General features: G+C 37.0%; 1 long non-coding RNA gene across 2 annotated transcripts; it reads right to left on the reverse strand.

Annotated features, from left to right (window-relative positions):
• Positions 1–8,148: 8,148 nt before the first annotated feature.
• On the reverse strand, positions 8,149–101,775 carry LOC128072828 (uncharacterized). Of its 2 annotated transcripts, XR_008202456.1 has the most exons (6): positions 101,721–101,775; positions 12,890–13,001; positions 11,114–11,196; positions 10,894–11,022; positions 8,761–8,822; positions 8,149–8,404 (listed from the first exon to the last, which is right to left on the reverse strand). It is a non-coding gene; the product is annotated as an uncharacterized LOC128072828 (long non-coding RNA). The 2 variants fall into 2 exon arrangements; XR_008202455.1 differs by having other exon boundaries at positions 10,894–11,196.
• Between the last annotated feature and the right edge of the window lie 22,773 nt (positions 101,776–124,548).

Genomic DNA, 124,548 nt, shown 5'->3' on the forward strand with positions numbered 1-124,548 from the left:
TCCAGCTAAGCAATTCCATGATCAGCCCAAACAACCCCAATTCAAATCAGGTGCACGCATTATACCTAAAAGCCCCATAGTGATAGTATTATTCTGGTGGGACTTCAAGCTATAATCAAATCCACTCTAAATTTAAAAGAAGTCTTCATGGATAAAATTTCAATTTAAATATATGTAATTCTTCATTAACTAATTCTTAAAACAGTATGTCATGACCAAGCAACTCACTTAAACTAATTTCTGTCTTAAACTTAGCATTTAGGGAAGATTAGTTGCAATTAAATGTTGAGGAATCATCTCCAAAGCACAGAACACCGAACTGAAACAAATAAATACCTACTCTTTCCACTTCTATAGTCCTTACCAGTAACATTTATATCCAGAAAATGAGCTGGAGACAAGACAGACTAAGTCTATCCAAGTTATTCTCCAGCTCTGTTACGAATTCCCACATCAGCCAGTCATTGATATTTGGTTGACTTTCTTCTCCCAGAGGCAACACTGTTTTCCACAGTGTTCTGGTGGATCCCTAACTGATCAGGAGCTCTAAGAATTGACATTCTTGATGCCCTCTGCATCTCAGTTTCTTTATTTGTAGGAAAAAAAAAAAAAAAAAAAAAAAAGACAATAATGTCCATCTATTTCATCTATTATTTAGGGGATATTATCTTCGAACTACCAGGGACTTTCAAAATGAGCCCTAAGTTGAAATTTTTTACTTTTTAGGAATGACTGATTTACTACATATGATTATCTTACACTTGTAAGAAGTGTTCCAACTTGTATCTGAAACTGAAGCTTTTTTTCTTCCGAGACCCTCGTTCATGAACTTATTAGAAGCTGAACTTGAAATCATATGCGTGAAATATCATATCAGCTGCATGGAAAATTCATATTCTGTTTTTGTTTTGGATAGAAAAAAGAAAAAAGTACCCATTTATGCTTCAAATTTTTGCAAATATAATAGCGACTTTAAAAAAAGTTGTGGGGTATTTAAAATACTGTTAATCTAGCAAAAGTCTTTGAGCGATTTATTTCATCGTAGAGAGATGATACAGTAACATTAAAAGAAAGGAAAAGAAAGCAAAGTTAGACTACCATAATCCCTCAGAACAGAAAATTGCTGTTGAAGATAAATAAATCAAGTACAAGGAGAAGTAAGGTAAAGTATTATGGTATTTGAGAAAAAAATAAGGCAATAATACTCTTTTTCAAGTAATGGCATATATTCTTGCCCATCAATAGGAACAGTTTTTCCTGCATAGTACATTTATTTATATCTCAGAATGAAAGCTATGTATGTGCAGCAGGGAATAGAAAAATTTGATGTGTTTCTATTATGAAGAGAATCTATACTTAGAATTATCAAGGATTCAGATTGAGCCCATTTTAAAATACAGCCTGTCCTTAAATAAACCAGTCCATTCAATCAATAAATGTTAAATCAGGTAGAGACAGAATTTTTGGAAATTCAAAATGTGGAGCATGGAGGTTATTTGTTTAGCACCAACAAAACTTGCTGGTGGAGGAAGTCCCATCTGTAGTCTGGCTTGTGTGAGAGAGTACATACCTATATAGGTTCACTTTGCTCTCTGTAACAGAACTGTTCATTTGACCAGCCTACAGAAAAACAAACTATGCAGAAAGACTCAGAACAAAGAATTACACATCTGATGCACACTGTATTAATTCCTTATCGTGTCTGGGTCTCAAGAAGTATCCTGTCAGAAAGACATACAAAAACAGTAGAATATTCCAGGCATAAAAGGCAAAAATTAGCTAAGACGTAGAAGTACCAAGAAACTAAAGTAAGTTTTTTGCATTTGGGAATACTGGAGAATGGAGATTTGGATTCAAAAGTAAAATATTTCTTCTTCCTGAACAGTCTATAAAAGCAGTAGTAATAGATTTGGAAGGCACCCAATTGTGTGTGGACAGTCTTCAGCAGCTAGCAGTGGAACACAATGGGAGTTTATAATTTACATCGTTAATAACAATGTTTTTCATTATTAAATCCCACATGGACTTGTTTTAATACACACTGTCATAAGGACTCCAGAAGTTTTATGTTTGCCACATAGACACAAGTGCAAGTGGAACTACGTGACCAATAGAGGGCAGGGTGAGAAAAAGCCAAATAAAGAAGAAAAAAATTGTAGTGAAAAATCACATCAGACTCAGAGGACAAGACTTCTCATGGAATTTGTTCAACTTGCAAAGGCCACAAAGACTTAGATCTTGAACACTTCAGAGTTAGGTAGAGATGGAGCCATTCCCATTTTTGGTCAAACTGAGTTGAAGGCTGTAAACATCTGGTTTCCTGAGGATTTTCTGCAGGAGGAAAGGATAAGAGAGTTAAAGTCATCCCAGCAGCATCTCTGCATGTGGCTCCATAAATATGCTTCAACCACTCAGAGAAAACTTTCTAATCTTCTGCTACACTTAAATTTACACGCCCACCTAACTTCCAGGAATGAACTAGGTTTATTTTTATGTCCAAATTAACAACATTTAGGTATATAACGTTATCTCTTCTGCGTAGAGGGAACAAACTCAAGGACAGAAGTACCTTGTACTTCAGACAAAATAAATGACTTCGTATGTTATTCATAATCAAAATGAGGGATTTTTTTTTTTTTAAATCAACTATTTTTTCATCTTACTGCTTTCTTTAGTGCACAGAATAAAAAATAAATTTAAGAAGTCAATTAAATGAGACAAAATGAAAAAGAACAACGGAAAGCAAGATATTTATCCAAAAAAATTATTTTGTGCACATCCTGATACTTACTAGTATGAAGGCAGCTCCAAATGTAATGCCTCCTATTTATTCCCGTAGAAATTGCAACAGATAAAAAGAGCAAAACAGCACTACTTGATCGAGCAAATCCTGTGTAAACTACTGTAGGGAACCTCATTTAGCAGGGTAGTTGGAACGGAGATCTCCAGAGGGACCTCCATTCAAACCCCTAGTACTCTGTGATTTTGCAAATGCCTAAGCTACATCTTCCTTGTAATTTCTTTGCTAACCTCAGGAATTGCAGAAAGATAGCATAGTGTCATACAAAAATGCCTGTGCCCTTCAGAGATAAGACATGTAATACGTGTATAAAAGAAAGAATCATCCCTGTTTGACAACAAATATTGCTCATGCTGTTAATAGAAAATAAGGCATTCTCACAAGAGCTAATAACAGAAGAATAAGACAACTTCTCTCTCTACCATAGTAATAGCATCATTGTTATCCATGCCTTATTCAAATGCTCTGGGCTTCTATAGTTGCGAGCATCCATGCAAAGAGCTTTCAGTCTTGTGTTGGTTTGTAAAGTGAAACTTAGAGAAGGTGGTAATATAACTTGCTCTAAACCCTTTCGGGTGCTTCTTATGCTATGTATCAAGGAGAGTATCTTCAGTCAGCAGATAAAGATCACACTGCTGTAATGCACTACAGTTTACAATTTGCACAGTTCAGGATTATAGGGTTGTCATTAGTTGTGGTTACAATGTGTGGACAACATAATTATTGTAGACACCTTGTAAAGATTCATTGATAGGAGACAGGTTACTCCCACCTTGCTGAGGACAACATGGTAAGGGACTCTATATGGAAAGTTCCTCTGGTGACGTGCAAATAACCGATTGGATAGAAGAGCCCATAGGAGTTTTTAATACCAAGGAAGCAAACTGTTCAAGTTTTTAATTCATTCTAAACATGCTGGTAAGTTTATTAACATGTTTGAAGCAAGCCAAAAAAACAGTCTCTTCTGTACGCTCTCATCCAGAGAAGGTGCTAACTGTCTGTGGTAACCTCAAGCAAACATGAATACTAGTAAGAATTTAACTACAGCATCACAGGCTTGCCTGAGACCATACTATTTGAACAGACGTCGTGACCTATTGAAGTATTTTCCTATTATCTTGATTTTTCTTTAACCCAATTCTTGTTTCCTTCACAAAGTTCTCTGGCTTAAGCTGGCAGAGGTACTACAGGACAATATTGGAAGCTGATATTTCTGCTCACGCATTAACAAGGGGACAATTGCTTTAAGTTCTCCCTAATGCTAATTAAATCCCTAAGCTAAAATTACCAGTTGATACCAAAATTTTCATATTTTAAGTGTAAATTCTGTCATACTAGCAACCTTGAATAAAGTAATTTCAAGTATCTGCTTTGCTAGAGATTGTCTTACATTATGACTTTCCTCCTCTTAGAGTCAAAGTACTTCTGACTTTGTCTCCACTTGTCTTTGTCTCCAGAATTGCTCCTTTACTGTTCAGCTGCCTGTTGTATTTATCCATCCCTTAGGAAAGAGTTAAAGGAGTAAAGAGAAAAACATCTACAATTAAATTGCTCTTTAACTTGTCGCTGCCTCTTAGCAACTGCAGGTTGTAATTCACTTCAGAGAGAATAAATAATGTAGGGTTTTACATTCATATTTTCAGTAGAAAAGGAATGCTGGGAGTCACACATTGCTGCTGAAAAGATAACCATATTCAAGGACTAAAAATTATAAAGACAAATCTCTTGTAAGTGTCTCTAGGACAAGAAACACTTCAAAAAATAAACAACAACAAAAAAAAAACACAACAATTTAGTCTGTAATGGCTTGCAGAAACTCGAAATTTCAGTATGGTGAGTTTAGAAGAGACTTGTGTGTCTGTCAATAGATGTAAGCAGAAAGCAAACTTATATTTCACAACTGAAAGAAGAAAATTGGAGCATACCTGTAAGGAATTCCTCCCCAATAAATATCTTGCATAATTTAACCATCAGCTTGTGCCCAGCACAAAGGAACTTTTTTATTCCGACTTTTATTAGCTCAAGGTTGTGCAGGTCTGTAACAAACATTTGCCCATCAGTGTATTTTGCATGTCTTATTCTTGACAAAAGCAAAGCAATTCAGCAAATAAACTTGAAAACACAATTGTTTGTCTACCTCTGGAGATCATCTAGTTCAGCCCCATGCTTAGAATAGAGTGGCTACTGCAGCTTACTCAGGGCTATGTCTATTCAGATTTCAAATACCTCCAAGGATGGAGTCTTCACAAGACACCTAAGACACCTCTTCATATATTTCATTGTCCTGGCAGTAAAGAAGGTTTTATTTTTTCCCCTATCTTTAAAATGAGTTCTCTGAATTTCACTCTGCACCCTTCCCCTCTTGTCCCACTGTAATTGATCATTACTGAAATGAGCCTGGCTCCATTCTCTTTACATCCTCTCTTCAGTATTTATAAACTCTAAGAGCTGATTTCCAGTTGGTTGGACCTCAAAAAGTTGCACCTCATGGGATTACTCTTCTCCAGGTGCAGAACTTAGAATTTTCATTTTTTGAACACGTCTTGAGATTTCTGTCAACACTGAATAACAGCACAACCACCTGTATCCAACACTCCTTCCAGTCCTGTCCTTAGCAAAGCCGCACAAGATGTGCTCTGCCCCATCATTCAGGTCAGTAAGGAAGATGTTAAGTAGTGTTGGATCCAGTATTCCTAAAGGTCAGTCTTACTAGTAAAGATCAAGTCCAAGAACACAGAGTAGGCTTTGTCCCAGAGTAGGCAGGGTACAGGGCATGAAGATGGTCCTTGGTAAGAGAAGAATTTGACTAGAAAAGGTAAATGCTTTTTCTTGCATGTTCAAACAGCTCTCAAGTCTGGGAATTTCTCTCTAGCATTGCTTTTAAACAGCACTGATATAAAATCCCTTCACACACCCAGAGAAAGCAAAATGCCTACTAAACAAAAGATGGTTCAGAATGATTTCTCCAGCTTTATTACAAAGACCCAGAATCAGTGTCATGCCACAGCACATTGATTGCAGATTTTTTCAATCAATTTTCAAATATGATGGTCTTTACAATGCAAAAACACAAAAAGGTAGAGAAATACTTTCAGAGCATGCTATATCAGAATTGAAATAATTAAAGATCAAATACTATTTGCACCTCTCATAAATTGATGCTTGATTAAATGTGGACAAAAATGAAGAAAAAAATCCCTCATCAGTGAGCTTGAACAGCAAAAAACTAAATAGAGTAAATAAAGACAAATACATGAAATTAAATTTTTTTGATCTCTAAATCCCATAAGATGTTATTATAAACAAAAGTGAAACAATGAAGCCTGAAATAAATGCAGCTTGATTTCCTGTGGATTTGTACCTCATTATTTAAGCCCTGAGTTGAGCTTTTCCTCTGGTATGTGAATTCATAACCTTTCACAAAACATGAGCTCTCTCTACTGTTTTTCTCTCTTTCAAAGTGCTTATCGGGTCTTATTTTTACAATACTACCAAGGACTCAATTATATTTGATACTTCTGCCCTTCTGTCAAACTTGGTTGACATCAGATATCAAGTTCAAAAGTTATTAGAAGAGACATTTAGACATACACATAGATCAAACAAATGCAAAAAATGTTATTTTTGTAAAGTAACAAGGCTAAAAATATTTAGAAAGATAAAAGATTGCTTTATATGTTCAATTTCATGGACAGGGAAATCTGTGACTCCTGCATGATTACAATGCAGAAATCTTAAGGAATAAGTCAGACTTCTGTTTTTCAGAAGAAAAGAATAACAATCCAAGACTCTCTGGCAGCTAAAATGGTTTCGGCAATAGCACTCTGACCATTGAAAATCTCTACAAAATAACACCAAATACCACTCATGCTTCTTATTAAAATGATGTGAAAGTAGCAGGCTGAGCTCACAACATCATATAAGGACTACAGGGTTCACCCCAATAGTTTCTGAAGTGATCTCCACTTTCAAGACACTAGTAATCTGATTTTTATTATTATTATTATTTTTAACCTATTTGGGTCAGATGTAGTGTGTAATTTTGGATTAAATTTAAAAGTGCAGATAAGCTGCCCCATTTTTATTTATCCTTCTACACTTTTTACATCTAAACAACATGGAAGCAGTGTATCCAGAGTTTTCATTTTGATAAATAAAGCACAAAAAGATTATTATAATGAATTTTATGGCTTTTAATGCAAGGGTTATAGTCTCTTATTAGAAAAATAGACTGCCTTGATTTTTTAAAGATTCAAAGATTACTTCTCTAACACAGGCAATGTCTTTACATGCATTCATTTATGAAAGGAATCACAAATGAAAAGATTAACCTGACCACTGAGGACACATTTAATATAAGCCTACCTGAGGCTTGTCATCACCCATATGGCATTGCTGACCTTGAAAAGCTTTCATGCTAACCAGAAAAGGTGGTACAGATCTAGGATGCAGAAGTCAAAAAAATGCATTCTCTTTGTGACATAATTATCATGTTTCTGCCTTAAAATGACACCTAGCTTTGTTCTTAATAGTTAATTTATTCAATAGTCTTAATTAGAAAAAAAAAAAAACAAACAGAATATTTATATGAATTCCAAGACTTTGTCTGTGACAAGAACAGCAGAGATAAAAATATCACACTGCCTAACCTCTCTTGACAGAGAAAGTCAAAGACAGAAGGGCACCTTCCAGCACCCATTCCTGAAGAGAAGTTAGTCTAGCAGAAATAGACTGCAAAAGGAGGCCTAGAATCATAAAGGGACAGGCTGAGTCCCATTTTAGCACCTGTGGTACCACATCTGAGCAATCGCCACCCTTAGGAGGGAAGCAACCTTTTGACAGGAGAGCTTCCCAACTTCCCTGCCTCTGAAAACTCTTATAGCTGACACTCTTCTGCAAACTTCTGTGTACAATGTACAAGGTCAATGTCTGACTTCTCATTAAGCTACTTAAGTAAGAACCACAGCATTTTTAGAAGCAAGATGAATAAGTTTTATAAAAATCTCCATAGAACAGAGGCAAAAGTCTGATATTTTTTTACCATTTTCTGGATTAAAAGTGGTTTCAGTTCCATGAGAGTAGTATTTATTGAATACCAATAAATTTCAATCAATCAGTAAATAAAATTCTTACCTCAACATCTAATTTTTTGTGTATTTAGGATCAGTCTTTGCTTGTACTGAACCACTGCAACATACAGTGCCCCTGTGCTTTGCACCTCTGAAAGCCTGCCTTCAAGAGAACAAAAACATTAGCAAGATTAAAAAAATAATAAAATAGACTGCATAGTATGACTTTTTTAGTCAGATGAATAAGCAAATTCAGTAAAATCAAACATTACCTGTCAGTAGCTAACATTTCTCTGTGATCTTCATATTTCTTGTACAACAACAATCACAAGACATCTAGTTCTTTTATTTAAAGGTCATTATTCATGTGCATTCATTTATAATATGTTGCTTGAATTTCTTCCAGTACCATTAAATTGTAAGGATATGATTTCAAACAGAAGCAAGATTTGCCCTTTTTCTTCTGAAACTCTCCTTTTAGCTGCTTCTACAACAGTTTGGGATGGCTGAGATGTAATGCTGCAGTTCTCAGATTCTGTAACTCAAACCATGAAAAGTAAAAATATTGATAATTTTTTCACCAACACCACTGTAACAAGACAAAGCATACTCTCCATGGAAGTGGGAAAGCAGAGATGATAACATGAAAGATACACACACACACACAAAATTATTATTTTTTAATCAGTCTAAGCTGTGAAATTCACACAAAAGACAGAAAGGCAAAAATGGCAGCACATGTAGCATTTGCCCAGGGTACTTTTATCAGGGAGCTGCCTGAGCTAGGCTCTTCTCAGCAGCCCATAGTTACCCTCAGTTCATGCTGGTCAGGTCTTTTACCAGGAGAGTTTTCCTTTCAGTATTTATGTAGTGCAGCAGGCAACTGTTTACCTCAGAGGCATAAAAGTAAATCCGGATGTGTTTGATCCATAGTGCCACAGTGACTCTGTTGCCTATGGAAACAAAGGCTCCTTTTCAGGGAGTTCACACAAGAGACCCTGAGATGCTAGTGAGAGTCATCTATTTCAACCATTGTAATGTTACTAGTTATTTTGCTGATATGTGTGCATATATATATATAAACACACACATATGTACACACACACACACACACATATATGTATATATGCTTATACACACACCCAAAATTTTTACCTCTGTTATATTCCACAAAGATCAGATGAAATGGTTCCCGAGTCTCACATGAATTTTAAATTACTTTATTTAATCTACATAATCCCCTTTTAAACAAATTAATATTTGAAATCTAATAAATGTTCAAGCTATAACCATCTGTTTTTTTCCTCCACCTTTCACAGAATAGGTTGTTACATGCTTTGTGGACAGCAGCTTGGCAAATCTATATCATGCTTACTCACAAATTTGGGTTTTGTAGATGACCCTCAGGAGGGAGTTTTGGGTAGTAGCAAAGAATGGATAACACGCCAAAAGCACCTTTGCTAAAGCTTTCCTTTGAAAGTAAAAAAAATATTCCTGACTAGACTGTAACTTCCTAAGCATCATTCAGATGTAGAATTCTGTGCATTTTACATATAATTTATCAAGTATGTCACATTGCCACAAATCTTAGTGCATAGCATTTGTTACAGCTCTTCTCACTGAGAGCGTGAGTAGATACAAAAGGAATATGGTCAGATACAAGACTTGAATGCAAAATGCATGACATTCTGCTCTCAGAACAATATTGGTTTAAATCTTCAGTTGCTGACATCTACAGCTCAAGCGCTGGAAAGAATACGCTTCAGTACTCCCTCCCTTTTTACAGATATAATTAAAGAATATTCAAAAAATTCATAGTCCATGTGACTCTGCTGAAGACCTCTTGTATGAAACTTCAAATTCCAATTTGAGAAGGCAAGTAGTAGCTAACAGCTCATTCTTAAATCAGCTTTTACCTACAGTTTAGCTGTTTGTATAACATGCTTACAACTTTTACACTGGAGTACATGTGTGCTTATATTACTAGATACATAAATGAATGAACAGTCCTTAACACCTTCACCTAAATTGGGCATCCTCAATTCTACATTTCTGTGGAAGCTTTAGTTTATACACAGTGTTGAGGTTTCACAATAAATTTCAAGGAAATTGTTTTAATTCATTTAAATCCGAATATTATTCTTCGTAAAGAACCTAAGGTCCAAGAAATCTTGAAAATATCATCTATATAAATATTCATATACGTGCAAGCAGAAAACTTCAGAAGCAGTTCTAACAGTGGAGATAGAGAAAAACTTCACTTTACAGTAGATGACTAAGATCACTTGAACGATGTACTGATAATGATGTACAGAAGGACAAAGAGGACAGGCTGGACTCATTACTAAAAAGAATTTATTGCAAATATGCCTCACTTATTATTTAAAAAAACCCAATATTTTGGGTAAAGTTCGTTTTGCTAAAATTAGCACCTGAAAAAGACATATAGCATGGAAAATACAGTTTGTTAGTGATCTGAAATTTCCTTTACTTTTTTTCCCACTGATTATGTTTGGGGATTTTCGTTTGCTCCTATTGTGCTTTCCTTAGAAAAAGAAGGATGTTGGAATTCAAACAAGAGATTCATGAGCAAACTTTTTTTAAAAATAAGTCATTCTGTTGATCCCGAGTTACACCACTATGTGGAAGAAAACAGCTGCTGGTAAATCCGAGACAATATCAAATATTATAACTGACTTGTATGTATATTAGATCTGATTCAGCCACCTCTCCAATATAAAGTACATAGTACTTACAGGAGAAATCCTACTGAAGATAGTGGGATGACTTGTGCACTAACAACTGCCTTAATGCAAGGTGGCAGGTTGGGGACAGGGAACGCAAGACTTATTCAACTCATTGCTTCTTAGAGAAGGACAAGAGAACTGCTGGGTAGCAGCTAACTTCATTTCCCCAGAGAAATAAGGGATAAGCACTCCAGAAACTACCTGAATGGTCAAGAGCTATAGACAACTCAAGACAGCTACTCAGGATGTAATGGGATTATTTTCAAGAAATACCTACCAAAACATATAGCCAGCTCTTCTGAGATATTTTCAGGTGTTTTTATTCCAGAGCTATGTTTGTTGCAACGTCTATTTTTGGACTTGCCCTGAAGTCCAGATGCTTGTCCATGTGCAATGCTGGAAAACACTACAGCGAAGAAGCATGAACATTGCAAGATGCCTAGCTTCTCTTAGCTTGCTATAATTTGCTAGAACTTTTTTGTTTCATGACACAAGACCTTATGTCAGCACCAGAATCTTCTTTATGTCCAAGGTTGCATCTACTTGTCAAGAATGCTTCTTGAATTCTCTCATGTCCAACCTAAATTACAAACAAAGTATTCATGCTGATTAGCAGCCATGGCAAGATTTAGGCCTCCTAGTAGATACACTTCACAAAGTAAGGTAGTAAATCTCAACCTATTTTCTCATAAAATGTATCTCCTAGATTGACAGTCTACTTAAATTAATTCAAGATTTTTCTCACTATGTAGACAATAGAGCAAAAGACAGAATGTTGTTTTCTAAAGGGGCAAATTACACGTTATACATTTTTGCAACAATAACAGCAATTTGCAATGTTTTTATTCAAATTACATTCAGGGTATCTGAGAAAGCAATAATTATACAACAAATGCATCATCCTAAAAAAAAAAAAAAAAAGAAATGGGAGACAGCAATTATAAATAAATGGCAAAGGTCAAATGAACATGTTCAAACAGATGGAATTACTAAACTTCTGAATTATAATCTGAAGATATAGAATAAAGGAAGAATTTTAAATGAAAGTCCAGTCTTAACTTCTAAAGCAATTTTTTATATGTCTTATTTATTTATTTATTTTTAAAATTCAGCCTCTAACAAGAGGAAGTAGAACAGAGAAATAAATTACATGCAAAAGCAGGCATATTTGACAAGTTGGGTAATACATGAAAAGAACTTAAAGTATTACGTTCGGCTTAAAAGATTAAAAGATAGAAAAATAAAAGTGTTCCTCTTAATTAGAGAAGCCATATGCTCTATGAAATAAATCCTGGTAGTAGGATAGCTTATAATTACAACCTTATTTTTAAGCAGATCCTGTTAATTCTGTTATATGCTTTATTTCTTATTTATTTACTGTAATATTAAGATCACAGCGTTGTTATGAAGAAGTGCACTTCACAGTTGAAATAACATCAGAGAAGTAATTTTTCTATCCCTCTTCCTACAAACAAGAGACAATAAACTTGGCTTTACACATTAAAGATTATTTTCTTGTCTACAGTGAGAACAGAAAATAAAAATGTGGAAAAAAAAGAAGAAAAGAATCCCCATAATGAGTTCTCCTTGCTCTGAGTATCCTGCGTATATCAATACAATAATTCAAGGTATTCATATGGAAATAAACCTGGAGTATTGCTTACACGTTCTACAGCCAGAGTGATAAAATGGGGTAAGTCATCCAAGCACCTAAGACCTGAACTGTGGGAAATCACTTTTCTGTTGTTGTTGTTGTTAGTAGTTTTTAACTGAGTGGTATGAAGTTTTGACATATGCTGTTAGAAAAAAAAAAAAAAAAAAAAATCGTTGCGGTAAAATTTACTCCATACTTCTCCCTTTTGAATTAGAGTATCTTTAATAAGATGCTGACCCCAAAACTCCAAGAAGTCACATACATCTAGGATTAGGAAAGCATGTACAGAGGTACTTTCACATAAGGAGCTATCATTTTCATAGAGATACAGATATGTTTCTATAACTACATAATTTGTAAGCATCAATCACAGTTTCTCCAGATCTCCCAATAGAATCATCGATCAGCCTTACAGAAAAACAAGAATCAGCCCATAAGTATGTTAGAAGCATAGCTCACTTGAAAACTAAACTTCTTGCTGCAAAATTTAATGTAAACAAATTCAAGATAACATTTAACCATATTTTCATGTGATGCTCATGTTCCCTTTCTTACCACACCCTGAGCACCTCACAGGTTACTGTGGTAACTTCCACATTTCACCAGTACTAGCTCTTACATGTATTCACTGCCACCAGTTCCACATGCACATGCATGTGCATCTCACTTCCCTTCAGGCATTAACGTCAAGCCACTGAGACAGGTTTATGCTAGTTCTGCTGTTCTGATTGCTAAGCAAAAAGGACAGGAAATCGTTATAGTCAAAACATTTCTAAAAAAGGTCACTTTAATACAAAATTACATCAATCACCTCAAAGAAAAGAAAGTACATATCAATTGATGTCATTCATTCATGAGCAAATATCAGCTTTAGTTTAAAAAAGGTAAGGCAATTCTGGAGAAAAATCATTAAAAGTTAAACAAGTCTTTCAAGACAGATTTAAACGCCATGAAAAAAGGTAGTATTCATAACTTGTTTCATATGATAAACAAAAAGTTTTCAAGAAACCATTTTACCGTAGACATTATGGTGAAAGTAGTGTTAATACAGGAGAATCAGTTAGGGAAAATGATTAGGGATGAAGTAGTGCTCATTCTTTACTCTGATCTGCTTAACCTCGCCATAGAATCCAGGATGTTAATTCACATATATGTGAGATGATACAAGTGAAACAGCTCAGAATTATTATACCTATTATGCATAATACATGCACATACTCAAGACTTACACTCACTAGAGAAGGTACCTAACTGCATACAAAATTTTGGGTGCTGATTTTGACACAGTCACATTTTAAGAATATATTTTGGAATTGCAGACAAGACTAAACTGTCTAAAACTTTTATTTTGCAATGGCTAATGTATCTGTATTATAAATGAGGTCCCAGATTTCAGCCATTAGTACTTACATGTGACAGCTAAAGTCAATAATTAAACTTCCAGTGACTTTAGTGGTACAGGACCATGCCCATATGTCTTAATTCAGCCTGTAACCTGCTTTTATGCATGTCAGAGTACATAAACTTATGTTTAGCTTTAAATATGCATTTAAACAGCACTGAAAACCTTCAACATATGTTAAGCGATTTGGTGAAGAAGAGTATTTGAATAGTTTGGAGACTGATACAAAGGAAGTGGATTTTACATGTGAAAAAAAAAATCTAGTTAAATGCTACATATTTGATAATTTATCTCTGTATAATTTATAGACATACAAAGACATGGAAAACAACATAATTGTAAAAAATTTTCAAAAACAGAGTAGATCACAAATCTCAACAACTTTTCCCTATGTGCTGTAACAAGGGCTGTATTCTGTGACATTAAAACTACATTGCACCTGCAGAGTTTTAGCTGGTGGGATTAGTCAACTGCAGGTTTAATTCTAATTGAAGGTTTTTACAGGGTTAAAGACAAGCTTTATAAATTTGCATGTATGTTAACATTTTAAATAAACAGCTTCAGTTGTTTTAATTTTGATCAGTCTGTAACATATCCATATATGGATTTGTAAATTCAAAACGTATTCAAGCTGCTTGATTTCAAATCAGCTAGAACACTGCATTTTGAAAAGGCTGGTTCAAAATGGAATGTCACTAAAGAGATTACAAATGAAGGATCAGTGAAGGAAAAGAAGGGTGCTTCAGTGAGAAGTACTGTGGAAAGAGAGCTGAGAACATGAAGGAAGAACAACTGAGTGAGGTAAAAATCTTACATAGTGATGATTAAGGGGCAAGAAGCTTACACTGGCCATCAAGCTGCACCATCATCACTTTCTGAGGTCTGGGATACTCACGCAGCATTAATCTGACAGAATAGTAGCTTTGAGAGGAGGCTCACTCAAGAAAAGTTTACTATATCAGAACTACAGCTCATCAGCTGCAAAATATCAGCTTACAAGCTTTGCAATTCGGACTCCATGCTTTTGTATCTTCTTGTCAACTGTGCACAACCCAATATGCATGAACATACCAAGGATTTCAGCCACTTGAAAACAACCTTTTCTGACTCGGTTCCTAATTCAGAAGCACACCTGAGCCACTAAACTTGCCACTACATTCACAAGCTCGCACTGTGGTCTCTACGCTGGAGCCATTCTTGAAGTGCAGCAGATGTGCTGCTACTCTGTGGCCCTGGATAAGTCATTGTCATTAAGCAGCGTTGGTGGAATCTGTACTGCTTTCTTTCCGGTTTTCCCAGACGTGCTTTTAAAGGAAATGGTAGTAATTAGCCCTAAATGCTTTATGTGCTGTAAAGAAATGTAGAACACATCCAGCAGGTAAAGGATTTTTAGAATTCTCTGCCAAACAAAGAATGAATTGTCTGGAATACTGAAAACCCTTTACTTATTAAAAATGAAACTGGGGCACTGTATCGGTGGAATATAGTTTATTGTGTTCTGTCAGTGAGGCATATGTAATTATATTATGAAGGTACAGATTCAGACTATAAAATCAACTTTCCTTTTCTCTTAATAAGAGACTGTTAAAAAAGTAAATTAAGTTTTCACCACTGTACTCTTAATAAGAATAAAACATTTTGATTCTCTTTGCTAAAGAAAAAGTTTATACAGTGTAGAATTTTGGATAATTTTGATATAGGGAAAGATAACAGGAAGGGTAAAGATATACAAAGACAACAACTAGCATTTCCATAAATTAAAAAAAGATAAGAAAAGTAAAAATAAGCCTTTGATATTTCAGTTGCGTTTTCAAGAAATAAAAGAAATAAACCTGTAACTCCTCAAAAAGGCAGTGAATATAGACACTGAAAAATCACAACAGTATTTGAAAAGAAATCAGGATCTTATTTTATGACCATAAGATTATGGCCTGCCTCTTTTATTCTTTAAGGGATCTTACTTTTCCATTCAGTCAAGAAGACTTCAAGGTCAAAATGTCTATATGTTTAATGCCACTTTAGATGCCAATGAAGGGAGTTTACAAGAAAAATGAGAAGCCTGGGGCTTGACAGGCCTCTCTGGGATAAATGCACCTGGTAAGGGCAAGATTGTATAAATGAAGAGAATCCATCATCCAACACCGTTGCATTGGATTTATTTACATTTAAGAAAAAAAATAATAATACAAACTAGTGAAATATTTGAAGATCACATATGTATGAAGGAAACAACAGTGAAGAAATGTGCAATAATAAGTCATATTCTTCCTTTGATTCAAGAAGGGGACAAGCTGTTCTTAAGGAAACAGATGACGACATACTTGGATATAGAACTGCAGATGAGACTAAACTGTTTTCAAATTGGTATAGTCCATTTCCTGGAAATATAAAGAGATTCTGAAGGTAACCCAAGACTGAAGGGAACTTGTTTGAATTCCAAGAACCCAGGAAAAAACTTATCAACATCTGAAAAACACTGTTAAATCTATTAGCATCAAAAAACATGCACTGAAGTGTACAATCCCAGGAAGTGTTATGAACATATTTCCAATGCTCACCATCAAGTCAGACACCGATGTGGAGAGAAGTTTTCCTGCCATTAAGCCACAGCATTCCGTAATAGAGTTGTGGTCAGAAATCTTTTCCAGAAACACTCAGTAAGTGCTGTTTCTCTTGCCTTGGCTGAATAGATCTTTTAGTACTCCACAAGGTCCATTTTCCTCAAGGATAGGTGATTTTCTCAAGAGGTGTTTCTTTTCCCCCTATTAATTGTTGGATTTATAATTTATCTCATATCTAATTGGTCATTACCTTATCTTCCTATAACTAGAAGCTCAACATGCTTATGAACAATTTGTTCTGTTAGGCATAAATGCTGCATTAAACTCAACAACTACAATTCAAGTAAAGAGAGTACAGATGCTAATGTCCTTTTCTCAGTACTCTGATGGAAGTAAAAGATGGTTTCCTGGGAAGTTCAAGGTCTAGAGGACATACTTCCCATTCATTTAGTATCTCCCTTATTCAGAATCAGTGACGTTCTTCTCTGGCATGCAAAGATAACTAATGCTAACACCAACTATATCAAAGAGGGGATTATTACTATCATGCCTTTGCTTAGAAAGAATGAACTTCTATAATGGGATTAAACATTTAGGAAGGCAAAAAAAAAAAAAAAAGAACTGGTGCAGGAGTTAGGAAACTACTCAATTTCAGGAAGTAAAAGGTTTCAGGAAAGGAAGAAGAGCCCTTTACATGGGTACTTGAGGAAAGATACCAAAAGACAGTGATCAAAAGACAGATATGGAGCAGACAGAGCATCTGGACAGAAGATTTAAGGTATCAGAGTTTGACCGCTAGTTCAGTATTAACAAATAGCTTTGTTAACATAAGTTTCTCTGCCAACAGGTCCCCACACACTAATGGAAAATTCTACAAGCACATATGCAATTAAATGAAACTAACATCTCTTATTATGAAGTAAATATATTTCTTATACTATACTGCAGCATTCATCTTTCACAGGAATACAGGAACTGTTTCGTCCATGAGAACTCCCTTATCTTTTCGAAAGATAAAGGAAAGATTTACATCTTATCCAAATCTTTTCATCATAGCGCATCTCTCATCTGGGACAAATTATGGGCAGAGTGCTTTCTGCCAGAATGTTGTCCTATGGTATTTGTCGTCTCAGCCATGAGACATCAGGAAACCAGAATCAGCAGGAGCAGATGTTGAAATATGTATGTTAACAGAATACTACATACAGGAGATAGACACCCATCTCCACTTCCAAAAGGCATCTCAGCATCAGGAAGGAATTTGACTATAGTACTGCAAACACTCATTTTGGTTTCATTCTTCTCCGTCACACAGCTTGTAGATTGCTGTTCTTTATTACTTTTTGGACTAAGCGCTTCACCAATTACAGAAGACAAGAGAGAGGCTATGTAGTCCTCAGAGTACCTAATTGTTTGCAGAAGTAGCATAAGACCTATGAACGACTGAAGTTGCAAGGTTCTCCACTAACATTCTTGTCAAAACTTAATACATTGTGTCATATATAAAAGCCAGAGGATCAAGCTGCTATTTTGTTTTCTAAGTGCTCCAGAAATGTGGACCTCTCAAGGTACATAAGTAGATGGAGAAGTAAGCGCCAGTGACATGCTGAGTCTGAGTCCACCAAAGTCGATGAAAAGACTGTTTTAAAAACCACAGGGTTTTGGATTGAACTTTAAATCAAGTTCACTGATTTAGCCCTGGAGAAGTCTGATGTAATTCATTATATAAAGGCAGACATGGAACAAAATTCTTCTACATGTTTCTGGGAGAAGCAGGAAGGTACTCTTTGTGAAAGCTGCAGTCTTACTGTCAGGTTTGCAGATACTAAAACAGCAGAGCCAATGGTTCCCCATTGTGTCTGTGGCTTTCTCCTGACTATATCTGCATTTATATCAACACTTTCAGCATTATTAACATCATCAAATACAGATCTCAACCGGAATAAGAATACCTTGCTCCCATCTACTTTCCTGTTCTGGTTCATTAGATAAGGCATTTGCTTCTGTTACTGCCCAGCTATAGAAATGAAACATGAGAAGAACACATTCTCATTAATTACAGAAGCAAAATAAGAATATTTCAACAGGAGAAGGCAAGGTACTCCTATTTTACTCATTTTTTAAACTTCAAACAGGGCTGATAGCAGGTTGCAATGTTTCTGTGTTAAACTAAAAAGGCAAAATAATTAGCCAAATATGATTGCAGGCTATCATTATCCCTTCTGCAAAAATCAGTAGACCCACATACGTCTTCTGATATCTTCAAGGAAGATATGGCCATACCTATAAGAGAAACTGAACACATGCAGTAACGTTTGCGGAGACCTTATTCTATTAACATTTTCCATCAAGGTGAACTTGTTCTAGTATGCTATCCAGGGCAAGGCCTACAAATCAATGGAGTTCTCAAACCCCAGCTGCACAGGAAATATTTACAGGCATAGAAACACAAACTGCCTATTGCAACATATCTTTTAGCACAAGGAACAGAAGTGCCCAGGATTATTTTCTTTTTAAATGATGAGAAGTTCAAACTCATACACATCTCCAAGTAATTGACAAGTACTTCATTTGAGGAACTTACTTACATCGACGCATAGTGATAAAGTATCCAACTTCAGAAATGAAACCACTTGCTGTTGATTACTGTGCCACCTTGAGCTCTGGTGAACTTATTTTGTGGGGTGAGATTTTACTTCCTGTTTTTTGTAGTTGCCTTCCTGTGAAAACTTTAAAGAAAGATAAATCGATTTTCACTGCAATTAGATATTGACGTATTAGTACCCAAGAATAGTTACATATCTGATAAATATAAAATGTCCTTCCACGTGACTAGATTCAAGCCGGAAGACTGACCTAGAAATAATTCAGGTCTCATGACATGGAAACCCATGCTCTAACCTTTCTGATGGTTTAGACAAGAATGAGACAAAAGTTCTGATTTTATTGTTATTATTTTGCTGTACAGAGACCTTAGACAGCAGTTCTCTACAAGACAAGAAAAAAAATATCAAGTAAATGAGTCATGAGGGCATGATTTAGTTTGGAAGGGGTCACATAAGATTAGTACTCTGGGTTGCCCAAAAATAAATTTAAGTATCATAACTGTGAGCATCAGATTTGAAAAGAACGAATGGGTGAGAGCTCAGGAGGGAGTTTCTTTCATTTCCTCTACTTATGGGAAAAAGGCTATGTGAGAAGAATACAAAACCTACTGATTCATACCTATCTATTAGTCATACCTCTGTTGTGCTGGTTGCTTATTCTGTAGACATTCTCCATTGTATAAATAAGGAGTACTGCCTCAGGGCTTAATATAATATGCCTTTGTACCTTTATTTTCTAGTTCTCTTTCTAACTCCTAATCATTTAGCACTTTCATTCATACATTTTATATTTCAGCTGATACTAAATTCTTTAGTGAGAATTTTAACACAAAAAGTTTGTGCAATTTGCTAGTAATTTCAAATTAAGTATAACTGGAACTTTTTAAACAGTGAATGGCCACGCATTTCCAAAAGAAAAAACTGTTTCTTCTACATATTTTTAGAGCAAAAAAATATATTCAACAAATGTAATCATGAAAAAAAAAACACATTATAATATATATATATATATTTTTTTTACAATATATTATAAATGTTAATTTCTGAAACTACTTCATGAAAAAGTTGTCTGAAATTTCTCAAGGCATTGCTTGCTGCTGTTTTTAAGGTGTGGGGATTTTTTTAAAACATTTTTTTCCTCTTTGAATAACAAATTCAAGGAAAATATATCAACCTGGTTATAGTTTTTGAAGAGAAATTCTATTTTGCATTAGGCTAAAAGATATGCTTATACCATGAATCATTCAATCATTCAACAAAGAAAATATCGGATATGGGTATAAAGGAAACAATTCCAAACTTCCTTGCCATGGATTTCTGATCTCTCCTCGTATATTATTTAAGGTCATGCAAAAGACTAGTCGAGAGTGCTACTTCATATTCTGCTCCCTTGTTTTCTTTTTTTTTGTTGTTTACTAATAGTTACTGTTAAGTGAAAAGGAAAGTTACACGTGTTTATTTAACCTAAAGCATGAGAGTTTTCATAACTTGATATTTTTACACCAAAACTTGTTCATACTAGCTGAAAGCAGAAGAATCTGACTACTTACATATCCAAATTTGCAGTCAAAAAATTCAATAGCGATAATATATGTGATTTGACAAGGAGAACTTTAACAGTGCTAAGTGATTCTATGTTAACCTTTACATTTCAAGTCAAGGGTACAAAAACTCCACTGACGTATTATCAAATTTAATAGTTGTGATTGGTGCAGAGACGTATTGGTGGTGTGTTTCACCTCATGCTAATAATGAGGTTTCCTAGCTCCCGTTTATTCTGCTCTTCCAGCTCTGATATGAAAATAGCAGAAGAGTTAATGCAGTAATTTCCTTTTGGAGTTTTTTCCTGATAAAAACGTGGGAGAGGTACTATTTTTTTCTCTGATTTTACTGGCTTTTGTATCAATAATGCTAAATCAATATTTCTCTAAGACAAAACAGACTAAATTCAGGAATGGTTATTCAAGGAAAATGTGCTTCATCTTCATTTGGAGATTAGTCCCAGTAGAATTCTACCACTTTCTTTATCATTTAGCTCAGTGAGCATTCACCCACACAAGAACTTCCCAATGACCACACAGACTAATGTCACGTTCCACGTTTATGGAGGGCAACATTCATAACCATGTTTATAACTTGCTTACCCTTGCTTCTACCTAGTTGAAAAATACAGTACTAATATGAAAATGAGCCCTCTGGCTAGGAGAACTATGTATAAGCCTTCCTCTCTTCTATGAGTACTGCATGGTTGTAGCAAGCAACCATCTAAATAGTTGTAGCAAGAGTAACCATCTAAATATGTGGCATTCAACACAGACTTCTACTGTGAATAATTCTGTTTCTGTTGAAGTCTGACATCAGCAGAGCTTCTAACATTCTCCCTTAGGGATAGAATGACACATTTGGCCAGACCATTACTGCAATCAGCAGCACTGAAGCCAATGAGAGCTTTTTCACCAACTTCAATAGACATCACATTAATCAAGTAGATGTAGTGAAAACTTAACTCCAACTTCAAGAATGCATCCTCTTTCTTCACATGATCACTTCTTTTACTCTTTGCCAAGTAACAAGTTACTGTTTTCAGATTCTCTTAATGTAATAGACATCTCCACTGAAGTCAATTGGCTTCTTTGATGGGTTTGATTAATTGTCATTACAGAAACTGCCTACATGTTCATCCTTCACGTCTCAGTCAGGTTAAGCCCATTAGACATAAGCCTAGTCATCCTTCACTGCAGTTCCCATTCTTGAGAAGAACTGCCACTTCCGTTTTAGTTTTCCCAGCCTTATTCATATGTATTTTTCCAGATCAGTTCCTCTCGCCCATGGCAACACTACCTGATCTTTGGGTCTAGCCTAAGGAATGTTCTTTGATATATTAATTGTCTTGGCTAGAGGTACCCAAATCCCTGACTGCTTTGCATCCCGAGTTTAAAGAGAAAAGGTTTGCCTATTCTTTAACTCTCTTAACATTAATTCAAGTCTGTGTCAAACATGAGTCATTGACAGATTAAAGTAAATCTGTCACAGTGAGATTACCATGAACACAAAACGTTGCTCAGCATGCACCATTTTCCTTCAGTGTGGGCTCAGATGAAAGTATAAAAATCATGATAGATTTGACTTGGTACATGACACAGAGCCTCTTTTATTTATTAAATGCTAATTAATGGGGGAAAAGAATAGAAATCAGATTTAATATTTTCTGTAATTCATTGTATAAATTACTGATCATTCTATGTAAAAATCCCATGTCTTTGCCAAGGTTAAAAGTTTTAGTTTGACAACACGGCAGATAGTACAGGGGAGGAAAGTATAAGGCTTCTGTAACACATTAAACTGAAGTGAAATACATCAATTCAATCCTGAGATCTCTCCCTGTACATATTTTAACCTAATGAAAATGAATGGTAATCTTTTATCAAGCAGAACACGAAAACAAAATTTGAATAAAAGAAAAATGGAACTGATAGTAAACAAGATTTAACTAGGTGTTGCATAGGAAATTTTAAGTTTTAATCTATCAGCAAAAAAATTACAAAATTACAAAATATTGCAGAAAGAAAGAACAATGATGAAATGCCTTATAATTTTTAATTAATATCTGGGTTTCCTTTCAAATCTTTGCAGATCATATATTCTTCTGTCAGTGCCTTTACTGCTATTATTAACATTTATTAGTTATTACAATCAGCAAAAACAATCCCAAAAATGACAAAGATTTTGGAATTTGTTTCATCAGATGAGATTTCAGAGTAACCAAACGAAATAATAAAGACCTGAAAATGACACTACTGTACTGGAACAGCCACATCTCTTTCTAAGATCCGTTACACATCTACATGCATTAAGCTGTTTGTCTGCTGACAAAACTCACTTCCACTGAGAGAAATTATTGAGACATTCGGAACAAGAAACCTCTTAGACAAGCAGTAATTTTCATTATCAACTGATCTTATTTCATACTACCAGCAACATATCAGGTCATTTTGACACTTACTGTAAACTACTAGTCCAGGGATAAAGGCAATTAATGCTGAGGTCATGAGTCAGGAGGAAAAAGCTTTTGGTAGCATTCATTTGCATTTCACTCTGTGGTACCTTCTTTCTACATAGGAAATATTATTGGATATATTTGACCCTTTTCCACTCCAAATGCACATAAAAGACATCAGAGGCATCGTAATCCAATCTGTCTGTAGTCTATAAACAGCGAGGAGAAAAAAAATTGTTGTAATTACAGCCTATACAAGTCACTTCTCACTGCTCTGAAATAAGAGTATAATTTTAAAAATTCCTATCATCAGAATTTGCACAGTTGAGAAATGTATTGCTAGACAAAATCATTTGTAACTCTGAATTTCATCATTTACATGATTAAATCTTCTTGCAGCTTGACATGTTAGCAAAATGTTTGAGCCTTTGAAAGGAAGCATATCAAAACACAAAAGCACACTGAATCCAAAGATGAAAGTTTGAAATTTGGCAAAATATTTCATGGAAAGTAGGTGCTCGGTTACCCCATACTGTGACTTGATATGCTGCAGGAAGGAATTAGAAAATATCCCCAGGCCATAAACAAAAAAAAAAGCAGAGAAACATGTTTGTCGGAATTCATTATAGATCTCCTCACTTTGGATTACAATATCCCTTAGCGTAACAACTTGTTTGATTCTATAATATCTACATGAGAGGCTTGAGTCTGTTTTTGGTCATCACACAATGCTGTTCCATATAGCAGAGGTAGCTAATGAAAAATGACTGGTCACGTTCCAATACTTGCACTTCCTTTTATCTGTTAAAGATTTTTTTTATTGGTTTCAGTATAAGACAAGAAGGGTCTTAGGAAGGAGAGACCTCATGTCACAAGAGACAGTGACTGCTGATTATGAAGGGTACCCTGCACTGCCAATAAGCAAATTTATGAAGATTAATCAGCTTTTTTGTCAAATTCTGGTAAAGAGAGAATTCAATTTAACAACTAATTTTTTAAAACTTTTTATCTAAAAATGTATTGCTCCTAATTTTTGTATTGAAGATGAACAGTTTCAATTTAACTTCATCAGAAGCAGTATAGAAAAGGCAGGATTTTTTTTGTTTTTATTACACTTCCCTAATATTTAGAGGGTGGTAATATATCGTGCTAGTGATATCACTTAAAACCAAGGGGATAAAAGATCTACAAAGAGCACAAAAAGGTGAACCATCATCATTGGCAGTAAGTACTGGCATTTTCCCTATTCCCCATAGAGACTACTCTCATTGTTGAATTTTTTGTTCAGTTACTATTTTTATTTGTATTATTTTTATTATCTCACATATTCACATATTTCTTACATGACTATAGAAGTTGAGTCTCAGCAGGGCACCCTATGAAATCTTGAAATATTATGGAAAATGTTGGCCAGGGAGCAAAGTCCATGTTTTTTCTGATCTAACTCAGCAGTACATCTCAACTGATTTCAAATGATCAAACTCAATTTCCTTACCTGTTAGTCAACCTGAGTGCTAGACTGATTTAGTACAGTATTGTTCCTTGAATAATACATCACTTTCACTTTCAAGTTTGGCATTTCCAGCAACATGTTCAGACTCAAGTTCTTAAGAAAAATCCAAATATTTAAGTAAATATCCACAGGATGTGCGTTCAACCCACCATTCTATCCTTATACTACCATTCGTTCTTTATGGCATAAGTTTTTGCAGGGCTTATTTCTCCAGACAAAAGTTTGAACTAATTGCAACCCAAGTTTTTAGGAACTGGAATTCTGAATTTGTGAGAATAAGATTTGATGAAAAAATACGCTAAGTTAAGCTCATAGAAAACGGAAAACATATCAAGTGATGTTCATGCTTAATAAAAAAAGGTATACACATTTGTTTCTAAATGCCAAACACCTATAACATTTATTACTGCACTATTTTACTACCAATTCCAACTCATATCAATATATAATTCAGCACTTAAAGTATTCTATAATCTCGATCCAGATTGTACATAGGAAGATGAAAGCATTACTGTATTCATTAGTTATTCCTTGAGGAAAATTTGATCAAATGTAGAATTTTGTGGTAATCTCAAAATGTTGTTTTGCTGTTGTTTGTTATGTTTTTCTTAATATACTCTGCATTATTTCCTTAGTCCAACATTGAAATATTTAAAAATTTTCACAAAGGAAAAAAAAATGTACTACATAGGACGTCAAACGGCAACGTCTACAAACACGGTATTTTTTAATATTTCTCTACCCCAAGCTTAGGCCTTAGAGGCAGTTGTCCTAAAAGAGAAAGGAAAAGAAAGGTATCCACTGGATATCATGATTTTCTACACTATTATGATAAAACTACTGTGATGATATGTGAAATTGTGCAAATTCAAAGAAATTTTCTTACAGAATTATATACAATTCAAATCACCGCTGCCTGAAAACAGAAGGCATAAGAAACTTATTATATTGCCAAATCAAACTATTTGCCAAATTTAACTATTCAAGTATCTCAGTTAAAAATCTACATTCAGTAAAAATACAGTCTTTACTTCACATGAACTCAAGAGCCCTGATTCTTTATTAATTCCCAAGAATGAGCCCTTATTCTTGGATGATTGCTCCACCTACCATAAGAAGGGGACTGGTCAGCAAACTAACTAGACCACAGTAAGCGTGCTTACGAACTCTGCTTCCTTAGCTGAAGAGTGCTGCAAGCCCATACCAACAACAATAATTTCTTTCACAATATTTAAGAAGCAAAAAAATTTTTAGGGAAAGTAGAGGATAACAAATACATAAAAATTAATAATCTAAAGCCTAGGATGCTGTGAATATGCTTCAACTGCAGAATTTTATATTTCACTGTGTACTCAGAGTACATATTACCACTAGGGTCCAGATTCTGAAGTACTTACTCAGAAATAGGTTTAGGTAAATGTCCTACTGAAGCTATTGGAAATTATATTTTGATTAAGACTGCATTAATATCTAATGTGGATTTCTGAATTTCACCCCCTAGAGTAATTAACAGTGTAAACTAGAAAGAACGCCAGTAAGCAAGCAAGCTATTTTAAGTAATTAATATTATTATTAAAACAGTTATCCTATAAAAATTATTGCTGTGAAATATATGTATATATTTTCATTTAATATTCCTGCTCTATGCTGCACTGGTGCAGCCTCATCTCAAGTACTGTGCATGTATTTGGGCACCACAGTACAAAAAGCTTCCCTATAAGGTTGAGTGGCAGCACTGATCTCTTCTCTGATGACAGCAACAGGACCTGAGGGAATTCTAAGAAGCTGCATCAGGAGAGGGTCAAGTTGGATATCATCTCTTCACTGAGAGGGTGGTCAGGAACTGGAAGAGGTTCCCAAGGCAGCAGCCACTGCACTGATCTACAGGAATTCAAGAAGCATCTAGACAATGCTCTTGGTCATATGATCTTATTTTGGGTGATCCTGTGTACCCAGGAGATGAACACTATGATCCTTATGGGTCCCTTCCCACTAGGGAAATTTTACGATTCTATGATTCCCATACTATTGTAAGTCACATATATTCATTTGACTGTAGTTCTTGAACTTTCTGATTAAAATTTCATTAATGATGAATTAATGTATGAAATCCAGCATTTCCTTGTAAATAATCTAAAGCCAAACACACACACACACACACACACACACACACACAAATGTCTGAGACAGGACCCAAAACCAAGAATTGTTTAACCCTACCACACCTTGTCCACCACAAGACACAGACACATTTATATTTGAAGATGACTTAATTTGCCTGCAGGCTGAGAAACAGTACTTATATGCGTGAATTTTCAACAGGAAACCACCACAACATATTAATCTTTAAACCCGTTAAGACAAAATTAAGTGTCAAAAAACTAAAATGCCCTGAACAGTCTCCCATCAGTCTCTGCCCAGCAAGAGGAGAACCTTCACGCATCCATGAGCAGGTGTGGACCATAGAGCATGTGTGACCTTCCCTCTCCAAGTCACCAGAAAGCAACAAGAAATTGCAATTCTCTTTCCAGTTCTGCCAGAGACTCTTGTGAGACTTTGGGCACATCTCACTGGGTTAATTTATGTTTCCTATAAGAATCTAACTTCTCTGATCTCCAGCTGTTCCCCTACCTATAAAAGGCAAACAGTAATAGTTAGGCACTACTGACTGGGGTTATGAGGCACACTTCCTTAGTCTTTCTAAAAACTCCATGTTTTCGTTTATTCTTTCAAATGGTATTTAAGAAATAGATAGAATGGAGTCACCACGGTGAATTAATTTTCACAATAATATCTTTCAAGAAGGACCTCCTGCTACTCTGACATACACCAAGTTTTCCAAGTATTAGCAAAAGGCCACATTATACAAATCTGATTCACATGGTTAGCAACTGCAGAACAATATCTGGTAGGATTATTACGATGAGTTATCAAGAATACAAAATAATATTTTGACCCTCTGCATAACCAACTATCCATTAAAGTAGGTTATAATAAATTCATATAAAGTGTAATAGATCTGGAAAGTTTAGGCAGTGAGTGGAAGAGTGATTCTTTAAGTATACAAGGATATGAAACTCAGGAAATACATTGCTGCTTCTTCTGTTAGACATGGCAAAGTCAGCACTTCATACAATGAACCCTTAACATTCAAATGGTTTACCATAAATTCTGCATTCAATTTTTTCAGTATTTTTGAGATTTTTTTTAAAGCTCTGATAGATGACTGAGATTAACATAAAAACCAAAGATTGTTTACATCTATTTCCACAGCAGAATGCAGACACTTTTTTTCAAATTATTTGAATATCCTATTTTAATATCCTATTTTTTTAGCTAGTGAAACATCATTGAAATTTGTAAACTTACTGTTTTAAACCAGATCACCAGATTAAATTTACTCATGGAGATATACGCTATGAATAACAATGAATATAAATCCCTCCTTTCAACATCAAATTTTATCTCTAAGGTTTCCAGCAACACTTTTTCCCAACAATTAATTGTAACTTCAAGGAAAATAATTTGGTGTGGATCATACAATGTCACAGATAATGAATTTCCTTAGCTTTCATAGTATTTTCTTGAATCCCTTGTTCCTCTAGAAGGATTTGACTTAAGAGATGAACGGGGAAAAAGCATGAGCAAAAAACTCAGAGTTCTGCTTGGGACATTTTAGCTACAGATGGTCATCTTCCTACCTCTTCCATTATACTGCATGCAGCCTATATGCTATCTATTCCATTTGGTATCTATCCAAGTCATGAGACAAGCACTCTTCTCGTCTCAAAATGGATTTCATTCTTGCAGAAATCTTTGACTGCTTTTGGTCTAACTGCCTCTGGTAATCATGGTAATTTCTTACCATGACCAAAAATGAAACGCTTATGTATATACTCATTTATTAAACATTAAATCACTGAAGATTTTCAAAGACATTAAAGAGTTTTGGTGGTTCTCCTCTTTCTTCACACAACACAACTTGAAATTTAATAAAAAATGCAAGTACACATCAGCATAAGGCTTGAGATGTGAATGTTCATATGGTAGTTATCATTGTTTTCTCTCAGCTGTTGCTCAGCAGTCACCAGCCAGCCTGGGTGAAAAGATGCCCTAAAGAGATTGGTGCGATTGTTTGAATAGTCATTGAACTTGTCATACAGAATTAAATTATGAGAAAAAAAAATATGAAAGCAGTCAAATACAATTTATAATGCAATCTTAAATCTTACTGGGCAAAACACAATTTCAAGATCTTCATCATGAGAGACAGTTTCTTTCACTTCTCTTTATCTTAAGAATTTTAGGATGTAGACAAGTAAAGCCTTTGAATGTTTTGACAATAATGTGGTTAAATATGGAATCAAATTTCAGTAAGATCCAGTGTTTTGCAACAAGATGTATAGAGCCTTAAACTATTTTTTCCTCACTTCCAACACATTATGAAGCATTAAATATCACTTGTAGTAATACATAACTTGGTGGCATGCTACCACATATCATATTTAAATTATTTCATAACCATAAGAAATGTAAGAAGTTTTGTTTTCTTTCTTTATGGTAAGGTTAAGTTTTAAAAACACCTTGCTATAAATACAAGGGTTGCTTTTTTTTTTTTTTTTTTAAATATAGTTTTAATTGATCTGTCAATACAAATACTAGGAAATGATCTTAAAGACAGAGTGACCAGATATGGTTTTTCAGCCCCACTTGTGGTCCATGAGGTGCTTTTATGTCATCATTCTTTATACCACCTATTTGTGGTATAGTTTGGAAAGGGCCTTCGTGTCCAAACATTATTATCCGCTTTTACCCAACTGAACTTGTTCTAGGTTACCACCGGGATTTGCTATTATCTTTGTAACGTGAAAGAAGGAAATATATATATATTTTAATCAGCAACTATATGTGAAGAAATACTCAAAGATTTGTTTACTTGGTATTTTTAAGTATTAGTATTTTACTGGTTGTTAACATATTATTAATATAGAAAGAGCAATAAAATGCAACAATTAGACAATTTTGTTTTTCAACAACATTCTTGTTTATCTTCTCATATTCTGAAAACAACAACTATTTGAAGGAAATTTAGTAGGAAAAATAATACAGCACAAAGGTAACTGACTATAAATTTAACACCCCTTATACCATGCAACATTGCCACATTCTATCTACAATATCTCTTGAAGAAATTGCAAGCTTTTCATCTAGTTTAACTATAATTCCACTAGACTTTGTTTCATTAAGCAGCAGAAGACTAATCACAGGCTGTCTAGACTTGAATCAAAGCCTCACAAAATGTTTTTGTTTTTTGTTTTGTTTTTTTTTTCAAAATAAGAAATATGTTTGTTTGTTTGTTTTCAAAATAAGAAAAACAAACCTATTTAACCAGGGATATCTTTCTGGTTACTTAACACTAGCCTTTGCTACAAATCCTTCAGTTACTCACACATTCACGTCCTCCTCATTCATTTTAACTGAAGAAAATCTTAAGGACCTGAGTATTTGTGACAGAATCCCAGCTTGACCCAAGTTTCCAACTAGACTTGCCTAGAATTTGTCTTTGTGGGATACAAGCAAAAACCTGTGTCTGACAAAACAAAGGCAACATCACTTTCCCTTATGTTCAGTATATTATCTTTACATACACGTCTTCCCAAAAGAGACTAATTATATTGTCCTTCAAAGTTAGCCTTCACCACATCACTGAAATAATAAGTTCTAAATTACTTTTTTATACTGTATCTATAATTTAAGTCTACATTTTAGACAGACCAAACTAGACAGGAGGATGATTTCATTCCACTATATATTTTCAAGCACTTATAGAATCATTTACATGCCAAAAAAAAAAAAATTTACATTTTACAGGGGCCACTTAGGATTAATTTAATCATTTGCCCAGAGTTTAGATTGTTTCCCAGGAGAAGTAAAGGTCAAAATTTACATCTTACTAAATATTTAAAATCTTTAACCTTTTTGATGTGGTACCAAATGATTTGAAGTCCACAGTAGTAAAGATACAGCTTACTTAAAATTTACACTTCTGATCTATAAGTTCTGAAGTGTTTTACATGACTGATTTTTTTATATTGTGATTTATGATGACATTTTAGATCTTCATTTGATGCACTATCAACATTCTTAACAAATTCATCACATCCTTGAACCTAGAAAACAAGACTTGGTCCTCCAATAGAATCTTTCTCAATTTAAGATAGAGTCCAAGTCATAAACAGTGTAGTTGTTGAGGAAGGGGAGAGGTAACTTCTTATTGGTAAACGTGTCCTCAGAGCTTCTGTACACATTGACTGGTAAACATCTGTCATTCCCCTCACACACTTTCAAACAAGGAACCAGTCCATATGCAAGAAATACTCAGCAGAATAGCAAACTTCATCAAGCAACTAGATTCTTTTTCTGTCAGATGAATTATCCTTTTACTATAAATGAAACAGTAAACAGAAAAGTGTCAAATATACAACCAAATGGAGTCATCATTGTAAATACTTCCAAAGGACATCTTTAGATAGATTTACAGTGAATGTACAAGTTCCATGTACAAGAAATTATCTTCCTGAACATACACAATGAACTCAAAATAAGCAAGGAGAATATTTGGTCATTTAGAAAAACACTGAAATGACAGCAGTTCAGAGAGACAAGCTGACTGCTGAATTGGATTTGCACCACAGAAAAAATTATGTAATGTATTGATGCTCCTGTACTCCAGGTGCATGGATGGAGTGCTTGCTCAGCAAGTATTCGCTCTTTCAAGTCATATTCTTCCTGATCCTTGATATCTCAGATGCAGTTCTTCCACACTTTGAGGATTTCAAAACTTTTTATGTAGATGCTTTTTTTAAAAAAAAATATATATATATATGTATACATAAAATATATATCAAACTATAGTCTAAAATTTATTCTTCCATTGTTTGTATTTTCAAGTTAATTCTCTTCCAACAACCTGTAACTCTGCAAATTACTTGAGTGACACCTACACTAAAATCAGGGGTAACAACTTCAGGTCATCATGCTGAAAAATGAGGAACTATTTGTAGATGAAGATACTCCTTCAGCAGTAACACAATCATCTGTCACTAAGAATATACTATCTTAGGTTACTTCAAATACACAGTGTCCCTACGTGGTTTCCAAAATCAAAGAGATTTAGTACAGTGCAAAGGTAAGACTTTGCTCTTTTTCATGTGCTTTAGCAAATCCAGCTGGGTGCATACCTATCCTTAAAGAAAAAATTTCTCTGATCTTACCAGCTCCAATGTGGCTAAGAAATATACCGTCAAGTGAAATGGAAGTATGACAGTATGAGAGATTATAGGTAATATGTAAAATTGTGTGATGTTACAACAATATAAATCTAGTATACTGATCAACAACACAGAGTTAAGATTTGCAATACAGGCACTTTCATTGAATCCTGTGGAATAATGAGTCCCTGTAAATTCACAAATACTGAGTTCCATAAGTATCTACTTGGAGCAGAAGCCAAAGATAAAGGTGAGGAACCATCCTTCTCTGGCTGAAACATTCAATGAACTAAGTTTATGGCATAAGCTTAAAAGGAACTACCATATTTGTCAATTACCTTTAAAATCTGTCAGAAGTGAAGATGGTTGAGTTTTCATATTTTTATTCTATTCATATCTTTATTCTTTAATTTTAGTCCTGAAAATATATTCTGGAAGTGACTTTTAAGAAAAAAAGGCATATATGTGAGTTTTGCTTATTGAAGAAATCAGAACATAGCCACAGTAATTAGTAATAATTAAATTAAAAGAGTTGAAGTTCCTTTGGTAAATAGACTGTTATTATATTGTACGTTTCTTTCCTGCGCAAAGGAAAAAATGCAAACAGCCATTCTGACTACCAAAATTTAAGGCAGCAACAATATGCCATCTGTTACACCTTGATAGAATCCATGAGCAAGAAACAAACATAAACCGTGTCTCCGGAGATAGAAGATTCTTATGCCACTTCAGCTCTAGCTCCAAAAATATTAATGCTGCTTCTTATTTCCTGGGCAGAGTCATCATGATTGTTAGATGGATGTGAGAGGTGGCTCATAAAGCCAGGGTGGTTTTAGATGGATAGCAGATCTGGCTAAATCTTAAATCATAGAGCAAATAAGGTTAGGAAAAAATAATAAAAAAAATAAAAATAAAAAAAATTATCAATCGCAACTCACAGTGACCAAAACAAAAATAAAATATTTTAGGGAATGGAGACATGATGAAAACTTCCAAAACTGCACCACTGAGAACTTGTGGTCCTAGAGTTACTTTTATTTAAACAACTGGAGAAATATGCCTGCCTGTCTTTGGCAGACACAACATCAATGTCCCTTGGTTATTTACATGAATCCCGATTGTATAATTCCTTTAAAAACTCATGATAAAGAATAAGGAAATATTTAAAAAACTACATCTGACTGTCTCTCTAGTTACAGTAATGGAAACTGGAAGGTATTAAACTATTATTTAGGTGAATTATATAAGATAGATTATAATAGACAGCAACCTGACATAGTCAAAATCAGTGTCTGATCAGAAATACTGGAGAAAGTACTAAAAATCTTCCCTTCCCTGAAAAAATAAACAAAAACACTTGACAATTAACTGTGAAGTATTACATGTTCACAGAGAAACCGCCAAAAATACATTTGCAAATCTATTTGCAGTCTATTTTGCAAATTTTCTTGCAGTACTTGCTCCAATCTAAATACAGTTGTGAGTACTTTGATTTTTAAAGTATTCTTTGTGGTCAGCAATTGGTAGAACTTCACTCAGCCAATTCTAAGGTCAAAGAGAACAAACCAGAGGGAGCACTCCATGAGTTTGCTCTCTGCTTCCAGGAAGCAGTCTAAGCTTTATCCCAGGCTGCCCTTACTCTCTCTCTTAAGGGAGTAAAGCAATAACATCCTAATTGCTGGAAACTAATACCTGAGTGACAGGGGGTGGATATGCCTCCAGCAGCAAGTTGGATTGAAATTCAATTTTTTCTGCCATAAACTCAGTCTCTCTGGGCTTATGTTTATTTCATTCTCTCAATTTTAATTCAACCTGCTCCAGATCTACTAAAAAGAGACAATCAACTTCTGACCTCCAGTGATCTAAATAGAGAACAAAAGGAATCAAGAAATCAACTCTCAGTTCTACGATACCCAACTTCTCCCAGGCAGAGGCAGGTAGGAGAAATCATATTCCCAATGACAAAGATGTACACAATTACATTAGAGAGATCAGCCACATGTGACTACTCATAATAATTACATTAGAAACTGAGAATGGAAAGTATCAGCAATCATCTTTGCAACATTGTGCCTATATGCAGGATTTCCATTTCATTTAATTTGCAAAACAAAGCTTTGCAGATATATTTTTAAATGACTATATATTGCGGATTTTAATTAAAATATACTCAAAATCCTGTATCATTTGCAATGAACACAATTCTGCCTCCATGAGAACACAAGCATGCATGTTTGGAAATTAATAAATATACTAAGTGATATTTAGCACATTCAAATTAAATGTTTTTTGTGAATTTGAAAAGCTTATGGGAAGAAAGTGCCATGAAGACCTGCTGCCTTCATAAAATAATCTTTCAATAAAAACATGGATTGACTGCTCCATGAGACTTGGTTTCATCAGTGCCTCCATACCAGAAAACTGAATATTTAATGTCAGTTGTTTATGTAAAAAGATTTTGCCAAGCTTTTGAATTCACTTGACAGACTAATTGTCCAGTGATGTATTCCTTCAGCTAAAATTAGTGAAAATAGATATTTCCAGAGGTCATAGATTGTATTATTTCTTGCTTCTCTTCATGCAAACTGGCTTTGACTTCAACATTTTCAGCCAGACCTTAACCAGCAGTTACAATCGAGCCCAGACAAGTTTCTCTGCCTAATCTTTCTTCACTCTTCAAAGTTAAAAAAAATACACACACACACATATATATTTTTGCATCTCAATTAAGCCCTTTCCCAGCTCAGCTTAATCTCCCCATTATCACACATCAAATTTCTGCACCAGTGGATCCATTCTGCCCATTGCTCCTCACCAAAAGCTTCGTCCTGATGATCTCACCCTTGGAGGTCCCCAGCAAGACCCTGCTCCTGTAGTGCTCACACAACTCTTGCCTTAGCTGTCACTCAAGATCACTTTTAACATCCCTTTTGCCCTGTTCAGTCTGTGTCTTAGAACACACATATACATTTGATACACAGAGTAATGCCCTTTTCCTTGCAAACATGTTTTTTTCTCTGTATACCGGGTTTACCTATGTTGAACAAGCTCCTCAGCATGTCTGTCACAAATCACTTCTTAAAACCAAATCTTCTGCACTTTCTGTAACATAAATCCCAATTTGACTGACTTGCTATCGGTCTCCGTGCCTCCTTTGACCTTGTCATAAAAAAAAAATAATAAACTTCTGATTTTAGTCCTAGTCCAGGGGCAATTTCTCTTCCTCATAGAATCTTATAATCCTTCCCCCATAGATCCTCATTTAAAGCCATACTCTGAATTGAGGAAGCTTAAAAACAGGAGTGTAATTTCCAAGCTGAACCAAGGGATGGTGCTCCAGCAGAAGAGCAAACAAAAATAAGGATCTATGAAGCATTATCACTTTACCTGGTTATTCACCAGACACTACTTTCAAATTTACCACACTTGACATATAAATCAAAGAAAAATGCAGCAGCACAGAAAAGAGAGAAAATCAGAAAGAATCAGTGATCATAACTCCCCAGTTCCCCATATAGCACAGAATTCCACTGAAGATACACATGCATATTATTCACATACCACCTTTGCATTTAGTCAAACTCCATTGCAATATGTGGTTGAGTATAATAACTTTTAGACTCATGAATTTCTTTTCTTATTAAAAAGTGCAAAGCAAGGAATGTTATATACAGGTAGTATTTTGCAAAACGCATGTATATACATTTATTAGAAATCTTGTATTGACTGAAAAAACAAGGTATCCATATATAAGGCACACAAAGAAAAAAAACTGACATCAGGTATTAAGGACAAAAGCTTTGTACACCACAAGCAAGTCTTGCTTCCCACTGCTTTACACTACTCTGTGCAGGAACACCCAAATTGTGATGGAAAAAAAAACGACAGGTGAACACCCAGTTGAAATAACACTTGCGCCTAGTTTCAAGACTTCATGGATGGAGCTAAGACTGAAATCAGAGTTTTAATGGACATGAAATCCCATTTTAAAAGACTGCAACCCAAAATTTATCTTCCTTTCAAAAACTGTGAAGTTCAAGATACAAGTATTGCCTCCTCACATGTTTCTAGATCTCAAAAGCATCAAAATAAGCTCATACATTAGCCTCTAAACCTTGCAATGGAAAAAGCTCCATTGTAAAATTCTTTTATTGACTGGAATCGAAGAAAATTTCAAAGCATCACAGTCTATTAATGCTGTGGGAGATAATTAAAAGGATATGGACAAAAAAATAAAGCAAGCAACACTTAAAATGAAGGCACAGATACAAACAATAATAAGCTGTAGTAAAATAACCCTGAAAGTCCATGCATAGGCAGGAGAAATGGAAAAGCAGGAAGTTTTTTCTGTACTTCTATTCTCATTCTAGTCACTTTTTTTTTTTTTTTAAATAAGATGAGCATTACCTTATATATTGCTTTTTCCTCACTCCGGAAACTAGCCCAGGGCTGACACACTGTTATCATGCACAGCACAGGAGAGGTGGCAGCAACCCAGCCTGTAGGTCACCTCCTGCAGCCCCAGAGCCCAGCTCACAGCCTTCATACCCACTTCAGGTTCTCTGTGCTATGCAAAAGTAACTTATGAAGTTTTAAAATGCTAGTTCCAGTGGAATTGTAATTGGTTGGCAAGCAGGAGCAAACAATCACCATCCTTCATGCAATTTTTCAGTTAACCACATAAAACCTGAGCAAACAGTTAACTTTAACCAACCCCTCTGCAACCACACCTCACATAGTCCATGTCAGTTTCTGGTCCTACTAGTCCTGCTTTGATTAAAACCGGCAACCTCTAAATCAGATGAGGAAAATCAGAGAACACCACTTGCTTAAGCTAATTAAGCAAACCTAACTTTCACCAGCTGAGGACATAGTCTTGATAATTTTATGACCCTTAAATACTAGAAAGTAATTTACATACACCCACATACTTATCTCCCATTTTGTATTTCATTATTTCAGACTGTTTTATTAAATCAAAGGTTTGATATTATTCTGATAACACTACTAATGATGAGAATTCTGATCATCATTTCCTTTTCTGCTTAAAAGCACACTTACGCAGGTAATCCTTCTGAGTAGAAAAGTCATTTATCAGATAAAATTAGGTATCCCTTTTCTTTCACTTGCCCTACAAGTGTACAGAGACCATCTCCAGCCCTCACAGCTGGCACTGTACTACCTGTACACACCTCTGGAGGAGGGCTGGCTCCCAGAATACCATTATAAAATGAAGCAACATTACAAGACTGAAAGAAGCTTCTGGAAAATTAAATATTTTGCATGTAAATTATCTGAACAATGTGGCCATTTATGAACTCAGCAGCCTGCTATGTCTTGCTTTTCATCACTTCTTCAAAGTCATAATTACTGCATATCAAAACAGAAATCTGGGGGAGCCTCAGGTCTCTATAATCTCTTCACTTGAAGTACTATCTTCAGGACCTTGCAGCACCTTGCGTTTTGTATTTTCTAAGTGTTTGTGTTGGTACTTCATGCTTTAGTTACTTATGTTTATGTTATACGGGGCTGCAGTCTGCTCCCAGGGCAGATCCTGAAGCTGAAAATGAGGCAGAATAATCTTTACAAAAAGCCTTGGTATTTCACAACATGTAAATTTCACCAGTTTAGAGGCACACAGCAGCACCTAAAAGAGAACCAGGAAGTTCTTTTGTGTTTAGGGGCTTCCTGCTTCCTTGGTTTCCTACAGCAACTGCACAGCAGAGCAACCCATCTTCCTGCCACCAGCCTGACATACTGTTTCATTTACCTAGCTTAAATAAAAAACAAACAAACAAAGAAACAAACAAACAACAGCCATTTGTCCCCAGTACAGTCGGTTATCTTTCACACTGGCACAAGCCCTAAGATTTGCATGAAAAGGGCACTGCAAAAGGAGATGAGCCCCCAGGGCAACGTGAGCTGAGGAGCCCACAGGCAGACCGTCATACTGTGGCTCTCAAACCAAACACCTGAAAGCTCTGCAAATCACCGAGTGGGGGAGCCTGACCAAAGAAGTAGAAGCAGGGTTTGAATAAAAAAAGGTTAAAATTATGAAAAGTTGATATATCTAAGATACTTTTTCCTTGTGGCTAACAACACATCAGAGATAAAATATTAGGTGGGATAAATTACACTTCAACCCGAGTCTAGTTCTTTCTTTTCCCTTTTAGTCTCCTCTTTCTGTGTTGGGTTATTAATTCATCTTTAATTCCTATGGATTTCCACCTAACATTTCCTTGTCTCTCAGTTTGAGTACACTCTGTGTTTTGCATCTCTGAGCAAAATTTTAAAGGCTCAAGTCTGGTGATTTTGTTAGAAGGTCACCTTCTAGCTGGAAAAAGAGAAATACTCAAAACTGCAGAGAGAAGATGAGAATATATCTACAAAGCTCAAAAACTACATTAGAAGGGACAGGGAGTTTCTTAAACACCTTATAAGACATTGGCTCAACTTTGAGGCCCTTACTTTTGAAAGGTTGCCAAAATATGTATTTTCCCTGTTTTCCAGATCATTTCTACTATACCAACTCTATTCCAGAAAAAAAAAAAAAAAATTAAAACCAGTAAAACTTAAGCTGTTTGCATTTTCTTTCCTGTCTTGTCCTCTTCTCAATTATCATGAGCGGACTGCTTCAAATATAAACTCATGATACTTTTACATACTCTTTGAAAGTCATACAGCGTAATATAAGTAACAAATAATTTCACATGAATTACAGACATGATCCAATCCTGCTTCTATTTTCTTCCAAAAGTGAGAAGAAAATAAATAAATGAAGAGACCTGATAACCAGCATAAAAATTTTGCTGTTTCAGTAAAAGGAACAGATTCTGGCTAGGATGTTCATTCCACTGGTGAGAAGACAGTAACTTCAGCTCAGGACTGCCACTATGGCTGCATTTCCTCTGTCACATTACACTTTATAACATTTGCAAAACTCAGGTTTATGAATAATAGAATAAATAAACTTCAGGTACTAAAACTGTAGATTTTTTTTCTTTCCTCTATATACAGCGAGAAAATGAGATGCGAGATGCCACTGCTACTGCTTGGTGAAGTCACTAGACTCCCTCTCTCTGTATATACTGGAATGCCAACAGCCCTTCTCCAAATGATACTTGCTATTCAGATGAATTCTCACATCAGAATACAAGCTTATTAATGAAGATGATTTTTGTTTTAAGCAGTGATTATCAACTAAGAAGTTTCTGAAATTACAGATGTCAACAAGGCATTTGTATTTGTAACACATTACATTGGTTGTGAAATATTTTGCTTGTGTTCAGGTTTTATAACCTCTCCGTAGTCTCTGAACATCAAAGTCATGATAGCTGTATTCAGAACAAATTCTATTCTTACAAGAACTGAGTGCAAAATTCTCCAAGTTCTCTTCTTTTTACATTTGGGAAGAGGGGTGTTTCTTCACCACTGAGGAGGATGACTAGTTCTTCCAGAAGAGACAAGCTCAGGTTGATACAGATGATGTCATCTGTAATGAGTCGAAGGGTCAGCCCTGTAACGTCACCCTGCTACTTCACAGCACTAATGAATTCCACATAATAATTGCAGAGTCTTCAGGCTAAAAACTATTGATTGCTTTTCTTTCAACTCATTCCCTTCTTATGCCTCATTCCATCTTTGTCTAGAACAGCATCATTTGTTTTGGGAGCTCATTTGTCTTTGTTTTATTACCTCCCTCCATAGCACCTGGGTCATTCTTGGTACCGTGCAAACAAGAAATAACTATGCATAATATTCATTTTCTTTGGTGTAAGGCATGATTCGTCCCTCATCTCAGATGCAATGATGTATTCCTGAAATCATGCAGCTTTGGTTAAGTAAACTCCATCATAGAAAGCTTATTAGTTCAATATATATTTGTATTAAAAAAGCTATTAATCAAAGCTTTTTAGAAGCATAAACTATGGTGTTAGAATAATTGTATAATTAAAGAGCTAATATTAATTGTATGGGCTGATGGAAAAAACATTAATCTGTTTGAGAATCTGAAGGCCATTTTACATTGTCAAATGCTATACATTTACATTCCCATTGTTTTAAATGTTTAAAAATTCCTTTCCCTATATCTATCAATAGCTATTCTCCCTTCACTCAGCAGAAACATATATGTTGAATAACTCAGATTGTCTACATTATGTATGGAATTAACATAGGTTTGCTTTTATAATTCAATATGTTCTTGGTATGATACATGAGTTTTCTGTAACAACAAAACAGATGAGGAAAAAAAAGGAACAGAGTAAAACCCGTTCACATGGTGAAAAATAGCAGCAACTGATTCAGTGGAGTTCAACAGTGCTACTATAGAGCCACAGTAAATAAAATCAGGCTGGTAGCAGATGTGTGATTTAGACTTTCCTCTTTTGAAAATATTTTACTGGTCCATCTTTATAAATTCTGCCACAGGTAATAGATAGTCTCAACTGAAATTTTCTCCAAATTCTGACTGGTTAGTTAAATCCATTCCATTGCACATTCTCAGCTTTGATTCTGTAATCAAACGATGCACAAAACTACCAGATCTACACTTTTCTCACAACATTTAACTGAGAGGTTGATGACTCTGATACTTGTTACAAAAATAAAAAATCTGACAAAAACCCTAAGATATCATCCCATTTACGCCCCACAACTGATATATAAGGTCAAGTAGAATTATGCTGCCCCTGCAAGGTGTTTATATAACCTATAATTAAAACTTTACAGTAAAGGAGATTTCACAACCTCAATGCTTATCCTTTTTTGTTCCTTAAAACATCCATATAATTAACACATTTATAGCTAATCTAAATCATTTTTTCTTAAAATTAAGGCCACTGCTCACTTCTTTTATAACCTTTTAATTCTTGGAAATTAATACATCTTCCTCTATCCTTTCTCTTTGAGGAAAAACAATTACAATATCTTAACTCCTACTTTTCAAGCACTTTAAGTTTGCACGTATTCTGTACTACATGATTGGTATTAGGTATTGACTCTGAAATGAAGACACTGCCATCACGTGTTTTAAACTCGCAGAAGCAAAAATCCAAATAGAAATCCATCATTGCATCCAGCAATAATCTAATCAGATTCATATGTTGTCAAAACAGTTCATAATGACAGTCCTACAGCTTCAGTAGGACTAAATCCCATAGCATTTTCTGGAAGATATCTTCTCCTCCTTTCTAGTATCAGATCAGTTCAGTTTCCTTTCAAGACAGATTGAAGAGGAAGAATAGGTGTCATTTACCTTCTTTTTAGCAAAGCATTTGACAGCTTTGCACAGCATTCTTACTGAGAAGATTTAAATATATAATGCAAATTGAATTATCATTACACAGATGCAATACTAACTAGACAAAACAACCAAGAGTGACTGTAGGCAGGATGGAGTTTGAAATAATCTTGACGGATTTCATGATTTTAATAATAAGACAAAATAAGACAAAGAGTGACAAATACAAGTTACTGTGTGTAAGCAAGAAAGATGAGCTGCACAAGTGGAAGGACCCATCCAGATAGCCATGCTGTAAAGAAGGGTCTGATATGATAGCTAGCTATACATTGATAAACTGATGGAGTCAAAACCACCACACATGCTGATTTAGGACATATTGTGGTAAAGCAAAGCTTGCAATACACACAGCCTGATATTCCTGAACTTAACCTGACATAATTAATAAATGGTTGTCTACACTATTCAAACAGGTTCTCCTATTCCTGAAGACTAAAGAGATCACATCTAATGAGTCCCTTCTTTTTTACCTGGTAGTTCCAATGAGGTGATTCACTCTTCAGAGGAAGTCTAACCAAGCCCTGCAGATGCTTGGAAATGTATCACTTGTGTGAGCAACTGAAAACCTCACAACATTTATTCATTTCCTTCAATTTTTTTAATCATTGCTCAATAGCATGGAGTAGAAAAAATTGATCAGAACGCTAATAAGATAAAGTTACAAGTATTATTTGTCTAAGGTAAACATGAAATATCACTGAGGAGATTAGGCCTCATATGGAGTAATTTAAGTCAAAAATGAAGCTCTGTTTGTCATTAAAATTAAGTGAGCAAAACAGGAAGGAAAGCTCACAACCAGTATAATTTTATGGGGATAAAAAAGGTTAAAATTCAAGTATTTCTTGGAAAGATTATGTATCTCTTTTGACCTATTGTGTAAAGTGAACTGATTTAAGTGAAAAAAAGCACTCAAAAATTCAGTTTTGGTCAGACTCTTAGCTCATTTTTTCTTCCCCTCATCTGCCGTATTTCAGTAATCTCCCTTTTAAATTTGATCTTTTCAAGCAGGTCAGATAGAGTATATACATTGCACTGAAGTTCTTGTAGGCTGATTCAAATAGACCCTAAATCAACAAGTCTGAGTCACTGCCTGTACTATTCTCTAAATCCATATTTCGCAGCCAGCACCACTGAAACTAACACAGAAAGCTAGAAACTCTAACTCCAAGCTCTACAGGCTGCTACTATTCTCATTCTAAGAGGATTTCTTTGGGAAAGAAGAGGCATCCCTTCTTCTGTGTACTCAGGAGGGAAAGATAAGGTGGGGCAGGTAAGGTTCTCCTATAGCCACCAAAGGCTGCTCACAAACTGCACTCCGTCCCTGCTTCTGAAGAGCTCTGACACAGTTTCCCTCATTACACTCTTCCTAGTACCTGATTTATTGCTGTGTAACTTGAACTTAACCCTCAGCTAAGGTAAAGATGGGGAACGGTTTCAAGGTAAGGCTAAAATATGCATTTTCCTTCTACAAAAGTGGAAGAGTGGGTTTCAACACAGAAGTGAAGGTGAAATAATGTTTAATTCCATATCTACTGAGCTGGAATGGCCAGTGTTTCACTACATGCCAACAAGGTTGTCAGCTGTTGGAATAAGATACCTGAAGCTTGCTACTGTCCAGCCATCCTAAGTCACCTTTACAGAGCTTACTAGGGTTTTTGAATACATTTCCAAGGAGCAGTTAACTCCTTGTTGAATATCACCAATACACACAAAACCAAAAGAAAAATTGCAAAAAATTTTCCCCTCAGTGACATCCTGGTTTTCTCAGATACGTAGATGAAATTGGCTCATATTTGTGTAGTGCGACTCTAGCATCTTTTTCACATTAATATCTTATTCTTTAAGCAGATGCTATTAAATTCATGGTATCACTAAAATCAGCCCAAAAGACAGTAGTTGAATATGATCCCCATTCACAGATACTCTGCTCCTTGGAATTCACACTGATTATGTAACTTGGTTGAATAATTAGGAGTTACTTGGTCTAAAATACATATGATAGTGAATCAGTTACTTTCACTGCTGAAAAATCTGACAGTCAGTGGCAGTTGTCTTACTCTGTCTCATTTGACTCAAGTACCTGGACAGCAAAAAATAAATAACTGTTCTCCACTATTTCCACTGGAATCTGCTGGAGTCTTAATGTTTGCTGATGATATACATCTACTTGAGTAGAGTTGGTGATAGAAAAGATGCAATATTTTGTAAACTGTGTTGACATTTTGCAGTTGGTGAGGAGGATACCTTCAATAAAACAGGATTTGAGCACTGGAAATCAATAGAATAAAGAATGTGAGCAGAATGAAAATGCTACATTGCAGAGATGCAGCTCTGATTTCTATTGAAACACAAAGAGGTATCATTATTCTGAGCATGATATTGTTATACTGCAACTTCATCCACGCTACTCTCCTCATGGTGGCCTTTGACTTTCTTGGAGTTTCTGCCAGTAAAAGATTCCCCTGCAAGGACCAAATGAGTATCATAAAAGACCTCAACAATGCAGAGTAGAAACATTTCACAGATAAGAGCAGAATACTGAAAAGAAGCAAAAACCATCCAGTAGCAGTTCTAGTACAGAACAAAAAACACAGAATCCGCTTTTCAAAGCTAAAAGGAAATTTATGTGCTATAACAAATCATTTTGCTGTCTCAATTCGGCAGCTGGATGTTTCACAATACCAGGGCAAAGCCACCACCTCAACACTTCCAGAATACCTGGCAAAAAGAAAAATCATGATGATTGTGATATGGTCATATATATGTGGTGACAATGGAGAAAGCTTGTCAGTTATGCAGCTGCTAACACACTTCCTGGTGCCCAGTTTGTGAGCAGCACCAAGGCCTGGAGGAGGACAGGGTGTCTCTGAGAGAACAGCCAGCACTGTGAAAGTACAGAACAGAAGAGTGTAATATAAAATGAAACAAAAGACATATTTGTCAAACTCAAATGAGTCAGAAAATACATCCTACAGTAGTAGGATGCCCTAGGATGTAAAGTAGGTAAATCTCCTTGCCTCAAAAGAACATACAAGCAAAAAAGCCAGCCTGTAATTATGAACCATCAACATAACAAGAGTTTCCTGTTAAAACTGCAGGAAAGAAGGATATATGTAATCATTTCAGTTTTTCATAGGGAAGTTATGAAGTTAATAAAAGAATCAGAAAAGCCATCTTGTTTATTCTATAAAATAAGCTATAGCAAGCATTGTTTTGCTACTCTTTCATATAATGTTCCCCTTCTTTAAAAAGTAAATTTTAAGCAAAACAGTAAGTGAAATAATAATTGTCATCTTTCTCTTTTTACACTGTGCAAGAAAGAACCATTTTCCTTGGTATTTTAATATTTCTGATTATAGGTTCACACTACTTTCAAAGCTAGGCAATGTCTGAGGTGACAGTAGACTCAATGAGGTAAATAGATGCCTAGTAAAACAGCACTTTCAACTACTCATAATAAATAAATCGAATTTCCTACTACACAAAGGCAGTGTTTGTAACTAACAATCAAGTAAAACTTGAACAAAACGATTGGTGAGGTCTTCCCTTTTTTCAAGCATGCAAGAACTTGTATGTGAGCCATGATACTTCATTCACCTAAAAGAGAAGCCTTTCAGTAATATTCAATTGCCATCTGATCCACTGGAATGATCAAAAACCAAACAGCAGTATCATGCATTCAAATAGGAAAAAACAGGAGAAATTCATGCAATGAAACAGTGAATTAATCTTCTGTAAAGTACTGCATTTTTCCGCAAAGCTTTCAAAGAACCTATTCATTTTTAAATGGCCTCTACCAGTGAAATACAACTTCTTAGCTTTATGTGCATCCTGCCTGTGTTTGAAGGCAGAAACAGAGGAGCATGAAAAGTATTAATAACTTCAAACTCATTAATTCCAACAAAGCAAGTGTTTCAATGAACACTGTAGCGCAGCTCTAAACTGTACAAGTTAAATATCTTCCAGTATGTTTAGCTAAAGCAGAACCTGTGTGTGTAACAAACTTCACAAGCATGAACCTTTGATTCGACCCATAAAGGTACCTACCAATTCAATTTATATCTAATTGAACTGGATCAACACTAAACAGAGACTCCTTATGTTATGCAGGAGCCAATTTCCACAGACTTCATTTCCAGATTGAGATTACAGGAATATCTTTGAGGAAGAAAAAAAACACCTATTTTAACATGAAACGTAATAAAAAATAAATAAATAAATAAATTTTAAAAAAGAGAGAAGACTAACAAATGTGGAAATTCAAACCACATTTTTAAAATAAATTTAAAGTAAGTTTTTAAATCTCCAGCTACAGCCTCCAGCTGAGTGTACTTCATACCTCTCAACAAAGTCCCTTGTTTATCCACAAGCAGTTTCTCCCACATGCATTAACAACTGCAAAAGCAGAGCCAACCTAATATTCCACTAATCACCCACTGAGGCTGTTCAGAACTGTCTCACTTTCTCTGCAGACCCCTAATGACAAGTCTTATGTCCAAATAAGCCCTTCAAAGTATATTAAGTCAGGAGGAGGTGTTTCCTCTTCCCACAGTGCAAATATTCAGAACTGCCTGTAACCTAAGTTCTTTTTTTAATATGAAATTCACTGTGGCAATCGTACATCAGTCAAATGTACAATGCATGCACAAGACCAGACAGAGATGTAACATCAGTGACTTGGTAATAATGGTCTTAAGCAAATCCATTTAGTAGTTAACCGTTGTTCACTGTAAATACAGTTGTTTATAATACTCAGTTATTAACAACGGGTTTTGAACATAAGAAGGGCTATATGCTTTTCATTTAATCCAAATTTATCTAGTACCAAAATAACAGCATTATAACAGCATTAAACCTTTCTTGTTGAAACTGCACTCTCTTTAAAGTTCTCACATAAGAGCCTCTGAAAGCAACACACTGAAGCACAGGCCAAGTTCCAGCACTGCACACTCTCCTCCACTTCCGTTACCTCACCAGCCTACATCAATGAGGGAACCACGATACCAGTCATTTATAAAATACACACCACTCAATAACACAAGACTGAGTCAGGTTCTACCAGTAATTTTTGTGCTAGTCCACAAAGACTGCACTGACTGAAATAGTTCTTTCGGATTTGCAGCATTCCAGCTGAAAGTTAAATATGACCAAATTCTCAGCAGGATTCTCACAAGAATTGGACCCTTTTCACAAGATGTAGGATCAAAAGTGAATGTTTCAGAATGTAATCCTGTAGGTTGAAGAGCTCTCTATTTTTCCACTAAAATTAAGCAAATATTGTATTATCTGCTGTGTATCCACTATAAATAATGAATCCTTCTGGCTTTTAAAAAGATTGGACAGGTTCAAATCCACCAACAATGTGTCAGATAACATTCTTACCATATCCTTTTTCTCCACGGGTCTGTCAAGTGATGCTTAGAGAATATTTTCTGAAACCAAATTTACCTTGGGGATTATAGTTTTCTGTCAACACATTATATAATTTGTTTTCAGATCTGTCCTATTCAAGGGCAGAACCAGAGCATATGCTGTAGCATACCTCCCCCATGTACTGCTTCTATAGCTCCTTCCAGTTGGTGGCTTTCACAAAGATTAATTTAGCAAGCGTATAGTAAAAAGCTGGATAAAGTAAGATTTCACTGGATTTGGGCCAAATAACTAGATCTAACACTTATCCGACCATATCCAGTACCTAACATGACAATCAAGCAGTTTACTCTCATTTGGAATTTATGGAGGGCAAACTTTTAAAAGTTTTGGATTTGAAATTTTTTATTTAAAAGCCAGGAAACAAGGGAAGCGGCCTGCAATGGCTCCCACTGCACACAGGAATCCTGTGGCTGCCAAGTGCCTTCCAGCTCCTTTCCCTCCCTTCACAGCTTGCTCTTTGCCTTGAGCTATTCTTATGCACATCTCCCCATAACATACCTTTGTGTAAAACTAAAGCCGTTACAATCAGACATTGTGTAGTTAAGCTCTGAACAACAGTAATCACTGACAGCATTTTTGTGATCAAAAATATTATATTTATTACCTGCCTATATCACTGCTTAGAAGCTTATTATGCAAGCTTCAGACATAACCCTTTTCTTACTCAAGTTTGTGCAACAAGCACACTGACTTTCTACAGTTAGTTTCAGAGGCAACTTCTCTGCTACAATATGCACTGACAGAAGCAGTTTTTGATTAGAGAAGTCTTAATTCAGTATTTCTTCATAAATCAGATCTCCGTACCCTGCTCACTTTGACTTCACACTCTGCAAACCTTGGGAGAGTAGATGTAAGTATTTCTCCCGTGTGGAAACTTTGGTAGCAGTTTAGGAGATTTTGTTTGCTTATTTGTTCTGAAGAAGGGGCTGTTTGCTTTAGAGGATTTGTTTGATTTTTGATTTTTTTTTTTTTTTTTTTTTTTAGGGTAATACTCTTAGCTACTGCATTTAATTTTTAAATATTTCATTTGGACATATTAATAAGGTAACAAAAGCAGTCACAGCTGAGTGAATTCATATTAAACTTATCCTTTTTCATTCCTGTCAAAAAACAGCTGTTTGGAAGACTGCAGTGAGCACAGAGCCTGCTTTCCACCCCTGTCCTTTTCTTTAAGATTTAGTGAATTGAAATTTGTTTTGAGCATTCCTAAGTCCTGCTATAAGAGCTTGTTTATAAACCACTGAGCATCTGCAATTATTAGGATTTCATTCAGGCTTTTCTGTGTCCTTCCTCTGAGATAACAGAAGGCTCAAAAAGAATTTCATTCTCTGCAGCTCAATAGGTGCAGCAGAGGGATCCTCTCTCCCTGGTTTACTTTAGCTTTGCATTTTGAACCACACAGTGTGAAGCAGGCTTAATTACCATCTTGACATGTCCTCTTCTTACACTTCTTTCACAAAAGAGAAAGGTTGGAAGATGGTTGTCCTGGCAGATCCATGAGGATAAAGAGAGTAATCTTTTGGTTAACTTTTTAAAAACTAAATTTTTGTTAAGAGTAACTTGATAATTCCCATTCTTCCTTCCCTTAATCCCAGAAATCTAAACTTTTGATATAATAAAAAAACACTTCCAAATATATCATACTTTATTTACTTAGTTAAAAAAAAGTCAATCTTACTTGACATTTTCAGGAGAAAATTACAGCTTTCTTTTTATTAACTAAGCAACTTCCACTAAGCTCTAATCTCTTTTCTTAATAAATCTAGAAGAGTTTTCAAAATCATGAATAAATCAGTTACATAGGCACTTGCTACTCTCCCTTTCAGATCTTCAACACCCCATTGAAGCTCCTGTTGCATCACCTAGTTGCATCACCTCTCATATGTGCACCCATAGTACCACTCCTTACAAATCCTTTATTACCATATTCATTCAGGGTGAGTATCACAGTAAGATGCTGTTGATGAAAAAAAGATCAGAACGGGTACAAGGCAACTCTATTTCCTTCACTCAGTTCTCCTAAGGAGCAATCGTGATTCGGGTTAATTTATGGATAATTACTTGCATTTTCACAACATTCATGCAAGACATGGGAAAAACTGAATACAATGAAAGTATGCCAAGGATTTTCACGTCAAATTCTCATCTTCAAATACTCTAAATTGATTTATTGCTCTGCATTTTTAAATTCATTCATTGTGATTGCTGATTCTGGTTAGAATTCCAGTCACACCACTGGCTTCCCCTTATCAAATTGTTACTACCTTATGTTCTTCTACTTACATGGTAATTTTTAGTGCCTGATTAAGGAATTTTTGTTTTTAATTAGCACTATTATTCCTGCCTTTTTCTTTTAATTTATACATAACAGCAAAATCCTTCACAAAGCCTTCCCTTTTTAGTTTTCCATCCTCTTTGAGGTACTGTAACTCTGGGTATTATTCTGTAATTGGGGGTGCAAATGAGCTACTTCAAACGTAATCATTAAATTCATTTACACTACATCATTTGAGACTTTAGCACATTCTCTCTGGTTTTGCCATTTGCCTTTCATTTCTTACTCTGCTCATGTTTGCATGTTTAAATCTGCATAGTCATATATGGGCATATTCATCAATCTCAGAATTCCTAAGGCCCCTGACAATGCTTTTAGTTCCATACAAGTTTGTTTTCAGAGTCCGATAACTACCAATGCTGCTAAGAGATCCAAAGAGCCATAAACATGGTGTCCCAAAGACACCATGGCTATATAACTATATAAATGCTATATAAATATTCTGTGACTGACTTATCTATACATATTTCACAGCTTGAAGAGTTGATAATATTCAGTGTTCCCGTCAGTCAGTGTGAATTTTTCAACAGCAGGGTTATGGAAATGCCTTTAAAAAGGGAAGAAAACATTGGACCACTTACCCCTGAAAGAAACTGAAGCAACTGATGTGACAAATGTGAAAAGCTGTAGTGTCAAAAAGAAAATCAAATAGGTGAAAACTGAGCAAAAGATTAGTGGTGCTGCGTCTTTGATGGAATACAATATACATTGCTACTTTGGGCTTTATACAAAAGCAAAGTATCAAAAAGAAGAGTTGTCAAGCAGGGCATTTCTTGATGAACAGAGATACAGTACAGGCCAATGTTAAAAAATACAAAATCTATGCGAACTGGAAAGTGCCTAAAAAGAGGTAAACAAAAAAAGAAATCAAACAACGTAAATTACTGGTTGGTAAGATCTTAAATATCAAATTTCTGAAAAGAATAATTAAGCATTATTCACAACAAAACTACGCCAGCATGTTTCAAAGATGTAATCTTATGCTGTTATCAATATATGGTGTTTGTTTATAATCCTCTCTTGAGGGCTTTGTTTCCTTTTTCAGAACCAGTACATTATTTTGAAATTTTAAGTTTATAGACAGGAACATGACGACTAGGCTCAGATAGGAAGGTTTCCGTGACATGAATATCACATGACATATCTACATACTTTGATCCATTCGAGTTGGATCAAATTAGACTATAATAGAAATAGACAAAGTATCCAGAGAAAGTTACCAAGGAAAACAGGTAATTTAGACCTCCTGCATGAAACTAGACAGAATTTAGAGAAACCTAGTGATAGCAGGGGAGGAAAGAGAAAATGTTTAATTTCTTGCACCCTTTTTTCTCCTCTAAAATATTTAGTTCAGTAGTTCCCATGGAAATATTCTCAAAATGAGTGTCCCATTTCTGATTATTTCTAGTTATTTAACTGCTGTGTAATTCAACTGAAACAAACAACTTGGAGTCAATCTGTGAGAATCGGACTGGGATTCCCAGAGCTGTGAATCTGAAGTGCTACATTTCTCCCCTTTAGTCAAATTTCAAGATGTATGACTTCAGCTTAAAAAAAATAAAAAATCTCAGAAAGAGTTCTGATACAAAATGAAAGCCCTCCTATTAATTAATAAACTTAAGGATAGTCATTTTTTTTTTTTTTTAAAGTGTTTTTAACATGGTCTTTTCTATGTATCTTTACTATGCTATAGCATATGACAAATGGGTTCATTTGGAATGACTTAAAACACTCAATTTACACAATTTGAAGGAAGAAGTGGAGTGGGTATCAGTTCCTATGTTTTGGTTGGGAAAAATGTTTTATCAGGATACTTACATTTAAATATCCACATATGAAAAACCTTGATGAAGTAGAAAATTTAAGAGCATTCTATGATTGCATAGGTACACTAAAGAACTGCTCAGTTACTCATCAACTTCCCAAGACGTGGTTTTTAGTAAAAGTAATCAGAAATAGTAGCAACTTTCTGGAAGCATTAACTTGAAATTATCTGGGGATTATGTAATAGTGCCAGAAATTCTAATAGGCTGGCAAAAAAAAGTAATTAGAAGAGGAACACTGCAGTAGTTCACATTACTATAGCTTCATTTGGCCAAAACCATCTTATAAAAAAAAATAATTCAAAATGGATCTAGATAGGAGCTTCTCTATCATGTTAGATTTTATAAAGGAAGGTGTACAAATGTACCTTGTGATACACATTCTGAAGTGGCAATCATATAGAAAAACTGTATTCTAATGCCATATTTTGAAAATAATTTTAAGTTTTTAAATATAAATAGTCCTTATTTTTCACTCCTTAAATCAAATATGCTGCAAGCATACTTGTACACTTTCAGAAGTTTCACTTTGAGAAAACCACTCTTATTATTAATAACACTGTCTACATCTAATGTTCACCAAGATGTTATATTCATTGCTTTAGAAAGAATTTTAAATACAGATTATGTGGTTCCTGCTTTGTAATGGTTTCTGCGTAATGCCCTTGTACTGCAGGGAATTTCATTAGCAAGTGCCCTGATCTTGTCCTCCAAAGCCTCATTGCTTTAGACAAGCATGGATTTAATTGAGAGAAAACCAAGCTGTGATTGTGGCTCAGGTGTGAAGGCTGTTTCCCTCAGCAAATTAAATTCGATGTAATGACTGAGCTTTCTTTCTCTTACTCTCCACTTACAAGAGATTTAGTACTGCATATTAATTATTATGCTGGCCTCTCTTACCACGATGTTGTTTTTCCCATCGTTTTGTGAAAGATTGATGCATAGATAAAATTGACTGTTTAATGTACTGTGAGGATGATTAACATCCCGAGGATAGATCACAGAGTTATTCTATGTCACCAATTTCTACAGGGCTTCTACTTTAAACAATGAAACTCAACAAAATTATAGCCCCTGCTGATTCCGTGTTTTCTCTGCCTGAGCTCTCATGTTGGACATTGCTGCACAAAGGCCTTACAATCGGTTGCTCTCCATTTCTGTGGGGGACAGTCAGTACTATGAACATAGACATACACATCAAACAGCTAATCCCTGTTTGTCAGGAGTACTGACTCAAATTGCAGTAACAGCCTCAATCAAAACTCAATTTATAATACCTCCAATACCATAATGAACTATATACATATGAACTAGCAGTCTGCCTTTACAAAACCGAGAAAGAATGCAGCAGCAATATTGTCCCACCATACCACACATGAAAAATCTGAAACATGGGGTCACTATCTGTATGGAAATTATTTCCATAGCATGAATCTGAACTGCCAAACCCAGTGTGCCAAGATATGCATTATATTTACTAAATGTGAAAGCAAGAGCTAAACACCTCCAGTATCTCATAAAGTGAGTATATTCCATGCATGCACACACGTAGAGAAACACTGATCAAGAAACTAAAAGGAGAAGCGCTTTAATTCTCACTTCCAATCTTCTGGAGTGAAGCAATATAATCTTTTTCTGAGAATGGAAGTGGTAGCAATACCTGCATGCAAATGTTGTTTATTACTATCGCCATCAAGTTTATGGGAACATAAATTTCTTTCCATAATACTTTTTCATCAGAGATCAATAAGCATCCAGTAGCAAATCACCAAAAATAAATGAATATATATAATCGTCTGCTGTAGTACGTTCAGGAAATTGCCTATAGGAATTTCCTATACAGCCTGCAAACACTGAGTTCTAAGGAACTTACTGAGTGATAAAAGAATCTAAGGAGGATCAGCCATAGTAAATCTACTCAGCCTTTCATCTCTAAGGATTGAACCATTATTTATCTTGCATTTTAAAATCCTTAGACCTTGGACCATACCATTAAGCATGTTAGAGTCCCACAGATAGGGCCAGCTACATTTAAGAAATTGAAACGAATTTATAATACTGTGGAATATAAACCAGTATAGACCATTGTACTTAAATAAGAAGAATGAAAATCATTAACAAGTCTATTACCTTGGAGTCATAGCATTTACACAACATGGCAATTTTGGAACTCTCTGGGTCAGAAATTCACAGCCTTAGGGACACAGTATTATTGTTGGCCAGAAATAGAGATTCCTACTCTGTCCCGTGTGCCTGCTTAGCATTCAACCATTAAGAAATAGACAGATGTATTAATATCTAGCAGCCTGTTTCACACACTTTGTGAAGACTAGTCCTATAGAAATTCGTGCTATTAAGTGGTCTGAGGTAAGGAGAGAATGGGACTGAACATTTGCAAAAGCCCTAGACTGAGTAGCTTCAAGCTAGGTCTTCTAACGCATTTGTGCCTTGTCTTCAGTTGCTCAGAGTTACCTGCACTGGGCAAAGACGTTCTGCTATAGATGGAAGTATGAGTGTGCCCAGCCTATTTTAATGTAAGGCTTCAAATATCTTCATTTTGTAGGGTGAAAAAAGAAGAAATTTATAATTTAAAAGGCTACATGTATCTGCTCCAGAAACCTGTATTAGAAGTCTGCCAATGGAAACAGGAAGTAGCTGAAAATGAAGAAAATTACAGCCAAATGAAATACTGCCTTGTGTTATGAACCCAATGCTGAGAGGTAAATATAAAATACATATTAACTGCTTGAATTCGCGTATCTGACCACAGCCAGAAAAAAAAGCACAAACTTAACTGTATTTCTTCATCAACTCTCGCAAGCTCTTACAGTGCACCTAAACTTACTAATTCTCTTTTCCTTTGTGTATCCCTATCCATGCTACCTTGTAATTCAGTCCCTCCGAAAAAAATATAGATTTTAACAAAAAAAAAAAAAAAAAAAAAAAAAGGAGATTAAGATTGATACAAAGAGGAAACTCTTCAGAATGAAGTTAGGGAGGCACTAGAACAGGCCTCCCAGAGATAAGCAGTGAATTCTCCATCTCCTGAGGCATTTAGGGCAAGGCTTCTGGGTTCCTGGGCAGTCTGATCTGGTGGGTTACAGCACTGTCAATGGCAGGGAGTTGGAACTGGATGATCTGTAAGATCTTTTTGAAAACAAGTCATTCTATACTTCTATGATCATGTTGTTAAAAACACATGAAGTCAACATTTGATTTGCTTCATTTTCTCTATTATAAAAAAATAGAACTTTGTAAAATATGTGTGGCAGATTCTTGAAAAAGCCTATCAGTTACTGAGGCTCTAGTCTCAATGAATAAATTCCTGAAATAGGTTTGTTCTCACAAAGAAAAAAGCACACTAGGAACTGATTAATTAATGGACAGCTAATAGTTTCTGATGAGTTTGAAGAACACCTGAGTCTGCACTAGGCATGTTATTGCAGCAACCAAATTTAGTTATTCTTCATGAAAATAGACTTGGAATACTCAGCTAATATAAACTGGCACAAACTATTTATTTTGAAAGGAGCAAGACTAATCTGTCTTGGCTGAAAATCTACCCATAAGCATAAGGCAAACTCACTATGCAGTCTTGGTAGGATAACAGTATTCTTGCAAACTATGTTACGAGTGCTCCTCTTCCTAAACCATGCACGGGGCTGTAGTCCTAACAACAACTGCACAGAATTTGGCTGGAATGGCAATCATTCTTCTCCGTTGCCTGGAATTCTGTGGTTTCATTGAAATTCCATCTTGACAGTCTATTTAGCAGACTCTAAATTTCATAAAATTATTGGTTTTATATACAAATAAAAATAATCTGTACATTAAAAAATAGAACATTATCTACATAAAATGTCTAAACAATACTCCTTAAAGCTCTTCACCCTTCAATTACTTCTGTGTACTCAAACTTCTTTACACTTCAACAAGGTATTATGTTTGGGAAAAACAGAAATTACAAAGCAAAAGATCAGATACTTCCTCACTGAGATTTCCTGAAAAGCCTCACATGACTGAATCGAATGGCAACAGAGAGGAAACTAAAGACAAGGAAAGTGAGAAAGCCTGCTGAATCAATAATAGACTATTTCACTCAGAAGTACTCTGAAGAGACTGTTCTTGGGTCATGAGCCTGGGTAGGTTTTTGAACACCTCCCTTTTTGGAGGATTTAGCCTCTTGGCTTTCTCTGCTCACTGTAAAAGTTACCTAGCTGCCAAGACTGTAAGATGATATCTCAATCATTATCTGCTTTAAATATTTCTGGTAGCCACTCTCCTTTGATTGACAGCAATCTAATTTTTTTGTGTATGTGCTGATTTTAGCCAGAATTTTCATGCTACTGAATGTTTCATAAGAATAAGTATTTATGGAAGGTGACTATTTGATAGCAGACTAAATTTTTCTTTCTATAATAAAAAAAGGAACAAAAATAAAAAACAACAAAACATTTTCTGTATTGAGTAATGTGTTAACTCACAAGAACTTGCTTGTCCTTTCACTGCTGTCACAAAGAATAGCGTTTCAAAGTCAAATTTTATTTATATATAAAATCTAGTAAACTGTTTTTGCAATAAATAAGAATAGCATCTTTTAAAGACGAAGAATTATTAGCCACCCAAGATAGATACCTGTCCTTGTACACTTGGAATTTATTAAGGGAAATTCAGGCTGGCAGAACGCATGATTTAGGCTGGTCTGAACCAGCTGAGAATCCAAACTCATCTCCTAGAACAGAACATCATATTTTAGAAAAAGAAAACTGAGGTCTCTAATAAGTCCAAATGCCATCAAGAAGCAGAAGTTTACTTTTCAACTGAAGCCTGTGTAATTCCTTCTGGATTAATGTCCAGATGAGTAGAGCCAGTGGCCTTGCATTAATACCTAGGAAAATATCCTGCATCAAAATTCTATCGCTGGGTTCAGGGATTTTTTTTCTTATTTTTCATCTTATGAAATTTATGCTTTATTTTTACTTGTTATAGTTTTACTCATCTCCAGGTAGCTAAAGAGCTTTAGGCCATGATTTAATAAAGCATTTAAATGGATATGCAAGTTCTAAAACATCCAGTGAGAATGCTTAAACATGCTTGAAGCTAAGCATACATTTTCCCACAGCAGAACATTTTCTTCCATTTATTGTTCAGTTTGAGTATGTTTTGCCATATTTTCATCAAGTAATTGTATAGCAGGCAAACCAGAATATCTTAATTAATCAGCATGTTCTATGATAATAGATAATTTTGGACACAGATATGTTTACATCCATATTTTTCTTTTGTCTATTCTCTTAATTCTGTCAGTATTATCTGTGTGCCATTTTCTTGGTGGAAGAATTGCTGATCTACAGGAAAACAGTGTCAACAAATAACCACAGAGAAACTGCAGATAAGAGGCTAATACAGGGCCACTGTGGGCATTTGCATTTTTAATAAAGTCAGTAGAACTTAAAAAAAAAAAAAAAAAAAAAAAAAGTATTTGCAGCTCTGTGCACTGCCATCTTGCTCTGTCCAAAAAAAAAAAAAAAAAAAAAAAAACCACAACAAGCTGCTCTGGAGAACCTAGGACCCACCATTTATTTTAGCCCACAGTCAGACACCTTTCCAAAAAGGCCCTTTCCAAAGAATTGTAGCAGCAGTTTAAAACTTGCATCATCAATCTGACCACAAGACATGTTAAGACCTCCAGGAAAGGCAAAACTACATTTGTGGGTCTAGGCAGTACCACTAAGTCCAAAACCACATGAGGTCTATGTTTTGCCATTGACACCAGGAACCAAACTGAGCATGGGCTTCTTCGCTCTTCCAGAGACTGTAGGAACAACTTGGACTACTAGGCAAATTGAATATCTCCCATTTGTTATAGACATAACTTTATCACCCTTTTATTGTGTTTCACTGTTTCTCTTATTTCACTGCGCACTGCTCATATTCATAAGTTTACACATCCCCAGGAATGCTGGTTAAAACCAAGCTGGTCCACAGAAAGTTTAGATGATATGCCTATAGTTCCAGTATCATCAGTTCATTTCAGCTAGTGGAAGGAGTCACAGTTTCACATGCTAACAAAAAAAAAAAATTATTCAAAATTAAAGATTAGGCTACTTCAAATACAAAGCCTGCCTAGTCACCAATCCCTCTCAGCTGCAGAATCAGTTATCCTGCAGCCTCTCCATTGCAAAGGAGAGGCCAGCATCACCACAAAGAACAGTGCTGATACAGAAGCAGATGGCTCCCGCTTGACCAAGTGAGATATGATTCAGCACCTGTCCCCAGGCAGAGCCATCCCATTTGGCATTGCTGCTGCACAGCCTTGAGCAGGTTTGTAAAGCCACCCGCCTGTCAGAGAGCAGCTCCTCTGCAATGCAGCTGCTTTCAAGGATACAAACTAGTGCCAAACTGCCTAAAGCCAGATTCATTGCTAAGATGGTTTGCATTTATTTTTTTCCTTACTATATTCTTGTTCCTTTTTTTTCCTCCAGACAACAGCCTACTAATTTTAAAACAAGATGCCTTGTTAAGTGCTATTTCACACTATGATTGCAACCATAGGAGTTATTTCACATATTTTCAAGTTGAACTAAAAAGCTTTTAAAACTATCTTGACTATTTTAATAAATAACTCTGCTTACTATCTTACAGCTGGACTAGTTAGCCCAGGTTCCTGAAACCTTCAAATCAGAGAACAGTTTCGATTGGAGGAGCCCTCAGTGATCATCTAGTTACAATCCCACTGCCATGGGCAGGGTTGCTATGCATCAGATAAGGCTGCTCAGAGCCCCATCCAATCTGCCCTTGGACAATCTGAAGTACCTCTAAGGAAATTATTAATATGAATTTATGAATATCAGCTACATTAATTATTACATCAGTACAGTCATGTCTCCACCAGGGAAGTGTGTAAATGACAACAGTTCAAGAGCCTTCATAATGTTGGAGCACCAGCGACCAGCATAAGCAAGACAATTTCACAAGCCCTCCAGTACTCAGCTGCACGCTGAGCAGATCTGCTCACAAGACATCACAAGGATTCAGATACAGAAAGAGCATGTTATGCAGTAAGATACTTATGTAGCTACACTCTATCTGCCAATATCTGTAATTCATCTTTACTTCACTGGAGTACTTGTCTACTGCACAAAGCACTGTGTATGCCTACTAATCCTTAGTGTATAAGAAACACCCAGTTTGCAGCACCCCTCAGGCTTCTTCCCCAGAAAGAATATAACTTCAGATTGAGCGTATCTTTTCTTTTCCTTCTCTCTCCATTTTCTTCCCACTCCCAAAGGAGTGAAAACAAGTCAGGACAAACTAGTCCCAGTATTTGTCACTGTTCTCTGAAACTGCTAAGTTGAAACAATTTGTTTTAAGCCTGTTATATGCTAATAGCAATGATAACTGTAATAGACTAAAATGATGGTCTAAGTCAGACAAAGCCTGCTTTAAAATTCATGGAAGAGGTTCTTCCAAACTACTTGTGACCACTTCAGGAAAAATAAAAATGTGAATGCTGCGAGAATGCTATGGAATATGAGAGTAAAACCAAGAATATGCCATGGTGGTATCCCTCAAAGAGATGCAGATTTACTGCACGAAGAATGATATCCTATTAGAGAAACATTTTCACGTGGCACGTCAAAATTATATGTAAAGGCAGTAGCAAAGAAAATTTATGTTTTACACTTGAAATAAATCACCATAACAAGCAAGGGAGGCCGTGGGGTTAGACCCTCTCATTTCCAAGGCTGATTATAAATGAAGTCACCAATTTGTTCCATGTCTATCAGAAACAATTTTGCTTCTGTTTTCATTGTTTTTTAGGCTTCCTTCACTTGCTTTTTCTTTCCCCTGTTCAAAATGATACCACATGAATTTACTATTATGTGCGAGATCAATGAAAGCCTGAAGCTGCACTGCACTCCAGCAACTACACCACCTTCTGCAAGTGCCCGTCGGTCATGTCAACTTTGAAACCCATCATAGCATCAGATTATTTTATCTTTGTGTAACTCTCTCATTCCAAACTATTGTTCTTTGGGTTTTTTTTTTCCACATTTTGCTGCCTGAAAACTAAGATGAAGTCTCTCCCCCTCCCTGCTTCAGAAATAAAGACTACGACAAAGAACATAGGAATTGAATTTTTATAAGTATTTCCAGTAAAATAGCCTAAGAAAACTTTCAGATAGTACTTAGAGAGACAGGTTAGTTCAAGAACCAGAAACGTAGAAGTTATAGGCATGAGCATATAACTCTATGAGATTTCCTCGAAGAGGTCATTTTTCAATCACTTACAGCAAAATTTCAGTACCCAGACAACAGAAGTTAATTTAGAAAATGGTCATTATTAACCTCTCTCTACTATTAATGTGTTTAAAATAGTTATTGACACCGACCAACGCTTGCAGAGCACCTGAGAGAAATGTCCAAATGCAAAGCGGAACTAAGTTTGCTGGTAAATAACCAAATTACCCATCTTCACTCCACTCCTTTAAATAGACATTACACCAGCTTTATTCAAACAAACTGTTCGACAGTGCAATGGAAACTGAGAAGTAATGCAAGCCATATAAGCAATATGTGATGGTTTATGTTTAAGTTGTCTATCAGCATAATAAGAACTGACAGAATTAAATTAAATGTCTTGAGAGATTACAACTGAAGTCTTGAAAGTACATATTGTATGTTACTGTTTCCAACAAGTTAAAGCTCTGTTTTAGCAAAACTACAGACTATTTATAACAAGAAGGGTATTATTAATAATAACTACAGTTTCATGCACTCGTTTATTCTTTCAGCCAGACAATCATAGAGTGTTTTACCATCTCTATTTACGGAATGGAACCACTGTTTGCATAAGTGGAGTTTCACAGTGGAAAACAATGAAGTAATTGATAATAAGGATCATCCTTATTCATGATGTCATTGATGACTTGTGCTTGAAAACAGCTGAAGTATTTGCTTGCCTGCATTCTCCTGACACAAGCATTTGCATCTCAAACCTTCACAATACCCCACATTTTTTTACAGGTAGAAAAGAATTAAGTTGTACTGAAGAAACATTTAGATATTACACTAAGGGGCACGGTTTAGCAGGAAAATATCAGTGGTAGGTGGGTGGTTGGACCATATGATCTTTGAGGTCTTTTCCAACCTTGGTGATCCTATGATTTTAAGTAACAAAGTTACATAAAATAAATTGGGTTAAGGCAGACCACAGTGAAGAGAACATTTGGTCCTTCGAGTGACCTCCCAGCCTGTTACAGCTGGAAGGGTGATCTGAGCAGACTTCTACTCAACTTCACCAGAAAATAAAGCCAAGGAATAGATTTTCTTATTTTTATTTTTTAATGCTCTCAGGTGCATTCTACTTCTGAGTGATTATTTCTTCAACTTCTCTGAAGTAAACAAAGTGGAAAGGTATAGAACCTCTGCCTTAGTGAAAACTGCTCTGCTGACAGGGAAAAAATTTGTCTAAACAATTATTCCACTGAACTATTATTTGCATTAAGAAAGATGCATGCTTCAGTCAAAATGTGAATACTGTATAACGCAAGAACTTGTAACAATGTGTTAGCAGATGAATAATAATTTTTTGTTCCCCACATGTATTTACACTTATAATAGACAGCAAAATAACAGAATGTGTTAACCAATTCTTAATGAATTCAACAAGGAATGCAAATCTGCACAGTAGAAGCTTATTCCCAGCTCCTCCAAAACCCAACAGATGCAAAACTAGGCTTTCATAAAAGCCCAGGGCTTTCCTACAAGGGCTCAGCACTGTCAGCTGTAGGCAGTTGTTGCAAGGTGCCAAGGCTGCATATTATTGAATCATGAAATACCCTGAATTGGCAGGTACCCATAAGGATCATTGAGTCTAACTCCTAGTTCCACAGACAACCACCTCCCCCCCCAAATATCAGACCATATATTTGTTAGCTTATGCAAAAAAAATAGATAGTATTCATTGACACACAAACACCTAATTAAGTTAGAGGAGGTGCTGCAGACACACAATTTTGGGCAGTCATTTATGAGACCAAGTTAATCAGACTATAAATTGTTTAAAGGACCTATAGAAGCATTCTGGGTAACTTCAAGTGTAGCAGAAAGGCTAACAATAGATACATACATTTCAACAACACCCAAATTTTGATATAGCACATATACAACATAGGGTATTTAGCTATCTTGCCATTAACTGGTTAGACACTGTCCCTTTTAATGTACAGGATGATGGTTTAAATAGACACTTTCAGAAGGGCTAAATTAGCCCAACTATCTGCCACCCATCTGCTTAGCAGCACTGAGCATTTTCTGCTAGCACTCTTCTGCTATCTAAACTGAAGATGAGTTGTCTGCAGGGCTTATTGTTTGTTTGATTTTAAGGAAGCCCAGCCTTCATTGTAGATAGACTTTTTAAAAATTAGGTGCATGAAGCATCATATGGATTACTGACAAAAACCTTCTTTCTCATCTAAATCCTACAGGGTGTGACAGACCTACAGGGTGACCTGCTGTGCATAGTTACATGAAAGCTGAAAGCTTATCGCTCCCAAACGTGCACTGGCCAAACATCCTACCTGTAAATGAGCAGGTTGACCAGCCTCCCATAGTAACTACTTGCTCTTCATTAGGACCTGTTTAAACTCCCAATATTTCATTGCTGCTTACAATGCTGCTTTCACTGAATAGAGCACATATTAATCATGGCAGGTGTTACACAGCCTAATTTTTTTAAATCTTCACACCTGTGTATCATAAGGTCACTTTCTATAAGGCAAAAGCTACAGCCATGAAGGCAGTAGATGGGAGGAGGTGGACTGTGATCACTTGCCATGCAAAATTCAGCCCCCAGTAGTGAGGTTTGCACAGCACAAGAGCAAGAGGAAAAGGTGCAGAGCTGCAGGTGCAGGGCAGACTGTAGCAGTGTACAGGGAGATTGATAGGACAGGGGCTGAGTGACCTAAGACAGTGCACATATCAATGTTCTGTTACAGAGATTGTTATTTTAAAATGCAAGGCTCGTTTGGAAAGGCCTTTAAGTACAACCAGAAACAAAAGTACAGCTCCTTGCCCAAGATTTTACCACCATTCCTTCAAGCACAAAGCTGGAAAGTGAATCAAAGCAATGTTATCCCAGCTGAGACAGGATGTTGTCTTGTGCCTTCCAGGTCCTTTCAGATCTGTGTCACTTATACTTGGCTGTACACAAGTACTTTCCACACTCTCACAATGTACTGTCTACACTCTAAAGTAAGCAGAAGCCTGGGGGCTACAGTCAGTGCAGCACCGCATCAGTTCTAAAAAGACAGATAAGGCATCAGGTAGCACAAATGAATGGCTTCCACCTGACTCAATGCATGAACAGACCTCCTGCACCTTCGCTTGCACAAGTGCAGACTGGGCTGACCTCAGTTCAAAAAAAGATCAACACATCTACTGTATCTAACTGTAGGAACAAAGTATGATAGGAAAAACAGGAAAAAAAAAAAAAGTAAATGAGCATACTAATGTTTTCCACACCAAAACCTCCACCTTTCTGAAAAACTGTGCAAGTTCTGGATCTGTAACAAGTCACAAAAATCTCTGACTTTCAGAGAATTCTTTGCTCACTTATTTGCTGTAAACACACAGAAAGATCAGATAAACTCATTGAATAACTCAATATGAGAAAAAGTCACTAACTTCCTTTAATATGTACACAGTGCAGGTATTTGGAGAAGACAAGGCAAGTCAGGTACCACCTCCAAAAAAAATTGAAGCAGGCATCTGATTCTCTTTTTAATGAGAACAGTGACTTGCAGGAAAGCCAGCTTATCAGAATGTAAAAGAAGGGGTCTGTAACCCCACTATACAAAGACTGCTCACATCCAAAGTAGTTTACATGTTTTGCTATGTTTGTAATGCACTTGGCTACAACTGAGTGCAAGTTAATAACTAACACTCCTGAGCAATAGCAGCGTTTAAAAAAAAAAAAAAAAAAAAAGGAAGAATACATTTATCTGTAATGTTACTGGATGTGTCATGATGTACTCTCCTCACTCCTCCACTCATCTCTCCTGAGAGAGTGTTAAAACTCAGATTAAACAGTGTTCACTCCCACTCTCCTGTTATGGATGTTTTAAGATTTAACTTTTTGATTGGCTGATCCCATTCCTCCTTCCCTGCTGCTCTCTGTATCACTGTGAAAGGCTCTTGTGGACACATGCTTCTCTCACATAAAAGCCTGCTCCCTCAAGGGAGTGTGGGCCACTGTGTGCCAGCCTTCTGCTGGGGTTTCTGCACTCAGTCTGCAGAACAGGATAGACAAAGTTAATCCTTCTCTCCAGTGATGCAAAGACATGGGTTCAAAGCTGAAGCCTGTAGCTGGATTAAACCCTCCAGGACAAGACATTTTGATCAGCTCAGACAGAGATGAACACAGAGAAGAGGCAGTTATTCCTTACCCCTCCTTACCCTAGTAAGTAATGTTGAAGACCAGAAACTCTTCTCTTCCTGGCATGTTCCCAGAGCCCTTACCTAGATTTCTGGCCTCAGAATTTCTTTCTGCTCTCACACCCATGTAACCACCTCTATCATACCACTCCACACAATGAGGCTGAGGTACCTTCAGATGCTGCATGGCATCTGTGAACTGTTCCTGTGCCCCTAGGGGAATTTGCCTGGGCAAAAAGCACTTCTGAATTGAGTATTTCATTGTGATTCACTAATTTCTGTAGCCATGAGGCCTTTGTGTTTCCTGGGCTTGCCCAGCAAAGTTCCTTGAGGGCACAGCCCTACACACCACCTCAGCATTCCAAGCCACAGAGCAATCCAACAGGCACATTTCCCACTCAGCCAGCCCCAGCACTTATGCTCTACCTGCTAGGATCATTAAAGCAGTTAATCCAAGGGGGCAAAGAAGTCACATCATCATTTCAGCTTCAACCAACCACATCTTCCTGCCCACACTGAAGCTGGAAGGAGAGGAGAGGCAAGTCAGGCTCCAGCAGGCAGGGGGAGCAGGCACAACATGGTAGGCAGAGCACCTCACTCAAAGGTGCACACTATAAGTATGCTTCCACAGCATCATCACAACAACAGATCCAAGGCTCTCAAAGGACAATGAAAAATGAAAAATAAAATTTGAACCCCACCACAGAATCCTTAATGATTTTGGAAGAATATCCTTGATCTCTTTGACTGAAGGCCTCTTCAATAAAGTAGCACATTATTGTGGGGAAACGAGATGCAAGAGAAAACTCAAAGCCTGGGAGGTACTTGTAAAACACTACAAGCAATGTTAGGGAAGTAACAAACAAGTAAACACAAATAATCTATTTCAGACAGTCAAGTTCTTCCTCTTACAAAAAGGGCTTCAGATCACCCAGACAATGAGGGGGCTTAGTAAAGAATGCCCTGAAACATGAGATATACTGAGCTCTTACCTTCAGTCCCAGGTTTCTCAATCTCTACAGAGTTTGTCATGTTGCATTTAAAAAATAATGCTGTTGTAATAAGCCTGATGCACCATCAGTAATTAAAGCTCATGCTTCCTCTGCTGATAAATCAGCCACAAGCAGCATATATTTTTTTTCATTTTGCTGTAAAGTTTTCAGATTATCTTAACACAAAGATTGGCATAATTTTCTTAAATTATCATAACTGTTACTATAAAACACCAAATTACATTTTCTTCCTCCCCCCCCTCCCCCCCCCCCGCAAATAATATACGAAGCCACAAGTCATAGTTTTATTGAGGAAGGGGTGGGGGGGGGAAAAAAGAGAAACAACTGCAAATTGACAAAAATTTGGGTACCTTAAAATAAATTACTGGCTCTTACTTTCATGTCTGTATTACATACTTTTCTGGTAATGTAAAAGCTTAACAAACATTTTCCATATATTGGGCCTACAAGAATTTTTTTTGTTGTTATACAGAGAAGCACATTTGGATCCTAATTTCCCCATAAAAATCTGTAGCAATGACAGACTACAGCGGTAGTGGTATTCAATATTACCCTAATGCAGCTGAATCTAGACCCTGGTCCTTGAATTGTTCTTTGTAGTGTCTAGAATCAAATGCAGCTCTGATTACTCTTGAGAGTAGTCATACCTTAGTAAATTGAGCGCTTGAAATCAGGCAAAGTGCCACTTCAATAATGCTATTTATGAAGCTACATTGTGTTTGTTTCATAATGGACAGTTTCAACCCTGGTTTAGCACTAGGGAAGAGTTCTTAGAGAACATAACAAAGGCAATCCATAGGATTGAAAGAAATAGTATCACTTTGAAGAGAAGCATCCAGATGGACAAAAAAAGCCAGCAACATTACACAGCAACCAGCAGCTTTATGACAAAAACAAAGATCTCTATAGAGATCTATATAGAAGAAACAACGTTATCAGTGCTTTTAAGAAAATCTTTCAGAACATGCCCTTGGTTTTAGGACCAAATTGTTTCCCAGGGCCATTACATTTTCCAAGCTCATCATCCCCTTCATTTTTAATTACCTTTTTTGATAGCTGTGCTATGTTCCATCTCCTCTGTAATAGCTGTCAGTACTGCTGTCCTCATACCAAAAAATGTTAGCAAGCAAACAGTACTCTTAGAACAGGGACTTGTATCACAAAGACACAGAGAACCAGATTTGTGGGCCAAGTCTTTCCTGCTTTTGAGAAGTAAATTGGTCTGAGTAGGGGGCTTAATCAAAAGAAATCCAAGTCACATCTGGCTACAGCTAAATAGCTCCCTACAGATCAGAGCATATCTTATTCAAACAAATAATGAGGGAAAAATACTTCAACATATACTAGCTTAAGAACAAACAACTAAAGCTGGAACACAAGTCACCACAGACACAAGATTTGGTCTTGTTCTTAGTTATACTGCTGTGACCTCATTCATTTTCTTAATGCTACTCTGCTTCTACCACTGCATCTTAGTCCTGAACCTAACCTATAAGTAGCTGCTATAGAAAATGATCAACTTTCCCACTGTTCTCCCTTGAATTATTTTCCAAAAGAGTTAAACTTGACAAAAGTTTGATCCTGGAGATTTTGCTTTCATTTCTACCAGTTCCCTGAAGCATTCTGTGACACCGTAGTTTCACACTCCACAGCCACAATTGTCTGCTCTCCTCTACATGCATCTTCAGTCAGTAGCTGGAAAAGTGGACTAAGAGTTTGCCAATATGGTAGAAACAGACTTTAATCAATATGGAGTAGCCATTTTTGCTGTTCTCATTGTACTTGAGTGCAGATTTGGTACAAGTCAGATGTTTTGCTCTCCATTATCAAATTATTCCATTTCACTGTCACTTCCGGTAAGAAGCATTCTAGACAGAATGAAGAATTGTCATCTTTTTTTTTGCCACTGCAATAATACCCAGAAGCCAAATGGGTTTCATAAGTGTTTACAGGCATTTTTTCCTCCAGGAGCTCCTGCTAGAATGTTCTTCCAAGAACAGCATTGTTCTTCCATTCTGTTCCCTGCCATAGTTGTTTGTCAACATCATGAAAAAGAACACTATCTAAGAAGCCCTCTGCAAAGTCTTGCAGAAAGAAAAATAACCTACAATATACAACTGAGTATCCTGAAAATCCAAACACATGCAGAAGCAAGAAGAGGAGAAAAGCACCCAACACCACAAAAAGAATCAATCAGACTCCCAAGCCTCTTGGTTTAAACTTAGATCATTAAGACATTTCCACACTTTGTAGTCCTTCCTAAATTCAAGAGATGCTGAGCTGTGCAGAAATGATTCAGTTTCTCAAGCTTTCAGTATTTTTGAATATTAACCACAAGTTCAGTTTAGTTCTATTTTTATCTGAGCTTGCCCTCCCAAATCTAACACTTCCCTTCTAATTTTAGTAAAGAGATAGCAACTCATGCTTCTACTCATGCATAGATATTTTAAGGTCTCCAAACACTACAATTTTTTGCTACCTTCTGTGTTAGTAAGGAAAGGTGTATTTGTGTTTCATGTCGCTTAATTAATATACAATAATTTTGTAAACTGTGTGGTTGTGCAGTTATGCAGCTTAAGTTATGTAATGACACACGGCCAATCCAGCTGTTGCAGAATTAACAACATTGGCATGAGAGGGCTGTCTTTCTTACCATATTTATTCTTATCTATTGATCTTTTAGAATTCTTATGAAGAGCATGAAAACTTACCAACATGTATGACAACAAAGGCTCCTACATGAATGATATTACTAAGTCATTAAGACAGTGTTTAATTCTAAAATTCTGCTCATTAACAAAGAAATTGAAAAACATAAGAAGATGAAGGAGATTCATTTGAGGAAGATGTGTGCTTAGTGTCAGAAGAGCCAGGCAAGGGAGAATGCAGTTTCTAAGGCTTTTCTATCCCAAAACTATCCCCCATGTTCCATTCAGACCAGGACTGTAGAATCTGCTAAAGAAAAAGGTTAATGATCCAATATTCTGTTGGCAAAGTGCAGCCACTGTCATTTATTTTTATCATAATAGCCCTTGGCAGGCTATCTTTCCCAGTAATACAACAAACATTTTAAATGCCTTTTCAGCTAAGCAGTTTGGAGAGCTGTGCAAAAATAAACCACAAGTAAGCAGTTTCAACCCAAGAGTTAAAGCAACAATAATTATTACTTAATTCCTACTCATCTGCAGTTCCTGATGTGATGTGGCAAAGGAAGTAGCCGGAGTAGATGGAGATTCATTGCTTCAAAATATCTCCATTAAAGGTATGCATTTTCTTTCTGGTACAGAGCTAATAATGCCTTGGAATGAAGACAGTAACTGACAAATGAATACTAACAGATTAATGAAAACATAGGATTTGCATGAAAACTGCAGACTGCTAGTAAATGAGTTGCAGATCACAAGCATTAGTGTGTATTTTACTTAAAAAGATTTCAGTCACAAGCTTTTTTAAACTTTCACTTTATTATTGAAACATCAATCTTATCCCACAAATACAATGCACATATAGTCACTTTTCAGTCTCTTCAATTCACAATTTTTTTTTTCAACATGTTCAAATCACTTTGATTGAGGAAATACACCTTGCTGTTGTGTGTACAAAACAGGGTATTCATGGAGAGAGATCAAGGAGAGGAAACACTGAAATGCTTAGTCACAAGAACTAATAACTTGGAATGGAAGTGACTCTTTCATCCCCCTAGAACCACACTCAGATCTTAAACAAGTCACAGCTGAAATATTTCTGTCCTTCTGAGCCTGTCTCTAACATCTCGTAATGGGAATGGGACTTAGTTACATGCATGTGATCCCCATAAACAGCAAAGAAAATCAAATGAGTTAGACAATTACCCTGATAGATACTAAAAGAATGCCTAATTACTCAACACCACGTGTTCTCCAGATGCTGCAGAGGAGCTATGCTGACAATCAAAATAAAAACTTTGGACAAAGCATGACTAAATCCACTCATCAGACATTTAGTAGCCCTGAGAAATTAAATGAGGATAAAACAAATGATGAAAGGAGTGGAATGACATGGAAACTCAGTACAGTCCAGGCCCCAAATTAAATGATCATCTCTCTAGGTCATTTCCAGTTTAAGCGCAAATTTATCTCCCTTTTAGATAGGAAAGGGATATTCCACCCAACACACCCATGAAAAGCAGAGTTAAAACTGAGTCTGGCTTATTTGCTCTTTCTTGAAGAGGCCAAAAGAAGTGTTTGCCTCCTCTTTCACCTCCTCCCTGCTTTTACTTACAACAATATGGCTGGATTCCCTTCTTACTAGTTTTGCTGGAAGGTTCTTATTCCAGGAAACTTAGAAATAGGTTTCTATTCAGTCTTAGCATTCACAGTTTATCTATTTTTTCTTTCATAGCATTGAATTAAACACACAATGTTTCCAGTCCTCACGTATTTGTGATTCTCCACTGCATTCTTGTTCAGTGTACATTTAAAGAATACTCTACACAAAATATTTTACCCCTGACCAAAATGAAATAACATATTCCCTTTGTCAGTCATTTTTATCAGTGTATAATACCATTTGGATCTATCAATGTCATGATGCCGATCTTATTTTATTTATTTCCCCCTGACTTTAATGTGTTGCTGTTTTATTCTCTCTGCATGTTACAGAGAACTGTAAGGCTGTGCAAGTTAAGTGCCTAAAATCTATACTTTCTCTAAAATTATTAAATTCATTTAGCTGACATTAAGTGCCTGTTCTGCGCTAAGGTCAAATAATCAGCCTGAATGACATTCTGGATATCAAAGTTAATTTTTTTTTTTCCCAAATATCACTTCTGAATATCTTCCCTGATCCTACCTCAAACAAACTGCTGAAAGAATGATTGGCCTGCTTGAGAGTATGCCCCACAAGACTGATCTTGCAAGGTGATGAGTCATTAATTCTGACTGAATTTAATGAGAGCTCAAGTTCTCAGCAAGTTTCCAATTACAGCCGCAAGCTCAGAACCAAACACTGAGAAGTTCTCAGTGAACATCTACTGTGCAGAGCAGCCACAGAGAACAGGAAGATTGAGAGTTCACAGAAGAATAGGTAAAACAACGGGAAAACTGGAGAAAAATAATTTGAACATAAATCTTTAAGCACTTACAAAATCAGACTAGCAGCCAATGCATATGTTGAATAAATGAGCCATTTTTCTTTCTCAAATAATCACAGTAGCATGCATTTGGGTGCTTGTTTGAAGAGATTAGAGCAGTGATAATATTAGAATCAGTAAACAACTAGCGTATATTAGCATTCTGAGTCTTATTTCTTAACTCTTTGGAATAGCAATTAGTCTTCAGTTTAATTGATCAAATAAAGCTAGTAGGAAATTTAAAAATATCTTTCCTAAATGACAAAACTGAGGCACTTCATTGATCATAAAGATTTTTTTAACGCAAACTGAGGACTGCTGAGATAGCAGAACTGTCTACAATAGGTTACAATGTACTGCGATAAACTTCCCGTCTCCTATCAAGCCTTCAATGTGCTGTTCACTATGCAGTCTTTATCTTCATGTGCTGACACATGTAATCTAACATTCTCACTTTGCCACAGTAGGAGCAATTTCTTGACAATTTGATTATGGTTTCCCGTCAGCTCATACACAGAACATCCTTTGAGCTTTCAAGAATTGCAAAATATTTTGATTTTACAATGATGATAATCTTCTGGGGAAAACATCATTTAAAATATTGATTTCTGATTGCAAACCTACTACTGCTCTGCATACAGAAACCGCTCTGAACACCTAGAAGCTGACAAAATACACCCTGAGAGGTAGAAATGACAGTTATGTGCAAATAAAGGGAGATGGCTGAGTGAGTTTTTCAGGATAACGTGTTGTACAGCTCTTACGTGTGGGTTAGCATCAAAGAACTATTGCCTAAATCAGAGGTTGGGATCAAAACTGAACTGATGCCATCCTTGCATTCCCTTTTTTCTGTGCTAGCTTGATGTTCGATTGCTCCCCTCCATCTGTTTTATTTTATATTAAGCATCAAAATCCCCAACGGGATGAGGTAATATCCAACTTCAAGCAGGAGCACCGCAGTCAAACTCTTTGGCTCTGGCTGTCTCCTAGAAGCTTATTGTCCACACAGATCTCTCTTGATACAAGCCAGAGCAGCAAAACAGCCAGAGCAGATGCAACACACTTAGTGAACCACGCTTGTGCAGTTATGTTTGCAGTCTGCAAGTAGTATTTCCAAAAAACAACTCTATAACAAAAAACAATTCGATGAACGCCAATGGTACAGGGATCCACATCCAGAAGAATGACTTGTACGAACAGTCTACAGACAACTGTCTTTCACCATATAGTCTCAACTACTAACTCCAATTGAATCAAGAGAAATACAGACATGTAAAAACTTATCAATATGGCTGTCAAGAAAAACATTCTGTTATCAGGCAAATGGCCTTGTCACAGAGTCAACGCAACCCTTTCACTGGCTTAAAAGGTAAAGGGTTGTTTTTGTGAGGGTATTTATTTACTTTTTCATCAAAACAAAGCATATTTTCTTTCATTCTTATTGTAATTGTCTCTTCAGTATGACAACTGCAGAGAAAAAAAGGAATAACTACAAAGTAAATGATGCAAGACAAGACAGTGTCGGATGTCTAGAATCAAACTTCAAAGTGAAGGTATTAAAATGGAGAAGAAAACATTGAAAATAATCCTATTACTGAAACTGCATGACTAACAATAATTTATACACACCCAGGAACATATGTGCACCCCTAGAACACAATCAATCACTTCACCTGGAATTCAGCCACTCAGCACTATAATATTCATCCATACAAGCTGTTAGCTACCATTAATCAAAAAGCTTTTAACTAATTACTTACATTTTTAAGCAACCATTTTGTGAATTTATAACTTTACACCTTATTTTGTCTTAGCAATAGATATTCAGCTAACATCCTACATTCTGCCAGTGACTGACACAAGCTGGATGTGTCATGAGACAAGTGTGTCACAGTCAACATGAAGTACCATGAAGATCTCGGCAAGTCTTAAGAGTTGCTGACATGCTGTAAAATGGAGAAGCTCAGTAGAGATTAAGAGCCACATGGACTTCATTATGCAAGAAATTGGTTGCTTACATCTGCAAGTTTGATAAGAAAACTCCAAATTGAAAATGCCCAAGAGAATGCTATTATACACCACAATTCATTGAAGTCAGTTAACTGCTGAACAGGAGGAAGAGCTTCCTTTATATTACACTAGAGATTAACACTGAAGAAGCGTACAGCTTGTCTTTTACCAACCATGAAGAAGAAAAAGGCTTCTTTCAACCTTGTTACACGAGATTGTCTAACATATAGCACTACAATTTAAAAGAGGAATTATTAGCTGTAGCCAGTCTTGCCAAGCACATGTTAAAATATCACCACTATTTCAAAGTAGATTTCAGATAAGGGGAAAATATAGAACAGTCTACATGAGAATGGAGAATCCACAAGTTACTGTATCAGAGTAGTTCAACAAAAGGAATTTCAAATTAGAATAACAACAATTACTGCATCTTTTTATTAAATGCACTCACATGTGCATTTGTAAATAAGGCTAACTTTAACATAAAAATAGGAAGAAACACTCAGCAAAATGCAGGTCAGATTATTTGAATTCATAGAAACTTCCCATGTTTGAAGTGGCCCAAAATTTAAATACTGACTTCACTATATAGTTTCTAAATATTTTACAGGGCTTCCTTTCTGTGTCTAGCAACCCTTTGTTGTGCAGCAGAGCATTTTTCAACAATTACCAAATGGTTCTTTTCAGAAGTAACCCAATGTCTGAGACTGCACTGATCAGCTACGCAGATGAGAGGTTGTGATTATAAATTGCTGTTTTTCTTCCACAATTCTGTTTAAAATACTATAAAAGACATCCTTCTCAGAAACTGCAGAGAAGTGATAACTCAAGTTGGCATCAAAACTTCATCACAAGTTCATTGAGGTCAGATGTAACAAATGCTGAAAATATATGGAGGGTTACCAAAGGGAACTACATAAAATCTCTTTGGTTGACACCTGAAGGACACAATTTCTTTTATAAATGAAGAAAATATATTTTTATAATCACAGCAAGTGTAGAATATAGATGGCTCCTTACTTATGCTAATAATTAAAAATAAGTTTCAAGTCCTAGATCACTTTAAAGATGCATGAAATATGAAAGACGGAATTACTAGAAGTCTGTTAAAATAAAAGAATAACATCGCCAAATAAAGAGGGATTATCATGCTGGGGCAAGCTGGAAAAGAGATGGCATCAGTACAAAATACAATACATTTTGTTAGTAACTTTCACTAGTTCTGTTAGTATATTGAGCCAGGTAACTGAAGAAGATTGACAAACTCAACTAAAGTATGCTTTGAGAAAAAACATTTCTTTCAGAATTTGGGGGATGCTTATTTCCTATCAATGGTAGAAGAAAAAAAAAACCACAACAATAAGCACTTCCTGAGGGGTGCATGCTTTAATGTCTTTATAGGGTTTGCATTTTAAAAATGACTTCCAGCGTTCTGTTCAACATTTTTTTGTCTAAAAAGTTCTGTTCCCCTATGGTGAATATCATCTACCCCATTGATACCAACAGCACTGTTTATGCTGATACTGCTCTACCTGCAAGACCTGTCCTCACTGATAGTGCTGTGACACCGAAAAACTCTCAATATCATTTCAAAGTGAGTAAGTCACATTTCATCCCTTTTCAGTCTGTGTTCTGTGCAGAGAAGCCAATGTTCAGCTTTTAGATGTGGTTATACTGGAAGCTTCCCATGTGAAACTGTAACTGACATTGTGGAGGAAAAAAAAATTGCACAGCTCTAATTGAATTTGTCTACCATCATTGAAATTCTTGAACTGATTTTAAATACGCAATCTTAAAAAGGAAAAAGAATTGACCCTATTAACTACACTGTCCTTGGATTCTATCTATCCCCAACACAGCAGATTACATTTTCCTATCCAAAATAGGAGACCGTACAAACATATGCAATTACTGTGAATGAGTTTAGCCACATAGACTTTAATTGTGAATAACATTTTAGAAGTTTTATTGTACCCCCCCAAAAAAATATGATGAATGCAGATCATTAATGAACAACTTCCAGACACTATTTCATGGGGAGAGATCTATAAATATGCTAGCTCCTCTACTTTTACCTTAAGGGACCACAAGGTACTCCAGAAGAAAAACTCCAAGGCTAAAACATTAATCGAATCATAATTATTTGTGGACTGTTCTCAGAAAAGAACAAAAAAAAAAAAACACCTCAGTGTTTTTCATTGATGGCAGTGTAGGACAGACAGACTTACATGTCCTCTCAGGCTCTAGACTGAAGTTTATACTACAGTAGAAGTCAATACAGCAGGATTTATTTTATCATATTTTCGTCTTTGATTATATCACTCATAATGCAGCAACTTGCAACTCTTTTAGCAATTGGCTTACACCGTGCATATGTACAAATTACAAGCCGTAACATTTCCATTCTTGCTTTTACATTATCTTTAGCATAGCTTTTATAAATGATGTCTACCTATTGACAAAAATTTATGTCCCAAAAAACAGCTCTCAAACCACAGAGCTGTTGAGTATTTTACCACTTGTATTAATTTTACTTTGTAAGAACATAAGTGGCAGCATGTTTATACAAGGCACAGCAATGAAGCTGTCATATCAGGAAAGCTGGTTAGTCTCATTAAAAAAAAAAAAAAAAAAGAAATACAGAGAATACAAGTCACAGAAGGCTTTTGCCGAGAAACCATCTGCTTTAACAATCAGACCATTTCCTGCTCAATATCTTATGCTATCACAGGGGTAAGGACTGCAAAAAATTTTTCCATGCCTGCCAAACAGTCTCCTCATACAAGAGCCTGAGCTGCAGACAGCTTAGTTATGACTCTCATAGCATTCATGTTCCACAGTCTATATTAAAGAATGAAAAGCATCAGAGAACAGGTCAGGAGAAATCTTGCCCTTGGCAAAGAAGAGCAGGTGTGAGTAGCTATAGAGGGCAGAGCACAAGCTTCATCATCTGAAGACAGAGCCATCTCAGCATTCAAGAGCCCTGAATTTCTCCATTCAGGATCACAGATTCTCCAGTGCAATAATTCTCCAGATTCAGAGCATTACTTACACGCAAACAATTAAGCTACTATTCATGTTGAAGGTAAGGAAATTATGGTAACATTTGCTGTCTAGTCATCACAGCCTTATCAAAGATAGCTCTTCCTATGCCCTCCTTCCCTATTAGCACTTCCTATCTCCTCCATCCCTATGAGCATCCCCTTCCCAAAATAACTATTATCCTAAAAGAAATGCCCTTGTAACCTTGCACAGTGCCCCAGTAACCTCCTTCAGTGGCCAGAATTTAATTCGGCTTTGTTTCAATAGCTATGCTTATTTTCCTGTAAACACAAAACAGTGTTCATACCATTCTGTTCAGCTGATATTCATCCAGTAGCCTATGTGAAATGAATTCATGATCACTTTTCCGGTTCTTCAGCAATTAATTCACTATCCCAGCTGGCATCTGTTCTTGTCCTACCAGACTGAGCATTTCATCTACAGTTCAGCAACCACTTCAGGGGCTACTCTGAGACTGTTGTGGTAGTGAGGAAGATCTTGACTAAATGCAAACACAACATCTGCATCAACAATACAGACTTGAGTTTGCCTGGTTATCAACAGTGGAGCGAGTAGGGATGTCTGATAATCTGGTCAGAATACATCTAGTCTGCAGAAACCCCTAGTGTAAAGCCAGTAAAACAAATGATCTTGTACATTTGTCAGAATGGCTACTATTTGCTCAGTGGAGTTGTAATTAGTGGTAAGACCATCAGGCAAGAGCTATATTGAAAACAGTGTACTATGAGAACATCACTGTTTCTCTGCCGAAGTGTGCCTGATGCAGAAAGAGCTGAAAAAATATGTCTCTCTCATCCTGCTATGCCGTCACTTCCACTAGTGACAGTCTCAGGTCTGTTACCAGCAGATCCTGTTTCTTCTCACCAACCATGCAGTAAGGGCTTTCACACTTTCGCAACATTTCCATTGGATGCAAAAGCTCAAGAGTAGGCCATACTGCCTGGATTTAATCTCAACCACCTTTGCCAATTGCAGAATCACAGCGTTGGAAGGGACCTCAAGGATCATGAATCTCCAACCCATCTGCCACATGCAGGGCCACCAGCCTCCACATTTAATACTAGACCAGGCTGCCCAGGGCCCCATCCAATCTGGCCTTGAACACTTCCAGGGACGGGGCATCCACAACATCTCTGGGCAACCTGTTCCAGCACCTCACCACTCTCTCTGTAAAGAATGTCCCCTGACATCCAACCTAAATCTCCCCTCCCTCAACTTAAGACCATTTCCCCTCGTCCTGCAGTTATCAACCCTTTCAAAGAGTTGATTCCCCTCCTGTTTGTAGACTCCCTTCAGGTACTGAAAGGCTGCACAGTTAAGTCACTCTGCAGCCTTCTTTTCTCCAGGCTGAACAAACCCAACTCCCTCAGCCTGTCTTCATAGGGGAGGTACTCCAGTCCCCTGATCATCTTTGTGGCCTTCCTCCGGACCTTCTCCAACAGCTCCCTGTCTTTGTATTGGGGGATCCACACTTGGACTCGGTATTCTGGATGGGGCCTCACAAGAGCAGAGTACAGGGGACAGTCACCTCCCTGTCCCTGCTGGCCATCCCTTTTCTGATGGAGCCCAGGATACCATTTGCCTTCCGAGCTGTGAGGGTACACTGCTGGCTCACGTTAAGTTTTTCATCTATCAAGACCCCCAGGTCCTTCTCCACAGGGCTGCTCTCAAGGACTGCTCCTTCCAGTCTGTATGGATGCCTGAGATTCCTCTGGCCCAAGTGCAAAACTCTGCACTTTGCAGTGTTGAACCTCATCAGGTTCACCCAGGCCCACCTTTCTATCCTCTTGAGGTCCCTCTGAATGGCATCCCTTCCCTTCCACCGCATCAACCACACAACTCAGTTTGGTGTCATCAGCAAATTTTCTAAGGGTACACTCGATTCCATCACTGACAAAGATGTCGAAGAGCACTGGTCCCAAGATAGACCCCTGGGGGACACCGCTCATTACCAGCCTCCACCTGGACATAGAGCCTCTGATAACCTCCCTCTGTCTGCAGCCTTCCAATCAGTTTCTTATCCATTGAGTGGTCTACCCTTCAAATCCAAATCCCTGCAATTTGGAAATAAGGATGTGGTAGGGGACCATGTCAAAGGCCTTGCTCAAGTCCAGGTAAATGACATCAGTCGCCTTTCCCAGTAACAAACAGAAGGTCAGTTCTCTCATAGTTAAAATCAAATGCGTACAGTGAAATAAAATTAAAATTGTTGAGCCGTTAGATAACTCAATCACATGCATAGATGTTCAGATTTTTATCGTGAAAGGTGTGACTGTTACTAATTAATCTTAAATGTTGCCAGTAAAGATTAAGCTTAGTTATGAGAACACTGGTTGACCTCGTGCAACTCCAGATCATTGCAAATGAGATCCTTTTTTCACTACAGTTAAGTACTCGTATACAACATCTTATTTCTGATGAATATAGCAGACAGAATGGGTATCTCTTAGTGATTTCCCTACAGGTCTGAAAGGCGTGGAGTGGGTAAGAAGAAAGTTAAACAACTAGATGCTGACAAGTTTGTTTGTGCTGCAATTACTATCCTAAACTATTGTTACCTAAACATGCTTGTCACGGAGTTAACTAGATCAATCTATGTTCATGACAGGGGCGGCAGGCCTCTGCCCTCCCCCCCCCACCCCAGTCCCACAAAAGTGGGAAGGAAGGAAGGGAGGAAAAGAGCAGCGGCAACAATCTATGGAGGAAAACTTATTTTATTATAATATCGGAATACAAAATAACACAATATATACAATTTAATTGAAGATTAATTGAGATTAATAAATCAGACAAGATGAGAGAGTGAGAGAGAGAGAGAGAGAGAGACAGAGAGAGAGAGAGAGAGACAGAGAGAGAGAGAGTTCCCGGGACCGATTCAAACCTGAAAAGCTTGGAACGGCTGGGAAAGCACCCTCCAGCACCCACTACAAGGCAGCAAGAGAGCGCCCCCCCCCACCCGGAAGGGCCAGATCCCGTGACTGCTGTAATGTACAGGGATAGGTACCTGGGATTGGGGCAGTGACACTTTAATGCCCCGTACACTACATGATGTTTTGATGTGGAATACTGAAATCCAAAAACAAAAAAGCAAAAATAAAAACATAGAACCATGACAATGCTGCTTTGTACTACAGTTGTGAAAGTGTTGCTTTTAATGTTGTTTGCATTGAACATTTGAACTTACCACATGCTCCAACTCCTAATCTAGCTTCTAACAGGACATTTGGAAAAATAATTCATGCCTGATCATCAAGTAACGTTTTTGGGATATTGACTTTAAGGCAGATTGCATAAACAAACCCTGAGGCCAAAATAAATATATCCTCCACTACAAACCACTGCTAAAGTTCAAAATGGACACTGTGCTACTTTTCTGCTTGTTACTTGCTTCTATTTCCTGCAGGAGGCATGAGACCTATGTAAGAGTGGTAAATTAAGTACAGCTACTGGCGAGTGGACAGCCAGGTGCTCCCTTCCTTATCCTATCAGTGATATGATCTGCTTCGGATCCCATTAAGAGTGCAAAGAGGACTCCCTGCTAGCAGCCACAATGACAGACACTGACCCTTCACAGCCACCATGGCAGTGACTGGGGCAGAAATGAGCTCCTCTCACCTGGCTCCTATTACAAGCACAGTAAAGGAGTACTGAAAACAGGGAGAGAAGCAGCACTGGAAACCAGGAGAACCCTGTTTTGGGAGCCACAGCAGGCTCTACCACCTGTGCTCAAGTATCTGGGAACCACTTCAAACCCATGCTATATATGCATCCAAGGAGCTGATCCCAGGCTGTGAGACAATACCTGGCCCGACACAGACACAGCAGAACCACTGAGGAAACTACAGGTTCTATTTGTCTGTCTCAGTATTATTTTGAGAACAACCATTTCCAGACCAACCTACTTCCTGTTTTTCCATGGCTCTGTTGTCAAGTTTTGTTCAGTTTAAGTTTGTACTGATACACAGTCTGTTTATAAAGATGTACATATGAAAAATAAGTAATTTGTGTTGCCCATTCAAACCTGACAGATATACTTGAAAAGGCTGGCTGCTCAAACCTTCATCCCTGGCTAGTCCACTTTCCTATGGCACTCACATCCTGAAGCAGGGAAAATAGCGTTCATACCATGAAAAAATTGGAATAAATTTATTAAAAAAAAACATACAAGACCATTCAACAATGAAACAGGAGAAAACTGTCTTAAACGCTTGACTACATTAGTTAAATTATTAATCCAACAAAAGCCAAGTAAAAACATATATTTGGGAAATACTGATATATATATTTTTTTTTAATTAATTACTTGAACATAAAAGTCTCTTGGTAGCTTGCTTTAAGACCCAATACAGCTTAGGAATGGGGATTTCTAAATAAGATTTATTACTTTGTAATTAATGCAACTTGTAATTTATCATGTATGCAGACTAACAGGTACATTAATTTTGTAGTTTCTACAAATACTCTAAGTGCACACCCTTTGTACACTACACAAATGAATCATGCTGGGCTTTACACCATGTAAAATAGACCCTGTGGCTGATGACGGCTTCTGACCGGAGGCTCAGAAAATTTAGAAATTCTTGGCTCAGAAGGAATACAGTAGCTCCTCCTCGTGTGATCACTTTGATAGGCTGTTTCTGACCATCCTACCTAAGTACTTATCTCAGAAACACAATATCAAAACAAAAGCTTTCTGTACTCTTGGATACCTCCACAAGGGCACAGCTTTTTCTAGCTGATGGGCACTCAGTCAGCCTGCTATACTGTACAACAGTCAGCTACAGACCACATTCTCCTGCACTAGGAATAAGACTTGGCTCCTTGGCTGCCATCTGCCTAGATAATTTACCTGGGAGGGGAGGCAAGGTCTTTCTGGGATAGTGAGGCAACACTCATCCACGTACGCAGCCAGACCCAAGAGTTTTTGTATTATTACGCAGTTACCAGTAAAAAGAAGCATTAAAGCAAATGCAAAGCCTTACGTCTAGAGGCTCTTCAGCAGTTCCTTTAACTTCTACCACAGAGCCACACGTAGAATCTAGGACAGATTTATACACCTAATTCAATTTTAGGAGGAAGTTCACTATACCTTCTCAGATAGCTTCCTGCCCAATATGGCTGTTAGAAGTAGCAAAATAAACAAGCAAACACCTCTCCTACTCCTTCCTAATTAAACAGTTCTTGAACATAATTACTTCCCTGTTCTGATAAGTAGTTAAAAACAATCCTATTTTTTATATACACTTTTTCCCTGAGCAATGCCTGTATAGTGTATGCAAGTATTAGTTGACCTAAAATACAAAATAAACCAAATATTAGTTCAAGAACATAATAGCTAAAGAAGAAGGGAAGTGTTGATTCTGACATTAGCTTCACAATACTGTTTTTAAGTGTCAGTTCACAAGTGATAGCTTTCCTACAAATTTATTGTTCATTCTTCTAATGCATAACTCACGTCTGTAAGAGTGTAGGCTTAGACGCCTCCAGGTTCAGACCTAGAAATTATCTGTTCAGACTTCATTTTTGACCTTTATAGAAATACTACATAAATGATAAAATAGAAGTTTTTTTCTAATTAGTGCCTGCTTTTAATTCTATCAATCACTGAGCTGTACGTGCAATTGTGCCCTGCCATACAGCATACTGAAGTAGTCAAATTTTTACCATATAATACTACTTGACATTTTTAACCCATAGAATGAGAACTTTTTAATTACATATTTACTATGACTTCTGATCAAACCAAAACTGCTTTCACTGTCACATAATAAATCACACCCCATCACTACTCACATTGCTCCAAAATGTGGTGAAATGATTTGTTTGCCACACTTGTGACTCAAGTCCACCTTCCATTAAGAATATAGCAAATTAAAAGGAAGTGCTTCCGGATACTCTAATAACTCCAGACTTCTCTGTGACTTGTTCTGTCCTTTACCCTCCAAGGAATAACTTCTGCATCTTCTTTAAGTGAAAGACAACAGCAGTTATGTGTGCAGCACTGCCTGCTAGTGAAGGTAGTTATGTTAGCTGCTTCAGAGCTTCGCTATACCTAGAAGGATGTGGTTAGACGTTAACTTTTATTGTCAAAGCATTACAACAAAAAAATAGAAATGATCCTGCTACAAAATACTGATTCTTCAGAGGATATACTCTGACTAGAAATAATGAAATATAAATAACTAGTAATTTATTTTGTTCACCTACCCAGACTTTGTGGCTGTAAGATTAGCTTTAAAGACTTTTCTCACTGGCTCATGCACCTGTGTGCCCCTTACTTCTGATGAACCTTTCCATAAACTACAGCCAACCCTTAGAAATACCTAGACTTGAAGAAAAATTGCTGAGCTGCAGAGTATTTTAAGGAAAACACAGAATCCATGATCACAATACCAAAAACTCATTTTATACTGATCTGAAAGATGTCTCATTTCATCTTTTTGTCATTTGTAATATGCAAACAGCTGTATTAAATGCAGTTACCATCACTTTTATACTCATGGGCTTGTATCCTTGTGTTTCATTGCAATGCAAAATACATCCATTGACTGCCAAAGAATAGAATTTATAGATTCATGGAAAAGTCTGCTTTTCTTCAGCATACTATATATCCAATTCTTCTTTCTTTCTCCTGCAAAGGAGTCACAGCTGTGTCTCAGTGCTTCCTCTCATAACACTACTCTGCTGCTGTACACTTCTTCGGTAGATACAATCTAGTGTTCTGACTAGGAAGAACTTTTATTTAATGACTTAAAGGATATTACAAAATGAGCAGTACAGACCAATATAGCATAGAAAGCTGCAATTGCTCAGCATTAATGTATGCTTTAGAAACCTCCTTCAAACAACATATTTGGGATTTAAGTGTTCTTTCAGCTGCCAGTTAGTATGGAGAATAGGAAGGCTGGGAAACCGCTACTGTAATTCTCTGAGTAGCACAGGAAGAGAGAAACACAACAGAGAATACTGGGCACAAAATTACCAATAATCTAGCACAAAAGAGAGCTGCCACAACAAAACTTAACTTAGCATGTTGGTTTGTTGTCAAATAGTGGAGTGGGGCTTTCAGTGTTCATTAACATTTCACAAATGCTGCTCTTCATGTAATTGCTACAAGAGGAATAGCTGTCTTCCTATACTGTAACTAATATCCTTCAGTCAGCTAATGCAGCTAAACTCCCTTCCACTCCCAAGGTTGGGGGGTGAATTTCTGAGGCAGAAAAAAGAAAAAAAGCACACTTCTAATTTTCCTCCTAAACCAACGTCAGAGAAAATTCCCTGAATTATCCACTTCTTCAAAATCAGATTTATCACTGCTTTTCTGTGCCAAGAAGGTACAAAGTATTAAGTAAAAGCCAGATAGAGTATGATACCATGTGCCTGCCTTGCATCTTCACAGTGCAGCTTTGTCTAGGTCAAAACGCCAGAAATAATTCTCAGAATGGACTACTTTCCCTCACAACGTAAATTATTGCAGACTAAATATTTCAAATATACCAAAACAGCACACCCCAATGCTGTATATTTTCCAAGTTTTAAAAACTTGTTTGAAGAAGATTAAGCTTTAGAAAGTAGTAACAAAGAAAACTTTGTATTGGTGGAAAGCAGAATTTTTAAACTTTCCTGCTGCTTGAAATGTTAGTTTAATACCTTTTTAGAGGAATGTCTCAAAGGAATTTTGACTTTTCTCCTTTACTCCTACAACCTATTTTCAAGTTGAATGGCACAAAACAATCAATGCCTCAATGAATAAACTGTCAAAGCAAATCCCTACCGCTGATTCCTGTGATCTTCCTTAGTCACAGGAAAATACTCCTGTTATTAACCCTATCAGCAGAGTCAGCAATCTGACAATCCATTTTCTACTTATTTATAGCAACACTAACAAAATCTGTTTCTCACAATACTAGCTTTTCTGCTTTAATCCCTCTTTCTGTCACTTCAGACATCCTGCCAAAAACAGTTTTGAGATAATTCTTTTCCTACTGAGCCATTTCTGGCCTGATGAGCATTAATCATACTGATCTACTTTGCAATATAAATAATTGAATTAAGTAGCACACAACATTAATGGTGATTACTAGAGATCAAAATGAAGGGCAACCAGAAGTGACTTGTTCATGCTCAAGTCTAGAGACCCCTTTATTCCTTGCCAAGGAATGTGAAGGAACAGATTAATCAAACACAATGGCCATATGTTTATAGAATTTCTTTTTCAAAGCAATCAGACTTCCACAGTCAGAAGAACACTGACAAGTTGATGTGTGATTTTCTCAGCAACCATGGCTCAGAAAATCTTGTGTTTGTAATCAAACTGCAGCAAACAGCTGTAGCTCTACCAGTCACAGCAGCTCAAGAGGAGCACAAGCAATGCAGCTATTATTCCTGGGATACACTCCTCTTGTGTTAGAAAATTTTGGAGTTAGGGTTGCAAGACAAAAAGGTAGATGGATGAGCAAGACTGAACTACTTAAATAATAACAGTATCTAGTCTATATTTTCATACGAAAAATCAGTCTGTAGGACATTCTTCACATGAGATCTCCAACTGAAGTATTTCTACCGCTTATATTAAGATTTATAACTTGAAAATGAACCTCATCCCACTTTACAATCTTCATTAATGGGGAGATGCAGCAGAATAAACATACTGATGAGAACAATGTTCTATTAATGGATTGACAGAGATAGTTTGGTAGATGATGATATAACTGAACTTATTCATTTTTAATCATAATGTATTAACTTGTGGTACAGAAGGCCAAAGTCAGCAGTGCATTTAAGGAAGCCTTTAAATCAAAGAAGACAAACAGCTAGTCTAGCTGCTATTACAACTAGATCATTAAGATGCTTAGAACTAAGCATGGGCTTAACATATTCCTAGATTTTGGCCTTAATATTGGCAGAACAGAATAGCAGGAAACCCAGAATATTTAACCCAAATTTTACATGGTATTTGTTAAAATAAATGTGTTCCTACATTCCTTTGGAGTAAAAGTAGTGGGTTTAAGTTTAGGTATTTCACTTGTCAGTGACATTTGAGTAGGATGGTCAGACAACATGGTTTGCAAGAAAGCAACATAGCCTCAATATCTTCTACTTGTTCCAAAAGACTATCCTAAGCAAGGAGTTTGATCTAGGTCTGGCATGACTGTTTAAAGCTCAGCCTGAAGCTGACCAGCTCTCCTTTTTTCATCTCTCTCTTTCCACTGCTTTTGGCTATTTATTTTCCCGAAACAGAAATATCTGTTCTAGGCATGCTGCTAGGTACCCTTTCTGATGGAATTAATGTATTCACTGATGTCTGGTGCATTTTAAAGTCTGGAACAGCCAGACAATGAAAGGATTGCCTCTCGGCAAATGCCATCATAGCAATGAAATCAGTGTCCCTGCAGATAAGAACTGTCGCTTGGGCAGTGAAAGAGGGAGAGAGAACAATTTAACTGGGCCAGTTTTCCTAAGGGTCATCTACTTATGCTGCTAGAAATCTAGCACACTGTGCAAAGCATGCCCAGTAGAAATCAGCAGGTACACAAATAAGTGTCAATTCACAATCCTATTACTGCACTGTCAGAGGATTGCCTCAAAAGCCATATTACATAGGGACCCGAACAACAGGTGGTTTTGTGGAGCTTCAGGATCATCCACCTAATCTTCTTAAAGAATGAAATAGAACAGCCAGAGAAGGTTCTTACAGAGGAAGATCACAAAGTTCATCAGCTGAGATGTGATTATAAGAGAGCTAATCTGTTTTGCCATAAAGTAGATGATACTATTTGCTCTTTGGAAAGCTCCTCAGCTTCCTCTGAGAATCTCTTCTCTCCTCTTTCCTTGTCCTTGTCCCATTTACTCTCTTCTGTCCACAAACACAGCCTAACACACTGTCTTAAATATTTCATTTTAACCAAGGAAAATAATGTACACAGTAGGAAATATTTCTTATGCACCAGTGGCATTTCAATGGGGCACAAAGAGAACCTTAAAAATATGGAAAGATTACTCAAAAATAACAATTTCCATTTATAATTATTACATCAACTTGCATCTATGCTCACTATGTTGTTGTATTCTGTTCTCAATGGAGGTCAGCTTCAGGGTTTGTACAAAAGGTAGAGCTGCAGCAAGACAAAGGGTCTGTTAACACGTTCTCTGCTTGCTCAGGGTTCACCGGAAGCAGTGATCTGCCAAGGTACAATTCCTCATGTGTCTAAATGCTCATTTAAGTAAGAGCTTTCAGACAGTAAAATAAAATGCTTCTCCACAGAATTTCAATATCTATGTCTTATTATAAGCAATCTTCTGCTACAAATAGAAGTAGCACATAGAGGTCAAACGGAATTGCAAGCTTTCTCGACAGTGTCATTACTGCCCCTTCCTTTCTTTATTACAACCTCCTCATAACTACACTTTCAGGGAACGTTCTCCTAAGATTGACAGAACGCAAGTACTGAGATCTCCAGGGTTAGTTAGTTAGTTAGTGCACATGCACTGGTGGGGTTTGCAATAAAATTACAAGTCCTTTTTACTTACTAGTCAGTAAACAATTTTTTGTATGTCTTCCTGCTCAGGTATCAAGGTCACAACTTTATACTATCAGAAACCAGATAAACCTAATATTATATTGAAGACTTCACTTTCTATAGCCTATTCTTAAAAGCCCTTACCTAGAAATGACCAACTTGAGGGCTCTCTGATACCACGTACATCATCGTCTGACCAGCAACTACAAAAAATAACTGCCTGCAGACTGATAGGGATCAAGTGACTCAGTCATCAGATTTTGGATACCATTTTGTCATACCATATTCTTAAAAGTCCTTTACTACTTGCTAAAATAAATGTGCAAGTATTCACATACATAAAGCCTCCAATTTGGAGAATATCCTAATAGTTCATTTCCACTAAGTTCTTATATTCTGTTCGTTTTACTCTTGCACTCACTGAAAAAATATCGTGAAGATACGTAAGAAAGCCTTAAAACTTGTAAAATATATTGATAATGCGGAGTCAAAAAAAGACTCAAAAAAAAAGCCTAAGAGAAATCCTAAATTGATGCAACTTGTATAATAAAATTTTTACTTCCATTTATTTTTGCTTGATTTTCAGCCATTTGCGAGTTTGCTTCAAGTTCAAAGTTGCCAAAGGCTTTTCTATTTACTACTTTACAGAAGTCACTTTGTATTACCTCTAAAATTGTTAACAATGTTTAACCACTGGGACCAATTTAAATGAATTTACACTCACTCAGCTGCTTTCCTAGGATCTAAGTGCTTCTTCCATAGCATCTGTCCCTGTTCCCTGTGCAAGGGTAGCTGCATAGGTTACCCACATGTGTAACAGAGTCAGGTGAGGGAAGAAGCAGCTTGTCATGGGGCTCCAGCATGGTGAAGGAGCACCACATTATGGCTGAAGTTCTCTGTGCTCTATGTACAACCAGATTTTCCCACGTACATTTATGCAACAGACTAAGAATTTTACTGATAGCAGTCTTCAGTTACGCTTCTAGAGAGAAGGCCTGTAGAAGAACTATTTAATAACGAGAAATTTGCTCAAGTCCAAACTTTATGGTCATTCTTATCACCAGAAAAGAACTCTGTAAGAGCACTGTATGTGATGCATACAGATGCAAGTCAATTTCAATGAGTTCCACAGTTTCACCGTCTTATTCCTTAGTTGGTGCTGCTTATTACATAGATCTAGTAACATCTGGTCTCAGTCACTTGAAAATTCATCTGCTGGTTCTGTTGGTGTTCTTTAGGTTTATTATTTTTTCTGTTTCTAAGGAGATTTACTAGTATTACTACTTACAAACTCTGATCTTAGTTCAAGAAAGAGCTCACGCATTCTGAAGCCCACTTCCTTTCAATAAAGCACTAAATGTAAAGCATATTGTGTTCAAGTGCCCTCCTAAGGATATGTCCTTGAGTCAGGACTTGAACCAAGATAGCATGTGCTTTTCAGTTGTATATTTCTTATACACTTATTTCCTCATGGTTTTTCTTTCCTGAGAAAAATCTGAGCACCAGCCCAACCCACTAATATTACTGAGAAACCAAGAGAAAATCTGAATATAAGAACATTATTTAGCTACGTAAAACACTCTACCTGCTGAATATTATTCCTAAGACTAAATTAAAACCATAAAAATCTTTGTCACGCATTCCTAACGGCTCTTCAGGCATGTTTATATGATCCACTCTGATGGTATTTCACTTGCATTGGAAAATGCAAGTAAACTTGCCTAAATAGGCAGCCAGACTTACCCTAAAATAATTTTATTTTCAGTGAGTTGTAAAATAAAAAGGCATGCGAGAAACTCTATCTATCTGTAATCTATATTGAAAAACAAAATCAGTATGAGTCTAAAAAAGTTCAGTGTCACAGGAATTGTTAGAAGGGAAGCAAAATATGAATCCAAAACTACTTGTCTTCAATATACACTGTACTCTAGATTGCCTGTTAAGTCACTGAACACTGCCGATATGAATGCAGCCACTGCAGGTGTTGGCTTTCTAAATAAAACCTGTCAGATTCATATTCAAGGGTCTGTTTTCGCTGTCTGTCTTCTGAAGTTAACCTCACTCAGCATTCCACTGTAAACTAAAATACTAAGTTCCCAGGAGCATAGCTGCTCAAGAGTAGAAGGAACACTACAGATGGATGACTCCCACTCTCAGACATGAGGTGAAGTAGGCCTCTGGATGGAGCTGAAGGACCGTGCCCTTTGGCCCTGCCCCTGGGGCTGTGCAGTGATGCACTCCCTACTGTTCCCTTCCAGCACCCATTCACATCTGAGCGATTTCATACTGTTACTGATCTCAAACTGTGTTTTGGAGATGGTCTCTGCTATGAATTATCTATTGCAACTGAACTTGTGGTCTCCATGAAACCAATTAGAAAAATCCCAATGAATTTTCAGGATTTTTGCCATTCCATTAGGAAAGGTCAATTTGCATTTGTGAGTTAAATTTTTTACTAATTCATTGAAAAATCTCCTTCTGTAGAGACTTAAAAAGGAAGTTCTTGGTTAACTGAAGTAGCTAGGTACTAACTAAGTAGTAGTTTCGCTTACTCATAAAATATTTGCATTCCTACCATTCCCAGATTGTTTCCCATTCTGGCTGAGACAATCTCAACATTTCTCTGATCTCCTCTAAATCCAATGTCTCCCCTCTGATCTAATCTCAGAAATCACTGAGGAGAAGCTTTGCATTGTCTTGCACATACCAGACACTCCAAGTCTGGACTGCATCTGGATCTCCAGTTGCAACTGAAATACAGCTGCAAACTAGAAAACAGAAAGCAAGACAGTCTACGGCAGAGAGATCCATGAACTTCATTCAAATGAGAAGACAAAGCTTTTAGTCTCACATGCTATCCTGTATGTATGTATATGTCATACATATATATACATACATATCATATGATCATACATACATGATCATATGACATATATATGTATATATATCATATGTCCACCACTCAGTGCCATCGATTTACAGCCCTGCGGGCAACAGTAGGATCTCCACTGAGGGCTTTTAACAAAAGAGAAATCCTGAATTGAACCCAACTCACCAGGAATCCAGGCAGGCAGACCAGCACAAGGTGGTGTGTTGGTCATAATCTGCATTGCATTAATAAGCCTGTAAATGGCTTGCAGCAGTTAGAGGGTTTTCAAAGTATTTATCTTAAGACCTTGATGTAATGAATTGCAATACTGAAAGCTAATAAGCTTAGGTACCTAGCTCATAATTTCTAGCCTTTTTAAAGAAAAGAGGATTCAATCTCCAATCTGATCAGTGGGAAAAAAAAAAAAAAAGCACACTTGAAATATAACAGGACAGCATCAAGATAAACAATTGAATCATTTCTATCACAGGAACACTGCGGAAACAAGGTCTAAATTTATACCTTGAGAAGCCAAACTCTTAAATTACAATATTACCATCTTAAATGAAATACATTGTTAAAGGAATAAAACAAGATGGAATCAATTTTTATTGCCTTATCATGCCTCTAAACTGATTGCAGCTGCAATAAAATTAGGGATTCCATTTCATTTAAGGTAAGGAAAGCAATTTTATTTACTTTTTTCAGTCAAACTCCCATACAAGTGCACACATAGAGCAATTGGCTGCTGCAGTTGTTAGCTTACTGATTAAATACTTTCTCACTCAGCTCTGAACTAATTAAAGAGAATTGAAGTTGCCTGTGCATCAGCCAACACAACATTCACTTCAACCGAAGTCCCTGTACTTTATTCATCATCCCTTGCCTACAGAACTGGGGGAGGAGCTTTCTTCTTTTCCAGCCATCAGTTTTACTAACAGATCCATTCTTAGCTGCTGAGATTTCTCTGGTCAATAACTTTTGATAGCTGTACTAAAACAATAAAATACCCTTGTATCTGGACCCTTGTCAGCTCAGTGCACCACAGGTGCTCAGCATGTGCCATGGCTGTGCTGCAGTGAGGTGACAAACAGTGGCACGGCAGGGCCAGCTACATGGCATGCACTAGTGAGAGTGGAAAGCACACAGAGTCCTTTCTCCTAACTACCTGAAATATCAAGATCAGCACTAACTGTTAAACCTTGTTTAAGGTCCAGCTTTTCAGTGTCTAATAATCAGTAAAAATCTGAGCTTTTTTTTTTTTTAAAAAAAGGTTTTTGTTGTTGTTGTTCTATTTTGATTGAGACAAATCTTGAAGTTCAGGAAATAATATATATTTTTTTAACCAAATCTTAACATTTGAAAAGTCATAATTTGCAAGTCAGCACCAGGATTGCTACAAGCTTGACTTGTCAATTTGTAATTTTGTCACTGAAATGCAATTATAGCCCAGGAAAAGCTGTATAGCCACCTAGTTCCCCAACTAGCTGCCCTATGCATATGCATTTGCCCTCTACCCTCTAAATGAAATACACTGCACTGATAAGTAAAGCATTGGTTAGCTGCATGGGTATGTATCTCTGTTTGTAGTTCACAGAGCTGCTAAGTTAATCTAGACTGACACTTAGAACACATGTATTTCACAGTCACGTTTTCTGGAACATAATCAAAAAGATGGTGTGTGAACATCACAATATATTCTCAGGTTCCCAGAAGGAGTTAACGATTTTTTTAGTATGGCAGTTCATGATATATCATAACTAATGTTGTGCCACCATTTTCCCTATAAACCATGATTTTCAAGGGTTTATAATATAATTATAATAAGTCACTCAAGTTAGAAAAATTAGCCTGGAACTAAGAGATCACTTTCTGTTGATAAATGCCATGCCATCCTATCAGCCAGTGTTTTCATATTTCATATTTTTTCCCTGTATTCATATTAACTGGGAAAGGAAAGTTTTAAAAGTAATAATTCTTTAAATAAGTAATAATCTAAACTTCTATGTCAAGTTTCATAGAAGTATGAAAACAGGTCAAACAGGTCTTGTTACAATTGTGCATGTTGTAAGTCAATAAAAACTGGGAAACTCAAAATAAATACTTTTTCTAAGACAAAATTTAAAATATCCAAAAATAAGACAAAGTTTAGAATATCCAAACTGGAGAGACTTAAGAGTTCAGAAGCTTAGGTTTTAAAATAGCCAGACTGCACATCCCAAAGATTATTTATTCTACATCATCTGCCAGCTTCAAATGCTTTAGTCTTTATCCCTTGTATATATTAAAATGGCAGTAAAATACCCTAAGAATTCATCAATACCAACCTTAACCAACCAACTTCAGCAGGCTGAGGCAGCATCATCTTGCTCCCATTACAAGACGACTCCACTATTGTTTAACCTCAATTTCACAGATGAAAACAGAAGCACAATTACATCTGGAGAAGGAATTTGAGTCTTCCCTAGAGCTATTAGATCTATGGCCACATGGAAACATTTTAAGATTTTATTTCAGCTAGGTTCAGGGTTCAGGTAAGCACGTGTGCATATATGCACTTCTGCTACAGCATACCTTGCTTTGAACTTCTCACACTTGTCCCTCTGAGCAGCCCTTGTTGCCCATTTCTATTTCATTATGTCCTGTCATGCCTGTGGCATACACTATTATCCCTGGATTTTCAGGGCCCTTGGCAAAGTACAATGTGCAGTGTCATATCTGCCTCAAAAGTTTCTCTCCTTAACTCCACAAGCAGAGAAGGTGTTGTTTTGTTTTTGTTTTTAAACACTGCAGGTTAGAGAGCAGATGAGATGAGAGAAAAAACAAAAACACATCATTTCAGAGCTGCCTTTCCTACCATTGTCTCTCCAGCTTCCATCTCCCTCAAATTTTTTGTCATTTTTTCCTTTTGTTGTTGTCTGAGTCTACCAAATGAGGCTTCTCTCTGAAATTCTTGAGGGAATGTGAGTAATTCCCCAAGTACGTTATATACAAGTCTGGAAGAAAGACACAAGTCTGGCAGCACACCAGCCCCAGGAAAGCACAAGGCATAAAGTCCAAAAGCTGCTCGTGGGCACTGCTGTCAGCCCAGGACAGCCCATACAGCAGGACATAGAGAGCCAGGGCAGCCTACGAAAACTATTGGAGCAGGCACTCATGACTGCAGAACAAAGTTACCTAGCAGTGTGAAGCCAGGGACATTTAACCAGCCCTGCTCAGTTGCAGCTAAGCACTACCATGCGGACTTCAGCTGACTCACTTGGCTTTTCTTGGCTAAAACACAGGCTTGCCCCAAACAGTCTACCTGCACACAACTGTTGGGAAAGCAAATGGCATAAAAGCAATCATAGTACACATGGCAGAACTCACTGGCCCATAAACAGGCAAAATAAAGACTCAAGCCCTTTGTCCCTGCTGTGATAAGATGCCAGCAGCCCACAGCGCTAACTTAGTGCACAGAACTGATCCCAGTGATGGGCTGGAAATTAGATAATGCATCACATACTCCACGGTAGCCCTGTGTTTGGTCACGGACCCCAGTTTGCCACTGCCTGCTCAGACACCTGAATGTCAGAGCATCAGGACAATCCTTGTCACTCCAGTTCTGGTCAAGTTGGACCAAAGCAGAGTCAAAAATGGGCTTTGAAGGACATGCATACAAGATAAGTTGTATGACTTTGAAACTAGACACATCTGTTGCAAAACAAAATTAAATAGGTTTTACTTTAGATGATGAATCCTGGCCCATTCCCATGGGAACAGTTGGCAAACGTACTGTTCCCGTCAGGATGGATTTAGGGCACTAAAGGTGCTTTTCATTGTCAATTTGGGTTTTTGTTTTTTGTTTTTATTTTTTAAAATCAAAATAAGTTCTTATTATTAGTCAATCAACAATTTTTCATTAGTTCGCTAAGACTTGTTACACATGAGTTATAATGGGTTCCTCACGTCCCTTTGAATAGTACTTACATTTAGCATTAAACAACGGCCATAACAGAATAAAACAGCCAAAATAGAGTCAATTATTAAAAAAATTGTCCACAGAACCCTAGTTTCATCAGATGGCTGATTTCTAGATTATCATGATTTGCTTTCCTCACTCAGCATATGTTCCATGCCTTGTAAACTGCATACCTGGAAGAAGTATCCTTTCTTGTTTAGATTAGAGAGATCTGTACATCGTGTGCTCTTTTTCTGAACAGATTTGCCTGGAACGCTTTCAAGCTGACATTAACAAAGCAATATGTAAATAAGGAGATGTTCTATACTATTCAGAATCATCTCTGAGATTAACAGCGTGCAAATCTGGATGCTTTTTTTCCTCTTTTAATATAGATTCATGCCTATCAATCCTGTTAGTGATGGTCAGTGATGCTTTTATACACAGGCTTAGAACAAATTTTCCCTCAGACTTTTCCATGGCAGAGCAAGAGAAAACTGTTGCCTTGGCATTCTGAGGAAGAAACTTGGTTCAACATTTCCTAAATTCTAATGCAATAAGGTTACAGCAGTTCTAATGAGTTTCCTGTACGTACAGCTGGAGCATAGAATGAGATAATTTGGAATTAAATACCAAAAAAATTGCTGAATTACACTTCACTTCATACACTCAGTGCTTACCTACTGACATCAGGACAAACAATTTGCACCTCTTAATGTAGAGTTTGCTCTTATATATAATAATCCAGAAAAAAAAAAAATCTGAGTAAGACTGGCTTTGATAACAAACTCAGACACCATCATCATGCAGTACCCAAAACACACCAATACCAAGTAATCACTCCAACCTTTACAAATCAGCAGAAAAAGTAGTAAGATCACAATATTCATACTTCTTAGACAAAGTTACCTGACCTGAACAAGGCAGGTACTCTTCAAACACAAGAATAAACAAAATGCTTTGAAAATAGCAGCCATATCTTCTGGCAAAAGCCTTTACTTAATCTTTCTGTACACCACACCTTTTCTGTGACATTCTTCTTTGCCTCTCTTGACACCTTGCATATGGACTGCATGCTCCCTGGACCCCTGAGAAGACACAACTCTAAGGTACTTGCTTTCACTTGCTTAGCATGCACATCATCTAATTTTTTTAAATCCTCACTTTGACAATCGTGATTTATCACTGAGTAAAATATGGGAAATGTTACTTATATTAAAATATATATATATATTTAAACACAGAAACTTCATTCAAGTGTAGGTAAAGTTGTGACAAGCCATGAAAGGTGTAAAATTACAAATAATGTGAAATAGGCTTCCTAGTCAGAGAAACTAAATGTTTCAAAGCTCAGGATGCATTTGCTTCCCTCCCATGTAACATAGTTTAGAGCTGCCGGCAGGCTGAGCAGCTGGAAGTTTGCTATGCCACTGGTAAAGCAAAACGTTTCCTTTTATTTTCTCCTCATATGGAAAACAATCTTCAATTTTATTATAATGCAATGCAAGTATCAAGAATATTCTTAGCAGCATGTTTCTTTGGTCATGTTGTGAAAGTAATTGTAACAAAGAGAATATAAAATGTATTTTCACTGCTAATAACAGCTTACTTCTACACAGACCATTTCATCCGTAACACTTCCTAGTCACTCCTGCAAACCACTGACAGCATCTTGTTCTCAGACCCGCAAGGCAGATCTCAGCCCAGTATTTGGTCTGACTGCATGTGCGGAGCCCAGACAGAAGGATCTTGGTGGCACAGCGCAGTTGAAGATGACAGTCATGACATTTCTATGAATTTAAGATCTAAAGTTTGCTTTTACTTTAACCTCTACAAAATCCTCTGCGTATCATCATATCTGTCTCCCACAAGTTCCTGGAAACAATCTTCAGCAGAAATGCCAAGGAGTTAAATTTTAGGACTTATCATGGAGCTTGACTAAGCTGCATTCAGCCTCTGCACCCTTCATGTATGTGTGTGGCTGTTAGAACTGCAAAAAGGATACCAGAAAAGTACAAGTCAGACAACTGAATTGGAAAAGGCAAGCTTTCTAAACACAGTTTGTACTCAAAGGTCCCGGATTTTGTTACTGACTTGAGTCTGAAATAAATTCGGTTCACTTGTTCTTTAATGGAAATTTAGGCACAGTATTCTGGCAATAGGACTCCCTCAGGAACATTACTTTAGGCTTTATCATTTCAGATTTATGCAGTATTATCCAGCAAACTTATCTCCTTATCTCTGTGGATGGCTGTGATATCTCTGGACCCTAATAAAATGCCAAGTTACATAACAACTTCGCTTACATCTGCAAAGTATTACATCATATTAAATTCTTGCAGTTGCAAATGAATCTGTGTAATCATCTGCTTAGAAATTCTGACAGGAAAAGTATAAATTAGTAAATCATTATTCAGCCATAGTTCTCCTTCACCTCCAAGTGATGGTACCTTCAGCAGGCTACAACACTAATTTAATGGCGAGGTCTTCTTAAATTTATTTTGATGCTTACTGAAAAAGAGTCTGATAATTGTTTTCCATAAGTAGGGCTTAAGGTTCTAGACCTCATCTAGTTGGGATGCGTACAGAAAGGCAGAGAACTATGATGTAAAATTGCCCATGGGTGAAGGACAGAAGGGGCCATCAGATCAAGCACCGACAAAAGTTCAGAACTGTCTTCCCCTGGAGCAGAATAGGAAGGACAGAGAAATACCATGCTTCTGAGGATCCAAAAAAAAAAAAAAAAAAAAAAAAAAAAAACCAAGAAAAAAAAAAAAGAAAAACCAGAAGTGTGAATAAATGAGTTCTAAGATAACAAATCCAAGTGAAGAACAAGGCAAGTATCTACACGAGTGTGGACACTCACATGCATAGGGCTCAACACCCAGCACAACCACTGGCATTTTGGGGAAGGAAGCCAAGCCTTTGCACTGACAAAAACATTCATCTTCTTCACTCTCAGCTTTTATTATTTACTTGATTTTCTGGCTTGAAATAAATGGCTTAGCCACAATATGTTGTCAAGAGAAGTAACATCTGTTATGGAAAAGCAAATTGGCAAGGACCACATTCAAGTTGGATCTGAATAACGCTTGTTCTCCTCAACAGTTAGATTTATTCCAATTTTTTTTTTAGAAATACAGATATAATAAATTCATACACAATCAGGCCACACAGTTTTTATTCCTGGAACTTAAGCTATAAAGAGTTATAACTTAGTCCTCCAAATTCTCCTCCAACCTGGCGAGGACTTAGTGTTAGGACTTCACTTGCCTTTGGTCTGCAACTCTTCTCATCTGAATAAATTCTGAGAAGTCACATTTACCTTCACAGCCTTATGAACAAAACTCTTGTACAAAAATTAGTCCCACACAGCAGCTTAGTACCTTGTTCTACAATTATCTGTTGCAGTGCCCTAATGTTCAGTCCTATCTCTATGCCTAATTTTCAGAAGTATATTAACCACAAATATGCTAGACATACATTCATTTTTATTTATCATATCATCAAAAAGCACTTCATGCACTGACAAAAACAGGTGTATGTATAGCAGGAGGCACTAAAATGCACAACTTGTTGTCAGTATACTTTGAAGAAACACTTCCTATTTCTGCCTGTGTGGACCTACTCGTATTTTAACATTACATCAGTTACGTAGACCCCTGATGCTAACTCCTTCACTAAAGCAGTGCAATGTAAATAAAATAGCATCCATAAAAATGCTCATTGTTATGCATTCTGTTAATATAAAGAAATGTTAAGTTTACATCTGACTACTTTAAAATAATTAACAGGGCACAAGAAGGAACATGTGCTTGTGCTTGCAGAAGTTTCTAATTTACAGCCAGGATTCTGGCAGAATTAGCAGCTCTGGCAAAGATGCACCAGATTCTGGTTTGAATTACCAAAACTCTAAGATGGAATTACAGTCACAGACAACCTATGGGTACATAGTATAAAAGCTACTCTTGTCCTTCCTCTAATTGCTCTCTTGGCCTCCATTTCTCCCCATTTTAGAAGTTTCTAACAAACTATCACAATGAATCCTTTTTTTTTTTTTTTTTTTTTGTAAATTAAAGTTGGTTTGAAATTTGCTCATCGTGTGCCTACCCAGGGGAGCTATCATCTTCCAATCCCTTTATACTGCTCAAGTAAGATTTTCACCCAAGAGAGCACTACCATTTGCTAAAACATAGCTCAATTTTTCTTTTTTGTCTTAAGTAAACTATTGCAATGTGCTAAAGTACAGAAATGCCAGTTGATGCACTTCATGGCTTTGCAAGAGACTTCCCTCCCCCCCATGATGTGCTGACAGATTAGTAAGAAATACATAAAACACATCATTCAAAACATTTTGTGAGTTCAAAATATCTCCAGATCACAGTGATAATATCCCATGGGACTCTCAAGTCCAGTAAGCGAATGTCCAACAGCAGTCTCATAAACAACAACAGAACCGCCCATGCCTCCCCACAGCCAGCCCATCCTCCACTCACTGCACGGAGCAGGTGTAGACAGGGCCAAAAAGCCCAGCAAAGAGGAACAGGAGGGCTGGAATTGTCTAAGCTAGAGTTGCCCCAATACAGGTGTTACCACCACCTGGCCCAAGTCAGGGAACTGAACAAGCAGCATCCCCACCTGCCCCTGTGACAAGCAAACATCTGCCTCCACTACTTCACACTGCTGGGGTTTGCCATGGCTACGTTCCATACCACGTTCATGCCATGGCTACGTTCATGTTACCACATGAATCACAGGACCACCAAGGTTGGAAAAGACCTTCAAGATCATCCAATCCAACCATCCACCTATCACCAGTAGTTCTCACGTGGGTAGGCTGAAGCTTCAGCTTTAGTACATGAGCATTCTATTTTAGCATGGTCTAGTGGTGTTACTTCAATGCTTCTTCCAATTTCACATCAGGATTCTTCCTTGGGAAAATACAGCATTTTCAATACAACTATTATCTCCAGAAATAATTCAGTTTTGCCTAAAGGTCTTGCGTTATCCAGGCAGAACAACAGAGGAACAATTGCTTCAAAAGGAACATATCAAAATAGTTATTAATTTAAACAAAATTTGAAACAGTGATTTAACTTTTGCTTACTGATTCTGAAGAACTTGATTTTGAGACATGAAGTTTCTCCTGATTGACAGAACAGTGTGTAGTTCTTGCTTTGACTTTTTTAATCCAAAAATTTTCTACAAGTTTCCCCTCCCACAGAACTGCTGAACAAATCAACTTTCACTTTAATTTGAGCCTGAGGTTGCACTGAATAATAGTTATTTTCCCATGAAAGTAAGATTTTATTTCAGACTGATGTTGGGAGTAGGGATAGGGAATCATAAATTGTTGTCACATGAAATCAGGATACCACTGGCCTTCTGAATTTTTTTTTTTCCATTTTCCTGCCATACGCATTCATCTGTGATTTTTACCACAGCAGACTGCCTATTTTAGTGAGAATTATGCACACAGTTTATCCCGCAGTTCTAGACTAATGCAGCTCTTGTATTCAGCACTTCAAGGCACAGGTTTCCATGCTGTATCTAATTAGTTTAGGGAAATCAAGTGTAAGAATTAACAATGCTGCCCAAGGCTGGAGAGCAGCCACTTGCCCAGCCTAGCTGTGTCCCCTCTCATGGTCAGCATACACCTGGCGAAGCTGCTGCATGCTCTATGGGAAGTCAGAGCTGCACACCATTCCTGCTGCACTCCAAGCTCCCTGAGGTTCGCTGACGCTCAAAGCAGAGGGGAGATCATGTAAACATCTCCTGAAAACTGTGCCACTGAGCCACCAGGAAATTCTGCTTGTTCCAGGAACAGGATCTGGAACCATAAGGTAACCTTGGAGCCTAGCCACAGCATTGCTATTTCATCACAAGCAGCAGGGAGGCCAGGGAAGGCCAGGCAGCTGGTACAAAAGATCACAAAAAAAAGATCTCTCTTCAGGCTTCAGAAAGATACAGGAAGAGTGAAGACAGCACCAGTCTCATGGAACCTCTGAGATCATACTCACACGTAAACAGCCTGTACAGAGCACAGCTCTTGTACAGGCTGGGAATTGAGAGTCAGCACAGGAAGGCAGCTACCCCAGCCTCACAGCCATGCCCTGCTGTCAAAGCATCCCACAGAACATTCAAGCTACTATAGCCCAGACCAGAGGCAGGTGAAATGATTTCTGCCCATGGAGGCATCATCCTTTGTTTTTTTGTGCTGACTTCCAGAGCAACCAAAATTGAAGTCTAGAAATCCAATTCATTTGTATATAATTAAAGAAATCATATGCAAGACTGAAGAGTTGTGGCAATACACTCAGTATTTCCAACAACACTTACATTGGGCTGACCAGAAGCTCAGCATTGGGAAAAGTAAATACGTTACATTCTAAAAGGAACTGCAGAAATCATTCTCCAGCTGTAAACTTGCATCTATTATTCAGGAGTGTTTGTTTTCATTATTGTTTCATTTATTGTAGATTTCTTGACATTCAGCTAACATAAAGCAGGTAACCTGAAGGGTAAGTTAAGTTTACATAAGAGAACAGTAACCTTCTTCCTTAGTCTGCATGAAACTGTAAATATTATGTTACTAAAACTTGTGTGTACTTAGTTTCTCTTTACAAAACAAAGCAGATAAAGCCTATAGAATTGGAAAATGCTTTCCAGCTTGTGTTTGTGATTTCCAAAATAGACTTCTTGTAATTGTTTGCTTGTAATTTCTCTTTAAGATATATGGGAAACTACTAAACTGAATGAGGCATTTCAGATATATTTTATGCATTGAACCTAAGTCTGATAATCTAAAAATAAAAAATAAAAAAATGGTGCCTCACTTCAGGTACTCATACAGATGGAATAATAATAAAAGGAACCTGAAACTTAATTTAAATATTTGTAATGGTTTGTGGATTTCTCCTGTCAACACCTTTACGGAAGAAAAAGGAAAAATATTGTATGCAGGAATACTAAATCACAAACCATCCTAATCTGTGATGGAAAGCAAAACTGGGACTGGCTGAATGGTGTTTCTTATTGGCTTCTGAATCATTGATTCCTTTCAGCACTTTCTATCTAAAACACAATTAAGTTGTTCAATCTTTATCATCATGTTACCTGCCAAGCTTTACATCGCCTGAATTGCACTGCTCTGTTTGGAAAGAATTAAAAATTATGTACTAGGAAGGGTGAAAGTGTTTGATGCTCAGGATTCAGAACAAGAGGCTGTTCTCATTCATTTATCAAAGTATCAAAAACACATCATTGTTCCTTCTGCTGCATGTAAGAATTCTCAAAAAACAGTGGAAGTGTCAAAAAACAAGTGCAGATCATGATTTTTTTGCCCTTGAAATCTGAATTTGCTTGAGAAATTTCATTGCCATGGCATTACCCATGTGGTTGTTCTCATGATCACCAGATTGTTATTAAGACATAAATTGTTATATGGGTGGTGGAGCAGTTTTAGCACCTTTACTTTTTAGGTATCTTGCAGGTACCAAAGTCAACAGGAGATTGTGGCCATGACTCTTCTAAATATTACTCAAAATCAAGTTACTCACATTCACAGCAGATGAAGTCATTGCTCACCAGCAGAGGTACACAGACAGTAACAAACAGACTTTAACAAAGAGCAGATCATCTAGATATAAAATACCAGCTGAGACTTATAGCATTTACTACTGTCCTGATCCTATTGCGCGAGTTGTGAGGAGAATTCTGCAAATCAATTTTAAGAAAAGAGCAGCATGCCTGAAAAATAACCAGAGAGAATAGTGGGCAGCAATAGGAAGTCTCTAGGCAACCTATACTGCAAGCATGCAGTTGGCTGGAGGGGCAGCTATCACAGATTTACTCCCACCGATAATTACAGAGGTGTAATGTGAAACAATAAGAATGTGTTTTTTAATTGTTCATGATTAAAGAAGGAATCCAAGCAGCAGTATAAACAATGAAAGAGAAAAAAAAAAAAAAAGTGCTAACATTGCATTGAAGAAGTGCTATTGCTAAAAGGCCAATAGAGAACAGTTAGATCAAAATTTGTGTTTTCCAGCTATAATTGCACATCTAATAAAAGGCATTATCCTTTTGAAAACTTTGTCTATTCAAATCCTTAGACCGTTAGCACTACCTTCACAACACCATTATGTTCTTATGTATACACATAACAACTTATTATAAAGATCTGTATCAATAAGCAGATTGTTTAAGACATTCCTTAAAGTTCTTAGCATAGTAATGATCGTCACAAGTAAAAGAGGTGCAGTCAGTCTCATTTACTATGAATAATGATTTGTCTTTGTGAATTACAATTTATGGCCACTTCAGAACTTGTGGAATTTTTATTCTTTTTTTTTTTTTTTTTTTTTTTTTTTTTTTTTTTTGAGTCAGAGCTGTAGAAGCTTCCTCTCACCCAGGATACACATAACTATTAAATACCTTTGTTTATTCATATCCAAAACAACAAGAACAGCACCTCAAGTGCAAGTTATTTGCTGTTCATATCCAGCCCAAGGAATGAAAGCAGCACCTTCTTAAACTGCAAACAGGTCCCACTTCTCAATTTATGAATACCTGCACAACCCCCAGAAGCCAAAGCCTTCTGGAAAAGAAGTGAGAGAATTCATAGGAGTGCTGCAGAGGCACATTTGAAAGCCTGACCAGCAGAACCTCTCTCTCTCCGTCTCAGCTTCCACAGCACAATAAGAACAACAGACACAGAGAGGATTTCGCTTCACTCCCAAATCTGTACAGAGAAGGGGGGAAATAGTAAGGGAACTGGAGACCAACTCCTCACTCCACAGCTGCAGCATTTTAAGGGACACTCACCTCTTTGACCTCATTAGCTAAAAAGAAGTGTAAAGGTCAGCATGTAAAAGTCAGTCAGCATGTCCATGTCCTTTAAGATATAATTCTTTTAGGCCTGCTGAATGCAGTTAACAAAAACAAAACAAATACCCCATTTTGAAGATTGCTTTCAGTAGTACCCACTCCAAAAAAAAAAAACCCACACCAAAAAAAAAAAAAAAAACAATGATAAAATTCAACACAAGGACTGAGTTATGTTTGCATGGCAAAACAAGAAATAGTACAGACTGTCATAAGATGCTACATTCTCCAAAACTGAGTATTCCCCCCCCCCAATATTATTATTATTTTTTTTTTTAATGCTCCACTTTATCCTCCTTTCTGACCTGCTCCAGCAGAGCCTAGGACTTTGGAAAGACACAAGAGTTGCTCAGTCCATAATAATGAGGTACAGCCAGCTGATATTTGGAACCACCACTGGGGGAGTGTGGTGCACTCCACTGTGTCACTGTTGATGCTGTATTCGGTAGTACCACAGGTGACTCCTGCCCAGGAGCCAGCGGTGATCATGAACTGCAGAGCAACTATCAAGAGGAAGGATGATGGCTGTTAATACACATGCAACTTAAAAATAAATAAATAAATAAATAAAATCAGCTTAGCAAGGTTGGAAAATGCTGTTGTCAGGAGAAATTAATAAAATAAATCTTGTTGTAAAATATATCTTCCTGGGGTTCTCTTTTCATAGAAAGCTTTATTTTCTGAAAAATGATATTCAGCCTTACAAGATATTTACAACTCTTACGAGCACAACAATTCCTGCTTTCCTTACTGTTTTGATGTTAGAACTTCAACACCTCCAAGTGTATCTTTATCATCAACCCCTGCTACAGTAAAGACTCAAAGGAAAAGGATGTTGGCTCACCTGTTTGCTCAAACCATTCATTACAACATACAGAGATCTTGGCTATATGCAAATTCTAACCGCAGTAAGTAGGAAGCTGGAGATATTTGTCATCGCTAAAATAAAATAATCTTAAAATTAAAGACTCTCATTTTTATATGCAGGTTACTCTAGAAGTAACATCTATTTCATTTATTTCCATAGAAACTATAAGACATGTTAAGAACACAATAACACTATCTGATAGAACAAATTCTCAGCTACAAAATGCTATCTTCAACACAGTCACCACCAGTAGCTACAAATTTTCACTAGGCGTAAACAAGAGTCCACATACTACACAAATGGATGTGACCCCATGTCACCACTGCTAAATGCACCACTCACTGCCTCATTATGCTCATAGCCATTGTTCATTTTTTGTAACAATTAGAAAGATCAACACAATGAAATGGTGATACAAGATAGGTAATGATAAAGGAACTAACCGAATAGAAAGATGCCAGAAGGAAAGGAAAAAAAGGACTACTCACCGATTTCCAAAGATCTAGGCTCACAGAAGAAAACTCCACAAAGGGAACTCCAGAAAGAAATCCTTCCATACTGGCAGTCAGCCCTTAAACGAAATCTAAGAGAAGCACAGACAGGCTCCACCTCTTCCTGTCATACAACTGAATTGCCTTCACCTGCGCTCCCAGAGCTGACTTGGTCTTTTCTCCACATGCTCAATCAGTGGTTCAGGCCATGACTCAAAAATTACCATACAGATTTCCATAAACATTCAGCAAGTACCAAGGATGTCAGTGGGTGCTGTTTTTTCCACATGGAGAAATTCAATGACACACCTTTGCTGCATATACACTTCCATGTCAGACACCATTATGTCAGACTGTCCCACTGCCACCACCTGTCACAGAGCAACAAAGTGTAATAGAATACTAGTGAGAAGATTCAACCTCTGCTGCCATACCAACATCTGCCTCTGATGTCGTGGGCCAACATAATAAAATTGGAGGTATTACTTTTGGAGCAGCCCTTGTAATTTGCTTATTTAGAAACAGCTGAGGTGATTCTATTCTACAGACACAGCAAAGCCAATTAACATGGTCACTAGTTGTTCATTACTCAAACCTATGTCCTCCAATTTACACTACCCATATGCTGAGCTAATTTTGTATGGAACAAGATGCCAGAGAAAGGTGCCAACTCACTAATACATAAAAATTACACATGCTGTAGTGGTTCAGCTGACAGACAGGCCCTGTTCCAGCATGGAGCTCTCGACTATTCTGTCGAAAAATCTGCCCTGCCCATGTAAATCCTTTAAATCTTTTTCCAGGCTAAAATTGGATTTCAGCAATGAGGGGGCAGAAGGAGAAGGATTTTCCATGATAACTGATTCTGGTGGTGACTGTGCAGAACTGAATGGGAGGTATTGCAGAAATTAAAAGAGATCACTCTCTAACAGTTTGACGGGATGTGTGCGTAAACATGCATTTGTCACGGCACTAAGCCTTGGAAGTCTTATTTCCACACCAATCTTCTACTTTGTGCCTCTGACCCAGGACATATAAAACAAGATAGCCATGTGACTAAGCCTAGACAACAGTGTTGCAGTCCTGCTGCTGAGGTTAGGGCCTAAAGGGAAGTCTAAGTCTTTCCAGGAGCTCAGGAGGAAAACATGCTCATATTTTAAGACCCTTGTATGTTGTTTGTCAAGCACAGGGAAAACTGGCCAGTGTGAACTAGAACATGGAGGTTTTCATGGCTGATAAAGAAAGTAACAGTGAGATGTTTTTTGTCAGTAGAAAGGAATCTCTTTCCCCTGCCAAATACCTTGATGGCTTGTAGGCTTCCTTCTATCAAGGAAGGGGATGCAGCATTCACAGGGTGGCCAAGCCCAGCCTAGGTGAGTGTTTATTCTGCCCCAGCAGTACCCAGCCTGCTGTGGGACCAAATGGGGAGCAAGGAGTCTGCTGGTGTTCCACTCTCACCCAGCATAGGGCATGAGGCTGCAACTGCTCCCAGCCTGCCTGCATTCCCAACAGGTTCCAGTCCCTCTTGCCTGCCCTCTATACAGCCCTCCCCGCAGACATGCCAGCACAGCCCAAGGGAAAGTTTGTTTCTGCCTACTACAGCAAAGATAGCCAACAACATTTAAATTTTCAAGGAAAGTAGAATATAGAGAGAAGTTTAAGGAAATAAAAGCTGGATTTTTTTTTTTTTCCCTTTACCTACTGAGGAAGACAAAGTGGTGGTGCAGGGGCTACTTGAACTTCCCACCATGCAATACTGCTCATTACAGAATAAAATCCAGCAGGGAACACCAATCAAGCAGAGTATTCGAGAGGCAGAAGCACCATCAGCACCCAAACAACAACTCACAGGGATGAGCCCAGGACTCTGCCAGGGCTGGAATTCAGGTGCACAGCCTCCTTCATCTTCATTATCATATAACACAACCACACTCGGTTGTAAAAGGAAGGTCCTCCTGCCGAGACAGATAGCAGATGCAAACATAACTGTTTACAGAAATTAGCAAGGCAAATAGATCAGCAGAATCTTATAGGCCTGTGACCGCTATTATATTTGGCTGTGGCAGCTTTCCTGGTGGATAGCAAGTAAGTGAAGGGAGGAAAAAAATCTACTGCACCTTCCCTGTCAGTGAGCCATGTGCAACCCATACAGTAAATAGCTGAACTAATTCACAGCTGTCACATTTAAAAATGCCACTGAAGTGCAGAAAAGAACGCAGAAATTCAGAGCCGTGCATTGTCCCCGATCTGCAAGAATAATACTCCCAATCTTTGGTCCTCTTCTGGCAAAGGTTGCTGGGCTAATATGGCTGATACGTGTAACGCAGAAAGCCAACTGTCATAGCAGATGAAATGCATGTTTTCTTCCCAGCCTTGTAATGCAAATCAGTATGTTCTGTAGAAAACTGACAATTTCAAGTTTCCTTTTTATATCCAAACGAAAAGGTGCTGGTTCTCGTGATTTGCAGTCATATTCTCTTTATGCACAGGACAGTGAGGGCAGCTAGCTACATCGTAAGTCTTGCTCATTCACCTAGCACACTGCACACCAGACCTAGAGCATGTGGGAAGAGATTGTCCCTTTCCACATCAGACAAGGTGCCTACAGCAGCTCCAACATTCAGCTGTGTCTGCTAGGAGCAAGCTGAAAGCAACAAACTTTTACACACATGTTGCTGAGCAAATTGACAAAAAAAAAAATTCAAAAAAATCTGTTTGTTGCTAATTGCAACAAACTAATTGGAAAGTGATAGAACTCTACTAAAATAAAATAAAATAAAATAATAATAAAAAAAAAGTATTTTTGCATCTTATATCCTTGTTAAAATGCAAATATAACCTGCTTTTATACACACATGAAAATGTTGCATATATCTTGTATCCGATACGGGAATCTCACAGTTGCAGAACACCTATTTAAGAATACAGGAGTTTAAGAGCCTGCTGAAACCTTTTAAAAACATCACATACAACTCTTTGAAGCTTCAATCCCAGAGCCCTTCCTGAGAATAATGGTGAAGTTAAATCAATTTTACTTTGGGATTACTCTGCCCCTCCAAGTCTTCCCTTGGTCAGAAGTAATTTATTGGAAGATTACCTCCATTAGAAACAATTCTCCATCCTCCTTGAATGCATTTCCTTCCAAAGAGTTTATGCTAGACTTTGAGAAGCTAGCTAATCAAAAGGACATTTGAATTAATTTCTCTAATGTTCTTCAGAAAGTGCTGCCATTGCAGTCAGTCTTCTAAGGTGTATGGAGAGTCATCCATTCCATTATTCCACTATTTATTACAGATACAAATTCATTCTTCACCAAAGTTTTGCACATCATATTGCTTTTAATAATGTCTGTGAAGTTTGAATGGTAGGTGAGCTGTCTCATAAACAGCAACTGCTTTGAGTTTGTGTATTAAACTGATTTACAGTGGAGTGGCTGGAGTTCTCTTCTGCATAGCTATATAGGATAGTAAATATTACAATACGGGAAAGTATTTGTAAAGTATGCTAACACAGCGGGCCAATGATGTTTTTACTAGCTCAGAAAACAGATCAATCTGGCCTTGTCAGAGCAGAGTAAAACGTGATTCTTCCAGTAGTAATACATGAAATCTCTGTTAGCCTATGATATAGAGTAAACAGAAAGAGTTTAAATACCAAGCTTTCTGTGCCAAGAAAATTGTTTCACAGAATATATAATTTAATCATATAAAAGGGTGGAGACATCTTTATCTATTTCAGTTACATCTATTTCATACTCAAGAACAATAAAAAGTTAATAGAGTCCTTGGCCTGGGGGGAAGAAAAACAAGGAAATGTTTGCAGTCTTCCTTTATATATTATTAAGCACATACAGAGTGATTGTCTATTTCTAGGCACTCCATGTGCCCTACTGCTGTTCTGCAGTCTGCTCTCCGGGCTGTACTGCCTCTGCTAGCTGGAGAGTTCCAGCACACTGTGCAGAGGGGACCTGTTCTGCCCAACAGGAATGAGCTCCCAGCCACCTGCCAAACCCAGAGCTTCCAACAAATCCTGGCTCCAACAAAAACTCCCAGACAATTCAAACTCTGCATCAGCCAAGAAAATAAAATGCTAACTAAAATACTGTGATAGTAAACAGACTGGATTTAGCTTCATTGTTTAAAAAAGAAAAAAAGAAAGAAAAATAGAAAAAAAGCAAATAAATAAATAAATAAATAAATAAATAAATAATTTAAAAAATAGGAGCAGATATAGAAAAGATGATACAGAATGTAACTTCATATTTCCCACACAGAGGTAGAGATGGGTTCAATCAACTATGCACTGAAATAAGGAGCAATAGAACTGAGGATTTCCTCCTTACTTACATTTATTTTACTATTCTATGGTATAAGAAGTATCAGCATAGCATCTCTGGCATTTCAGATGCATGTTCTACCTGCCCTCCTCTCTCCCCACCCTCCAAATATGCTGTCATTTCCAAAAGGAAAAATTTTGTTTAATGAGTTCTTCCTGCCAAAAAATAGTCTAGCAAGCAGCAGAATGAAAATAAGTTACATTATATGGAGCCCTTAACTACAATCCTTCTGCACAAAAATATCCAATTAGTAGCAAGAGTTGCTAGCTTCTGAGTCATTAATGAATACTTCTGTGTGCTGAATATTCATATCTTTTTGTTTATGACATTGCCTCCAAGCTTGACCCCTTGTCAACACATCAGAAGGATGAAAGCTTTAAATGAGGTATTAACAAATTCTTAAATAGCTTTTTTTAAACAGCTTGGAAAAACTATCGAACCATGACTGTTTGGTCAGAGACAAATATTGAAATTCCAACACATCATTTACTTGGCCCTTCAGTAGCTGAACATATGAATGCCACCTGTTTCACCATATATAATATTCCCTTATGAGAATGCAGAAATTATTGGTTATACAGGTCCTTGGCAAGTAGTGAACTCTGTGGGCACAAGAAAGCTGCCCACATGGAGACCAGCAGGTACAGAGCATAAAAAAGCCAAATTCCTTCTGTAAGGCTGCAGCAAGAGGAATTTGCTTTTAATTCACTTCAATTTAAAAAAGGCAGTATGGTTCCATCAGGTATATAGGTTAAAGATAAAATTAATTAGTATCTATTTTATCTTTCTACTCTTTTTACTAACCCTATAACTTTTTCATACTTATATACAATTTACAGTTATTATATACAATTTTATTTTACTGTGAGACAGTTATCAAAGTTGGGCAAATTGCAATTTTTTCTTTAACTTCTAGTGGCTAATAATATTTGACTCTTGGACAATCTAGCAGCACCACTTAGTATCGTGCTGGTTTGAAACAAGGGGTCTGAGTGATTTTTGCAAGCGGGGAAGCAGTTTCTTCCTGCTTTTTAGCCTTCCCCTGCATAACCACGATAAACCTTCCCTTCCTCAGGAAGGCTGCAGCACCACATGAGTCCAGCTCCTTGCCTTTCTGTCCAGAGCACCCTGCTACAAGCCATCTAGCCATAAACTGCAGCAAGAACACATGGATTGACATGCAGCACTTCTGCTTCTCTCTATTTTACTGGGGCAAGAAGTTCTGGCCATGGAAGAGAAGGCTTTCTGGAGAAAGGGCACTGTCTGTCCCAGAGCTGGTCACAACAACCCAGGGACAATCCAAAAAAGATCCACAGTGAAAGGAGAGTTTGCTATGCATACATAATCTTAGCATCCAAAGTATTTTCTACTGCTTGGTTTTGGATGTGCTTAAAACCCCCAAATTACTATGGTATTGGTACACATCCAGTTTTAGCAGAGCTGGGCTGGTCATGGTATGATCCTAGCTTTGTCCTGGTGCTACACACAATTCCTACCCAGCCCAGAAAATTTCCAGGTTTCCAAATTTAAGTTCCACTTTGTGGCCATTCCTGCACACACACACTGCTGTTCCACTTCCCCTCTCTTTCAAGAGAAAGCGGAGCAGTAAGATTCAGATGCTTTCACCTGGCCTGGCTGCCTAATTCATGAATGCTGTTGAAAGAAATTTATTTCTAGTTATTTTGAGGTTTCCATAGGGTCATTAACAACTGTTTACAAGAGTGGATAGTAATAGGACAAGAGGAAATGGTTTTAAACTAAGACAGGGGAGGTTTAGGTTACATATAAAGAGGAAGTTTTTCATTCAGAGGGTGGTGACACACTGGAACAGGATGCTCAGGGGGGTTACGGACGCCCCATACCCTGAAGGCATTCAAGGCCAGGCTGGATGTAGCTCTGGGCAGCTGGCTCTACTGGCTGGCGACCTTGCACATGGCAGGAGGGTTGAAACTAAATGATCTTTGAGATCCTTTTCAATCCAGGCCATTCTATGATTCTATGATTTTATGATTGTGTTACTACTGTTCCTTGTGGAAGGTATGAGAAAAAGCAGTTTTTGTGGTACATTGCTCCTTTTAGATTTGAGAAGCCATGTAATGTAGAGGACGTTAAAAAAGAAGAATGTGCAGAAAACTATTTTAGGTTGGAGAAAATACTTTACAATGAGAGAACTAAAGAGCTCAATCTGTTTATCTTAACAAGAAGAAGATTGAGCAGTGAGTAGATTACCACAGATAAGCACCTTTTGGAGAGAAAATACCAGATACCAAAAGGATCTTTAATCTAGCAAGAAAAGGTATAATAAGGAGCAAGAGCTGAAAGCACATTAAATCAAGCTAAAAATTAAGAACATACTACAAATTTGGTGAGTTATTGTACCTGATAATAGGCTGAGAGAAATTGAATTGTCTAGGACAAACAGCAGATTTGCATGGCCAACACTTTTTGGCCCTTCACTTGAATTTCAGAAGGGGGTGGAATACTGGAAAGTATTTCAGTTTAGGAAAGTGCATACTTCCTATCAAAATAAAACAACTTCACTAGCCTATGCTTGATTACTTTCTTCCACTTCTCTGAGAAAAGACATACTGTTAATTTTGTCAATTAATTTTGTTAATAGCAAAATCACTGAAGTATTTTAATGTACAGTTTTCTGTTTACTGTAGATTTCAGGTAAAGCAATTGCTCTGAAGACTCATAGGCTAGTTAGCATGCTCTCACTATATACTATAGTTTTCTTTAAAATGCACACATAGAATCATAGAATTGCTCAGAAAGGAATTGGAAAAGATCTTCAAGATCATAAAGTCCAACCACAACCTAACCATACTACCCTAACTCTAATGCTACAATGCTATAATGAATAAATAGATCATCATAGAAACTGCTACTATTTCATTAGGAATTGCATTTAACTACACAAGGTACAATAAACTAAATTATCTTCAGTTTTTATAAAATAATCTAATAGACATAGTACCACTATGTTCATGGAAGTGAGAGTAAGACTTCACAAAGTAAAGCACAAGAAAATCTAAATATTTACTGAAGAAAAAAATTAAAGATCCACAATGTGGTTATCCACCACTCTCCCATCAACCAAAATTTACTTCATATATTATATACAGTTTTGCTCAGCAGACCTGCAAGAAAACAACTCTGTATTTGGACACTGATAACTCTCAATAAAGAAATGCATACATCAAAAATACAGTTTGAGTAGCTATATTAAGTGGCAGCCAAGAAGCTTCAGGAAACACATCGAAAATATTTGAATAGCATTGGAACTTGTTCATAGTGAGAAATCAAATTGTGAGACATACTATGAGATTTAATATCTCACAGAAAATAAACTGTGTAGATGCTGACAATTATATACACAGCATGAACCACCCTGAAGTGTTCAGGATTTTAAGATCTACAGTAAATGCCTTTTATTAATCAGCTTAAATAGTAATTTAAAGTGCTTGTGCAACAAGAAATCCTTTGAGGTCACACAGGACTGGAGATTTACACTGACAGACTACATTAACTGCAAGACAACAAGAAGAATGTGCGCCCCACTAGCACACCAAAAGATTAATCTGCAAAACAAGATCTAAAGTAATCAAGAATTCAGAAATTTAGACAGAACTTTTTGGATGAACACATTTGACTAAATAGAAGATCTGTGCACAAGTGAATCTATGGCAGAGTACTGGCTATTCCAATTAGCACGAAAAGGCGAAAGCAGAGCAGTCTGCATTCATGGCCACTCTTAGATGAGTGAAGAGCTCGGCTACAGCGTATACTGGAGACAGCTCAAATTGTTTGCAATATTATCTCACGTTTCACACACAAAAGAACATGAGATGTTTAAGGAAAGCACAACGCAGAGTGCTGCTTCAGATACGGGCTCAGGCATGAAACGGGCAGGTCCTGCACAGCATCAGGCACAGGAGTGGGGGGTGGTTCTATTCCACTGGCTTGATCCCAGATGACAAGACAGGGGAAAAGGTTGCACCAATGATCATTTAACCACAGGAAAAAAAAAAAATCATTACCAGCTTTCAGATATAAAAAACATAGGTAAAAGTCTGGAATAGATGAATTTGAGGATTACTCAGTTAAGTTCCATCTGTAGCTCTGCCTGTCATCTGGATTCCATAGGTTAGAAAATATCAGGAAAAAAAAAACAGAATCAAAAGAATTGTGGAGAAATTGCTTTTGGCTTATTAGATATGATGAGCAACTGCAGAAAGTGGATGGCCAAAGTCCAGACTGGAGAAGCTTCTAGGGACCAGAGAACAATTTAGACATGCTTAACGGGAGAACCGCTGACACAGAAGATGGGGAATAATCACGGCTGCAGAAAGTAGTATGACAAAAGGCTGTGAACCTGCAAGAGGAGGATTTTTGGCTGCACAATTTTTGCCTGAGACAGCAGTTGTTTAGGGAGCTCAGCTCCCAGGGACTGAAGTAAGTGTAGCCCTCACCAAGCAGGGGTCAGCGTGGTGAGGATGGCCCTGGGACACACAAGGTGGCAGTCCTGGATAGCCCTCTGCAGCCACCCCTTCCCTGATTTGTCATCTCTATTGGAGCATGGTGCTCCCAGGGAAAGCAAAATTTAGGCAGGCTATTGCTCATGTTGCTGTGGAGTTATTCTTTTACTATCGCTGAGGTGACTTTCTAATCACCACCTGAACAGCTTTTTCTTATCAGACTACTGAACAGTTTTCTCCATCTCCTCTCAACTTTAATTTCATCTGGCAAAAAAAAAAAAAAAAAAAAAAAACCAACCCACAACTATAGTTTAAAATATTTATATTCATTTCATGAACAGTTGCTCCTTGTCTATCTATACTTTTAATGTGTCACTGATGAGCAAGGCTGAGTCAGATTTACAATTAAGATATTTGGTCATGCAATTAATGATGAAATTATCTGAAGCATGTGTTAGTAGCACAATTTTGCTCCTCTGCAAGCTGAGAGAAGTTCTACTCCTGATTTCAGTGACAGCAGTCAGCTTAATGGTGAGCAATTCAGAGTTTTCTAACTTAGAGCCTTTTTAATGCCACGAATAGCATGCTGTATCCTTGGTAGCATATCTTTGAGGCTATCTGTTGGCATAGCTTAATTATCCAGTATCAGTTTTCAATTACAAGTATATGAATTCTGACATGGCTGTTAGAAGCCTAACAAGTCTTTACTGAAAATGTATGAGCATTCCCTGGTGTTCTTATGAACAATTTTTTCCTTCATCAGAGGAAAATGTGACCTCTTTATTGGCATTAGGAGTGACAGTGTAGTTCATAAACTACCCTTGGTTGGGGTTGAAAAGTACTGTAATTATGTGACATATTTCCCTCGGGTGAAAAAAAACAAAAAACAAAAAACAAAAAGCAAACAGATTCTGCTTGGTGAGACAGTTCAACACTCAAGAACTAGAAGGCTAAAGATATTTTAAGTCAAATAAAGCCTACAGTAATAAAGTGCAGTCTAGTATATACAGAGAGAACTCATTATCTTAAGTACAAAAACAGAAGTAGAAAAAGGATTCTGACTTACACTACTATTTTCTCTAAGTTTGATTACTATACTTTCCCTGCAAGTATGGTGGCATCGAGACTGGTTTATAGTAAGTTTTGTCTCTGACTTCATGTCTGAAGTTCACAAACAGTCCTCCTGTTCCTAAAAATTTTCTGCTTAATTACCATTAGAAAAACGGTATTGGAAGCAATAGTATCTGGAGAAGACTATGGAGAAAGCTGTTCTTCTAGAGAAAAGGATTCCTAAGTTTATTACTTTCAGCAAGATTCTATTTTAAAATCTCCAAATGGTAAAATCACAAAAATACACAGAGAAAACAGTCACACTGTTAACTACTCTCAAATGCAGTATGATTATAACAAAACTTGCAAATGCTCCCATAATCAGCAAAGCCATATGATTAAACGAGGAAGAAGAGAGTCTTTGAAATCTTCTGCTTCTATTCCTAAATATTTTAAAAATGCAGTTTCAATGTTGCAAATTACGTTCCTTTATGTTGCTATTTCCCTGCATCGGATGCTGTGACAGCAGTCTGAATATCATACCATATGACTTCTAACCAGCAAAATCTATTCTCAACAGAAATTATGTTCCACTTATTCCAAATATTCTGAGGACATCAAACATATTTGTGTAAATATGCTGTATTGTAATTGAGAGAGTTGTTAGTACTCAGAATTCAGACAGCATTTTTACAGCTTCAAGGTGCTATACAAACACTCAACTGATTTATTAATTAAATTTTCTAACTAGGGACATAACCTAGATTTAGTTAGAAGAAAGCTAGAAAGAAGAAAGAAGTCTGGGTAAACAGGTTTATCATGTGTACATAAAAGACCATACCAAGTTTTCATAGGAAGCCTTCTCCATTAAAAAAAAAAAAAAAAAAGGCAAATTTTATTAAAGGATGTTCAACTACTACCGTCTTTTCTTTCATTTTTCCCAAATGCTGGGAAGTGGCTGGTTAGTCCCTATGAGAATCCACGGTCTTACCCAGTTCTCCTCCTTGGTGACCAAAATAAGACTCCCACTAGTTTCGACAGACATACAGCTCAGCCTTTGAGGCATGGAAAGCTTCTAACTCCTGGTGGACAAACAAATGTGCAGCTGTACTGGTCAGTTTGGACCACCAGGCAGATTTTCAGAGATAGTTGGAACTTGGTTCTCCTAAAGAAGCAAAGGTTCTTTCCACTGAATTCAGTCAGACATGGGTAACTATTTTAGAAAATTTCTACCTGTCATTCCTGACCTTCCCTACTTCATAAACCTGCGAACCAGTAGCCTCAATATTACTGGTCTGTCTTCTGTATTTTATTACCATACTGGGGGATATTTTCAGACTCAGTAAGGAGTTATGACCTAGATTTACAAAAATATTTAGGTCTGTAATTCCTGTTCACTACTTAACATCAGTGACATAGTGAGCCTCATTGCCCACATCCAGCGGGGCTTTTGCTATAAACCATTTATCATGCAGATGAATTTTGCCCAAGCTCCTGAACAGATTCAAGTCAAACACTTTAAAACTAAAATCATCTGTCTTCTATGGGTTTATGGACAATGCAGGAGAGTAAAAGTCTCTCATCTGATATAGATGAGATATAGATGATATAGATCTGATATAGATGATATATATCATCTACTTCTTATTCTTCTTTCTTTGGCACATAGTAAATTGAACCTTGGCAATAGAAATACTTTGGGGAAACAAAGATAATTAAGAAATATAAAACATGTCACTTTTCTTGAACCCAGTTGGAATCTTGGTTTTGTGTCTATCTTGTAGGATTATAAGTGTAGCTTTAAGTCTGTATTCTCATAATTTTACATAATTGACCATTTGCAACCTTCTATAATCTAAAATATCTAATAACTATGCACAGAAACTGAGCCCTTTCCATAATATTTATAAATATTTCATATGAACTGGAGTTAATACAATTTATTTATAATGCATGGGAGTCTGCAGTAGGTTTATAAAAATAATGGGTGTTAACATGAAGTCATGATTTAATAATCAGAAACTAATTTCCAAAATACATACAGGGAGTGGCTGGTTCCAGTAATCAGTAATAGTACTGAGTTGCAGATATAGATGAATGACTAAGGGATAGTTAATAAAACTTTCAGAGTGGAGCAAAGATGGCATTAACAACAACTTCATTCAACCTTCACCCAACCTGTCCCTTATTCCTTTCAGTTTCTGCTAGGACAAAATTAAAATAACTTTCCCAGAAATCCACAGGCTGGTGGATAAATACCCTTCTCCTGTTGACAACCACCATGGTGGAAAATGACATAAGTATATGATGTCACCATGGTGCAATAACACCATGCTAGGACTTCTGCCTTCTCAGGAAGCAGCCCAGGGACCATCAAGTTGCAAGAGCCATTAAACATCTATTAACTAATTGATTCAAAATTGTTAAATGGAAAGAAACGCTCCTTATCTGTTCCACAGCAAATGCCTCTCTCTCTTATCTGATACACTGACATGGCTTAAGCAATTCCCATAACATTTTAGAGATCTACTTTGCAGATGGAAGAGAAGAAACCTATCTGCAGAAACCAGAGGAAGTTTCCACGGTGACTTAAGAACATTAATGCAACCGAAATGGACCTTCTGTTTTTCATTTGCTGTGAATAAAAGAGTGCAAAAATAAGCAAATGCATGCACCTGATGATGATACTAAGACTACAGCTGCAGCGAGACAGTCCCATGCAGGCTATCCTGTACAGCACCACAGGAAAGGAACAGACCTTCTACATTAATCTCGCTTTACACATCTTGATTCGTTTCTCATACTCATTATGAAAGTATGAAAGTTAGTGTATGAAAGTGAAAAGCAAAGATTGTTCATATTAATAGATGCTAATTCCTGCATTTTGAAAGGGAGATACAACTTTAACAGCTACATTTCTTCCTCAAAAGCATTATTTCAGTCATGCACATGCTTCTTCCAGCCACACGTTGCTTATTATTCATTACAAAACTAACCACACTGTCTGTGCAGACCACTGACAAAACGACTTCAGATTTCTTCACAATTTTTGCACTGCTCAGCATCAATAAACTATGAAGTGTATTAGAAAACAATGCTTCGAATGGCTTCATTTTAAAATACATTTCAGGTTATCCATTTGAGAAATGGTTACCTTTTGAACTCTAAGATTGCTGGGCTGAGCAAAACAGGCTTAAAAAAAAAAAAAAAAAAAAAAAAACCTCAAATCCCCATTTTTAATAAAAAATTAAGAATATGGATGAAGTAAGCATGTATTTCAGGACAGCTGGACCAAGTTTCTCAGGAGTAAATGGGTGCTCAGGCAATGACTTGCGACTTCACACAACTCTGAATAATGCAATTCTTCATTGTAAAAGACTTTGTATTTTCTGTTTGGTAAGATATCTTGCATATTTATTTACAACAGAGTATAATTACAAAGACAAAAGAAGCCTTAAGAACTAACATGAGATTATTCCACCAAGTATTGTTACCTACAAGTTTCAGCATCTGCAGTTATAAGCTGTACGGCCTCAACACTCTTAAGAGTGTTTAGCACATTCTTCCTTCTGGCTCCTGATCTCCTCTCAATCTTTTTGCCTCCTGTTGGTGTGTTGTTCCAGAAGGGTCACCTTAGTTTCCAACCAGAGCAGCATGTTTTTAGTTCCTGTAAAAATATCATTTTGATCTGTCCCACTACATATCTACAAATATAAAATAATTTATTTCTGATGCTATAAATAGCACATTAAAAAAAATCATTGCAATATATATTAGTTAAGCCCAGAATGTTTCTCATTCTGGATGTAGATCAGGTAAAGACTATGAAAAAAGAGTACAACTACTTCAGTTCATGTTCTTACTTACATTGGCCAAGCTATTTGTGCCCTACTGCTTCAATAACCAACAGTATGTTCCTCATTATAATTTTAACCACCATTTTTCTGTTTATTTAGAGGGGCATTGCAGTTTGGGCAGTCAAAAGAATACACATGGTCAAAGCTTAAAGTTATAGCTGATGTCAATTCTGGTCCAAGTTAAATGCTGGCCAAGACTAGAAACAGTGGCCATACTACCTGGCATGACAACATGTCAAAGCAGGTTTTTCCATGTTTCAGTCTTTGTTATCCTAGCCCCATATCTGAAAACAAAGCTGCAGAAATCAGAGTGGAACAATAGTGGAATAAGGTTCAAGTGGTCACCAAATTCCAGGCAATGTTCGCAATGTTCACAAGTTCCAGATCTGGCCTATGCATACATTGAAATCAGTTATAGGTTTAGCATCATCTACAAATGGATGCTAGATGCATCTTCTTGGCATTTAACTTGTGGTTTCAGAAAATTTCCTTTGTAAATTTTTCTCTGTGTTTGTGTATAAGTTAAAAAAAAATTGATTTTATTAAACTATTTGCCTTTTGAAGATCCTTCACTCTCTTTCCCAAAAGACAGACAGCATTCATTGCCCATCCTTCTGCTCTTAACAAACCCTGTACAGCTTGGTCCAGTTTTACTTTTTTACAGATATGTAATTACCTGTCTGTCTCAAGCAGTCCATGTCAAGCTCTATTTTATAAATGTAACCTCCAGGTTCACATTTTTGCCCTCAATAAATAAGCACAAAGTCATTACACAGTATCTCAGATCCTGAAATCATTCCTTGAACCCCTGACAATATTTGAACAGAGAGGAGTAGTGGGCTCACATGTGCCTCTTCCCAGCAGTATCAATGCTACAAGAATATGTGATGTCAAATATGAGTCAAAACATCTTTTGAGATAAAAGGTCAGGAAAGCAGGGAATAAATGGTTAGGGAAAAAAAAAAAAAACGCTGTACCACAGAAACCTTACTTTTAAATTCCCTGGAGAATTAGAGATGTCTTAAAAACAAGCAAAATAATCTCAAGCTCAGCTGTCCCAGCTCACAAGTGTTATGTGGGTCCATGTGTCAAATGGGTGAGTCCTCCTCATGCCTCCCATAACCTGCAGGATCTAGTTCATGCCAACTCCTCCTTGCAAACAGAAGCCACATGCAGTCTTTACTTCTTGGCTTTCTCTGTTCAGCTGCTCTCACTCAGGAGAAAAACTCTGTCCTAAAGGCACAAGTACCCACTGAGCACACCAAACTTCTTTTGCTCCCACTCCATCACTGCCTGTGTGAGACCAATATCCTCCCAACACAAGGGACAGTTTCCCAGCTCAACATGACATGAATTACATGATGCAACTACTTGGATTTTTTTTTTCCCTTCATGCTCTTTTTTTTTTTTTCCTTCCCTTAATGGAAACCATAACAAGTACATAGAAAGCAGAGCTCCTCAAGGTATCTAAGGAACTATAGCATTTCAGGGAATCAGTGATTAGGCTGAAATGCCAGTGACTCACCTGAATAGCTCAGATGACTTTTCATACAGGAGAATACCATAATAACAGCATATATGAGAATAAATTTGTAAATATTGCTGATGAAACTTCAGCTCAATTGATATTTTACTTATCAGAATAAACACATAAACTCTAGTGTCAGCTTAAAACTTTAATCATTTAATTCATCTGTTCATTCATTCATCTCTTCTATAATTTGATCTATTGGTCTGGCTCTCCAACATAAAAATATTAAGGCAGCAAATGTCACAATTTTAATTTGTTACCAGTGTCCAATACACATGCCATAAAATATTATTTCAATCCCTTAAAAGGAAAAGGGGATCTTTTCATGATTTAATTGGACAGTCTTGTGCATTAAATATAGTAATAAATGTCTTGCAATGCAGGTGAAATTGAAAATATAAATAACTACTGTTGACTATGGAAAAGTGAAAATCCTGACATTTATGTCTAAGTAATAGACAAGTTTGCTAGAGAAGGAAAGCAATGAGGGTCATCTTGGCCCTGACAACCTCTCTCTTCTACCAAAAGGCTGTCCCTGCACATAAGTGCAAATGCAGAGAAAAAGAAATAACACCAGAACCTCTCTCAAAATGAGTAGAGCAGAGCTGCCTCAGAGACAGTGCCCAGGGGATTGATCACTTGGAGCTCAAAAGGCTCTAAGCTGTGTTCTACTTACAATTAATCTTCTCCAAGTTAGACCTCTTTTACGGAATGAATCCTTTTGGTACCTACCTCTTTTGATCTAAGCAAATGCCCACTTATTTGTATTCAAAATGCCAAGAATACCATATATATGATACATGTGTTCTGTTCTCCACCTTTTTTTTTTTTTTTTTTTGTCATAAAGGCCAGCAGCATGCCATAAAAATCTTCTGTAAGGACATCTTCAAAAAAAAAAATAAAATAAAAAAAAGGAAAAAGGAAAATAGAAACCAAAAAGCAAAAAGAAAGTGATCATGTAATGCAAAAACTATGCAAAAAGTTACAAGCACACAATAAAAATGATTACAATTCACTTTCACTTGCATTTTGCTTACAGCAGAACCATTCATAAAAGCTATTCATACGGACGTCTCACACCAGAACTTGTGAGGTTAAAATAGATGCTTTTGGATTAATAGGCAATGGCTTGACCTACAGGTGCACTTTGTGCTGCTAATCTTTGCCATGTGTATGCTAATCTGCAGCACCCAAAGGGTCAGCAGGAATGCCTTGATGCAGAACTGGTTCTGGAGACCCAAGACACAGTTTGCCTTCTCTCTTCAGCCTTGAAGACTGGCTTGGGTCTGCAGGAGCCCTCTGCAGAAGGGCTGGGCAGCCAAGGCTACAGCGGACAGCAGGAATATAAAGGAGAAAGTAAGGCTGAATTCGCACACTTGCTATTTATGAGCTGAGTCAAGACATGTTCTCTTTAGCACTAAAATTTTCCTAGTATTAGAATAATGATTTTATCTGTAAAAAGAGACAATGCTGCACATTAATGTTGTTGGTTGCTATTTGAATATACATGGAAAGGCTTTACTATAACATCACACTGAAAATCTTTATTTGCAGGTGACTCAGTTCAGAATCTATCTGGACTGATTCATCAGTTTATCACAATCATGACACATCCTTCAAATTCAGAATGATGTGTACCTTGCATTTTACAAGTAAATAGATGAACTGTTGTTTACATTAATTTATAGTGCAATGTTGCTTCCATTAAAATTCAAGATCTTTAAGGAGAAAAAAAAGCTGCTGAAATGATTTTTAAATATACACATGGAAATAGAACAATTGTAATGAGACTAAGTAGTATAGTAATTTTAATTTATTCCCTCCCAAACACCATAATAAATAAGAGCATAAATGCATTTTGAAATTTTTTGTACCAGTTTCTAGCTAAATTTCCCGATACAAGGGGAAAAAAAGCACTGAAAATTCTTTCCAATATCCCGTTGCATTCAGTATCAATTTATTGAAGCACAAATCATTGTTTCCTATAAAGCCAAGCTGAGGCAAACTTCAGAAATAAATTCACTTATCTCATCTACCAAATTCTGCAAAAAGCCATACCTCCACTGTTTTAAAATACAAAGATGTGCATATTACTGTTTACATCTTTCTGATATGAAACATAATTCAGTTTGCTAAAGTCCGTTTTCATGATTAGATCCTATTCTATAATCTAATAAAGCATCAGAACCCAACCATACACCTTAGAAGAGAATCTGTTTTCCAAAAAGTTTATTGTCCTTTACCAGAATTTATTACAAGTTGTTAATTTGTAGCAGTAGAATTCTGATCTAACCATTGTAGAATGCTCTGGAAGCTGCTGCTAAGCAGCACTACAGCAGTACAGCCATTTCAATAGCAAACCCTGTCAAACAATTAATGTTTATATCATTTTAAACTTGAAAACATGATTAGACATCTCTTTCATTATCTAAAGCAGTTGGTTAGTGCTGCCCTTTACTGGTTCGTAATGGTATACCACAAATCAGAAATAATGGTTACCTGACAAAATGTGGTTCGGCCACAGGAAAACTAAATGAGTATGCTTTACTACTCCCTGCAGGAGTTCAGTGCTCCTCTCACATGAATGCCAATACATGCTTCTTCATAAACCAGTTTTTCAAGTAGCAATTTTTTTAATGTGTATTTCTTGTTTTCATTTGAAGAGCTAAAATAATTTCACATACTATTGCCTGTTGAATACTCTCATGTTTTTATCCCATGCAAGAATGCGATTGTAATTCAATCCTGAATGCTCTATATTCATGAAAAAAAAAAAAATCAATAACAATGAAAATAATTCCTGGAATGTTTAAATTCCATGTAGGAATATTGCTCTGATTAAAATTTTTGCTAATAAAGTAATGTCCATATGTATGCATGATCATATATGTGATTGGCAAATAACCATTAGTTTGCAAGACAAGCCTAGTGACCTGCAGAGGGAACAGAACATAGCTTTCCTTTAAAACGGCAAAAATGATCATTATTGACCTAAACATTAAGCTTAAACTGGAAGGTGGATTTGCAATTGGATGGTTATTTCAGCTGCTATCACAACCACAGCCTGTAAGTTACATGTCTTCAAAAAGCTATTTTTGGAAAGGAAAGCCATTTAGAACAGTATTAACAGCTAAAGGATTTCAGAAAACAGATGACAAATTATTAATAATTGCAGTATGTATTACATGTGCAAATCACAAACTTGGATGCATAACTCTGAACAGAGCAACAGCAGTTTCTGTTCACAAACACAAGAAGTCCCCGCCTCACACACTTGACAAGTTTAACAGTCAAAAAAACAAGAATAGGAAATATTTTTGATGTACACAATTAAAAGACAGAACTTGCATTTCAAAAACAGATTCAATATTTTTGGACAACTAATCTGTTCCTTTCAATTAAGTTTGAAAAATTCCTGAAGTTTGCATTGGTGCTGGTCACTTCTATTTTGTTCTTAAAAGCCTGTTTGAAAATTAAAAACAAACGAACATAACCTATTTAACAGTGTACATTTTCGATCAATTGCATTGATGGCTGTATCCTGTGGTTACCCATGCAGGTGAGCAAGCTCACCCAGGAGTAGGCTCAGGTACAGCAGTGGGAGTCTCTGCAAATGAATTTCTGGCAAATAAAGAGTGCCTAAGAGAAAGGTGATCTGCGAAGAGAGAAATTCAGAATACTGGGGAAAACGAAATTTTTCCTGCAAAGCAATTTGTACAATCCTGTTCAGTGTACAAATTGTTGAGTCACTCATGCCTAGTTACTTTGAAAGCATCCCTGCTAGGGTACCACACTTCCATCTGGTAAGTTTTGGGCACCTAGAAGCAACTTGACTTGTATGAACTTTTTCTCCTACAGAATGCATAATGATAGCATGAAAATGTTGCAGACACCTCTGATTCATCCCCTCTTTTATTTTACACTGGACTATTAAGGTTTAACTTTTCTGGAAGGTTTGAAGGATTTCCACCCACACTGCTAACCACAATCAACAAAATGAATAGTTAAACTTTCAACAAATATGAGACAGCCAATTTTTTCATCAGTAGCTTGACAATAAGAAGGGCAAATATAAAAACTATGAAGTCTTTAAAAAGCAGACTAATAAAAGTCTTTCTTTTTACAACATCTCCTCTGTGTTAGCATTTCTCTGGCTTTGCCACAGTCAGCTCAACCTACTCTTAAAAGATGCCTACTTCCAGTGAAACTTAGCTTTGCTGAACTGATAGACAAACTATATTCAGTCTCTTAACAGAAAGGGATGTTAAAATATGATCCAGTTTGTTAACCAGGGTTCACTGGCACAGCTACAGGTTCCAGAAGAACCAGCTGCTGCCCACTGTGCTAATGCAGTAACCAAAAGAAGTAATACTGTACCTAGGAGCTGTGACACCCACCCTCCAGGTGAACCAGCCATTATGAGCAGTACAACCCCCAGGCTTTGCCTCTAGGTATTTCAGCTGCTGCTGGTTCCTAGGAAATGATGAAACCTAAAAATGCTGGGCTCTGAAGGGAGTAATCAATAGGAGAGGGAAAGCTCTATCTAGGTCTGCTGCCCTCACTACTCCGACATCCTTGTTCCACATCACAGAGAGATGTTCCCTGTGCAGGAGGAGTGACTTTGACCCCAAGGAGGCTGGTTCCTTCATTCTACTGCAGAGATGAAGATAAATTTTCTTATATCTCATTTTCCCTTGCTTCTGTTGTGGGGATTTCCCGCACTCCTGTCTGTATTTTCTTGAGAAACAGCTGCAAAGATTTTCATATTAGCCACTTCCCTGTTTTATTAGTTATTGGTTCTTCTCATTTTGAAAAATGTGTGAAGTATTTGTTATTTTCCAGTGAAAATATTTATATTAATGGCATTTCTGTTCGCAAAACAAATCACCAGTGATTGAAAAAAGAATGTGTGCTACCACTTTGTGAAAGTCATTTTAGGCAATGAAAGACCACTTTGGCAGACAGATTTATGTCTATACAAGATTAGATTTTGCATTTATTATGGGCATGTGGCATATTATTAATTATTAACACCAAAAATAAATGTTTATGTTTGGAGAAAAACAAGCTGCTAAATTCTGAGAAAATATTGTCAAAGATTTACACTTTGTGTCATATGTGTTGTGTAAATGGAAACAGCAGAGTTTCAGTATTTATTATTAGAACAAAACCTCTTTCATTCTGTGAGTGGAAATCCAGGCAGTAATTTACCTGCATCTCGGAATCAACCAGTCCAATACTTACTTCTTTGTATAACAAACAATTGGCTCTAGTTTTTAATAGCATAACTCACGGAATTCCTTGGCCCTCATTCCCTGCTGAACTGCATGTGAATGACAAAAATGCTTCTCCCAGAAGACCTGATAAACTTTGTTTTCTAGACTCAAGAAAGGAGTAATATTCCCCCACATTCTGCCACTGGCAAACAATGAGATTCAAATGAAAAATCACATGTATTAGATAGACTTTCCCAGATTTCACACATAACCAATTTCAAGACTTCAAACCAAGATGTCCTATTCAGAGAAGCTCTGAGCCCTGAAACACAATTGGAAAATATCTCTTTACCCTCTACAGAGAAAAAGTCATTATCAAAGCATATGGAAATAAAGGAAGGAATAGTATGTCAGAATTGCATATCTCTTTATGTAGCATGCATCAGTGCAGCATAATACTCCCAGCTGGCCATGCAAATTGCCTTACTCTGGCTGAAGGACTTCTGAGAACACTGCATGCTTCAACCAGTCTTTTCCATTAATCCTTCCCAACGTTGCTGGCTGGGTTCAGCTCAAGGTAGTGCACTGGGATGGAAGCCCCAGTTTAGACACAGAACATGTAGCTGCCATTGTTGTTCTGTCCTGCCATCCATCCTGCTCAGAGAAAACCTTTTGCAGACTACCCAGTGATGGAGGCTTCAGAGCAAGGGGTGTCTTGTCAGTAGCCTCTCTGTCCGCTGTTCTTAAGCCGTGTTGAAGTTAAAGCAGTGGCCTTAGAGAAGTCTGTGTTTTTGCTGCTTCACCAGCCATACATCAGATTTGTCTCACTGCCTGCAAAAACGCAGAATCTCTTCATTTTGTCTTTTATCTCAATACAATTTTCCAATCATTCTGCTGGAAATGAAGCTGATGGAGGCACTAAAGGTGCAAGCCCAGATCAACATTCAAATCTGTGCCAACCAATTGACTTTACAGAAGGTTAAACTACTGTCGGCAAAGCAGCAATAAAAGTGGACAGAACAGCTCAGCTTTTTGAAGAGCATGCCACTGCTCAGCTATTTCTACCCCTGTCTTAGTGCAGTGGTTGTGGCGGGGGAGGAACAGGGGCAAGCCAGCATTCCTCCTTTCCTTGCCTCACCACCTTTTGCCTGCTGCTTCACACAGCCTCCTCCAGCTGCCTGTAAAAAAGGTCAGAGACCTGCAAGCAACTCACACAAAGAGCAGACCAGTACACGGAGTGGACAGAAGCCATGTAGTGAGGGGACATGAAGTGGCACAGTGATTTTCCAAAGGAGTGGGACCTCCCTGCTGCTGCCCAGCCCTGAGCAACCCCACCTGCTGCCCTGCTCCCTGCAGCTTGCCAGAGCACCAGCCCCATCTGCAGCTCTGCTCCCAGGTCAGAACTACGTCCTCTCTGCAGATGTCACTCACGACCACAGATACACCAAAATGCTGCTTTCAGGCACTGCTCTGTGTGTTCCTAGGCACACTTACATGACCCCTGCTACTGCATTGCTGCTATCCAGTGCAGCGTGCCTGCGTCGTGGGGAAATGCGTTAATAAAATAGTTCTGCTGCATCATTAGAGGTCAACACAGACTACAGCAGGTAATAAAAGATTCATAATGGCACATGAGGGGATGCAATAAATGTCCAAAACACAGCTTGAGATGATGCAAAGCTTGATGAGCTTTAAGACTTGGTTTAAACTCTCAGTTCAGCTGTTGTTTCACAGGAAAGTTTGCAATCTGCGATAACACGTCTGTACTAGCAATTTATGCTGCTTCTAGTAGAAATTATGCCTTGTAGCAAGTAGTATCCTCACACGCATAGAAGCTTCCACGCTCAGGCCGGTAATCAAGAATTAATCCATTTCCCTGATTCCGTTAGGGGCCAATACCAGCTATTACTGGGAAGAAGGAAAAAATATTGCTGGAAGCACTTTGAAGATAACGTGTTCCTACTGTTGTAACTTTCCATCCTTCAGTGTTTACGGACCAGCTAATCTTAATTTTAGCCATTTTCTAGCCTAGAAAAGCAAGGAGTGGGATTTGCAATGCCTTATACTTTTGTATATATTCAGACCTTATATAACATTTCTTCCTGTCTAAATATCAACTCTCCATTTGGAATCCTGCTAAAATCCAGTGTCAAGATGCTATGACAGTGGGTCTCACAGTCCATTTAGAGATGAACAACTATCATTCACTACCAAAGGGGCTGACAGAAATTCAGCACAGGGATTCATGCGAATATTTACAATTTGGTTACAAAGGCACCATCCTTCTACATCTGACTCAAGCTTACAATCCTATCAAGCACAAAGAAACACAGGAAAGTCTCCTCTAGCTGTCG

Source organism: Tympanuchus pallidicinctus, unplaced genomic scaffold (genome assembly GCF_026119805.1).
Source record: "Tympanuchus pallidicinctus isolate F22 unplaced genomic scaffold, pur_lepc_1.0 scaffold7, whole genome shotgun sequence".
Lineage (NCBI taxonomy): Eukaryota > Metazoa > Chordata > Aves > Galliformes > Phasianidae > Tympanuchus > Tympanuchus pallidicinctus.